The 116,170-nt window shown below is 37.8% G+C and overlaps 6 protein-coding genes across 13 annotated transcripts; 3 read left to right on the top strand and 3 right to left on the bottom strand.

Moving 5' to 3' along the window:
- Window positions 1-2,964: 2,964 nt before the first annotated feature.
- Window positions 2,965-23,958, bottom strand: LOC121327844 (transforming growth factor-beta receptor-associated protein 1 homolog). 2 transcript variants are annotated; one of them, XM_041272105.1, is made up of 12 exons: window positions 23,866-23,958; window positions 22,259-22,960; window positions 21,382-21,576; window positions 18,964-19,118; window positions 16,771-16,853; window positions 14,785-15,126; window positions 14,087-14,144; window positions 9,603-9,746; window positions 8,878-9,024; window positions 7,682-7,841; window positions 6,571-7,004; window positions 2,965-5,172 (listed from the first exon to the last, which is right to left on the bottom strand). In XM_041272105.1, the coding sequence occupies exons 2-12, from the start codon at window positions 22,941-22,943 to the stop codon at window positions 4,987-4,989; spliced, it is 2,589 nt and encodes an 862-aa protein (XP_041128039.1). In that variant the 5' UTR covers window positions 22,944-22,960; window positions 23,866-23,958; the 3' UTR covers window positions 2,965-4,986. The 2 variants fall into 2 exon arrangements, with proteins under 2 accessions (XP_041128039.1, XP_041128040.1); XM_041272106.1 differs by having other exon boundaries at window positions 22,259-22,957; window positions 23,866-23,917.
- Window positions 23,959-24,025: 67 nt separating this feature from the next.
- Window positions 24,026-30,697, top strand: LOC121327845 (ashwin-like). 2 transcript variants are annotated; one of them, XM_041272107.1, is made up of 4 exons: window positions 24,026-24,358; window positions 25,606-25,775; window positions 27,971-28,346; window positions 29,134-30,697. In XM_041272107.1, the coding sequence occupies exons 1-4, from the start codon at window positions 24,221-24,223 to the stop codon at window positions 29,188-29,190; spliced, it is 741 nt and encodes a 246-aa protein (XP_041128041.1). In that variant the 5' UTR covers window positions 24,026-24,220; the 3' UTR covers window positions 29,191-30,697. The 2 variants fall into 2 exon arrangements, with proteins under 2 accessions (XP_041128041.1, XP_041128042.1); XM_041272108.1 differs by lacking the exon at window positions 24,026-24,358 and adding an exon at window positions 24,368-25,225.
- A 4,318-nt stretch (window positions 30,698-35,015) lies between these two features.
- LOC121327497 (39S ribosomal protein L30, mitochondrial-like) lies at window positions 35,016-37,329 on the top strand. The gene is given in 5 exon segments (XM_041271566.1): window positions 35,016-35,045; window positions 36,508-36,563; window positions 36,565-36,634; window positions 37,034-37,107; window positions 37,197-37,329. Coding segments are annotated over 5 exon segments (363 nt in total).
- A 376-nt stretch (window positions 37,330-37,705) lies between these two features.
- On the bottom strand, window positions 37,706-42,689 carry LOC121327554 (thioredoxin domain-containing protein 9-like). The gene is made up of 5 exons (XM_041271640.1): window positions 42,593-42,689; window positions 41,792-42,027; window positions 39,448-39,566; window positions 38,636-38,890; window positions 37,706-38,521 (listed from the first exon to the last, which is right to left on the bottom strand). The coding sequence occupies exons 2-5, from the start codon at window positions 41,978-41,980 to the stop codon at window positions 38,404-38,406; spliced, it is 681 nt and encodes a 226-aa protein (XP_041127574.1). The 5' UTR covers window positions 41,981-42,027; window positions 42,593-42,689; the 3' UTR covers window positions 37,706-38,403.
- An 875-nt stretch (window positions 42,690-43,564) lies between these two features.
- On the top strand, window positions 43,565-69,275 carry LOC121327717 (eukaryotic translation initiation factor 5B-like). Of its 4 annotated transcripts, none has more exons than XM_041271868.1 (25): window positions 43,565-43,712; window positions 50,097-50,222; window positions 50,313-50,385; window positions 50,601-51,336; window positions 52,027-52,241; window positions 52,578-52,728; window positions 53,314-53,406; window positions 54,379-54,456; window positions 55,922-56,014; window positions 56,305-56,633; window positions 56,912-57,019; window positions 59,227-59,337; window positions 59,595-59,662; window positions 60,215-60,356; window positions 62,194-62,325; window positions 63,206-63,388; window positions 64,125-64,286; window positions 64,679-64,810; window positions 65,661-65,792; window positions 66,111-66,187; window positions 66,423-66,587; window positions 66,768-66,906; window positions 67,399-67,489; window positions 67,622-67,692; window positions 68,720-69,275. In XM_041271868.1, exons 1-25 carry the CDS (start codon window positions 43,678-43,680, stop codon window positions 68,825-68,827), a joined length of 3,750 nt encoding a protein of 1,249 aa, XP_041127802.1. In that variant the 5' UTR covers window positions 43,565-43,677; the 3' UTR covers window positions 68,828-69,275. The 4 variants fall into 4 exon arrangements, with proteins under 4 accessions (XP_041127802.1, XP_041127801.1, XP_041127803.1 ...); XM_041271869.1 differs by having other exon boundaries at window positions 43,566-43,712; window positions 55,937-56,014; XM_041271867.1 differs by lacking the exon at window positions 67,622-67,692 and having other exon boundaries at window positions 67,399-67,560.
- Window positions 69,276-71,984: 2,709 nt separating this feature from the next.
- On the bottom strand, window positions 71,985-112,943 carry LOC121327899 (DNA repair protein REV1-like). Of its 3 annotated transcripts, XM_041272222.1 has the most exons (24): window positions 112,727-112,943; window positions 108,251-108,364; window positions 103,596-103,662; window positions 103,047-103,179; window positions 101,372-101,540; window positions 98,126-98,266; window positions 96,609-97,315; window positions 93,051-93,158; window positions 92,310-92,426; window positions 91,696-91,825; window positions 88,646-88,774; window positions 87,924-88,078; window positions 86,916-87,035; window positions 85,112-85,332; window positions 84,668-84,840; window positions 84,138-84,240; window positions 82,786-82,909; window positions 82,493-82,698; window positions 80,346-80,546; window positions 78,956-79,070; window positions 78,345-78,568; window positions 74,240-74,390; window positions 73,875-73,977; window positions 71,985-73,487 (listed from the first exon to the last, which is right to left on the bottom strand). In XM_041272222.1, the coding sequence occupies exons 3-24, from the start codon at window positions 103,650-103,652 to the stop codon at window positions 73,376-73,378; spliced, it is 3,699 nt and encodes a 1,232-aa protein (XP_041128156.1). In that variant the 5' UTR covers window positions 103,653-103,662; window positions 108,251-108,364; window positions 112,727-112,943; the 3' UTR covers window positions 71,985-73,375. The 3 variants fall into 3 exon arrangements, 2 of the variants coding, with proteins under 2 accessions (XP_041128156.1, XP_041128157.1); XM_041272223.1 differs by lacking the exon at window positions 98,126-98,266; XR_005951619.1 differs by lacking the exons at window positions 71,985-73,487; window positions 73,875-73,977; window positions 74,240-74,390; window positions 78,345-78,568 and adding an exon at window positions 79,831-80,025 and having other exon boundaries at window positions 78,986-79,070.
- Window positions 112,944-116,170: the final 3,227 nt, after the last annotated feature.

Below are 116,170 nucleotides of genomic sequence, written 5' to 3'. Positions count from 1 at the left end.
CTTACTGGTACAGTGTTGTTGATGCCACCCCTACCATTATGCATGTGTCTCCACTGGACCTACCCGAGCAGTGCTTAGATATACATGCAGTGGCTCCCCCTCCACTATTGTACCCAGCATGCAGGCATCTCCCCAACACACTGGCATGGCAGCGGACCATGGTGATGGCTATCTCTTGTGTTATCTGTACAGTTGTACGTTATTCATCTTAGTGATGATGGCTGTCTGTGGTTGCTTGTGTTAAAACCCCTAGCATCGCATTTCGCATTACAATTCTCTCAAAACTTTAAGTGTAAAAATGTAGAAGTATTTGGTACCAAATCAGTTGTTCAGCAATATTCTGAATCTACTTATGCTTAAATGACATTTAACGTTTTAGATACCTCAAGGTCATACAGATTGATTACTTCATTGAACACCAAATATGCACAAATATGTTGCACCTTATGACTCATGAAATGTTTTGTGTTTTCCATTCAATTTCCAGGATATCCCAAGGCTTTCAAATCTATTTTCTACCTCTTAAATTAGATTCCTGTTGTTCCTGCAAATGGCACTGGTCTGAGTTAGACCATACTTGACCTGGAGGAATTTCACATTATTTGTTGTAGAGCACAATAGATATGAATTAAAGCCCTACCTACACCTCACAACTCAATGTGTTGCCCATTTCTGGTACACAATAGTGCCCCCCTCCCCCCACTAAAGCCTACCTGCCCTTCTTTAATTCTGGATAGGACTACAATAGCACTAGAAACATCTTGGCTAGTTTAAATAACACTACTGCCTTTAATAACACCAGCTGTAATCTCAATCCAGTGGTATAGCTGGTCCAATGGTCTAGCTCTGGTTATTCCTAAAATGGTTTATAACGTTATTAAGTTTGTATTAAATACAATAAAGCAATTAAAAGTATTGGTTCATTCTCATATATATATGTGTGTGTGTGTGCGCTACTAAATTAGAAATAGAACTTGCATCGCAATTAAACTGTATATTCTGTATAGCAGATGAAAATCAGCAAACCAGAAAACAAAAAGATGGGCCACAAAAGTAAAGTAGAATAAATGTACAGGAGTTTATTAGAATAAAATTCCCCAGCTGCGTACTAATTAAATACCAATTGCAATGAAAAAATTAGCGGAACAAAGTTGAGGACTATCTGATCCCCAGCCTTGGTACACGAAGGAGTATGGTTTGTTTTGGTGTGCTTCCAAACAGGAACTGAAGAGGGCCGGAGCTCAAAATCTGAGCGATTGGTACAAATTATATTTTGAAAGTGTGGTTTTTCGTAAAAGTTTTTTTTTTTTTTTTTAATTAAACATTTTACTGTATTTATTCTGATATATTCATGCTAAAGTTTTAAACTTGAAATGATATATCGCACAACAAATGCATAGGCTGAATTGCCCCTTGCGCTTTTTTGTACTGTGCTTCGCTAAGTGGAAGCGATTGGAAGAGATTTGGTCAATGTAGTAGTATCGTTTTCTGTATTGTTATAATGTCACGAAAATCATTACAACGCTACATGAATATATTGCAATGCCAGCAATGAAATCCCTATATATATATATATATATATATATATATATATATATATATATATATATGCGATATATATATATAGTAAATATTGATTATATAATTATATGAAAATATAATAATATGCAAGTAAATATGACTTTTAGATGAAAATGAAATGCCCCTCAGGAAGACTATTGTTACCTCCAGGGTGCAATGCCCTCAGCCTGCAGTATCAGGCATTATAACCCTGTCTGTAACAATCGTCTTCCCAATTTTCTACTACAGCCCTCCTCCCTAGGATGGATGGATGGATGGATGGATAGATAAGGAAGCAAAGCTTGTTTATGTCGTTGAATTTATATCATTATTCCATATATAAAATATCAAACATGATCAAAATCAAAGAATTAAACTTGTAGCAATGGAACCGTGTTGTAAGAGTGTCTTCATGGCCCTCAGTGATGTCTGAGGGCAGCACAAGTAGCTCTTGTAAGGTCAGCTCAGGTTTCTCACCCCTGCTGTAGTAGTGGACTCAACATGAGTTTGATAGGGAATGTAGAATTGTCTGTCCCTTCTCACTTGTCAAATAAAGACATTATTTTGACAATCAGGATTATTGATAATGTATTCAATCAGTTTGCAATATCATATACATTTTTAACAAAGTATTCAGATTGAATCATGTTAGCAAGCTGAGAATAAACATTCAATAGTTAAATAGGCTGATCTGCACCTTTTAAAATGACGTCTGGTTCAACCTTTTGGAAACACGTTCAGTAATCCATTACAACAAAAGGATAATAAAGATCTAAAATCATTACCGTCTAGTCCCTTCTGAGGGTTCTGTTCAGGTTAAATAAATACATTTGGTTCTGATAACATAACCAAAGTTCAATAAAAAATATTTAGCCCTTTGCACAAGATGCAAAGTACAGAGGGTAAGGCAGTGTTGAAAAATACAGAATAGCAGGACATTATATAGCAGTGTAAGACAGTGTAACAGTATAAGGATATACCTACATGAGGGGGACAGATAAACCTGTGATCATCAAATATTTTCTAAGCGTATAAATATGTCACAAAGAGATTTCAGATATAATGGAAAGTTTTCATGCTGCTACCTATACAGCTTCAAAAAATCTTAAGATCTTCAGTAGTTATTGAAACTTCATTAAGGTGTATCTGCGCATGGGGGGGGGGGGGGGGGGGGGGTACATGTTCTTAGTAGCTGGGTTTTCATCGCTGTCGGTGATGCGACTTTCCATACATGTTCTTCGCTGGATAAGGTAGGACAAGCACTACAGCTGAAACTTTGTCCAACCTTTTGTCTACCTTAATGTCTGAAAGTAAAACTGAATCCTTAGTCCTACAGCAACCCGGCAAAAATATTGCACAAATGGGAAAACGTAATGTTGCTCTTACATTTCACTTGAAGTAATCATCAAAGGATAATGTGAAAAAACAAAACAAATCCATGGATGCTTAATGGGCAAACGCTTTAGTGTTAGCAAATTATTAGTTCTGATGTTGAAGTACTTGTCTAGACATTAGTGCTGGGACAAATACCTGTATCAGAACAATCATTTTACATGTATTCAAAGACCAAAAAAAAACAAAAAACCTGTGAGTGTCTGTCAGATATAACAGTTGACAGAAATGAGAAATATATATCACTATGTGTTTTGCCTTGTACAGATTTACCACCTTGCCAGAATTTACATGACAGTTTCTAAATTAGCAAGAGGGAAGATAGCTCTAGTCTGTGTGAGCCAATCTCAGTCCCCTATTTCTCTAGTATTTTAAACAGAGTTCAGATTAGGCTGTATACATGTGAAGTTGTCAGTGCTGCTTCAGATTTAGGAAGGAGGTCAACCGGGTCCGTTTCTGTCTGCAATATGATATGAGGGATGTCACTCCAACTTGCAAAAGAAATGATGCAGTCCTAGTTTTTGTTATGTGGAATGTAATAAAAGAGAAATAAAACAGTGAGCAAATGTCTTTTTTCATTGCACAAGCCCCCATTTCCACATGTATTTATTTCAAGTGTTTATTCCAAGTTAAAAAGTTATTTTATTACTTTGTGAAATGTGTCTATGGTCACATTGTTTATTGTCAATGTCTGGGATTACAACACAAGATTTTTTTTTGTTTAACTGTAACTACTGTATGGCATCCTTTGGGATTTAATTCATCATGAGGGTAAAGCAAAGTTTTTCTTACTTCTGAGATATTTTTCAACTTACATATAATGGCTTTGACAACATTTTGCAAATGAACGAATATTGAACAGACATCCAAACATGAACACCATGTTCGTCCCAGCACTACTAAACATACATATCCTTTTACTCAGCAAACTATAATCTGATCTTCTTTCCTGGACTAGTTAAAACCCAATCCCTCACTGTTGCCTTCATATTAGAAAGCTAAGTGAAATTTTGCTGTGCAGTACAAAAAAAAAAAAAAAAAACATTGAATGGACAATTGAATTTGAATGTGCCATCAATTTTATTTGACCTGTGCATGAATACACCAGAACCACAGTGTGGAAAGGACGTTTATACAGGAAACAAGGAACAAACATTTGCAATGCAGACACTGGGATCAATTCAATATATCTAAATGCTGGTGGATCATAATGCTACCAAATTATAAAAGTAGGACCAATCCTGGCAGTTTACTTACAGTTAAAAGACAAGAAAGATTTTAAATACTCATGAGACTCAGAGGCACCCTTAGAGAGACTTTTTTTTATTTATTTTTTTAGTTTATTTTATAAAATAACCCTTTAATTATTTCAACGGTTTCATTAGATCAAAGCTGTTTAAGAAAGTTAAAATCAGCCCACTGTTTAGTAGTACATTTACTTAGGTGTACTTCCCTTCAAAACACAACAGTGGGATTGCACACTTTTACTTTCAAAGTAACTAAGTGGTAGTGAAACTTCCTGTGCGGGTTGGAAATCATTTTGGAAGCAATTTGAACTTCCCTTGAAAACAAACAGTAACTAGTCCAAGAACACCTTCAATACCAAATTAAAGCCTAGTGTGAAATCGGTATCGTAAGGTTCTCTTATCTTACTTTAAAGTGACAATTTAGGTGGAGGGGACACATGATGGGGTAAAATTAACCCTGCTTTTTCTTTTAACAGAAAAGTAAATATCTGCAGTGTAATTAAGGAAACTGTTAGGGGAAAACCGAACCCTTTGTTCAGTCATTCAGGTTCACTGTTTATATGGAAAAGAACACAAAATAACTAACTTCTGGTTTATGCAACACTTGCCATACTGTATATAAAGGTTGAAAGTGTCCAGTGCTCAAAGCTCACATCTTAACAGTTTACCTGCTACCCCAGCCTGGGCTTTCTAGGGACGTTTCCTTGCAGACAGCAACAGTATTTCTTCCCTTTCCGTTTCCATTTCTCAAGGGGGCGGGAATGTTCACAGACATTATTAGGGTCTTTCATGTGTGGTTTTCGGGGTTTGTAAAGTGCTGCTTACTTGCAGAGTCTCTGTTCCTCTTCGCTGCGCAGTGAATGTGCACAAGAACGCCGCTGGGATAACAAACAAATTCAGGCGCGCTGAAAGTGTTGTGACACAGCTGGCAGCCCTTTTTCTCAGACAGGTTAATAAGACCTTTATATTTTAACTGAAAAAAAAAAAAACTATTAGTCAGAGTACACAGCCATTTATGTTCTCTCTTTCAAATGTTGCTTGCTTGTAACTCTTAAGCCAACACATTTTGTCCTATACAATACTCAGTCTTGGGAGTCCTTGAGAATGGCTTGAGGACTTTTACTGGTCACGTCTTTGATTATGGCTTCAGGTGACAGGCCTTTTAAATCTGGTCACGTGCAGTTTCTCATGTATCATAACATTTACTATCTCTAATTTTTCTAAACTGATACATCCATTTACTGTTTTTTGTTGTTTTTTTTTTTTTTTTTTGTTTTTTTTTTTATCATTTTCAAGACAGTTTACAATTGCACAAATTTGACAAAAACTAGTTTACACTTAGACCAAGTTAAAGCCCCCAAATAAATAAATACAATCTAACTTCATTATTACAAACCCCCTTTTTTAACAATCCAAGCAGCAAGAACAGTTTTTTTCAATGTAAATTAGCCCTATCAGAACAGTCACTTTTATAAAATCTACCCGGATAAAACAATCTCGGTAGTGACTGACACTGAACTTTCTCCAGTGTGAATGTGTTATTCTCTCAGTGAAAACAAAGACCATGGCAGGCTAATTCGAAGATCAGGCCGATTATAGATAACCTATTGCAGGGTGAATCATGTGTGACGTATGCAACTGTTGCCATCTTCACACAAACTGCAAACATGGCAACAGGCATGAGAAGGTAACAAGATTGAAACAGAGTGCATTGAGAAAAGCACAAAAATTATGAAGCAATCTACACTGGATATGTTTTTCAAAAGAAAGAGAACATAATTACTTTATTCAGCATGCAACAATACTTTTTTTCTCATTTATTTACTGTTTTCTTTCAAGTATACAGTTTAAATGTTGATCAGTGTGAAGTTGTCTTGAAAGAACTACTGTATACTGTATAAAGATGTTCAATTCAATTTCGGCGTTTCTTCATTATCTGATACAGCAAAGTGCCAAACCCTGTTATAGTGAACAACCTGATATAACGAACATTACTCCAAGTCCCATGGGGATTTGTTATAATGAAGTTAGACAGTAAATAAATAAATAAATCTTAGGCTGTGTTCACACTGGGTTCATTTAGAGGGTTTGATCCTGACACTGTTTCATACTAAATGAACCAGACTGTCAGTTTGAAATGGACCCATTCTGAATGCAGCCTTATACATTTTCTTTACACTGAACTCTACATAGAAGCTGTTGGACTCAACACTGACCTTCACTGGTCAGGACCTAAAGCACTGAAAAAAACCCTTATATTAAAAGCTGACCAGTATAGACAAACCACTTGCCCATAGTGTCTGATGAATACCCTGTGCACATATTTCTAATGTTAAATTTCCTTAAATGATATAAAGGTCATCTCACTCACCTTCTCATGCTTGTAAATCGCATTCTCTGATTTTGCTAATCCCAAGGCCACTTGAGACATCCGTTTAGAATGCATATTTTCCCTCATTGCTCCTCTCAGAAATGGACATAGTAGCTGTATTGACCAGTTACCCGGAACAAGTCTTAAAACTCGGACTGCGTCAAACACTTCAGCGTGGCTATTTAAAAGGTCTACCGCAGCCATTACTAATGTATCGTTAGTTACAGCAGGGTCCATATATGCTGCCAGTAGCATATGAAATAGCTCTTGCCTGTAAGACAAGTCTCTGCCTTCTGAGTTCCACGAGCAATAGTCCTCTGCTGCCTGGAAATCCTTCAGCTGGTGAACAAGGATGTGCAGGGCTTTGTCATGCTCTTCCAGCTTCCCGTACAATATAGCGCGCTCCAAGTTAAGATCTGTGTCTTTAATTTTACCTGCCAATATATCAGAACAAACTATAAATAGACAGACTGGTTTGCAGGTTTTATTTCTGACATTACAAAAATAAAACTAAAATGTTCTTAAGTGGCATCTGCTGGTAATTCAGACCCTTGACTTTTGTTTGTGTATTTCCTAATTCCCCTGTTGTAGTTCTGCACTGACAAAAGATGAGGTTTGTGTTGTATCTGGGGTAAAACAGAGTTATACTAAAGACATGCAACAAATTTCAACCACAGGGGATATCGAGGATTTAAAAAGTTAGCAGGTACTGACTTAATTTAGCAAAAAGGATAGAATGGAGTTAAATGCATTCTGTCCAGGGCCACTCTTAAGCAGAGAGCTGTGCTAAATTGGGTTGCCTTCTTTTTTTAACATGTGGACTAATCTTTGTCACCCACCTGTCCCTCGGTTAACAGTAAAGCAGATTTCGCACAGATTGTGTTAAGTGCATTTCTAAATAGATATAAACTCTTTATGCCCAGAAAATAATGCACAGGGACTCAAATGGGTGCAGTCCGACATCAGGAGTGGCATTCAGTACAACTGACACATACAATACAGTGGATACAGATCATGGTTATCTACCTTTTCATGATAATGATGGATCTAATTTAGTTCATACAGCTGTGCCAGGAAGGCGTGGGAATGAATGCTATAACACAGGTCTTACCTAGCACCAGTTGCACCCTATATAGGCAGGATTGTTGAAGGAGGCTTCTCAGTTTGGCTCTGGCAGGGCTCAGTTCTTCACAGTGTTGGTCAATTTGAGAATGCAGCTGCAAGACTTCATCAAGGTAGAGTACTGCTAGGTGAGTGTGGAACTTCTCTTTCTACAGAGGAACAAAAGAAAAACAACTCGTCAACTGATGGAGAGATCTACGTTGGTCCAATAATATCTAAATATACAACATATTTATTCATTCTTCACTTTTTTTTTATTTTATTTTATGTAATAATAATTTCATACGTTATACCTAAAACTGGGATCTTTTCACGGAAATTTGTTCAAAATCATGACAGAATGGGGAAATGGTGTGTTTGTGAAGCACACAACAGATGAAAATTCTACTTTAAGATGTATTTTTTATATAAACAGAAAAAAATGAGTCGCGCAAGTATATATATATATATATATATATATATATATATATATATATATATATATATATATATATATATGTGTGTGTGTGTGTGTGTGTGGTTTTCACAGTATCAATGTGAACCGAACTGACTTACTGATCACTTAATTCAAAACTGGTAAACTTCAAACCATATTCAACTACAAACAAAAATGTTTGTTTTATATAACATTCGGAGGGTTTTCACACCAGCATTACAAGGCAGGAAATACAAATTTAGATTTTTACATACCTTTAGGAAATAGTTTAAAGTTTGAAAAGACTAGTTCAATTCACACAACTGAAAAAAAGCTGTTTTTTTTTTTTTTTGTCAAAGTGACATTTCAAGCAGAGTTGGTAAAGTTCAATGCTCTACTAAAGTCATGGACACCAGCATTAATTTTAAACTCTACTCCCAGTGGCATTAAACATTATCTTTAGGTCCGTGATTTCAATGTGCCTGTTGGGATTGTTAAAATAGGGAAATTGATTTGCTTTCCTTGACATATCTAATCCATGGTTCTCATAATGCACTGCAAGAGATGGTACAGTTGCTATGGTTGCTACAGTAAACATGTTTAACGCTCTGGCAATCAAAGTCGTATACGAGATTGATGGGTAGTGAAGAAGCACAGCTACCACAAAAGAGCATGCAGTAGGTAAACATTGGTGATTGTATCCTGTACAAAGAAGGTCATACATCAGAATGAACCACAGTCCTTGACATCTCTAAAAGCTCACACAGTACCTGAATCTTTCTGTCCAGCACAAGGTGCTCAAGGTACTGAGTGACAGCTTGGGGGTATTTGTGCAGGTACTTGATGATATCATCTGGATTCAATTTGCCTGTCTTTTCTTCATCCACAGGCCTTCTTGTGAAAATCTGAACACCAACCTAAAAACAGATTGTAGCTGTATTAACTGAGAATATCCGAACTTGAAACGTGCAACGTTTGCGAAGCTTTACTTCAAAATCTACATTTGTACTGCCGATCAAAAAGGGATTTTTAACAAAAACACAACAAGGTGTGGTGATGTATCTCCTTATTCCCCATGTTTCTCTTTTAGTTTCTGAACCTAATTAAGTATTAATTATCTTTCATCTCTACCTATCAACCTCAAACATCTTTGTACCACAATATGACATTTCGATATTTTTACATTAGATGTGTACCTGATCATACTATGAAGAAAAAAAATGACACAAACTTGGTTTACAAATACAATTTGCTTCAGTAACCATCAACCTGGTTAAACATCTGAGTTATTAGATCTCATTCACTTTTAAATGGAAAAATCTCACTTCAAATCAGAGGAAGCAATTTTGATACAAACATAACATATTTTTTAAGCAGTGCTGCGGTGATTTCATTCATGATGACAGCCATAAACAACCGACGCAACCCCTTCGGTGCCTAGTGAGTTATCCAGCTATCCTCAGGAGTAATGGCAAATGGCATTCACTGTACCAACCTTTTGATTTTTCTGCAAGGCCCAGTCTGCATATTTCCAGACCAGTTCCTGACTTGAGCAGAAGCTAAGAAAATCCACCACATACTCATACAGGTCTGGCCGGGTAGTATCTTGAAGTTCACCCTTTACTATTCTCACCCACAACTGAGGAGCGACAAAGAGAAATCACTTTTACTGATGCCTACAGGAAAACATCTTGACATTAGAAGGCTATGCAGCACAGGCCAATTGTAACTTTTTAATTAAATCAATGGGGTCACAAAATACTTCTCATTGTGTGTGTGTGTGTGTGCTACATGTGACAATTTTGAAGCTATAACTACTAAAGGATTTACTATGGTCTTTGAAAGTGCTTGTAATGCTTTGTAGCATTTTATTATGAACTCGACAGCTGTACTTTAGTTATATACGTAAATTTAATTGTCGTCGAAAGAGAAAAAGTACCAAAGACCCTGTAACGGATTGGGGGGGGGGCGGGGGGGGGGGGGGGGCTTAAAATAGCTTCTTTGTTCCTTATTGTTATGTGTTGCTTGCATTTGGTATAATACAAAGTTGATTACAAAAAAAAAACTGGAGTAAACGCTGTGAAAATATGCCCTTTATTTAGGTAGATTTAAAAAAAAAAAAAAAAAAAAATCCGTTACAATGCCTTCATTTGGTTTGAAACAGTAGTTATTAGTTTTAGCTTGTGACAAATTATTTCTGCCACATTGCAGGAGACTTGTGGTTTAGTACCCATTGACATAGTTCTAAATCTCTATATGGACTGCTTCAAAGACTATCAGCAGTAGTGTGGATTTGTCAGTACTTCCTGGTCTAATACGCTTTGTCTGAGCATTTAATTACTGATCACATCCCATGATATTTACAGATATATCCATGGAGATTTAACCTTCACCAGCAATGTTTGGTATGGATCACAGATGATTCTTGCTCAGGGATTTTTCTTCTTTCTCTCTCCTGTCTACACTGCATATATCCCCCATCAGCTACCTGTTCTTGCAATACACAACAACACTTACTATATCATGTTCTGATAAAAGCAGCTAGATATAATTAGTGGTGGTACAGCATAGTTATTTATGATCTGCTTTCAAATACTGTTTGTTGTTAACTTAGGTTTTAGGCACAGTAAAGATTAAAATAAGTCTACAGTCTCAGTTTGTTGACAAACATTGATGGGTCAAATCTATGCAGCATGGGATAACGTTAGGTTACAGACGTAACCCTGGTTCCCTGAAAGAGAAGACAGCCACCAACAACACTTTTGGGATATGCCTGCCACAGGTGGGGTATTCACTGAGGATTTTATGTCAGAGCTGCCAGTAGGCCCCTCCGGGGAGTGACGTCCTCCAGCAAGCATGCAACATCAAGGACCCTTGTGCCTAATGAACCCTTGTGCCACATTAAGCCGGTAGAACCTGGTGAAAGTAGGTGGAGTAGCCTAACTAGCCGCGGTACATATGTCAGATAATGAGGCTCCTCTAAAGAGGGCCCATGCTGTAGCCACTCCTCTGGTAGACTGCCCAGCCACCCGCCCAAGTGGGGGTAGGCCGGCATTAGTATATGCAGTCGAAATTGCGTCCACAATCCAGTGAGACAGCCGCTGCTTTGAGAGGGCTTGACCCAGGGTCCTTGCACCATGACAGACGAAGAGCTGGTCAGACTGACATAACATCTAAATGCCCAAACCAGACAGAGGGAGTTTAGTCTTTGATCCTCCTCCGAAGAAAATGGAGGGGGATGGAAAGCCTTTAGACGATACTCTGTTTCCGTCGTCCCAGACGCGCATGCAGGAGCCCGCTTGGCGGAGGTGATCAAAAAGGCTGTCTTCATAGAGAGGTGTTTCAACTCTGTGGAATGAATGGGCTCCGGGGCCTTAGTGAGAGCCTCCAGTACATTGGCTGCCAGGCACACTTTCATAGAAGGGGATTTTCCCCACATCCAGCAGTTCTTGTAAGAATAGTTGCTATAGGGCAAGAGAGGGTTATGATCCCGGCCAGACACCAGTCTTGAAAATATCTCCATTTGAAGGCACAGAATGACCTTGTGGAAGAGGCCCTAGCATTTCTGCAGTGTACCTACAACCACATCTGAAAGCCCTACATCGGACAGACGGTCCTGTTCAGGGGCCAGACCTAGAAAGGATGGGAACAACGGTATTGGTGGAAATGCATGCAAGTGTGTCCTGGGCCATTCATGGGCTAGGTCGTCGATGCCTAGTGGCAGAGGGAGAACCACAGGGGGCAGCGAGTCGTTTCCGCTGTGGCAAAGAGATCGACTCAGGCTTTGCCAAACCACTACCAAATGCGTTCCATTACCTGAGGTCCACTTCCTTGAGAGAAGGTCCGCTGCCCGACTCACTACTCCGGGAAGGTGAACAGCCCAGAGGGATAGCAGGTTCTGTTTGGCCCACGTCAATAGTCAGAAGGCTATGCGACGTAACCCTGGGGAACAAAGTCCACCTTGGTGGTTGACATATGCCACTACCGACATGTTGTCCGTTGACCAGGACACCTCCCTTGCAGCGCCAGGAAAAATGCTGGAGAGCGAGATGAACCGATCGCAGCTCTAGCATATTTATGTGCATGGATGTCCAGCAGACCGACCAGGTGGAACAGGGGTTTGGTCCTGCTGCCTGGCCAAATACTCCACACCATTTGGTCCTTTAACCCTTAGCGGTCCAAAAAGGCACTGAATCACAAAAGTACACACAGTACTGCATCTCCAGCCAAGCCCCACCCCTTGTTCGGTGTATTTTTCACATACCTCTTTATAGATGTGCATATGGACAAATCCACTCCTGATCACTTGTTTTATCACCACGCTCCTCAATAATGTGATCCAAGTCATTATTTTATTACTATAACATCTCAAAAAGCTCTGCAAATGTCCGTAATATTCTTTGAGCGCTGGATGCAGAAGCAGCTATCTCCTTTGTTTCAGATAAGCCCTTTTTTTTCGGCTTCATTCGGCTCCTGTCGGTCTCACTTGGCCATTGAAAGGTTTTCTCTGCTTTTTCTGGAGAAAAAACTACAAGAGACCTGCGCTTTACATCTTTCTGATGATGTCAGGCAGGGTCTGACATCAGAGTGGAAAGGGAAAATTGTAATGTCGCACCTGGTCTGACATAGGACCGCAATCGGTTGAATCGGGTATGTTCAGTGCCTGCTGCGATTGTCTCGCCTGCTTAGCACTCCGCACCGAGGAGGTGCCTGTCCACTGTAGGAAGCTTCCTGCCGCAAAATGTGCAGGCATAGAACTTTGGAATCTTCGCCATCGTGGTCACACTACATGCACGCGGGATCAGTAACGAGGAACGAAAGAGTGAGAATATTGATTGCCCAAGCACTGAGTGTGTCCAGAAATGGTGGCGCTGAGGCTCTGAGGTGCAGAAGCACTGGGGGCTTCCAAACACTGGAGCAGTCAGGCACAGAGTGTGCAGAAGCACCGCACTCACGGTGTGCAGCAAGGCTCAGAGGGGGGACATCGAGGCCCTGAAGGTGCCAAAGCACTGAGGAGCATCTAAACGGAATCACCGAAGCACCGAGGTTCTGAAGCCCCAAGGGTGCCACAGCACTGAGAGGCACCAAGCACCAAGGGCGTTAAAACTTTGGAGCACCGAGGCACCAAGGGCAACGAAGCACCGAGGGCATCGTGTGCACAGAGACTCTGAGGCCCCGAAGTGCCGAAGCACCGAGGATGTGCAATACTGGGGCGTCTAATGTCTGAGTACTAAAGTGCCGGGGCACTGAAGCATGGAGCGTCGAAGCACAGAGCGTCTAAGCACCAAGGATGCCAAGCACAGAGGGTGAAAGCACCGAGGGTACTGAGGACAGGCGTCTAGGTAGGCGCGGGCTGAACTACTTTAATAGACAGTAAGAATGGGAAGTACTTATTTTGAAGGCCCAACGCACCAATGTGAAGTCTACTCAACAGTGGGGCAAGCTAGAACCAGGCCACGGTGTAGGAATCACACGTCTTTTTTTTTTTTTAGAAAGCGCAAGCAATGCAGACGGATGAAAAGAGTAAAATTAACGAAGCACAGCTGCACAACGATTATAGCTCAGTTCACAGAAGCTGAGTTTACTAATTCCAGGGAAGCGGCAGGGCAACTTCAATATTTTTAAAAAATAAAGCAGGAACTCCAGTAAACAACAGCTGGACAGGTTAGTACCTTACCTTACCGCGGTGATAAGCAAAAGAGGAAGTGAGCTCCATGGAGTGACTATTTGTTTCCTTGGAAGGCGGAACCGAGGACGTCGCTCCCCAGAGGGGCCTATCGGTAGCTCTGATGTAAAATAAAATGCTCAGTGAATACTTGACCTGTGGCAGGCATATCACAAAAGTATTGTTGGTGGTCGTCTTCGAATTGAAAGGAAATGAAACTCTACACATAATCTAATAGGCTCAGGTGAGGGGAGAGGATTTAATTTTGACCGTGAAAGCTGGACTGGGCTTCACTGCAAAGCTGTTTAACTTACCTGCACAGCAGCATCATCCTGACCATTACAATGATAGAGAAGTCCTAGTGCAAAATATCTAAAAATAAGAGGAAACATATAAAGAAAACAAGCGTTGAATTGAGAACAGAACTGGCAGAAAGGCACAGGTGTCACTGTCTAGCTATTAACAGTCCAAAGCGCCTTTGACCATTGTTCTATAGTCCAATTTCTGTGCTCTTGTGCATATTTTAGCCTTTAAATCTTATTCCCCTTTCTTAACAGATGTATTCTTACTGCAACACATCCTGTAAGTCCTGATTTCAAGAGTGACCTTTGAAACAGGGGGATTGTTCACAGAACAACTGACGATCCAAAGCTATATGTCTCCAGCTAAAATCTTAATTTTGCCTACTGAATGTCATATTGCTGCCCTTTTCTTTGTAAAAGCTCCCTCAAATGCCACTGTTGTTGGAACAAAGATATTGTAAAGCCATAAATATTTGCGACCAAAATATTTGGCGAATCATATCCATAAAACCGATTTTGCTCCAGAAATGTTGGCAACCTGCTGCAATATACAAAGTCTGTATTGTTAGTGGAATTAGAGATTTGTGCATAATAAAAGGCTTACAAATATTTATGGCTTTACAGTATATGACGTTTAAAGGGCAAAAAATGAGCCTATAGAAGAAAGATGTTATTAACAATCACAATAAATAATGCTACAAGATACATACTTTTTGTGTTTCTCAAGCCACGGAGCACTGTCCACAAGAAGGCAGAAGTTCTCTGAAACTAACAAATCCAACAAGCTTTCATGGTTTGCTTCTGCGTACAGCTTCAGCAACGCTGTGTCCACGTCCTCCTTGTAACCATTAGCAACCTCCGTGCTGCGGATCTCTTTCAAGTAGCTGATCAGAAACCTCTTCCACTTGGTGATCTTCTCGTGGTCCCCCTGGGCGAGATGGTTCAGATCTGCAAACTCGTGCAGCGGGGGATGTGAGCGTGTGAATGTCGAAGTTGAAGGCAGTAGCAAAGGATATAAAGAAATGAGCTCCCGGACATCAAGCTGACCTTTCCTGCAGCAAATTTAACATTAAGACAAGATTAGAATAAAAAAAGGAGTATAGCTGAACGTCAAGGTATACCTTTGCGGTTTTCTTATATGCCTGTCGTGGCACATGGAAGTACTTAGATTTGAGTTTATGAAAAAAAAAAATATCTTCAACTTTAACGATTCAAAAGTTGGTTGAAATTAGACCGTTGTAATTTTCAACTGACTCGATATATGCATACCTGATCTAATCTTTTCAAAGCCCAGGCTGTATTCCACATTGGGGAAAGATTTATTTTTCTTTTCGTCACAATTCTTTACAGGCCCTATTTGGAAGCGCAAAGGCAACACCTCACTAAGGAATAAAATAGTATGAACAGTATAAATAGTGTTCCATGTTTTCGGTTTTTACCTTTAAAAAAAAAATAAATTCCAGCAATTTTTCACATATATTAAAATAGGAATAGAAATTGGTAAAAAATTGTTTTTAATTGAAAAATCGGTAAAAATTGAGGGGGGAAAAATCTCAGTATACACACTTTATATGTGGAATATGATGCATAGCAGTTCTGGTTAATGTCCCTGGCATGCATGTATGCAGAATCTGTGCAAGTCGAAGCCACATTTTCCCAAGTCAGCTGGCAGTTTGCGAACGTTTGGGCAATCACTGTGCTGACGGAAATAGTATCTACAGAAGGTATGAACATGACATCAGCACAAAACAAGCTAGGTTTCTTCATCTTGAAATCATAAAAAGAAAAGAAAATTGACAGAACTGGGTGGTGCAAGCCATCAGGAGATGTGTCAAAAATCACACCAGACATTTCCATCAATGCGTTCCATAAGTTTACCAACTAAAGCATCAGCATTTTCTATCAAATATGTATGATTAAGATTGTCGGTGTTAGGCAGTGTTTGAGCTGATGGACAGACAGTACTGTCGCACAAAGTCACCAATACATACCTCTCTGCAATAAATAGTGGCTGTCCAGCAAAGCACAGAGCTCTGACAAACTCATTAACACAGTCATTCTGCGCTCTCGTTTTATTAAAGCGTGTGTAAAAGCAGCATAAATGGATTGCTGGTCTCAGTTCACTTTCTTGTTTTAGTTTAATGTGTCACTTATTTTTCAGTATGTTCTTTTATTGTCAGCGTGAACATGTACCTCAATGCAGCAGTATTTGCAGCGCTATGCTTCCTCTGTCTCATCTGACCCACTTCTATTATTTTTGCTTTTTGTATACTTCGAAACATTCATTTTCTTTTCAATATTCATAAACTAATTTATGTTTTCTCCCTACTCTTCATCCACTAAAAATGTTATTTTTGTGCAAGTATTTCAATTTAGTTTTAGATCAACCTAGTAGTTACTATGACCAGCATAGTAAATCCTGTAATTTTTCGTTAAAATTCAGAATAAACCGGAAACGCAGAATATTAAGTATGAAGTTACAGCAAAAGTTATATTCTAGTTGTATACTGTTACAATAGCTTTATTTCTCTCAGAATAGTTTCAAAACAGGTCCGTCCCTAGAAGGATGGTAGTGCTAGTTTATGATCAGGACATATTAGTATGTTTTAGAATACAGAAATTGTGCATCAAATCACATTTCCATAACTTATATAACTGGAACTGTGGCAGTGGTGTGAAGATTGTTTATTTGTTACCTGAAATTGTCTTTAGCTTCTAAAAATTGAAGCTGTCCAAATTGTATAAATCCCGCTTGCTGCAGAATTCTTCTGTACATCACCTAAAAAAGTTGGTAAACAGCAGTTGGTTGTTGTAGTAGATACCAGAAAATATACTAATATATAATATAATAAATACATACAGTTTCTTCTGGGTGGATGCAGAGCCTATCGAAAGTCTACACCCCCTTGAACTTTTTTTTTCACATTTTGTTGTGTAAGTGCCTCAGTTTCATATATTTAATGAGGATTTTTTTTCCCTCACTTATTTACACACCATACTCCACACTAGGTATCCAGGTGGTAGGCTCCAGAGCCCCTTTGAATCCAGGTAATTTTGGAACCAGTTAGTAAGCAGTAAGGATGCCCATGTTCATAGCATCCCTTTCACTCGGTTTTCAGCTTCGCAGAGTTCGTTGCTTATTCCAGTTTCACTTTTGTTTGGGACATCACTAACAATTTACTTGTATTTATTTATTGTTATTCATTTTATTTTTTAATCATTTCGCTGTTTTAGTCAGTTTAGCATCATTATGAAATATTGTATTATGTCTAAATTAGGTCAACACACAGTAACTAACAAGCACGACGAGAGACTCAACTTTTAATTTTTTAGCTCAAAAACCTCCAGTTTAGCTTTTACTTCACATGATGCTTTTTTTTTTTTTTTTTTTTTAAACAAAGGTTAGTACTACTGTAGCACCAGCACCTCTCCTCAACTAACCGCTATAGAAACCCTGGAAAGAACAAAACCCTGGACATCTGTACATCTAGACTAGTATGTATGAAGCCACGGGTATTCACACTGAGGGCTGTCAGAATCAATCAGGTAAGCCTGGTCCTAACTTTTGACTTGTGTTACTATATAAAAATTACTAAGGGATTTTCATATGCTCTACATGCAGCAAAGTGCGGGATGAGCTCCCGGAAATTCTGCCAGCAAAATGCTGCGAATATCAATACTTCTTCATTATATGAAAATATCGGGATCACTCGGATTGGAATTCTATGAAAATGTCAGTTTCAGTTTAGTTTCGTTTTGGGAAAATCATAACAGCTGCATCCCTAGTTCTGCCACTAAAGTTCCGCCATCTTCTTCAACCCAAGTAAGCTGCTACAGTAACAATGATGGACCTGCCGCTGCCGAGATCCTCAGGTTTATCACAAAGGTCTGAAAGTCCAGAAAAGCGAGTCAATTCTCTGGAACCGTACTGTACACTAAATGCCTGCTGTACAAAGAAATCTGGACCATGTACACACCAAGTTTTTGGCTGAAGCATCTGGTCCACGCCTCCCATGTTTTTATTGTAGTCCACAACACACTTCGGCTTGTTTGTGTGCCTGCCCGTACCTCGCACAGGAACTGCTAATGTTGCCTCATCGTGGATGGTGGTGAGGAGGTACACATCTTTTTTTATTTGTACATTTCATTGCCTCACAGCGCTGGTTTCGCCACGCCTCTGGTTCTTGGCTACCAACTGACGAGGAAATCCCTTCCTGTTTGGTCTTATTTTTCCATTGTTTGGGATGTGTACAAGCTCTAAACAGAGGGATTCCTATGTAGAAATGATCAACGTAGAAATAGTAGCCCAGGTTTACGAGGAGAAAAACCGTATCCCACACAATTCTCTCAGTGGTCTGGAACCGTGGGAGGCAGCCAGGTGGCTCAATCTGTCCTTCCCTGTTTACACTGAACCAATGAGTGTACCCAGTGGAGCTCTCGCAGTTTGTACAGTTTAATTCCATAAGGGCCGCGTTTCATGGGAATATACTGTTTAAAAATTAGCCTTCCCTCGAACAGAAGGAGGGACTCATCCGCAGATATATTTTGGCCAGGTGTGTACATTTCTTCAAATTTATTCTGCAGATGATCGAGAAGTGGCCGTAATTTGAAAAGCCTGTCACACTGGGGATGGTTCCTCGGGAAAGCCTTAGAATTATCATTGTAGAAATCGGCAAAACTGGTTATTAATCACCAATTGATTGATTGTATTCACTGTTAAAGAAAAGCAAAATTCTGCAAGTTAAAGTCTATTTTTTTGTGCGTTTTGTGCGACAGGGAGGAGGCAATTAAATTTTTCTAGATTTTTTTAATTCCACACCCCTAATGTATTCCTTGAGGTACAAATCCCATACATATGTTTAATAAATGAAACTAAAATATTAACTTACCAGAAATTTATCTTTTGGGATGTTCCTCTGAGCTCCCTCTGCCAAAAGAATAGCTTCTTCCACCCTTTGACTGGCAAGGAGGCCCTGGACCTGTCTTTCCAGAGGCAATGGAACAAGCATATACACCTCTTTCGTAGTGGCTAAAATAACCTTCCCTGCATTCCAAAAAGGAAAATAAATCATTAACAAGCATAATTATGGGAAGAACTAGACAGTATTTTTGAAAATACCTAATAAGCTATGAATTTAGTGCCCGTGAAAGATGAGGGGAATTGTCACAGCAAGCACCAGGAGAGCATCCCTTCATACTGCAGCTATGAGAGTGTGCCTAAACCCCCACATGAACGTGCCCTGCCATTCACTCGTGGACTTTTACTGGTCTAAAGGAGGGTCTCATTTTACTTGTGTTCAGAGCCAGATTCAAACCCAGTAACAGGCATGGGTTACACTGAAATCAATTTAATTATGTTGCTGTTATACTTAAACCTCTTTTTAAAAAAGTACTACAATAACAAATACTCCTTAAATATGTTACTTTTTGGAAGCCTTTCACACTCAAAAATTGTACTGATTTATCGATTTTGTACAAATCTATTGGAATCATTTTTTTAAAAACAGTTTCAATTGTACAGTAATAATCGTATTCTTGTGGCAATATAACAGCTTTTTTGTCTGGCCTGTCTAACAGAGAATGATGTAGGAGCATTATCATTGTTTCTACTGTCGAACATACTATTTCTAATACATTGAATTTAACTTGATTAAATCTAATCCTAGATAAACACCTTGCCATCAACTAGTTTTCAAGTTAATGTTTGATCTTATTTGAAACATTGCAGAAAGAGTAAAGTCTGTATGGGTTTTAGTATTGTATTCTGCTTTTGTTTTTACATGCTGAGGTTTAGGAATGGAAGTGCCCTAAAATAATAATCCTCACAACAAAGTCAGTAAATTCCCCTTTCAAATTGTTTTGGCACACTGATAATACTGTACATGTGAACTGGCTATTTTTAAAATTTGATACATCAAGGTGATTCCATATGACAGAAGACAAAATAGAAAAGAAATACCTTTCTAAAATTTGGTGCAGACACCTTTGGGTGACAAAGAATGCATGTCAGTAAAAACTACAATTTTCCACAAGTGTTATGCACATTTTCATAAACTCCTATGGTGACAATATGAGCTTGGCTGGGGTTTTAGCACTATAAGACTGTTTGACCAAAAGCTTTAAAGGGATTGATGAAAGATATGTATTGTCTGTTGCTTTTCTAACAACTGATAGGTTCAGTGAACTAGCAAAGAGAAACACAAGTTTACTTAGATCCAGACAGCAGCAATCCTGTATAGCACTCATTTCAAACCTAAGTATTCATCAGATGAACAAGTTACTTTTTAAACTGACTAGGCTTCGGATCCCCTTCTCTTGGAAGATTACTGAACATAGGTCTATAACAAAGCCCTTGTTCCACATGTAGCTACAGCAACTTCATTAAGTGAAGTGCCCTAATCCAAATGCAGCAATAACCGTCATATATCAAATACATTTTGCTCAACAACATGCATGATACATAAACTACTGCTCGATCGCCAGCTGAACAACATTACCAGTAATAATCACAATAAAGGCATTGAAATATTAGTGAAAATACCATTTTTTTACACTTTCAAATTCAAGCTAAGCAAGTTACACACTTACCTGTGCCATTAATCAATAATAAACTGTTTTATTTATTTATCTTTCTTACTTCAAATATTACAAACAGTTCCCTGTTGTTAAAAAAAAATAAATAAATAAAAAATCATGTCAGTTCAACTCAGAGTTAGTTTCCATCATCCAGATGACTATTGTAAAATAGAACTGCAGCATTCTCCAGCCAGACTGTCGTGAGACGCTGGAGTTGAGCACAGAAAAGAATCTCAAGTTTGCTGCTATTTACGTTTTGTTTCATTCAGTTTATGTTTAGCGCTTCCCATGTGTTCTACAATGGTCTGCCTATGAGTGTAATCTACAGCCTTGCTGCATGAAGTACAACACAGCACATTACCATCAACATGAAATTCATCCTTGCCAAACTCGTTGACCTGATCTTTAGGGGCCATTGTTATTGTTTTCTGCATCTTTGAACAGCTCTGGATACTGGCTGAAGTAAACTGAAGCCCCATTCAAAACTGAACTTGAATACCAGAAGCAGTTCTATTAGACAGGTATGTTTACATAAATTTAAAGCAAAGTTGCCTGTGTTAATGTTTATATATGATACGTGTATTCATTTGTCTATTATCACATATGAGAAAAGGCGTCCCTAGGCCGCCTTAAATTTCAAATGGGAATGGGGTCTAAATCCCAACACATGGCTTTAATCTATGGATGGAACTGAGCAAACTATTAAAACAATTATACATTGCTTACAGTACCTTCAAAATCCTGCATTATGTGTCCATCCCTGAAAGGAAGAGTCTGTTTCAACTGCTGGTCCAACATGCTATGCACCGTAACAAAGCCCTCATCCAATGCCAGAACATAGGGAAAACAGATTGCTGCCCCAATCACATTCTCAGACCAGTGGACAGGTGCACGCTGGGAAATCCCTTCTGCAGTGGCAAACATTCCTGCAAGGAAATTACAAGGATGTAATGGTTTAACTATGAAACAAGACCAAATAAGAATTGGTGTTTATTTTTAGAATTATAACCAATTATAAACGTCAATCAGCTACCAATTGGTTATCAGACCAATAGTATCTTAAAACTGGCTGTAACAGTGATTATCTAGTCAAGCATCGTTTGTGGCTTGCTCATTATAAAGCATTTGCATATTTCTGAACAGTGGATGATTCTACTCAGTGAGGTAAAGCGGGCAACAGATAAATCCCAACCCCCCCCAAAAAACCATAAACCAGCAAAATTCCAATACTTTTACACAATTGTTTTTAAGTTCATATTAGCAATAGAAAAATACCCCCCACAGTAGGTGTAGGTCTATGTTTTACTCTTTGGGCACCATTGTACAGTACGTTTTATGGCTTACACAACTTGCTCAGATTCAGGCAATTATCTGGCTGGTTAAGCCTGTCCCATCATGTATGCCTAGTAAAATCACTCCTGTTCATCTTATAAGTTTAAGTAACATTTCATAAAATGGAATACAGTAAGAAGTTGAATACCCCCTTGGTAATTGAGGTTGAAGTTGAGATCCATTGGCAGGAAGTTCAAAAATGTATTTCCCCATGAAGGAATCAACTTGGTGCAGAGGGGCACATTCAGTCCTTGTGTGCTTAACTCTTTTACTCACCTAAACCACCAGGTCCAGCTAACAGAAACTCCTCTCGGCTGATCCTCTTGACTATGGGTTTCTTCTCCTCAGTGTCAAAAGGAAAAAGATCCTGGGAAGCTCCAGTGCTGTAATTTACAATAATGTATTGTGTTGTAAGTGCTAAACAGAGGAAATAGCCATCCAGACTGACTGCTGAGGGCTGCTCTGGAGTGGACAGTTCCTTTACTATCTGCACTCGATCCTCGTACACCATGTAGATCTGTATAGTCCTTCTCTTGACAGAAATGACACCAAGTTCTACACAGAAGGGGTCTCCATTCACAGGGTTTTCATTCACAGTGAAAGTAACAACACCTTTGATTTTAGCTCCTGACTGAACGGGATCCAAATTCAACATGTTGACCAACATTATCGTAGTGTCACACAGCACAATTAACCTGTTCAGGGCTGAAGCTGCCTTCAGCTCACTGACAGGCTTCTTCAGGCCCAGGTATTTGTGCTGCTGTTTTTGGACTGAAAAGATCAGCTTCTCTTTTGACGTGGTCTTTTCCTCTAGCAGGAAGTGGTAGATGAAACAGTCACTGGTGCCGACGTACAGGTTCTTGCCACAGCATTCGATGCATTCTATGTTTATCTGGGCTTTGTCTCCCATCAAGAGCGCTCGTTCCACAGCGGGAACAAGTTCAAAAGCTTTCACACTCATTCTGTTACAGCCATCTACTGCAAAAGGAAACATAGTTGTATTAATTTACTCTGTTCTCGTTATTTGTAATGCAATGTAATGTTCTGTGTATCTTATATAAACTCCAGCTGCAGTGTAGTGTATATTGTGTTAAACAGCTCGTTCACAGAGAATATTGCATAGATAAATCAATAAAATACATGAACATTTGATGTAGTCCAAGTATGTTAATAATCATGTTCAACTTTAATAACATTGATGTCTTTACTGCATGGCTCCATTATTTAACCAACTCTGTGCATGTTTACAGACAGATTGCATATTTCAATACACGCAGTTCAAGAGGGGCACAGGAAACATCTATAGAGCTAATATTTTCAACACACGTTAACAGGATAGCAACTTCACAGTAAGTACAAAATGGTACACTTATTTAATGGTACAAGTATAAATGGCACGCAAATTACTACAAATGCATGACAGAATTTGGCGCAATCGTTGACATGGGATAAAGCACGTTCTTGTTGTTTTTACTACAAGTTATATTTTGAGTTGGATCACTAAATGCGCACTATAAAATACTAAAATTAATTCTGACCAGTGTCGAAAGTCATAATCGGTCAAATCCAGTAGGATTTCCTTATTTAACACTAACATCAGCTTAATGAATGAAATATATAAACTTAACCTTAGTCTGGCTAATGCTAGACCCTCTTCGACTCAATACAGGCCTCGCAACTCAAAATACATGTTTTGTATTCTATATATTATTATGCTTGATTGATTTTACCCAGTTACTGTACTTTCTTACTCATTAATAACATTTCCCAGTAAGGACTGGACAATCTGAAGACCGAGGCAACTGGCGACAGCGCACACGTTACCACTCAAATAAATATCTCAATTAAACAGTATCTGTGTGTAAACAGATATGAGCCCTTACCCAAATAGTGTACAATTTGATCAGAGATGACAACGTTTCTCGGCCTCTCTGCTTCCTCACTTCACCTCCCCCTTTCACTAATTCCGATTTCCTGCTCCAGTTTCCATTCACATCCGATCACGTGACACACTATGTTGTCATTTGGACAACTGCTATCGTTAAAAGTTAAAAGATTTGGGTCGTGTCATCTAGCTTTATAAAATGTGTATTAAATACACAGCTAAAGCCATAACAACAATTTAACAAAAATATAGAATCCCCTACGCCGACGATAGACACTGAGGCAGGCTTTTTATTGAAAACTGGTGCCGATGTGAATTGTGGGGCTGTGGGGGAACTGTCTGGTGGTACTGAGATGAAAATGGCGGAGGGCTGTGTTGTTGGAGGAGGGAGGGTTATAGGTACAAATGTCGAGAAAAACAAGCACAATACAGATCTGTTGTTACACCCCGAGCTCCTTTCCCGGGATTTTATTCTGCTTACATTACTGGAGGTCAGTACCACAGGAAATGCATGAGTGTTTTTTGACTCCTAGTGAGCTTGAAACTTAGAATTGTGTTGTGTGTTTTGAGTTGGTCTCATTTGAAAAAATAAATAAAGAACGAGGGGGTGAATCCATGTTAATTATTATTTATTTTTAAATTTTTTGTTTTGGATGTTACCAGTGGAAAATGCTAAACAAGCATTATTTACAGTAAGTGGCAATGGTCCAGGACCCAGGTAATTCCTTTGTGGCTGTCACTAGTAAGTAGCGGTTTGTGTAGGTGCTAGCATCGCCAGCACCTTTGTTGCCTTGTTGTCATGCAGGTGTTTTCCATGTACATAGTATAAGGCATGCAGGGCAAGGCTATGGGCTGAAAGTGCCCTGTAATCCTAGATATACAATCCTTACATAAGTTACATAAACATTACATAAGTGTAAGAATACCCTCCACATCAGAGACTAGGTCCTTCAGTTAAGGCACATTACTGCCTAAAATGTTTTTCCACTGCGTCCAGTTATGTAGGCCTATATTTTTTCAATGAAAAAGTATTGATTGTGGAATAAATCATACTGGTGTTATTCTGGTATTGCTACCTAATCTTTGACTGAGCCTGCCCTTTGAAATGTACCGGTGTGCTGCACATAGGAGACTGGCACATCTGCGCCATGAGGGTCTATACGGGTGGTTTTCCACTGGCTATTTGTCGAGCCAAGCAAGAACCGGTGAAACTGGCTTCACGACACATCTGGAGCCGAGCAGGGACAGGGGCTAAAGCTCTTGTTTTTATGTGACTTTTGGAACAAAGGAGGCTAGAGGAAGTTTCTGATTGGCTAGTTCATGTCAGAGGTGACAAGCCCTAGTGTCAAATGTGCAAGGTACTGTCTACTTTGTGTCTGTATGACATTAAGAATGATCTTAACAATTAGTGCTTATAACTTTGTCTCCCAGAACAGTTAGTAAAAATCGGTGCTTCAGTTTGAAACCAATAATTGAAGTGTAGCTTGATCTGATTTAAAAATGATGTATATCCTCATAATGTAAACCATGTGGATATTTTTTTTTTACCTTTACGTTCATACTAAAGAGCTGTACAGTATTTTGTCCTGTACTATGTCAATATTTTTTGCTCAAACAAGACATTTTGTTGCACACTAGCCTTTGTAAAGCACTGCCTGTGTTTCCATTTTACAGTATTGTTGAAACCAGAAAAACAAATTCCTTGTATTGTTTTTATTAAGTGTTACATTTCCTTTAGAAAAAGATTCCTGTTGACAATGAGAAGTATGCAGACAAAGATAGACTCACAGACCTGTACCTTCAGCACATCATTCCCTTGCCTCAGAGAGACCTGCCAAACAGCCGATGGGGAAAACGGATGGAAAAGAAGAGAGCACCCCAATCTGCAGCTAATGCACAAAGACTTAGGTATTACTTGCTTTCAAACTAGTAACTTTCTATGGCTTGTGCTTTTTGTTGTAATGCACTAGAACTTTCAATGCACTGAGCTCTACAGTACAGAATGTAGATCCGCTACTATTTAGATCAGGGGACTTCAACTTCAAATTACAGTTTCAAAAGGTTACTGTGTCCTACTTTTTATGCTTTTTATGCAGTCTTTCAAGGTGGTTTCTTCTTGCTGTTACTCTATGTTTTCTATGTATAGGCTGGAGTAGTCAGAGTGTCTATAGGAAATTTGGAGCAGGCACCATCAAGTGAAATTAAAGTTTTAAGTTCCCTTTCAAGTACGAAATGTAACCATTATCAAATGGGTATTTACCTCCTAAAGACCCAAATCCTGAAAATTGTATACCAAAGCTGCTCAGCGAGCCTGTAACATAGTCATGACTCCACCCCCAAGGTATCAAAAGGACTGCACTCACAGATCTCAGCGTCATTTTTCCTTTCAAGACTGACCTGATCGGAGAGCCTTGTTCAGATTAGTATTTTGTTCTTCTATCTATCTGCAGTGTGGTATGCAGCAAGAGCAACTGCTGGGCTCAGCAGTACTGTGCAGACCAAGATACTTTGGTTGTTTGCAATTACAACCACAGTGTCTTGATGCTGTTTTGGTGATAGCTTTTTAGCATCACCATTGCGAATGCCGTTAGTCCATTCTAACAAGCAGGCTTCCCTCAGTCTCATGTTGGTACTGACTGAGTGGTTTTGCCAGTGGCTTTTACATGTGGGCATCCCTGTACGTTGCCACCCGTGGTGACTGCAAACCTGTGGACCTGTACTGAATGGTACCAAAGTCACAGACCCGCTTCCACTCCCGACCTGGTATTGAACAATGCCAAAGCCACTGAACCAGTATCAAACCGGCCTGGTGTCGACCAGGTTCTGAACCTGTACCTACCCGGTTCCAGCCCACTACAGAACGGTCCCTGTGAGACGTGCAGGGCCAGTCTGTTGATGGAGGACAAGCACGGAAAGTGCTCTTCCTACCTCGGGCCAGAGCATGCCAAGGAGGCACTGGTTAATATGAACGTGTCCAATTGTTGGTATTTATTCAAATGATTATATTTTGCGTGCCCAATTAGTCGATTACTTTTTGGAGGCTTAACTGACAGCCCTAAAATAGATGCACCACCTTCAACTGGTTCGCTTGTTTTTTTTTTTTTTTTTTTTTTTTTTTTTTTCATAAACCAAAATAATCCCTAAATGGGTCGTTTGTTTAGTTTAGGTGTCGATTCAGTTACCGCGTCCTGTGTAAAGTGGAACTGCTGCCTCGGGCAGTCATTTTCCCCTCGGGATGATCCATAAGCAAGTTATCCACCCTTCCCTTTATTTTTTTTATCGGACTCTAATGCGCTTGGCACTTCAAAGCAGACCGCTGCCTAAAATCCTTTCGTTTGTTTGCATGGTAATAAAACCACAAAATGGCCAATGAAATGACGTTTAACCCAGTTTTCAATTGAAATCTCTTAAATTAAACAGGGTGCTGTTAATGGCAATGTGACTTGATCATTTCCTATTATCGCGATTATCAAAGTTTTTTTTTTTTTTTTTATTTTTATCGGATTCTGTGATATTTTAAAACAAATACGAGAAGTAGTATCTTAGCAATGCAATGTAGATAATACAATATGATAATCTGGGAAACCTTAGTTGCAGGTAACTAGAATAGGTGAAAAGAAACTGACCATGGAAGAACAGAAAAAAAAAAAAAAAATTAAAAATCATAATTTCTATAGAACTAAAATTTTAATGTGCCCCAAACACAGATTTAAATAGACTACAAATGGAAAATAAATTTGATAGAAAATCAAACCTTTCCTTTTTCATTAACTCTACTATGCTGTCCAAAGAATACAGTAAGTGAAGTCTGTCATTATAAATGGAGTATGCTACCAATGCAAGGTAAAAAAATCTACATGGTCGATTATTATTATTTTTTTAATCAACCTTTACCCACTGGGATAAGCTACTCTGATTTTATTCAAGCATTTTCAGCACTGTGGAATCACGCTTGACTGATCAGCCACCTATCCTTGGTTATCCTGCAAATTCCCATAAAAATAGCAGGTTGGTTGATGGAGGATTCACCAGTGTTAGGTAGTGCCAGTGTGCTGTAGCCTGTGCCATTGTATTACATTTTTGTTTGTTTGGTCTTTTTGTAGTTCTGGTGCTGATGGTTCAAGAAAAAGACCAATATCTTTTGATGGCAGCTCAACAAGTACCAGCATAAAACTGAAAAAGATAGAGGCAGGAGCCACAGATCGCTTAAAGCCCCCTCCATCTGGGAATCTACCCAACACCCTCCGCAGACTGTCAAGCACCTCCACCAACTGCTCCTCTGATAGCAGTCCTGCCAATAACTCCATAAAGCACCTTCCTGAGAGGGTGGCCAAACAGAACAGTGCCACTACCAGTTACAAAATCGAAAGTCAAATCGTCAAATCGACACCCGCCACAGTGACAGAGGCATCTACAGGAGGAACAGCAAGCATGAAATTAAAAAGAGTGGCGCCCAAAGAAGGAGACCCTGAAGTGGCGGTATGTACGATCTCAGAAGCACGGATTCTAAGATTGTCTTGCTTCAGTGACATGCAGGTGCTGACATTACAATAGTTAACACAGTCATTTTCAGAGAACACTACAACCAATACAAAATGTAACTCCTTTTAGCACTTCTAGTACCTGATTTTATTATAGTCAACAGTGTCATACTGGAACTGCACTCGCCATCAAAGTTAAAGATTGCAGGTTTGAATTCCAGTCATTTCTATCATAACCAGTAATAATACTGATTAAATATGTTATTTATAACTTTAATAGTAGATTAGGGGAAATGGATGTTTAATTCAGTATTGGCACCCATGTTTATTATACCATAATTCAAGGTAATAGATTAAAGACAAGCATTTAGTAAATATAATCATATATAGATATTATATTTGTATGAAACACAATGTTGCACAAAAAAATGTGTTTTTTGTTCTACAATTTGTAGTAAATGGTGTGTGTGTGTGTGTGTGTGTATATATATATATATATATATATATATATATATAATATATATATATATATATATGTATATATATATATAGTCCGGCATTTATATCACCTCGCTTAATATATCATACCGTTTATTTTCACGTTTTTTCAAAAACCACTCACCATGCACCATAGGTTCTTGGAGAAATTACCTCTATTAATAATATATATTATTTTTAATAATATATATATATATATATATATATATATATATATATATATATATATATATATATATATATAATAAAATAAAGGTATATATGTGTCATTCATTTTGCGTTTGCAGGGAGAATTTAAATCATCAGAGACTAAGAAGAAAATTCAGCATGTTACCTGGCCGTGAATTTGTTGCAGACAGTGACCCATCTTCCAAAGTAACATCTACAACTTTGCCTTAGCAGTCCCTGTCCACATGGAGTAGTGGAGATCAATGAATTTAGCAGGCTTTGGACGTAAAGTCTACAAGGACTAAGTGGAATACTACCTATCATCTTGAAAATGCTCAACTGGATGTTAAAGAATTGATTTCTCTATTTTCCCAAATGTCTTTACATTTAATTGGTCTAATAACCAGACTGCATATTGTTTGTTTGTGTTTTGTTTTTTTGGGGGTGGGAGAGTTTAAGACCTTTTCAATGAGATTTCAAACAGTAAAATTCCTTGCCTTTTGGCTAAGAATAAACTACAGTAGAACCTGCCATATCAGATTTAATGGGTTCCAGGGGTCCACCGGCTATGTGAAAATATCATATCTGTGAGGGAGTTGTTATATTACACTGTAGTTGTGTTAATTTCTAACGCTAATAAAACATTTGGGTACAGCAGTGTGTCTAAAACAACAAAGTACAGTACTGTAGATGTACTATACAAAGATAATCAGTAGAAATTACTGCAAATAAAGTGCTGTATTGAAAATAAACTACTGTAATACAGTATCTGGAAATTTGCAAAACAGCATTTCAAAAACATTTTTGCCAAGAAAGTGTGCGTTAATAACCCAAGACAGAAATGGAGTTAAAGAAAAAACACAAACTGCTTTTGAAGGTCAGCGATGTTGTGAAAAAATATTGTTTTAGGTTGTTTTTTTTTTTTGTTTTTTTTAACCGTACAGGTTATATTAATGCCTCAATTTTCTTGTTTTAAGTTAACTTAGTGACAGTTAACGGCATGCAAGAGTTTCCCAAACGCAATGTCTTTTCACTGCCACGGGCTCTGCAGCAGTGCCCCGTCCGGTCCCGTCTTTCTTCACGGCTGGCTTTTATATGTAACTGAATTCCATCTGTCCTGCTAAGAGCTGAATTTGCTATTTTAGATATAATACAATGTGCATTGTTCAGTTTTCATCAGTACCATTCAGTTGGTAGCAGCATGTGTAACTGACACACACCAGAGGTCCATCAGTTAATAGAGGGAATTGTATCTTGCTGCCTTTTGAAAGTTTATAGTTTGTTTTAATAAAGCTCTCCTGATATTTTTCAACAGCATGGAGTGTGTTTTAGTATTGGTAGAATTGTGTTTTTATCAATTATTTACTTACATATAATTAACAAATTGAAACATACTATAAAATACCAGGTCAAAGGTTTTTAAAACAGGTGCGCTCTACTTAGTTTCCTCCTTTTTTATATTGAAAAAAGAAAATCTGGCTCATAACTGCAGGTCACCCTAAATGCAGGTTTTACATTATACAGCAAGGGCTTGAGACAGTAGGAGCTCAAGCACCTTGGCAAAACAATGTCTGAAAGATTTCTGTCAATTCAGGGTGGGGTCATAAAGAATCTACAGCTATGGCCAAAAGTTTTGCGTCACCCATTAGAATGAACTAATTTTGTTTCATAGTCAAATGAACCCTGCTGAATAATGTCATACTTTGTAATTTTTGTAATTTTCCATATACTTTTGTGACATTTTTAAGTCTAACATGAAATACTGTACTACTATTAGGGCTTCCGCTAGACTTTTGCAATATCATTTTGTAGTTTCTTTGATTGCATGATGTTAAATACAAGATCTAAATTATGTTCATATTTTTGTTTTTTTCTTAAAATCTTAAAATTCTAGGTGATGCTAAACTTCTGGCCATCACTGTAGTTTGACAAAGTAGTCTTTTTGTATTTATTTAGGAATTCAAGTGAAACGCCACAAGAAAACAGTGCTAAAAGTTAAAACTGTTAATTTTCAATTGTGATGGCATTTACCTAAATGGTCTGGCTGATAGTTTCTAGTTTTTTATTAAAAAAATAAAAGTAAAATATACTGCATTCTTTATATTTTATCCAACTGACCTTTTAAATGTTAATATCTGTAATCAGTGTTTTAGTTCAATCTATATTGCTATGAAACATTCAGTGTTATGACAGGACATCAAACCTGCCACACAGTTGTTTTAAGATTGTAATCATGTACTTTTTACCTATCATACTTTGGTATTTTTATTTTTTTATAGATAACAGGTAGATTGAAGTAATTTTCTTTATGAAATGTGTGACCTGTATATAAAATAAAACACTTTTTGAATCCATTTGCCCTTTTTATTTTTTTTATCAACAAAGAGTGATAATGAATAACGATGTACAGGTTAATATACGTTTTATTTTTAGTAGTTGTTTAACTACAAGTTGTATTGGGTTGTCAGATATCAAATCATCTGCTGTGGATCTGGCCACATGTAGAGTAATTGGTGTCATTTGAGATGTTTGTCAAACCATAAGGACATGGGTCTGACTAGTCAGGAACCCACTACTATTGCTTTTCAAACTCGGCTCACTGTTCTAGTCCTTGTATATGGAACATTCAAACAAGTGACACAAGTATTCTATAGGTTTGGCTCGTTTTTATAACTTTGCTACGTTATTTCCCCAATAGCTCCTTGTAACAGAACTGCATACCCATAGAACCACTGCAGCTTCGAACTCTACTCCACCTTGTACACTTTTACTTTTGTGTGTCAGATTCACTCACATGGTCTACAATCAGAGTGATGTCCATTAGTCAGACCACTGAAAGCAACCTTTTCTACAGGAAGGTATAGGGTACCAGGAAGAAGGAAGTGTAGACTTTATTTTGTGTGGAGCTAGAAAGGTTAAACGGCACAATGAAGGAACCAGTGCTTATGTTGCCAATGCTAACGAGATGCTGAAGTGCTTTGAAAGCCTGCTTCTGCTTTAGCACACCATTAACAGATACAGTAGTCCGTGGGAATTTATTTGTGGGCTTCTAAAATATCACTTACATTTTCCACATAACCTGCTTAAAATAAACTGGACCTGATAGTCTTCATTCTGATATATTAGGGTCCTGAATAACTTTGATGTTTAATGCATAAGTTTATATGTTCCAAAAGATTTTTCCAAGTTACTAAATTGGAACACAAGCCTCTTGACTTTGCCATGTTGGTGACAGACACAGTACATAAGAATTACTGTTGTAATGACAATCTTCCACTAGGTGGCAGAATTGGGTAAGGAATATAATAACACATCAGAGTAGCTCCATAAACAGAACAATTGTAGACCTAGCAAGTACAGTAAATACCTCCCTCTCCCTTCAGCTCCAACACTAACACCAATTATAAAGAAATAGAGTTGGACTTGCATACAGCAAAGCGCATAGATAGTAACACCAGAGTATGTCTGTTTCTCACAATGCAGTTTGTCAATATATGGATTAACCCATTTTATGGATTATTATTTTAATAATGTGTAAAACACAGAACAGCCAAAGAGCAGCACAGAAAGTACATCGATTTCCAATGTTGTTATGCTTCACAGATACTATAATACAGTTGGTTTAATAAAATTAAAGATCATTATTTGGTAACGGTATTTGATAAATATGCATTGATAAACCTAAATTGTGGTTCCGAGAATTACCTGGGATTCCATCAACAAACTACTTTTAGTGGTAATCCTGGGAAAACCACAGGCAGGAATTGATGCAAGCCAGAATGAATCACCAGTCCTGGAAAATGCACTTTAAAAACTCAAGCTGTCGCTTATTTTCTTATAAGTATTTCTTAAGACAGCAGTTTATATCTATTTAATTGTAAAATAAGAAGAAGGGCTCTTTTTTCTTACAGTCCCATAATTCAGTCTTTGTCCTTTTCATATTTTAATCATTTGCTTTTCTTGGAACATCAGTTTTTGCGAAAATGAAACATTGATAGCTCTCAGGTACAGCAGTCCTGAAGATGTTTCACTTTTTAATGAACCACTTGCTTAGATGCAGAGACTGTATACAGGAAAAAGTCTGTCTATCACACACACACACACATTATATATATATATATATATATATATATATATATATATATATATATATATATATATATATATATATATATATACACACACACACATACAGTACTGTGCAAAAGTTTTAGGCAGGTGTGAAAAAATGCTGTAAAAGTAAGAATGCTTTCAAAAATAGACATGTTAATAGATTATATTTATCAATTAACTAAATGCAAAGTGAGTGAACAGAAGAAAAATCTAAATCAAATCCATATTTGGTGTCACCACCCTTTGCCTTCAAAACAGCATCAATTCTTCTAGGTACACTTGCACAAAGTCAGGGATTTTGTAGGCATATAGTCAGGTGTATGATTAAACAATTATACCAAACAGGTGCTAATGATCATCAATTCAATATGTAGGTTGAAACACAATCATTAACTGAAACAGAAACAGCTGTGTAGGAGGAATAAAGCTGGGTGAGGAACAGCCAAACTCAGCTAACAATGTGAGGTTGCTGAAGACAGTTTACTGTCAAAAGTCATAAGACTGAGCACAGCAACAAGACGCAAGGTAGTTATATTGCATCAGCAAGGTCTCCCCCAGGCAGAAATTTCAAGGCAGACAGGAGTTTCCAGATGTGCTGTCCAAGCTCTTTTGAAGAAGCACAAAGAAATGGGCAACGTTGAGGACCGTAGACGCAGTGGTCGGCCAAGGAAACTTTCTGCAGCAGATGAAAGACACATCATGCTTACTTCCCTTTGCAATCGAAAGATGTCCAGCAGTGCCATCAGCTCAGAATTGGCAGAAAACAGTGGGACCCTGGTACACCCATCTACTGTCCGGAGAAGTCTGGTCAGAAGTGGTCTTCATGGAAGACTTGCGACCAAAAAGCCATACCTCCGACGTGGAAACAAAGCCAAGCGACTCAACTATGCACGAAAAGGAAGTGGAGTGCAGAAAAATGGCAACAGGTGCTCTGGACCGATGAGTCACAATTTGAAATATTTGGCTGTAGCAGAAGGCAGTGTTCGCCGAAGGGCTGGAGAGCAGTACACGAATGAGTATCTGCAGGCAACAGTGAAGCATGATGGAGGTTTCTTGCAAGTTTGGGGCTGCATTTCTGCAAATGGAGTTGGGGATTTGGTCAGAATTAATGGTTTCCTCAATGCTGAGAAGTACAGGCAGATACTTATCCATCATGCAATACCATCAGGGAGGCATCTGATTGGCCCCAACTTTATTCTGCAGCATGACAAAGACCCCAAACATACAGCGAAAGTCATTAAGAACTATCTTCAGCGTAAAGAAGAACAAGGAGTCCTGGAAGTGATGGTATGACCCCCACAGAGCCCTGATCTCAACATCATTGAGTCTGTTTGGGATTACATGAAGAGAGAGAAGCAACTGAGGCTGCCTCAGTTATTACAAGTGCAGAAATGTTATAATTTAACAATACAAATTGTAATTATTTATTTATGCAATACTTAAATATAAAAAATTAGGTACTGATAATAATAATAATAATAATAATAATAATAATAATAATAATAATAATAATAATAATAATGTTAAAAGCAGGAAAAAGCAGGAACTTATGTTTTATCAATTGAGAGAATCTCTTTGAGTAGGAGCAGAATATGTAATGCTTCCTGTTACTGTTACAATGTGAGAGAACATTGAAATGTAAATTAAACTTATGATCTGAATTTAAGCTTGTTTGTGTTCCTTAGATAACAGCTGGAGAAGTTGGGTCAAGTAATGGATCTTTAATCATGAAAAAGTAAAAATCATTATCAAATATTAGCAAGTGTGACCATGTAAATGTGCTGAAATAACCTTGTTGTAAGCTATCATGATATATTATGACGTGTCTTGTTTTTCTCTGTTAATATTCAGTTATTGTGAATATACAGGGTTTGAGCATTAAGACAGAATGGCTGGATTTTACGGGGACACTTTAAAGGTATTCACTTGGATTCAAGGTAAATTGTAGACATTAAGTTAAAAACCTGGTCAAAAGAATCACATAAATGCAAGTGTAATTCTTGACATGTTATATATACACGTTCAGAGTTTGTTTCAGCTAAAATAAATAAGACATACTTTGCTAGATGACTGATGGTGAGTGCTTGGTTGATAGGTGCTTCTGCGTCTAAAGCTGAGGGAACACAAAGCCACTTTGTGGCTTGGAACTAGGTTTCAGGAGACTAGGTTTTAAGCCACTGCATGGCACACCAGGGGAGACTTGGGAAAAGCTGTCTCAAACTAGGTGTCCCGTTTCCAGAAACCAGGCTTCAAGCCACAGTTGTTGAAAAAAGGGCAGCATAAATATTCAACAAGGAACAATTTAAATACCTTGCAGACACATAATGATCCTTGCAGCTTACTGACTAACTGTTTTTGTTTGCTAAAGTAAAGTTACTTTTTTTGTGATCACATTTTTATTTGAGAACTGAGATATACATAATACATCAAAATGTAACTAAAGTTACTTTTGAATGTTCATCGTCTGTACATCAATAATAAAAAGTAGTAATTCAAAGCATTGAGTTAATTTAATGTTTACTTTCCAAAATTCCTGTTAGAGAGGCTTCAGATGCATTTTTTTTTTTTTTTTTGCTCAATTATTGTGACGTCTGTTGCTTCACAATTGATTTTATTATCCACTGCTGTGAATCCGTCTAATCAGTGTTGGGGATAGTGTTGGTGACTGTATGTCTGTATGTTACAATAGGTTAACATACCACTTACCCACTTCCCTATGGGCTAAGTACATTTTTTAGTCTTAAGTGACATTTCAAATCTGTTTTATAGCAGTTACTCTATCACTGTGGATAATAAGCAGCCTCTAGTCTAAGCGCTCAGTTAAAGAAGTAAAAAAACAGATATGGGGAAAAGGGTTATAAAATTAGAACAGGAGGCAGAATAATAGATAGCAAACACTTAAAAAGATAAGGGACAATAATGACATTTTAGACATTTACTCTGGAGATAATTTTCAGAACTTTTTAGTAATTTTTTTAAAATATATTTAATTAAGTAATATTTCATATTTTGCTGTTAAATTATGTTGCTCCAGAAATACACACAATAACATTCACCTGTTTAAGATTTAGAACGTTGTTACAAGTTATCCTGCCATTAATTTGTTTTTTAATTAAATATGTATTGTACAACACAACCTGAATAAATAAAATCATAATCTGAATACTGAAATTTTTACTTACCTGTTGATTATTCAATATTAGAATCATCTTGAAAAATTGAAATGGAAACTTCACTTTTATAGAAGTGGTATTCCTGTAACTGATCCACCCTTGCCTAAGGTGTAATCACGAGCCATGTTTATATTTTCAGAACTTGTAAATATTTTGTTAGCACAGGGATTTGGTGAAATTGTAATGAGTGTGCCATTTTTATTCTAGCTGTATGAAGATCATGAAATGAACGATGGTGATCCAGAACATCCTCACAAGCTGCACCAGAATAAAAAGTGTGAGACGCCGTCCATACTGGGAAAAGAAGGTTGTGCGTGATCTCGGATTAGACAAGGTACTGTACCAAAATATTCCTCCCCAAAGGGATTTTTAGTTACAGGGACACAAGTATTAATTCGAAAAGTAGGAATATTTCCAATCTGAATATAATGAGACAAAAAAAAATAATATCTAGGGAGGTTTTTTTTGACATTCTTTGTTAATGTGTCATGGAGCAGTGTTGAATAGTCTGGTTGCAAAGGAAATGGGTAGTTAGTAGTGTTTCAGGGGCTTTTCTACCAGATGGGACTCTTTTCTTTAAACTAAATGTAAAATTAATACATTCTTCACAATTGGTTAAGATTTTTTTTATATATATAAATGATCACTCCAAAGTTGTTCTGGTGAATGCTAAAGTTTTCTATGCTCTCACTCCAAAGAACGTTCTGGTTAACTTCATCGTCTTGCTTTTTAGGCGCATCAACCTTGTGTACACAAAAACATCCCAGCTGTGAATGAAAAGTTAAAAGTTATAAAGCATCTCATAAGGTTGATTTTCTATTATTATTTATATATAATATAAAAAGCATGCAATACAAGCTTGTTTAGTCAGTCGTATCTATTTTTTTAATTTGCAGAATGCAGCCTCTGAAGTTACCACATGGACTTCCAACGGAGCAGGAACTGTCAAAAACGTATTTGAAGAGTACTGGGGAACTTGTTGTAAGACGTCGACTTCAACCATTGGAACAAAAGGCTTTCGAGTCATAGTGCCTGCGAGATCCTGTAGCTTTTGTCAAATAAAATAATCTGTAAATTAATTGTGCAGTTGTGCTCATTCGATTTTCTAGTACACGTTGCCAGAACTGTAGGATCTCATTTCCAGTAGGTTACTGTGTATCTGCTGTGGCAGGGTCTGGAGTAACACTGTGCATGCAGCTAGTTCTAACAAATGTCTTATGAAACAGGGGAGGCTAATTTATAAGGTTTTCCCTTTAACACGTTTCTTATGTCTGTTGACTGCAATGCTAAACTGCCTGTTTGACAACACTTTCCAGTGCTTTAAGTTTAAAAGGTAGTAGTTGGTTTAAAAATTCAGTGTTTCAAATACTTGTGATCACATAATGGAAAAAATAAGACTGTGAAATTCCAATACTTCTTTTCTTTATTATGTTAAAGCACATATCAATATACTGTCCAAATGTACCAGGGCAACAACTGGCCCTGAAGCTTGTGGCATTCTTAGCTGCTCATACCCTGGTAGGGAGCAATTAGTTCTCAAAACACCACCCAAACCAGTTCTGCAATCAAGTTTGCATAGCATTAGTTCAACAAAAATCCTAGCTAGTTTTTTGCGACCATTGTTATTTTAACACTGATCAGGCCAACTTAACACTTTTAAATTAATGATCAAATTACCCTTAACATATATTGGAGTCATTTCTTCTGTTAAAAAAAAAAAAAAAAAAAAAAAAAAAAAAAGGTAACTTGGTGGATGTAAAGATTAGCCTTTGCATTGCCATTAAACAACTCCAAGAGGAATGAATAAACACATTATATACTCCATACTGCCTGTGTGTTTACCCCTAGGAGGTCAGGCCAAATGAGGGACAGAATGAAAAAATGAGTCCTCAACTGCATACCAGAACTTTACATTTGCAATTGTATAATTTATTGTATTAAATACAACTATTTTACAATGAGTTCTCTGTTGGTACAAACAAAAATTAACAGCTGAAGGGGTAAAACAAAGGCGTAATGAAACATGAATATCAACTGAAAGCAGAAAGTCATGTTTGTAATATAATAAGAGCAGAAAGAAATGACAGTAGAGGATTCAGTCCTTTAGTCATCGTCGTCCGAATCAGAATCGTACCCTCTTCCTCGGATTGTCTTCTTTTCCACCTTTGTGAACTTGGACCCTTGCTTCTGGCCTGCAGTGGGTGGCTCCATCAAATTACCACTGAAAATAAGCACAACAGTATTATGAGTACATATAAAAGATTTAAAAATAGATGCTTTTTAAATATATCAGTTTAGAAGTTTCTTTTCAATGATTAAAGATCAAAATAGTTACCTGTAATTAATAATTTCTGAACATCCCAAACGCCACTCCAAAACTTCTGTTGTAAATTCATCTGTGTTTCCAAGGTCGTTGAACCCTACAACATAATCTTTGGTCTTCCCATCTTTCACGAGTGCCAATGTAGGAATAACTTTGATATGTAGCCGCTCAGTCAGGAAAGGGGCCTTTTCAACATTTAGTTTAATGAACTTTGTCTCCAGGTGTTTCTTTGCTAAAATAGCCAAATGCTTGTCTAAAATTTTGCATCTGTAACAAAACAAATGAAAGCATTGATTTATAATTCAAATTTTAAAAACCATACATAAGAGACAAAAGTATTATATCAAGTCCAATATATCTGATATTTCCAGTAAGGCTTGTAGTAGCTACCTGCATAAATTATCTAAAATGCACTTTAATACTGCATGGGGTCATATGGTTCACTAAAGTAAAGGTCTTGAACAAAGAAAGGGCTACTCAAAAGCAGCTGCTCAAATGAGTTGGAAAAAAATTACCCATAATATACATAGTGTGGAATCGGCAATAACACGGTAAGGTTGTGGCTCCCATTTCTCTACAATAGTAATTTCGCTTGTGGGCATTGTAAATAATTTTGGGAACAAAAATATTTGTTTTAAAAGGCAAAACACAAATAAAGCAGTCTCCTAATTATGGACCCCGACAACTGCATTATAACGAGATGGCACTGTATATATGTGTGTGTATATAATTTTTTTTTCTCCAGATTTGAGTGTTCAAGTTACTTTTTTCATAAGCTTACAATAACAGTTAAATATTTATTCTGAATAATGCCATCTATTTACCTGAAGGTTGAGTCTTTATAAAAGTGGCAAACTACATTCTTGCTTTCCTTTGCTTCTTGGAAGAAATCTCTCTCACTTGGTATCTCTCTGTATTCTCCATGCCCTTTGGAAAGCCAATCCTGAAAATAGAAAAATTAATACTTTTACAATTACCCATTAATTGTGTACCAGTAATATACATTTTACATTACACCAGAGGAGGACAAAGGCCAATTTAGTGCTGCCAGTGGTCCCATAGTCAAGATTGACAACTCAATGCATCCAAGACTTGATTTACCCTGTACACCGATACAGTTGGCGCCGCTTTATCGGGACGCCTTGGCAGACATAAAAATATCCTGAATAAGAGGCTGTCCCAATTAAGAGGCATTTGAGAGGACCTTAGGTCACATATATTCATAAATTACAACATGAACAAGAGAGGAGTATTTTTCCTGTTTTTTTTATTATTATTATTTCTAAATATGAAAAATAATGAAATCACACCACATTATGGATAAATGTTAAATGTATCATTTGGTTTCAAATTTATTTATTTATTAAATTTACTAAACAAAATGAATCAATGTTTTTGTTTTTATTTTCTGCTTCAGCTCCCTGACTTAGTTTCTGTCAAAACCACAAGAGTGTGTTGCCGACCTCCTCATCCTTGCCTGCTTTCTGTCGTTTTCAGTTTGGATTGCCATTGTTTTCAAACTTCCGCAGGATTTCATCTTTACCTTTCACAAGGCAAGACATCTGCAATGTTCACGTGCCAAATTCCTTTGCCACAGCAGCTTGAGAAACCGCAGGAGTCCTTCAAGAGCTTAACTTTCTGAGCCAGAGGCAAATCGACCGCTTTTCGCTTCTCAGCCATGACGACAACAACTCGCAAATGACAGGTGAGGCTAAAACCACTGGTTTATCCATGTCACTGCATAACACTGTGTAACAAAAAAAAAAAAATTTGTTCCTGGGTAGTAAGTGTTATTTCCTAATTGCTTATGCCTCAAAAGTATAGAAAATGGCTATTATTCCCCACAAACTTTGCTTTTGTGACAGTATAATTGTAAATCTTGAAAAACTACTCACTTCTAAATCTTTTGTAGTCATCTTTGTATTACTTTAGTATAAATACACGTTCATTTGGATTCATATGTTGTTTTTTTCTGACTTTATGTGAACGAAAAGACACACATTTGCCCGTTTTCCCATTGGAAATAGTGATATTTTGAAATATCACTGTCCTGGTCACAAAAGCAAAGTTTGTGGGGAATAATAGCCATTTTCTATACTTTTGAGGCATAAGCAATTAGGAAATAACACTTACTACCCAGGAACAAAAATTGTGTTACATAGTGATCAATGCTCTGAAAAGTTATCTCCGTTTATTTAAAAAAATACTGTATCCCAATTAAAACGAAGTGACGTCCCAATTAAACGACATAAATAGCATTGCAAAGAACGGTCGCCCAGAGTCCAGTCCCATTTAAGCAGAAATCCATTCTTGTCCTAATTAAGTGGCACTGTAAATGGCAGTGCTTTTCCTGGCTGAGTCACTGGGGACCTACAAATATTTAGAATTTCATAAAAACACTTCCAAGATTTATTCATTATGAAACATGCACTGATATTACCTGCTTTGCCATTCCAGGTGTACAGTAGTTGTGTTGAAACAATTAAACAAGAGTAACATGTGATAATTATTTTTGTATATAAAATATAAATTTATATCTATCATTTGCTGCCTTATCAAAAGAAATAACAGTCCAGTTACAGTAAATTATACATAAGAGACAGGAAAACTGGGACACGACAAATCAGAAAAAAAAATATTGGATCGAACACCCTAACATTTCCGATTTACACCAAACGCTGTGCTTACGGTTGCTCATGGCACAAAAAAAAAAAACAACAACAATTTTAGTTTTCAGCCTGATTGTGTTAAGGGGTCAAAAGTTAAAAAATAAATAAGTAAGGTTACCAGCTGAAGTTTTGACCTTTGGGGGAAAAAATTCCAATCATAGAAATCTGAAAAAATATGGATGGAAAGATCAAAGTCTCTGCTTCACATATACAAACTTTCAGGAAAGTATTTGTCATTTTGGATTCTTGGTGCAATTTCCAATTAAAAAAGGACAAGTATCTTGCTCAAAGAGTTCTTGAGTTAAAGATCAGTTAAAGGTTGGGGGTTACAAAACCAATCACATTTTGACCCCTCTGTAACGGTTACCTGATCAGGCTGAAAACGCAACTTTATTTTTGCCACTAACATTACTGAACACCGAGTCTGGTGTAAATCGCAGGGAGAGGGTGCTACTGGGCTCATTTTACACAGAAATACCCATAAATGACAGTGGCGTACCTGCTTCTGTTGCTGTGCTTTCTTTAGTGCCTCAAGTCTCCTCTCCTTAAGTCTGTCCAGTTCATCCTCATCCATAGTATCCAATTTTGTCATCTCTGCGTCAAGCTGCTCCTCTAAAGCTTTGGCAGTCTGAATCATTTGATTCTCCAGGACCTTTGTAATTATGTCTACCGACTGACTGCCTGCCATACTCGCAGAATAGAGAGACACTACCTTATGGAAAACTAGGATCAATACTACAAAAAAAAAAAAAAAAAAAAAAAAAAATGATTAGCTGGGCAACAGCAAATATAAAGCAGAAATGGCCTTGTCAGAATTTATTAACAAAAAGAAAAACAGGCTGGCCTACCCTAATTCTAGCATTAACATCCCAACACCACTCCTTCAGCTGAGTGTAACCACAGCAACCAAACATGAAATGGTTCATACCGTGGTTACTAATGCCAAGTACTGAAAAGTTTTACATGCCTTCCATGAAAACAGCCTAGATGTGCACATCAAATGTGTAGAGTTAAATGATAAAATATTATTAAATGGTATCTTACACAGTATCCCACCCCACCAGCCACAGAACAATGCCCCCGCTTACACCGTGCCATACGCAGCATCGACCACCCTAACTGCTTGGCCTGGAGACCACTAATTTAAGCAGCAAAACGCAAATCGAGAATTTTCATAACACCCTTTAAAATACAATGTTTAATCTGCCACAAATAAATGGGCTATCCTCACTAAAAGAAACAGCGTTTCCTTTGTCTAAAAAGTAAATGCAATTATGTTACGAAGGCCTTCAACACTCACCTCACTCCTTCCTGTACTGTCTGTTTGAACTGTAAGCAAAACAGGCAGAGACTCTGGTGAAAATTACCTTGTTCATTTTTATAATATCGCGAGAGTTGTTTTTCTGATGCCACTTGAGGTAGGGGCGGCTTGTAATTTTAAAGCTACAGTGTCGCAGTGTACATGCGCAATGCAGTAAGTACTGCTTGTTAAATACTACTACTAATAATAATAATAATAATAATAATATATATATATATATATATATATATATATATATATATATATATATATATATATATATATATATATATATATATGCACACTATTGCCACTCAAATTCACAATTGTAATGATCGCAAAAACGTTTTTGGTGGGTTTTTGTGGGAAATTCCAATTATTAATGATTAAAGTAAAACAGTAAGACACGATAAATTACAGACATTTGCAAATCTATGGTAAATATATTACAATTGCATAAAGTACAATAAATTCATAATTTAATCATGTGGAGAATTACAGTGCAAATTCCATGGTCAATTGCTAAGAGTTGTACTATAAAATAGATACCGGTTTAAAGGCTAATAAGAAACGAGCCCTATAAGCGATTTAGTTTCTTGTGTAATACAGTCATATGAACAAGTGACAACTGCAGAATGCTAATGCAATCGAAATACATAAATGTACTTAATAATATGACTAGAAAGTCATAATAATGCATAGCAATATAATGAATGTTGTAATAATTCAAACAGCATGGCTAAGTAATTGGATGTCAGTTCTAGCGACACGGTATTGTGTTGCGGACTATTATTATTATTATTATTATTATTATTATCATATAAGTACCTATTACATACCAAAGATCACGGCCAAGGTTTAGCTTTTTTTAAATTATATTTTGTAAAGCACATACATCGTACGTCAAGTATGAGTCATCGATGTGTGTGTGTGTGTGTGCGCGCACACTGACCCCTTGACGCATGCGCAGTTTGTTTTTTGCTGCCATATGTGTTACAGATTGCAGATCTGTTTGGCAAGTGGAGTCGTGCAGTGGTGGGCAGCGGGGAACGTTTACTTGTGAATACAGCAATACAGCAGGGACAATGGGCAAAAAACAGAAGAATAAGAGCGAAGACAGGTAAACGAGAACGTAGCATTGGCGATATCAGCCTGAGGTATAGCGGTACAGCGTAGACAGTACATCGGAATGAGTTGGGTGCCCACATGAGTTAGTTTCTGTTCACTGTTCTAGGCCCATGTTCCGGGCAAAGTGGATATTCAACGGGTTTATGTTCATAATATGCGTTGTATGATTATTTTATAAGCGAGTAACAAGGTTAGTCTATGTACATATGTTTAGTATAACGCAACAACGAAATTTACAAAATCTAACATTAGCAGATGTTGCTCTGGGTGATAGGATAAATCAATTGATTTGAACGGTTTATTGATTGTGTGGACCGCACATTGTCGGTTCGCGTCAGTGGTTGCGTAGCAGAGGAGTGACAGTACTGTGACAGAATTCTGTTTGTCATTCTCGAAAGAGTGAACTCGCGCTCATGACACGAAACAGTAAGTGAACTGCGCGAGCCCCCCCCCCCCCCCCCCCCCCAAAAAAAAAAACCCAATACTGCATCATCATCCGTGTCTTCTTTGTGCTTGCACAGTGCACGTTGTTGTACAGTAATGTGCCATTTGTTAGAACAGGCAATATTGTAGCAGTTAAGCATTAATACGATTCATGGTACTTAGTGGCCCGTATCAATTGTTATTTATTTTTTTAGTTCATTTAAAAAAATAATAATAATAATAAGTTGGTATAAGCCTGATGTAGTATGAGATATTTTATTATTGTTTTATTATTAAAATAAGTAGGGTCGTCATTGTTATTCAATTCAAAACCTGTAAGAAAAGTAGTAGGTGGCAAGTGCAAACACGGTGGCCTGAATTGAACTGAATACTGTACCAACACAAGACGGACATACAACTATTTCACTTTATTACTTGGTAGAATGATAGACTGTGATAGGGTGCGCCTTCTAATTGCTTTTAAAAAGCAAAACTATCAGAAAAACAACCATGCCATGCTTCACAATCCAGTGCTGGCTGGGCCCCTGTGGTTCTTATTGTATTGTAGCTGTAGGTGGCTGATTTGGCAGCAGCCAGTACTTTTTAAGCAGGTCCAGCTGTATTTGATTTTGGAAGACAGCAAAGCGTACACAGTGATGTTGTTGCTTTAATCACATAGCAAGCCTAAAGGACAAGTAATGGCACCTACTTCATAACGAGAACAAAACGCCAAATGCAGCAAGTCCATCATTAAAAAAACAACAAAATACACAACAATGTGGTATTGCAACATTATTCATTACACTGCACATATGTGGTGGATCAGAAATACCACTGTCTTAACATTTCACCATAAACTATCGTCTATTTTAAATTAACACACGAGCACTGTATGTAAACAGTTTATCATCAATCTGAGTTTCTAAAGCAGTGTTAATGCTGAATATGTAATAGAAATGCTCTTTCTCTATTTATGTGACTTTTAGATTTTCCTGCAGGATACTTTGCAGTTTGAGAGTCTGGGAACATGCCTACCACAGATTTGCTGAACTAGTCACAGCATGTAAAGTTCTCTGCATATGTAACTCTCTTGATCTCCTTTGACAGTGAAAGGTGTTATTGAAGCATTGGTTTTCTGAGCGTCACTGGCCTTTTGGTGATTTTGTATTCTCTAGGGCTTACCACAAACATCATCCTTGCTCCCTTGTCCCACTGTTACAATCAGTCTTGCATAGTTTACAGAAAATATACCTTTTACCAGCTTTGCTTTAGATTATGTGAGCATATGTTGTTGTCCAAAAAGCTTGAAATTTGCATCTGTATTTAATGGGCGGGCTTATGGCATGCAAAGCCAGCATAGATGGTAAAGTATATGATTCAGAGCCTGCCTCGCGCACTCGACGCATGCCTGCCACAGGGCTCCCCAGGGCCCTAAACCCTGCTAGGTACAGACAGACATTGCAGTAACCACAGACCATATGTGACATTTGCAGAAATTAAAGGTTTGCTGACATAAAGGGGTTTAACAGTAGAATTTTGAGGAAAATGCAGGAGAAAATCTGCCCCAGGAGAAGTGTCCAAAAAAAGGGAGAGTCCCGACAAATAAGGGAGAGTTGACAGGTCTGTAAGGATAATAATATATATACTCTACTGCTGTCAAAATTGTGAAGAAACGGAGAAACACACGTGGATTTGTTCCAGACGGCAGAAAGGAAATGATATCGTGGGTTTTCTATTTGTCAATTCTTTTTGTTCAGTTTTCTAAATTGCTGCAGGCACTTTTCAGCTATTCCTTTTTTTTTTGTCTTGATTTAGGTTGTTGAACCTCAATATTTATTACTTTGTTGTGCCTCATAGTTTTCAGTTAAAGTCAGTGCTTAAAGTTTTGAATGATAAGCAGGTATTAACACATCACGTATCTGAGCTGTAGCAGGCCTATGTGGCTGAAGACCAGCCCTGTCTGCTTCAGCATGCTCACCTTAAAGTAGGTTGATTCTTCATTTCCAGCTGTCTCTTATGGGCTGGTGGAGAGGATGTAGGGCACTTGTCTTATGCGGCAAATCCAATGTCAGGATTCTCCTCGATAGCCCAAATATTGCTAATTTTAGTCTTGGTTGTTCAATGGTAGGAAGCCCAAAGTTCTGTGACCTCTACGGCTTGTTATCATTATCAAGATTTTTTTCAAGTAGGCATACTGTAGTGTTCTTTTTTGACCCATGTAATTAATATGCATACATTTCTGTCTATTTGAGTAAACTGCATCGCTCGTTTAGTCAAAGTACTAGAAAATGAGGTAATGTGCTGGGAAGGAGAACTACCAGAAGCATAAGGCATTTGTAATTCATTAACTTGCTTGTAGAGCAGAGTAGGGGGAGGGGTGTTTGGAGACTTAATCTGCTTTAAGTCTGTTTGCTTGAGCTAACAGTCTAATATAAAATATAGTTTTATCTAAAGGCTTGTTTTTAATATACTGTAAAAAAAAAAACTAAAGTGGGTAATCTTACTGTGGTGCAATAGTAAAATAATGATCCTCAGAAAATCATCATGAGAAAAATATATAATATATTATATGTATATAAATAATATAATTATGGCTGTCAAGAAACAATTTTTAATCATGGTTTTAATCACATATTTAATTGATACAGTTACTGCATCCCTCTCATTCAAATGTGTATTATTATTATTATTATTATTATTATTATTATTATTATTATTATTATCAACATCATCCAAAAAACATTGTATCAAAAAAAAAAAACTGTTCTTATTTGTGGATTCATTTTGTTGGCCTCTTTATGGTTTTATATTTATTTGCACAGAATTATATATAAAAACTCCAGCATTTGCTGCTAAATTGTTTGAGCTGCTCGTTTACAATGGAGTCAGTTTAATACTCGTCTTGCTGCATTTCAAATGATACTGAATATTTTCTTATCGGTTTCCTTTAAAGGGGTATTAAATACTTTTTTATATCTTCAAATATCTAAATAAAGCAAAATATTCACTGAGTAATGGATATATGTTCCTTAATTGTAATATCTTTTTAAAAATAAATTTGGTAATTGAAATAAAATTGAAAGTGGGTAGCTATCCACTTTGCAACAGCATTCCAGGGCGTCCCACTGAAAGTAGCCCCTCCACATACTACAAGTGTTATAACATACAAATAAATAACAAATACATAATCCATGGTGGAGCGGCACAAACATGTACAAGAATCCTTGTTATTATAAGCTGAATGAATTACGGTAAACTGAGAGGGTGAAGACAGGGCAATTAACATGTGCTAAAAAAATGAATCTTAAAATGAATGTCTTAATCGCAGAAGTTAACTGCGATTCACAGTTCTAATATTTTCAAGATAACAAATTAAGTACAATCATTTAGTAAACTTTTACCACGTTAATAAAATAAAAAGCTAAATACACAATTTCTAGTAATCTTAATAAAAAAGTGAACAAACTTATTACATTTTTTTAGTAGGCCTATTTGTTCAAGTACTGGCACCCCTGCTTTAGAGCTTGTGTCCTTCTTTTGCTTTTGTTGCAGCTTTCAGATGTTTATGATAACTGTTAATCAGTATGTGTCACGGATAGCTCCATGGTGACGTCAGGTCGGGAATCCACAACACACAGGCCTGCGAAGTCAGAAAAATGCATTGCTTGCACTTATATTATAAATGAATGAATAAAATTAAATGTTTTAACAAAACACAAACTTTTATAAACAAAATGGAACGGTAGCCAAAACAAATAGTCAAACAAACAGTGGACGATCCCAAACAAGAAGTATCGTGCTGGTCTTCCAGCATGCGTAGCAATTGTTATTATTTTCAATTATTTGTCCTCTCTCGCTCTCTCATTCTCCACTCGCCGACCACCCAACCCCAAAGGAGTGATCCATGCATATATATATATACACACACACACACACACACACACACAGCTGTACTGGGATTCAGTGGCTAATTAATCATTCCCTTGAATCCCAGCACGTGAACTGGAGCGTGTGTGGAGAGAAAACAGGAGGGGTCACAGGACTGAGCCTTGGGGGACGCCTGTAGAAACAGAGCAAGAGGCAGAGGGTGAGCCATGCCAGGACACCTGGTATGTGTGATCAGCGAGGTGGGAGGAGAACCAGGCAAGAGCAGTGCCGGAGTCCGAGGTCAGCGAGGGAGAACAGGAGAGTAGTGGTCAACTGTGTCAGAGGCATCAGAGAGGTCGAGGAGCATTAGGACAGAGGAGAGGGAGATGGCACGGGCTGAGAGAAGTCAGTGACGGAAAGAAGCGCAGTTTCAGCGGAGTGTGCAGAGCGAAAACTAGATTACAGGTGGTCAAACAGGGAATGTGTTGACAGGAAAGCAGAGAGCTGGCGATGTACCGCTCACTTGAGGGTTTTACAGAGGAAAGGGAGACAGGACGGCAGTTCTGGAGGGATGAGGTATCAAAGGAGGTATTTTTCAAGATGGGAATGGTGCAGGACTATGTGAAGGCAGAAGGGAAACAGACAATGAATGGAGAGGTGTTGAAAAGAGGAAGTGAAAGGGAGTAGGGCAGGGGCAGCAGCCTGGAAGAGGTGAGTGGGCAGGGGATGTAGGGCACCCATGGTGGGTTTATGTCTCTGGAGAAGGGAGCAAAGATTGGAGTCCAAGAGGGGTGAGAAGGAAGGTAGAATAGTAGAGGTATATATGTGGTTTACTGGACCAACATTGTGTTTGGAGCCACTCATTCAGACCAATAAATGTTGGTTCCATAAACTCTAGGGAGTGGTGTTTTCCAGTTCTGATGCAACCAATTGCAACAATATGGTGCAAGCGCCATATAAAAAGAGGGATTACTGTTTTCTTTATGTCTTAAAAGTTAACTCAGGTAGGAATATGGTCATCTTACTTTCTTAGTCGGTAACTTTCTGTTAATGAAAATATCTTTTAAATTAAATAAATAAATGAACAGACGTGTATATGGGATCACCTTTCTCCCAAATGTTATAACATTTTGGCAAAATTGTTTAATTTAGATGGTTGTTTAACAGTGAAGCTGGATCTGTAAACGATAGATCTGATGAAAGGACGCAGCTGGAGTCTAGTTCCTATTCAGTGTTGACAGCAGGCAGCTCAGAACTGTGCAGTGGTACACACTTGAGCCAGTACATTAACAGTGTCCCCATCACCAGTGCTGGAGAGAGTGCAGGACTGTGCAGTGCTGTGCTTGTGCAGAGATGGTGATAAGACCACTATTTTTTTCAAGTGTGTAGGCCTGGATTTTCAACAAGATATCATAAATATGATTATCGAGACGAAATTTTAAACTTAATTGCTTTACATTTTCTTCTTATCTTTACCATGCTTTATTAAGTTTAAGTTTTTACTTAATATAGTCTATGCAGCTTCAGAATAATTCTAGGCCTACACACTTGGAAAAAATATCTTAATTTGTTTGGTTCCCGACAGTCTTATCAGGCTGGTGGCAATTCAGCATTTCAGATCAGCATAGTTTAAATAAATAACACAGTACAATTAGTGTAAGGAATAATATTCAGAATTATGAGAGTGATTCAGAAATATATTGTGTAATGGTAGATGTGAAATATGTACTTTTTTTAAATTTATTTTTGCAAAGCTCATACTTTGTTGGGATTAAGTTGGATCCTCAAACATACACAAGCTGCATTCTGTACTCCATTAATGCATAGTGCACTTCCAAATTCTGCAGTTCAAAGCAGACATTTTAGTTGTCCTCACTGGTGCCGACAATGTTTTGCACATCCTAGGTTACCATGATATTTACTGGCATGTTGCCATCCTGAGAATTAACATTCCAGTCACGTATAGAATGGGAAAAATAAATCTTGTATATTAATTGTGGAATGATCCAGTGTTGGTTTTATTTTAATTTTTCCATTCTCCCCAGGGATCATGTAATTAATATTTTCTAATGGTTTTGTTTCCTAGTGCCAAAGATGACGTTGACATTGATGCCCTGGCTGCTGAAATAGAAGGGACAGGCACTGCCAAGGAGCAGGACTCTTCCAAATCTAAAGGCAAAAAGAAAAAAAACAAAAAGAACCAAGACTTTGAGTAAGTGTCTTTCAAATACGGGCGCCGTTATATCTTTGTCCATCCTCTGTCTGTGTTTTAAGAATGTTTTGTTTTGTTTTGTTTTTTCAGTGAGGATGCTATTCTTAAAGAGCTAGAAGAACTCAATTTAGAAAGTCAAAGTGCAAACCAAGTGACTGGCAAGGTATGCAATTCTTTGTCTAAAAACGCACTGGCAGGGGGCATAATTATCTATGGGTGGATCAGAGAGTCTTGTGTCACACAAATCTATTTAAATTCTTACATGTCATTTTAGTTTTTGTAAAATATTTCATCCATGTGAATTATTTATACATTTTGTTTCATTAACAAAAGGAAGAATATAACAAATACAATTGAAATGTTTTATCTCCCTAACAGATACACGAAAATAAAGATGAAGCTGAGCCTGTCCCTATTAGAGCTGAGAAAAGGAAAACCAGGAAAGGCAAGAAAGCAAGCTTTGAAGAAGACGAGGAAGATGAGCAAGGGGATGATGCCATGGAGAATGGTAAGAAAAACAAGAAGACTGCCAAACAGCCGCCAGTGGCAGCTGCTGCTTCTGCTTCCACCGCTACTGAAGATCCTTCCGAGGAGGAAGATGACTGCAAGGCTACAAAGAAAGGGAAAGGAGGGAAGAAGGCTGCCAGGAAACCGCTCTCTGAGGAGGATGAGGAGGAGGATCACAGTGCAAAAGGGGGAGCACGGGGAGGTACTGGTGGAGGCATTGGTGGTGACTGTCTGGTGGACAGCGGAGAGGAATCGGACGACTTCTCCCAGAGAGGGAAGGCACAACAGAAGAAACAGAAAGCCCAGGCTGGTGGCGGTGCAGCTGTTAAGGCAGATAGTGGTGGCGAGGAAGACGATGGTTCCTTCAAGATGAAGACTGCAGCGCAGAAGAAAGCGGAGAAGAAGGAACGCGATCGCAAGAAGAAGGAGGAGGAGAAGAGCAAGCAGAAGAAGCAGAAGGAAAAGGAGAAAGGGAAAGAGAAAGAAGTGGGTGTGGAGGCACCCAATAAAGCTGAGACAGAGGGAGCCGCCAGAGCTGAGCCCAAAAAGCTAGAGACGACAGCTTCTGAGGATAAGGAGGGAGGAGAGGATGCTGCAGCAGGAGGAGGTAAGCTGGCTGAGTAGTGTCTTGGTTTGATTATTATTTCAAAAGTATGTGATTCAGTTACAGGCCTTATCCTATATAACTAGGGTTTGCATTTTTAGTTTTTTATTTTTTGTTTAGTTTTTTTTTTTTTTTTTTCTGTTTTTTTATTATTTGGCAAAATAATATTTCATTTATATTTATATATTTCAATATTTTCATGGTCATTTTCAGTTATGAAAAATAAATACTACTCAAAGGCATACATTTTCTTTATTAAATTGCATGTACTATTAGGGTTGGATGATAATGACATTTTCAGCTATCGATTTATCATCTGTAAATTATCACGATAATCATGATTTATCTGAAAAAATATATATATATTTTAAACTCTTGTAATTTATGCTTGAGCAGCATGACAACTGCCAGTCTTTCACTGAGTTTAGTAGAAAAAAAAACTAGACAGTGTATGCAGAGTTTTCACATTTCTGGTAGGTGCCCAGAACAAACTAAAACTATATATATAACTAACATGTTGTAGTTGGAAACCATGGTGAAGCCGCTGTTCAGATACAGTGTGATTTATAATGAGGAGGCTCTGTGTTGTATCTTGAGAAAAATCTCTATAAAAATGTCTTCAAATTTTATATGCATTTTGATTTGGTGTATATTTTTGTGGGGTATTTTGTATACATTTTTTAAAATTTGCAGCTGATGATAATGATGGGGACAAGAAGAAAAAGGATAAAAAGAAAAAGAAAGGGGAGAAGGAGGAGAAGGTGAAGAAGAAAGGGCCGAGCAAGGCTACGGTGATAGCCATGCAGGAGGCCCTCGCTCGCATGAAGGAGGAGGAAGAGCAGGCGAAGCAAGAGGAGGAGGAGCACCTGCGGAGACTCGAGGAACTGGAAGCTCAGCGTCTGGAGCAGGTGAGGACATGCTTATAAAAGCACACACACCAATGAAGCAGTGTCCTTCGTTTCAGGAACATGTGCTTCTTTTTTATATTTGCAAACTTTTAGTTTTTTAGTCCACTTGTTCTATTTTATATGGTACAGCAGAAAACAAATACTGTTGGATGGCACCTTTTTTAATATTCCCCTAAAAAACTGTGGCTTTTGATCATCCCTTCACATTCTCATCATGTGTTTCAGTTCCCTGGTGCTCTCTTAACAGTAGAGCACTAGCTAGCGAACGGCCCTTTTTATTCCATGAGTTTCAGCTAAGGTGGAATGTTAATGCAACTTGTCATGTCCAACTTGTAGGAACGGCTCGAACAAGAAAGGAAGGAAAAGAAGAAACAAAAAGAGAAGGAAAGGAAGGAGCGCTTAAAGAAGGAAGGGAAGCTGTTGACCAAAACTCAAAAGGAAGCCCGGGCCAGGGCGGAGGCCACACTGAAGCTCCTCCAGGCTCAAGGTATGCTGGCTGCTGAAATCAGGATACCTGCCCATGTGCAATTAAATTTTTAATGCTCCCACTATCACCATCAGTTTTACAGTAAGGCATCATTGTTCAACTGTGTTCATTCACCATTTAGCCTTCTGTGCACTTTAATATTCCACATAGTAGTTTTTAATATCGATAGGAACACAGTGAGAATGCTAATCTATGCCTGGCTTGTCTTTCTGTTTCCTGAGGTACCAAATATACTGACTATAGTATATTAATAATTCAAGCATCAAGAGTTAGTGTGCATGCATGTTAAAAAGCACAAAGTCCCTTGCTGGAGAGAGCATGCCTGCTCCATTGAACCAATTAGTCCTTCTGAAAAGCTTTTGCATTTCTGCTGTCTTAAAGGGCTTATACTAGACCTGCGTGATGTAAATATGAAACCATCTTATTGTTGGATTTTTTTCAGTTGGTTACTTCAAAGAATTTTATGCTGGTCAATATTATGTTTTCTGAAAAAGTAAAGTAATTGGGAATTAATCTACATATTGCTATTTGTAGTCTCACCATGTAAACATCCACCCAGCTGACCATTTGGGTGATTGTTTCTAGGTGTTGAGGTGCCATCCAAAGATTCAGTGCCAAAAAAAAAGCCAGTTTATGGAGACAAGAAGAAGAAGAAACCACAGCAACAGATCCAAGAAGGTAAGACTTCTTTGTGTTTAAGTAACATTTAGAATGAGTCATACAACATAGCAAAATATGGGCATGGAACAGTAATTTGCTTTTTAAAACATGAGTCAAACTATATCAATGCCATGCAAGGTGTTGGTTTCTTCATTTTTACCCTCTTAAAAAAAAAATCCATGGCAAGCTCAACCAGCATGGCTATCATAGCATACTTCAAAGGCATGCCATTCCATCAGGATTTTATTGGGCAGTCCTTCATCCTTCAGCAAGATATTGACCCCAAACACACCTCAAAGTTCTGCAAGAACTGTCTGGCGAAGAAGGAAAGTGAAAGACAACTCAATCTAGTGACCTGGCCTGCCCAGTCTCCAGACCTCAATCCTATAGAACTTGTATGGGACGAACTGGACAAAAGTCAAAGCAAAGCTACCCTCAAGTGCCCTACATCTCTGGGAATTGCTGCAGAAGAGCTGGGAAGACATGTGGGTGATTTTCTGCTGAAACTTGCTAACCGAATGCCTCGTGTTTGTGAGGCTGTTATAAAGGCAAAGGGTGGCTATTTTGAGGATTGCAAGATTGAGACAGTTCTCAATTTTCTTGAACATTGCTTTGATACTCCTTATGTTTTGTTTTATATATTGTAACGTGTTTTCATTTTCAAGTATTGAAACGTATACGACGTAAAACATTGTCAATTATGAAAAAAAAACTAGTTTCCAGCAAGTGTACTCAATATAATTCTTCACGATTTTAAATTGTATCTGCAGTCAACTCTTTAATTGGTTTGAATAAGCAGCCCTAATTTATATTTACAAGGTGTTTAATATGTTACAGATAATAGTACTTTGGTCAACAAATCACTAATCTGTATTGGTTCTTGTGCCAAATGGTTTGTATTAGTTAGCGTCTACTGACATTGTATAGCTGACACCATTAAAGACGTTACTGATTACTGTAGTTATAATTTGCTGCTTGCTTTCTTTTCAGAACAAATGGAAGTGACATCCCCAACTGCAGAAACAATATCAATAGAGACCACCGCTGAAGTGAAGCAAACCGAGGAAGGTTTGCAATTTAAGACTATTTGAATGAAACATATCTTTAAAAGCATTCTCATTTCCAGTAAAATAAAATGCTGAATGTTTTAATAACCCATATAATGTTCAAGTAGATGTCAAACGTATATATTGTATAGGCCTCTGAGAGAATTAGGTTTGTGTTCCTTACCGTATTTCTTACAAACACACTATAAAAATGGCCAGCATTGTTGAACTGCGCTATAGAAATGAGGTTAATTTGCAGGGTCTCGCCAGTGGCAGTTAAATATTGTTTTCGCTGCACTTTTTTGTATATTCTTGTTCTTTGTTGAATTCTTCTCTGTCCTGAGTTGACCTTAGTATAAATCTATTTTAAGGTGGTTGTTGTTTTTCTTTTTTTTTAATTTATTTTCAGGTTATTTAGTTCTTATTAACAGTTTGTGTTAGGGTTACCTCGCTCAAACGTGAAATATGGGAGATATATATTTTAAGTTATTATTTGGACCCTATGGGGCTTTTGCATCAGTTATGTGGAACTAGTGACTTTGTTTTTGTTTCCTTTTAGGTAGTTGTCAGGCACCCATCCTGTTACACTATAATTCTAGTCCAGGTAGCCTGCTTGAATTCCCCAAATTGCTTTAGGTTTTGGGTCCGTATGGACCTTATGCGTAGTGTATCGGCAGGCCCTACCTTCTTGCATGAATATCTCAGGCACTGTAATAGCTTCCTGGTTCAAGGCTTGTTTGAAAGTACAGATTTTGAGCTTTCCAATCATGTATGTCCTGAACACATGTTCCTAAATGAAACTACAGCAAACTGAAAGTAAGGCTTGAGTTATGTGTCACAAGTCAGCTCCTAACTTTCTTTTGTTGCCTATTGCTCGGTCACTTCCACAGTTAGCATTCCAGTTTCAGCGTCATTTAACAGTGCAGGCTTTGTGCTTTCTATTGATGCCAGGCATGCCTGTATGAGTACTTTGTACCACCCCCTCATTCAGTGCTGTGATGTGCAGCAGATCGGTAGGTGTGTTCGAGTGCTTGTAACTCAAATGGAAAGAGCTAGGAACACAGTCAATATGAAAGAGCTATCTAATGAGGGGCTTTCCAGTGATACCTCATGTGCCCATGACATGTTCCTAGAATAAATTACAGTGTCCAGAATACAGTGGTGCCTTCACTTGCTAGGAGACATCTGTGCGCATTGGGCGTCTTATCCATTTTGCATAGCATAAACAACACATACCAAATGATAAGGGAAAGCAAAATAGTGTTCATATAAACATTTTCATTCATTCATTTACTCCAGTTGTTAGTTATATGTTGTTTTACTGCTGGGGTCCGGTTGGTCTCCAGGTTACCATGAAAGTCAGTTTTGCGATGTGTCCTTATGAGGGTTAAGTATATGAAAAACAGACTATTTTTCAATTGTAAATTTATTTTAAAACCATTGGCTAGCAGTTTTATAGAATTGGTATTTTTTCACCAATAAGATAGTTGTTGTCTTTCCAGTTAAAGAACAGAAGCCAGATGCAGACCTGGATGACTGGGAAGCTATGGCCAGTGATGAAGAAAAAGAAAAGCAGAAAGGTGAGTTCCTCAAATGATTGGACAGTCTTGCTTGAGCTTTTCAAGCGGAACATGTCTACCCCACTGTAGTTATCTTGTAAACAGAGGGTGTTTGTCAATTTCTCTGTCGTTTTAGACTTAGCGAAGGTCCTTCTGTAACACAAATTATTGAGTGCGTTATAATCTGGTTGTAATTTGCAGCCACTTTGCAATAATGCAAAGTATACCAACTACACAAGTACAAAACCTCATATTAATCAAACAATCTGTCAGTTTAACAGAACCAATGTTTTAACCGTATTGTTTGGCAGAGATGAAGAAGGTCCACATTGAGGTGAAGGAAAAAGCAGGAGAACACAATGAGGATGAGGAGAGTGATGAAGAAGCAGATGATGAGGAGGAGGAAGATGATGAGGAAGAGAGTGAGGAGGAGGAGGAGGAGGAGGAGGAGGAAGAGAAGGCCTCTGATGACACATCGCAGCAGCAGCAGCAGCAGCAGCAGCATCCTCCGGCTGGAAAGAGTCTTCCGAATAAAAGGCCCAGCAAAGACCTGAGCTCCGAGTCTGAAACAGAGAGTGACTCTGACGATGGGCGCACCAAAGAGGAGCGGCTTTACGATAAAGCCAAGAAACGAATTGAGGTACCCTTGTGTCTTGTGTATATCTTTCTTTCCGGGGTTTAGTGGGAGTGCTTTTCTGTAAATGTTTGTTACGCTTGGGTTTTTAGTTAATGAGACCCTATGTCCAATTGTGATGAAACTTGGTTGCTGGTATGTTCTGTCCTCCGATTGGTTAGGTGGGTTAAGGATATAAATCTCCAGAACTTAAATCTGACTTAAAGCTGTTTTAAATTGTTTCTGTGATGCTTGGTTTTATCATGCTTCTACAACTGCTAATCTGCCTTTTTTATACCTTTTAGAAACGGCGTGCTGAAAATATAAAAAATATCAATACAGAGAAACTGCGATCTCCAGTCATTTGTGTACTTGGACATGTAGATACAGGGAAAACAAAGATTCTAGATAAGGTATGTACAGGTTTTAGAGGATGTATTCTGTTATAAATAACTATGTAGTGTTTCCAAGCTTCTCAGTAAATATGTCTGTTTAGCATCTAATATGTTAAGTTCCCTGACCTGAACACCACCTGCTATCCAGTTTTGGGCCTTTCTCACGTATCCAGCCTAGGCCTCCATAGGTCAAAGGCATTATTAGTCAACAGACATTGCAGCAAACAAAAGGGTATTGGCAGGCGCTCTTCGGCTCTACAAAACAGACTGTGGCTGCTTCAAATGTAACTTAAAATTTTAACATTGCAGCGTCCACTCTGAGCATAACGCTGTATACAGCACTTAATAAACTGAATGGATGTTGCTTCTAATGATAATTAAGAATCCCTGTAAGGGGAGTTTGTATGAGGTTGTAAACCTGCTGCTGCACCCACTACTGCTAGTATTTAGTAACTCATTTAAGATAGCAACATTACATTTTTAGTGCAATGGAGACTTCTAAAACAAAATCTAACAGCACCCTTCACCTTGACCTGTGGTTGGATACAGAGATACGAGACTCTGGGCACTTTCACACCTAGTTCACTTGACCCTTTGATGCGGATTGAAGTGTGGTTCGATTCAGCTGGAGTGATATGTGAAACCTCTTGAGAACCACATGAATCGCACTAGGATGCGCATCAAACCAAGTGAGCTGAGATCACTTGAAATGGTGGTCTCGGTTCACTTGGAAGGGGACTCTACATTTGCCATTTTGCTCCTTTTTAACTTTTTCCTATTTGAATGTACCAAACGTACTCCAGTTCACTTGGAAACGAACTGCTCCAAACAGTGAAGCAAATTATGGAAGAGACGTACTTCAGCAAACACCAAAGAAAATGTCTCGCCACTGTCACACATACGCAAGCAGGGCTTGTCAAAAACATGTCTTCACGAGGAATGACTTGGGGTACTGTCAAAATTGAGGCTTTACTAGAAAAATAAACAGATCAGTATATACAAGAACATCACACAAAATCATGAAAGCATTTTCTATTTTTTCTCAGTGCTGTATAAAAGTGAAAAAAAAGTGTTTCTTCAGCAAATTATTTGATGATATAAGCACCAATAAACCAAAAAACACTGACAGCAACAGAGCTACAGAATGGTGGAAAACGGTTTTCCAGAGAGAACTTCCGCTCTAGTGATCAGCAAGAGAGCCTAGTCTGGAGGAAGCTGCAAGTGAACCAAACAAACACATGTAAATTCACTTTAAAAGAAACTCAAGTTTGCTTGAATTTTTCTAGCGAAGCAAATTAATATGATCCTTACCTAATATGAATTCCATGTGAAGCTGCATAGACACAGTACGCCGTGAGCTATTGTCTTAATGCAGGGGTTCTCAAACTGGGGGTCGCAGGAATGTCTGACGGGGGGCACAAATTATTTGGTAGATGTTGTCATGTTGAAATATGATGAAAAATATATTGAGGTTTACATATGATAGACCTGTGACTAACCTGCAAGCACAGTGTGTTCTTTCTGGTGAAATAGATGCTTGTGAAAGTATGAAGCATCATTTAGAAACAAAGCATTTTTTCCCCAGAGGAAGTTAGCAAATCTGAAAAAACAACAGGATGTCATTTTTCAAGCAAGCAGTATGAATAATAAAGTGATCCGAGAATTCTACATGGTGGCTTTAAGGATAGCCAAAAGTAGAAAGCCCCACACCATTGCTGAATCACTGTAGCCACATGTCCTACCGACATGGCATCTATTATACTGGGACCTGATTCCGTGAGTAAATTAAAAGTTATACCCCTTTCAAACGATTCGGTTGCAGGACGCCTTCATGAAATGGCTGCTGACATTCGTGGACCTGTACCTGTACCAGTGTTCTCCAGGCTATAAGATGCATCCTGCACTCCACGCGGAGTGTCCTTACTGGATGCGCCACTCAGGAGCCCCGTGATTTTAAATGTTTTGAAATCATACATTTGTTTAAAACTTTAGCTGTGTATGTTTCAGTTTTCCTTGCATGGAAATTGGGTAGCATGAGTTGTTCAACTTCAGACAGAGGAGGTCCCAGACTGAAGAAGTTTGACAATCCCTCTCTTAATGTTTGGTGCACAGCTGTATTCTTTTATTTTATTAAGTTCCATTACCAGTGTTAGTGGACTCTTTCTCTTCCACATCGGTTTAGCCTTGTGTCAGCAAGTGGGCTTAAATGTTTTCTTCTCTTTCAGCTGCGACACACGAATGTGCAGGATGGTGAAGCGGGTGGCATCACTCAGCAGATTGGTGCCACCAACGTCCCTCTAGAGACTATTATTGACCAGATAAAGATGGTAAAAAATGTAAGTAATGTCTTTTATATGCACTCAATAATTTACAAAATTATATTTGGTTTTTGTATACATGTGCACCAATGTAGAACTACTTACAAGCCACTGGAAGTGGAACAACCAGCAGAAGTTGTGAGCACTGAGCAGTTGCTCCAACATTGCTGTTCAATGGTGTATTATATGAAATATCTTACATGGCTGCTGTTATTAATGAACTGTTGATACTTTAGCACAATAAATTGAAGGATAACCCTTAACCCTGCTTGTAGTTTGACGCAGAGAATATCAAGATTCCAGGGATGTTGATCATCGATACCCCAGGACACGAATCTTTCAGGTATTGTGTATGTTGTGTTTTTTGATGAAATTATTTTTGGATCTTGCAAAATACTGAATTCCAATACAGTATACAGTATGCACCTTTTGCTTTAAATCTTATTAATATTAATAGTAAATATGGTGATAAAAACTGAAAACAAATTACTATACTAAAATTTGGAATTATAACTGATAAGCATTTTCTGAAATGCATGTGTCAGTGTTCCAAGGCTCTAGAATTGAAATGCACACTGGGAGCTCCCGTTTACGGTCGGCAGTAGAATACTCTGGACTCGAACTGGCGACCTCCAGTCTATAGGGGGCATCCTGCACTCCACTCGGAGTGCCTTTACCAGATGCGCCACTCTGGAGCCCCCAAACAAAAATAAATGAATGCTAAATACACCTTTTTAAATTGTATAAAAGCCACAAACATTTTAGTTTTGCTTTTGTAAAAAAAAAAATCTAAAATAAATGGTGGAACAGACAAATGTCTTGAAACATTTTGTGTTGTGTATGGCACTGCTTGGTTTTGTCAGTTAATGTGTGTTGTTGTTTTTGCACCTTTCAGCAATTTGAGGAACAGAGGGAGTTCACTGTGTGACATCGCTATCCTGGTGGTGGACATTATGCACGGTCTGGAGCCTCAAACACTAGAGTCTATAAACCTGTTAAAGGAGAAGAAATGCCCCTTCATAGTAGCGCTTAATAAGGTCTGTGTGTATTTAAAGCGAATGGCTGGTATGTGTTACAAAATCCACCCATATATTTTGCTAGTTGATCCTCTTTATTGTGTTGGGTAATGTAGAGGAGCTAAAATAAGGTGTGTTTTTTCTTCTTTAGAAATACAGTGCTGAAATGATTGTCCATTAGAAATTGCCCATTTCACTGCCATATTGTTTTAACCTTGCTAGTGGGCTTCAGCACTATACTTCTGCCCCCCTCACCCCCAGTAAAAACACAAACACCTGCTCTGCAATTGCTTCATCGGGAAATTGCTATCCTCTAACACTGGAACTACCGGGCATACACATATAGCACGAACTACCGTAGCGGTCTTTTTAACTGCTAAACTAAAATGCGTATAAAACTACTGCAGCGTCGCACGCTAGGAAACTGTTCTGTGTTAAACAAAAGCAGAAGTACAGATAGGACTACCAAACGCAATCATTTTGATGTGTGTTTTTTTTTTTTTTTTTTTTTTTGTAAACAATACAGTAAACGCAGATGTAATGTCAGACAACACACAGTTTTACATTATTGGGGAAAAATACACGTATACAAAACTAACATATATGATTGACAAAAAAATGTTTTAGATGTTTTCATTTGCTTTAAGTATAATACCACTTAACCTCCATATGCTTCTGGATATACTTAGATACGTGATTTGTTTTGTAGTTCAGTCTAGTTAATAATGGGCCGCGGTATCTTATAGCATGCACTTTTTAGAAGCTACACCCGGACATTCACGAAAACCTGTTGTCAAAGCAGTGTGTTTATTTTAACATACCAAACAGTGGTTACCTGCAATTCCAATTTTCCCTCTTATATTTTCCCATTGCGCTGCTTATCATAAAGAACAGACAACTGAATTTTATACAACTGTCTTCTGTTTACCCGTGTTTCATTTTGTGCCTGAGTTTGACTCTGGTCTGTTCAATGGTAGCTTCTGTCTCCAGTCTTGCAATAGCTGGTTTGCTACACTGTTGCTCCGTAACTTTATTTTTGTTTTGCAATGTGAACATGCACAACAGGACTGCATTAAAAAAGTGCTTTATTAACACGTTCAAACGCTCAAAGGATGGAACTTACAACTGTTCAAAAGATGGAAAGGTAAAAAAAATGTGCATTGTTCAAATGTTCAAAAGATGGAACATGCAAGCAACACAGACATGATGATTCTGTACATGTGCCGTGCACTTGCCACACGCCGCCGTATTGCATGCAGTACAGCTGTCACGTGTCTTGTTCCCCTGGCACTGGCGTCACTTGCGTTTTGCAGGACAGTCACCGACTGCTGTAGGGTCTGCTACACGCTTTGTCGACCTCTGTCTAAGGTAGGTAACGGCTGCCTTTCCGGGTGGTAACAAAAAACACGCATTTGTGTTTGTGTCCCAAAATTTCTGCAACTTCGTTCTCACTGTAACTGTCACTATTACTAACCTCACTGTGATCAGTCATTTTCATCACTGTCTTGATCTGGTACTTTGAGATGTTTTAATACAAATATTTAGGAAAAGTCAAAAAAGCATAAGTGCCTAGTTGCCAAATCAGTGGAGAAAAATGCATTTAAAAAACTTGATCGGTCAAAATGGTAGTTCTAGTGTTAGAGCGATGTAATTTCTAAGTGATCTGTTCATTTAATAATCATAGCAATAATACAAATGGGTTTTTTTTTCCTATAGCTCCTTGTGGGGTAAATTAACGTAACATTTTATTTCAAAGTACTTTGTCTAGCTCGGTTTGTTTATAATTGCAAATTTTGTTTTAATCTGTATAGAGCTTGGGGTCGTTTGCAAACATTAAAGTTTGTGGTGTCTTCTTCAGATTGACAGGTTGTATGACTGGAAGAAAAGCCCAGAAACTGATTTGGTTACCACGTTGAAAAAACAAAAGAAAAATACAAAGGATGAATTTGACGAACGAGCCAAAGCAGTAATATTGGAGTTTGCCCAACAGGTTTGATGCATTTAATTTAATCCAGAATAACAGGATTAAGGAAGCTGTCGTGGTTCTTTCTAGCTTCATTGCTAATGTCCCTTTGGTAGCGCCCTGCTGTAAATTGTGGCCTGACCATTAACATTGAAACTCTCCAACAGGAGGTGGTTTTCTGTCCGCAGGCTCGGGGGTCGCATGGCGAGGATCCCAGGGGCACAGTCAGAGACGGGAGTAACTCCGTACCTAGGGCCTTATTTCCTTCACTTGTCCATTGTTCTATTTTTGGAACACTCGCTGCCTCACTTTTTCTCTGGGACCCCTCTGACATTGATGTTTTTAAACTAACATGCCAGAAAATGTCCAGATAAATACCAAAACGCTTTTTAACCACGTAGGGGAATCTGTAACGTTTGCATCCAAATTGTGCAAGATTTATTCAAACATTGATTTAAGACTGAAAAGAATATCATCAGTGTTATTGACTTCATCACTGTAGTACGAGATACTAGTTAAAAAATATGGGGCAGGTATTTGTGCCCATTGATGTGGGGAAAAAATAGGTGAGGCGTCAAAACATAACAATAGGAAGGGAAGACTGTATAATTGCGCCCCACTAGAAACCACTATTGAGCAGATCAAGGTGATGGGTCTTTTTTCAGTACTGTTTAAAAGTGTATATAACAACTTTTTTTTTTTTTAATTTAGATAATATTTTATTGGACCAAAAGTACAGGACTAGAACTCAAGTTTTCAAGATGAAAGTGTATTGTGGAACAATTCACTGTAGTAGCATTATAGCATACTGTTTTGCGTTAGTTGTTTTAAAATATTTTAAAACCTTGGTTTATGACCCATTGTTCTCAGCGATTGATCTCAGGTAGTTGTGCGCATTTGTTTTTAGGGTCTGAATGCAGCTTTGTTCCATGAAAATAAAGACCCTCGCACCTTTGTGTCTCTCGTGCCCACATCTGCACACACCGGGGATGGAATGGGCAACCTGATTGCCCTGCTGGTAGAACTAACCCAGACCATGCTAAGTAAGAGACTGGCACACTGCGATGAGCTGAGGGCTCAGGTTATGGAGGTATGTACAACCCATTTACATAGAGAAAAAGTTTGGATCAGTATACTGTAGCAACAAAAAAATCTATATTTGTTTAAACACAAATTCACCAGTAAATATCTCTTGTTACATTAACAACACATTTATTTATTTATTTGTTTTTGCTGACCTTTTGGATGATCTAGTCTTTATTATTGGTTGGCCACTGGAATAGGAACAATAATCCTTATGAACAGTAATACTTATGATCTTTAATGAATAAAATAGAAAAAGGGTATCCATGAGTAAAACAAAATAACATTTTTAGCCTAACAGACGTTTTGACATTTTGTGTGATAGTCTAAAGTTCTTTAGTTTTCAAAAATAGCACACCTAACGATATTAGCATTCGGTACACAGTTACATGCAAATAAAAAGCTTATGGGTTGACTGAAGTAGTGGACTAGATGGATCCCATAGGAAGTAGAACGAAGGCTATAATTCCCACAAACTGGGCAGAACAGCCGCATCTATCCAAGAAGGCTGAGAGTGATTTGCATCTCATTTAAACTTTAGTTTTATTGTCTACCAATCAGCTGCTGCCCTTCTAGACATCAAATAAAATATTCAAACCAGGCAAAAGTTATTTGATGCATATTCCTCTAATGTAGCACCGTACAAGTAGAATAACACATGTAGGGGTTATTCTACTCATGTAGGCATCTTGAAATCCACAGAGCCTGTTTCGTAGTCAGTATCAGCCTTTCCTGTCTCGCAGGTGAAGGCCCTCCCGGGAATGGGAACCACGATTGATGTCATTTTGATCAACGGCTCCTTGAGGGAAGGAGAAACCATTATTGTTCCTGGGGTGGAAGGGCCGATCGTCACCCAGATTAGAGGGCTGCTGCTACCCCCACCGCTTAAAGAACTGCGTGTCAAGGTGTGAGAAGCTTTTTTACATTACTGTTTATACAAGTAGAGACACATTATCTGTCTCCACACTGTAAGATTTAACACAGTTTGAATTGTATGAGGCCGGGAAACGTAAGGTCAACTTTTTATATGTTTGGTAGCAGTAGTTTTACAACCTTACTGTATACGTTGGACGAACCTCATAGTGTATGGAAGTTCAAGATAAGTTCTGTACATTGCAGGCAATGCAACCTATAAGACAAACTAGGGTGGGAGAAAATAAATGTTTTTTTTGAGGAATAATTTCAAAATCTGGCATGGCTAGGCTTGCCATTCAGAATGGGTTTTAATGGTTTTATTAGTGCTCTTTTTGCTGGCTATTGGATATGATTATCTAAGCACTGTGATCTGATATTTCAGAACCAGTATGAGAAGCACAAAGAGGTGTGCACTGCACAGGGAGTGAAGATCCTGGGAAAGGACCTGGAAAAGACCCTTGCTGGGTTGCCTTTGTTGGTTGCTTACAAAGAGGACGAGATCCCTGTACTGAGGGTAGGTCACTGCAGTTAACTATATTATCCCTCCCAGAGAGTGCGTGGGTTAGGAATACAGTACTAACAGTTATTTTGCCTGACCTGTTTCACAGTCATGTGTAACAATGACTGTAGTAAAATGTGCAGCATATTTTTAGTTGAAATTGGCTGATAGGCCAAGTCAACCCTAAAAGATGGCCCTCCTCTGAAATCTTGAAACTGGTTGAACAAGGAAATGCTAAGATGTGACCGTTAACTGACAGGGAATGTTTAACACATTTTATTATTGCAAGGCAATTTACATACTATCTTTGTTTTCTATGGGATTAGAAATATGGTATTAATCTTGCCGTTTTCTCCTGTCTGTTACTGGTATTTCCATTCAAGTGTGGCTTCATTTCTCCATGCACTTTTATATTTAAAAAAAAAACTAAACTAAAAACTTCTTTGTGCATAAGACAGTAGCTTCCCTCAGTAAATAAATGGCACATATCTGACTCTTTTTGTATTGGTGTAGAAGCATTAAAGAGCTAGTGAAAAGTTAGGCTTTAAATTATTTTATTTATCCATTTCTATGATGATTTCTATTCCAAAATTGTTTATTTTTTTTCCCATAGTTTCTTGAGTAGCTCGAGGCTGAATTGTCCTCCTATGTAGTGTTTGTTAAAATGGCTTTTGAAAGTACAGTATCCCCTTTTTGATGTGACCGTTGAGACTCAGATTCAATCCCTTAGATTGTGGAGGCCATCTGAAGATCGTCTGGTATCTGCTCGGTCTTGTCTTGGTGGCCGTGATATCTGCTGTAAAATATAGCATCAGCTTAAACTAAGCCGTTGCTTTAAAGTTAATTTCTCAGTTTTTCGTTTTAGGATGAACTCATCCGTGAACTGAAACAAACCTTAAATTCCATCAAACTAGAGGAGAAGGGAGTCTACGTACAAGCGTCCACCCTGGGCTCCTTGGAAGCATTGCTGGAATTCCTGAGGACTTCAAAAGTGCCAGTAAGTATTGCTATGAAAAAGAAATTATTAACATTCTCATACATACAGATGCACAGAGACAAACGCATGTTGCAGCTTTAAAAACAGAAGACTACTTTCTTGTTTTTTTTTATGTTGGTGTTTTACAATGAATTATCATATACTGTAAAATCAAGGTTCACATAATGTGCCAGAGGAATGAGGATAAAGATTTGACTTGGGATGATTTATTTATTTTTTAATCTCATACTGCAATATTTTATTATGCTAACGTATGTGTATATCTGTCAGATTATATAATCATTCAATTTTACTGAGCTGTTTACCTGTCTTTTAAAGTATGCTGGAATTAACATTGGTCCTGTCCACAAGAAAGATGTCATGAAGGCATCAGCTATGTTGGAGCACGATCTGCAGTAAGTATTACAAGAAAATATTATGGATTTTAAAGCAGAAATGTTAAAAAGCACCTAAAAAGGTTTGGATCAATAGAATAGACCCAAATTTTGTCTCGCTGCTAAAAAGTGCTAGAAAAACATGTGATGCATAAATTGAATATTACATTGGATGATTTTAAATGGCACATAATTCCGTCCAGAGTTATTGAAGAAAGAATTACTCTAACTTGGTTCCTTTTGTTTCGTGTTGCAGGTATGCAGTGATTCTTGCTTTCGATGTCAAGATCGAGCGAGATTCCCAGGAGCTGGCTGACTCTCTAGGCGTCCGCATCTTCAGCGCAGAAATTATCTACCACTTATTTGACGCTTTTACAAAATACAGGGAAGATTATAAGAAGCAGAAACAGGATGAATTTAAGTAAGGGGCTTTGTTTATTTGTTTACATGTCTAAATGCAAATTAGTTGTTGAAGGCAGTAAAGGTGTCTGTCACTTACCTTTCATTAATGTCTTCTCTTTATTCTGAAAGTCTGTCTACTGACTTCCTTTGCTGTTCAAGTACTCTTTGCTAAGAATCTTTTATTTTAATATAATTCTAGGCACATTGCAGTGTTCCCTTGTAAGATTCGTATTCTGCCTCAGTTCATATTTAACTCCAGAGATCCCATAGTGATGGGGGTGAACATAGAAGCCGGGGTACTTCGACAAGGAACTCTACTCTGTGTGCCAAGTAAAGGGGTAAGTCAGGCGCCCATTTCTGGGGATGAACTGGTTAACTGTTTTTGTTTGGTTCTGTGTTTTTACTTTGTTTCTTTAAAAAAAAAAAAAAAAAAAGACATTGGCTGCTAAAATGAGAACAGTCATGCCTGTCACAACACTAGAAAATGTGTTATGCTTAAAGAGTTAAGGCTGGTTCATACTTATGTGGCAGATGAATGGATACATCCACTGCAGACAGCTATAAAAGCTGAGCAGCTTTACTCTGACCATGCAGTAAATGTTGACATTTTTCAACATTATCTGACCTTATGCGATTTCAGGTCACAGACGCATGAGAAAAGGTTGTATGAATTTCCAAAAAAAGACACACATCGCAAGAGTGCGGATGGCGTAATTCTGACCTGTCGCACAGACTAGAAATGATGTCGGTCTGAAGTATGAACCAAACTTGCATTTAATTGAAATTGCATTTTCATGGCATTAACTTGTACTGTGGTGGTCTTTTTCCAGTTTGTGGAAATTGGAATTGTTACAAGCATTGAAATCAATCACAAGACGGTGGATAGTGCGAAGAAAGGCCAGGAGATCTGTATAAAAGTAGATCCCATCCCTGGAGAGTCGCCCAAAATGTTTGGACGACATTTTGAAGCTACTGACATCATCGTTAGCAAGGTAATAGTAATAATGGTAACAACAGGAGAAATCTAAACATTGAAGAACTGTATAAAAGTAGATCCCATCCCTGGAGAGTCGCCCAAAATGTTTGGACGACATTTTGAAGCTACTGACATCATCGTTAGCAAGGTAATAGTAATAAGGAGGCCATTTAAGAACATAAGAACATAAGAAAGTTTACAAACCCATTCGGCCCATCTTGCTCGTTTGGTTGTTAGTAGCTTATTGATCCCAGAATCTCATCAAGCAGCTTCTTGAAGGATCCCAGGGTGTCAGCTTCAACAACATTACTGGGGAGTTGATTCCAGACCCTCACAATTCTCTGTGTAAAAAAGTGTCTCCTATTTTCTGTTCTGAATGCCCCTTTTTCTAAACTCCATTTGTGACCCCTGGTCCTTGTTTCTTTTTTCAGGCTGAAAAAGTCCCTTGGGTCGACACTGTCAATACCTTTTAGAATTTTGAATGCTTGAATTAGGTCGCCACGTAGTCTTCTTTGTTCAAGACTGAACAGATTCAATTCTTTTAGCCTGTCTGCATATGACATGCCTTTTAAGCCCGGAATAATTCTGGTCGCTCTTCTTTGCACTCTTTCTAGAGCAGCAATATCTTTTTTATAGCGAGGTGACCAGAACTGCACACAATATTCAAGAGAGGTCTAGTGCATTGTACAGTTTTAACATTACTTCCCTTGATTTAAATTCAACACTTTTCACAATGTATCCGAGCATCTTGTTAGCCTTTTTTATAGCTTCCCCACATTGTCTAGATGAAGACATTTCTGAGTCAACAAAAACTCCTAGGTCTTTTTCATAGATTCCTTCTCCAATTTCAATATCTCCCATATGATATTTATTCAGTCGTCATGATTCTAGGCCCTGGCACTATCTCTATGAAAACATTGATTGCTTCAGTCGTCATGATTCTAGGCCCTGGCACTATACGTGATTGCAGGCTTTACCTACTTTTAATTAAAATTAATATGTGACCATCCTGCAACTTATCCATCTCCACCATCATTTTAGTGGCATGTTTTAGTTTAAATAACATTACAATAATTAGCAATTTAATTTCAAAACACACTTATTATGTAGTGGTGTGTTGTTGCTATAGTTTCAACATTCAAACTGTATATTTTTTGTTCCTCATCCTCTTTCAGATAACCCGACAGTCCATTGACGCCTTGAAGGACTGGTTTAGGGACGAGATGACGAAATCTGACTGGCAGCTTATTATGGAGCTGAAGAAGACTTTTGAAATTATCTAATGCTGGAGCGAAACACCCGGCGGACTACTGAGAAGCAGAAATCTGTAGGGGTTAAAAGCATGTCGTTCAAGAAAAAGAAATGTTTTCTGTGAGAAACCAAACCTATTTCCACTGTTTTGGCAGTGATCTGTTTTACAACATACACACAATTCCAACGTGCCTGTTTATTATATATATTTTTTCCCCCTAACAAATGGCTGCTGTTTTAAGGTACTCTCCCATTATGTGGACTGCTGTTGCGGCAGATGGAGTCAAAACTGTGTTAATTTTTAGCTGTATAAAATGAAAACTTCAGTTCAGTTGTGAAGTTTCTGTATGCACAATTCTCCTTCTGACATGGGGCGGAACAACCATCAGATTTGTTTTTTTCCAACCACTCTACCCTGTTCCGATAGCTTTTTATAGTGGACTAATTAGGTAAGAAGGCATTCCCACTTGGTTTTCAAATTAAAAAAAAAAAAAATACTAGTTTCAAAATGCACATTTCAGTAGCGTTTTGTCTCTTGTACAGTTGTTGATTAAAAGAAACCCGACTAATTATTAAAATCAAGAACAAAACAAACTTCCTGCCTTCGGTTCCTAAAATATTGATCAAGCTTTTAATTCTACTTCTTTAAACCATGAAATGTTTCCAATTTAAAATGTATCAAATGCATATGCCCACATCTGTTGCCACCAGGGTTAAATTTCAATGTCACGAGTCTTAAAGAAAAAAAAAAATCTGCAAAGTGAAAGAGCAGTCGATAATTAATTGCAAAGTATTTTTCTGTTGTCAGAAACTTTTTGGTATGGAGTGTATGCTTGGTGAAAAAACTGGAAACTAAAAAAGAAAGGCCAGTGATCTGGGTCTCTCGGAGACACTGGTGTCTCTTCTTCTACAGCAAGCCTGAGTAGATCATTCTATTAGATATATATATATATATATATATATATATATATATATATATATATATATATATATATATATAGATATATATATATCTCATAATTACTTACAACAGTCTTATGAAAGTAAATTACATTTTTTTCAATCGTCTACCCTACAGTACGGGGTTCTCAACTTCAGAGCATTGTTTGGGAAAATGATTGTTAACAGGTATGAGTTGTTACTGCCATATAAAATTCTAACACTAAAGTATGTTGGTAGTGGTTTAGTTATTCGTTACTGTCAATAGCTACAGTGTGCTACAGGTTATATGCCAGGCCTCGGTGGAGTGTCATCCCCACACATTTCATTCCCCTTCAAGTACTCAAGGAAAGGGTTGCCATACTGCAGAGTTCTCCAGCCCTATCAGCCATACTATGTCTTATATATTCCACATGGAGGAAGCTGGTTAGTTCCCTCATCCATGTGTCAAAATTTCGGTTTCAATGTTTTAGCAGTAATCATCCCATATAATCACAGTACTTTGTTCCTGTTTATTTTTGCTTAAGGTAAGCTCTGAGCATCCCAGTATAGCTGTCTCTGGGTCAGCAGGGAAGTCCCATTGATATATCGCTGATTAGCACCCAGATGTATCTGGCCGGAATCCATCAACCTTAGGGCATGTCCAGAGGAAATCAAAGGGAACATTCGGTGTAGTTTTGTTTAAGTATAATTAAGCCTATGCATCACCTTGAATTGGATTAATTGATGTCTAGTGTGTTTGTTTCAGGCCCTTCTCACACACCAGATGCCCCACCACATCCTCCCACATGCTTTTTCGTAGAGATTAAAGAGTTACCTATTTGTTAGGAAAATAATTTGTAGAAAAGCATACAGTTTTTTTTTTTTTTTTCATCGGTTAGTAAAATTCGTTATTTGTAAATATTGGAAGAAATGGGCTGCAGACCAGTTGTATTTTTTTTTCCCCAGCTGGTCAAACGAGGATATTGATCTTTTAAAAGTAGTGATTCCCCCTGTTCTCCATGTCTTAAAAACAGCATCTGACTGAGATGGGAGGAAAGCATGATTGAAACATACTGGGCTGTGAACTGACGTATCTGGTAATTTAAGAACCACCTGTACCTGTTTACATGTCCTCAGTGACTTGTGTAGCACAAACCGGAGAGGCCATGCTGCTAGTTTACCAGAGCTCTTAAATTGGCTGCCCAATAAGAACACTGGAAATATGGTAGCCCCAGATCCCACACATCTGCACAGATTTATTTTAGTTATTCTGTTCACCTTAAATCCCCAAATGAATGGCATTACTATATAATCTACAGTTTTAAAAAGTGATTGATTGTGGTCAAGAAAATTGGTCAATTCTGGAAGAGATTTAGCAGTCTTGGTAGAGAGACAATTTTTACACGTCCTATCAGAGAGAGAGGTAGTATTCGCTACTTGTTCTTCAGTTTATCTAGCATTAACAAGAAGTTTAATTTAAATGTAAATGTGTGGTTTAGGACCTGTAATTCCCAAATAGCTAATTTGATTCCATGCAATTCTAAAAGTCAGTCTATATTTACAGTGAGAGAACATACAGTTTACAAACGAGAGGAGGCCATTCTCATCAAGCAGCTTCTTGAAGGATCCCAGGGTATCAGCTTCAACAACATTACTGGGGAGTTGATTCCATACCCTCACGATTATCTGTGTTAAAAATTGCCTCCTCTTTTCTGTTCTGAATGCCCCTTTGTCTAATCTCCATTTGTGACCCCTGGTCCTTGTTTCTTTTTTCAGGTCCCTTGGGTCGACATTGTCAATACCTTTTAGAATTTTGAATGCTTGAATTAGGTCGCTGCATAGTCGTCTTTGTTCAAGACTGAATAGAATCAATTATTTTAGCCTGTCTGCATATGATATGACTTTTAAACCCAGAATAATTCTGGTCACTCTTCTTTGCACTATTTCTAGAGCAGCGAATTCCTTTTTGTAGCGAGGTGACCAGAACTCAGCACAATATTCAAGATGAGGTTAACATTACTTCCCTTTATTTAAATTCAACACTTTTCACAATGTATTTGAGCATCTTTTTGGCCTTTTTTATAGCTTCCCCACATTGTCTAGATGAAGACATAATGCACATTTTTATTTCCTGCTTACACCTTTCTCTATTAAATGTCATTTGCCATTGGTCTGCCCAGTTCTGAATCTTGTCTAGATCATTTTGAATGACCATTGCTGCTAAAACAGTGTTTGCCACCCCTATTTTTGTGTCGTTTGTGAATTTAACAAGTTTGCTTACTATACCATAATCTAAATCATTAATGTAGATTAGGCATAGTAGAGGACCTAATACTGATCCCTGCTCTTCTGCAGTTTGATGGTATATACTGAAAACTCCCATTTTTTCTTTTACTCATCTGGCAAGGGGGGGGGGGGGGGGGGGGTATATGTACAGCATGATATCTGCATATAAAGAGATATGATGTTTTTCCCACCTGTAAAGTTTTTATGCGTGGATGTTTTCTTATACTCATTGGTTCTATTGCTAATGCAAATAAGTGGCGAAAGAGGGCTTCCATGCTGTATGCCCGTGTAAATACAAATGTACCGATTTACTTTGTTTTGTGAGAATTGATGCTGCTGGATATGTATATGGTTATGTATTTCCATTCAACTTGCTCGAATGCCTTTTCTAAGTCTAAAAGATAAGACTGCGGCTTTCACATTTTTTTCACGCTTTCTGTGCACGATATTCAGCAGCCGTCTCACATTGAAAAAATAAAACCTATTTGTTATAAATCGTGTTTGGTTAGCGTGAATAATAGATGAGATGTATTTGTTTAGTCCAAGTGCCAGTAATTCAGTAAATATTTTTGTATCTGAATTTAATAAATGATACAGGACAATATGATGACATTAGTTTCTTCTTGGTCTTCACAGCGCCTCCTCTCTGTTCCCTTCTTGCATGAAATTTCAAACATCCATGAACAATTATCAAATAGCCTCAAAACATCCAAATAGACCAGTTATTTGTCTGTTAGATTAGTGTCCTCAGTCTTTAACAAACTTTAATGATGTCTCCATGTTTTCCAACTTGACAGTCTTAAGTGGCTGTGTTTCTTCAGCAAAGTTTAACTTCCTTAGGCCTGTATTTTACACTGGGGTTAAATTGCCAACCCTTTAGTAAATGCAAGACACTGAAATGTATACACTGCCAAAATGTATTCTAAGCAATTGAATTAGATACATTTAAATATGCTCAAAAGCAATTAATTAGGTACACTATTAATTTGTGCTGTGCAGTACTAATCTGGCAAATAAACGGGCACAATTTAATCAAAAAACACATACAGTTCTTTATTAAATAACTGTAAACACCACTGTAAAAATCCGTAAAACTTTTATAAACAACCCTTTTGTAAATAGAAGCTATTCTACAAGAGAAGATCAATTTAAACCGGTATTTACATGCAATACTGACAAATTTGGCACTTCAGCAAAGAAATGTACAAAACCCTTTATTTTTTAATATAAAACATTTTTCAAAAGAGCATTACTACCATGCTATTTGCAAATACTTCACAAGCAGTTCTGGCACAGCAAGTTGAGAGCTCCAGGCTCTCTACATTTTTTACATTTTTATATACAGTATTCATATAATTACAATTTTTTTCCCTCTATGCAATTTTTAATGTGCTACCATAGGTTTGCTGTATTACCACTTGAATGTTGTCAAGAATGAAGTCAAATGCCATGTTCCAGACTGAATCCGCTGACTGCTGCATTAGTCTGAAAGGAAAATTGTTCTGATCAGATTTCAACAATAAAATGTCAATGGGAAGACCCGACTTCCAGTAGATCCCAGGAAGTCATGACAGCTCAGTTTTTTACGTCATACCGTTCTTCTAACTCCTGGAAACTCTTAACTCCTTTCCATCACTACAACTACACTTAAAAGCCCACCCATGTTTGCTTGGTGTAAGAGAATACAAAGTGCCCTTATTGATTGGAGGTTTCACATATTGTAGCAGATGCTGCTGATATGCTAGGGTGTCCTTGTGGGGACAGTATCAAATCTGCACAGACATAGTGTCATATTTATTATTCTTGATAAAATTCAGAGAACTCCAGGTGCTATCACAAATTCTGTTAATCCACAACAAAAAAAAAACATACCTTTTCATGTATTTAATGACGAGGTCTAGTTTTTCCAGATCTTTGTCTTCTATAAGATCTGTGCAGTACCTCACAACCTGCAGAATGTCCTCCTCCATGGGATCTGAAAAACATGGGATACCTGAATGCAAACAAGGGCCCTCGTATCAAGACCACATACATCACCTTGACCAACACCCACAGCACAGCCATGTAAAAATGAGTGAGACCTATAGATGGGAACTGGTTTTCTATGTAAAAATGAGTATGACCTATAGATGTGAACAGGTTTTCTATGTAAAAAGGAGTGTGATCTACAGTTACCTCTATTATATTCTACGCCCGCCAGAAATAACAAACCTCCAGTTGGTTAACTGAAGACTTACCCGAGATGGAGGTGACCCATTCCTTCAGCAAGGCCTTGATGTCTCCGAGCTCAAAAGCTCCAGCGAGGTTAGGCCCTTGGTGGACTGGCACTTTTGAGGCTTCCTCCTGGGGAACAGGTATGAGACCTGACGTGGAAGGCCCAGTCTCAAGCTGAACGGGAACAGAAAACACAGAAGATAAGCCATGCATTACAGACCGAAGTGTGCCCTACCTAGCAACACGGAGCAGAAAATGCCGCCTGCTGTTATTTTGCACCATTAATAAAAATCCCACATTTAGAAATGTACACTGCAGTCACAAGATGTCTCTAATGAGTTTGCATCACTTTACTTGACAGTAAAAAGACAAAAGTGCAGGTTTGCAGTGGAGTATATATATATATATATATATACACACACACACACAGTCCAGTCAAAAAGGTCCATCGCTGTTGGCGTCATCATTATCAAAAAGTTTTAATTATTTATTTTATATATATATATATATATATATATATATATATATATATATATATATATATATATATATATATATATATATATATATATATATATATATATATATATATATATAGCTAGGCACTCAATTATACTGTAAAGTGATAGAAAGCATTTGGTTAAACACTGTTGATATCTGTGGGACAATATACTACAACAATCTCAAATGCCAGATAACCACTGTGTGTAAGTAAAACATATCCTGAATAAGCAGCTGTCCCAATTAAAACGTTTACAAAATTAAATGAAAATTAATTACATCACATCATAATTAAACGTTAAATACATCATTTTTTAAAAAATAATTTTTTTTTTATTCCTAAACAAAACAAATTGCTGTTTTTTTTTTTTTTTGTTGTTGTTGTTTTTTTTAATTTTTTACATTAAATGAAAAATAATGAAATCACATCTTATCACAAATCGAGGCAACTGCAATGTTGACACGCCAACTTTCTTTGCAACAGCAACCTGAGAAGCCATAGGAGACTCCAGCTCCAACGTGGTTTACATAAATCACAGCATAATCATGTACTCGCTGCACTGCCCTAAGCAACCTGTCTTGCTCTGTGAAGCGATCTCCGTTCATCATTTAAAAATACTATATCCAAATGAAACAAAGTGATGTCCCAATTAAATTACATAAATAGCAATGAGAACCGTCACCCAGAGTTTTATCCCATTTAAGCAGGAATCCTGATTATCAGCATCCCGATTAGGCGGCATCGACTTGTAATTTGTAACGAACCAGTTTCTAGTCAGATATCGTCCTCTAGCGTGCAGAAGAGGCAAGGGAGGTTAACGAAACTGCATATCATATTAACTTCAGTTTTATTAAGAAGCGAACCAAGCCATAGTTCAACATTTTTACAGCTGGTTTTGTTTTCCACTGTACTCCATTCATTTGTTTTTTTAGCCAGTTCTGTATCTAATTTCATGTCCTCCCCTGTATTCCTGCTGATTTTAACTGAAGTATTAGTTTTACATATGGGATTTTGTCAAAAGTTTTTTGAAAATCATAGTCAATGATATCATAAGCACTGTCATCATCTACATTAGCTGTAACAACCTCAAAAGTCAAGTAGCTTAGTTAAGCATGACCTTCCTCTTCTCAATCCATGCTGGCAAACATTCCTCAAGCTTACCACTAGGATAATTAAAGAATGCAAAAATGAACGCCATACAGTGAATGCAGGACATACAATACTCAATGCGAGGAAAGCAATGCATTTCACCAAGCTGACCACACTTAACCATATTCAACAGTTGTCCTTTTACTAAAATACTGTTGCCAGATGTTGAATAAAATTACTGAAAGTGTACTTCACTGTGCCAATGCCTTCTTGTACAGCTGAACGTTCATTTTCTGCTTTGCGATGGCTGAAAACCCATCCAAGACAGAACATGCACCTGACATCTTTACACACAGTGGCTTTGCTAAGCACACACACACAAAGACAGAAAGAATGAGCGCTGAGAAGCCTACTTTGGCAAGCATAAGTCTTAATCCTCATCAGCAGACCTCAGCTGTCACATGGTAAGAAAATGCTTTAATTATACGCAGGCTGTTATTTTGTTTTTTGTGGTAAAATATATATATTATTCAATGAGCTCATAGTATAGTACGATGATGTTTGGGGTTTGTGCTCCGTATCAGTTGTTAAATGCAGATACTTTGTAAAAATATTACCAGTAATCTGACAGTTTTTTGACATCTGACTTTGAAGAATTTTAACCGTAGTTGTAAATTAGCTACACATTCAGTTTGTCGAACATGGACATATGCTTTTAAATACTAGATTTTATATTTTGTTTGAATTTTATTTATGAGTATTGTTGGAAAACATGGATCGAGAATTGATTAGCAGTTTGCTACGCATGTGGACTGGCACAGCTATACAGGTGTTCTTTTCTGAAAGGAGACTAATATTGCAGATAGCAGACTGTTTGGTTCAAATTGCATGTACTGCTAACCATTGATAGAGACGTTGCGTCTACAAGCTTCTTGCCCAACATTGACTGCAAGCTAACAATGCTGTGGACTACAATTAGCACAGGCTCTAAAGACTTCAGAGAGATCGAAAGAGATAATGCCACTGGGATCAAAGGGGTCTCAAGATGATAACAAAAGGCAGATTTATGGACCTTTTGTCTCCAGGAGTGTGAATAATGCACTGAGTTCAGAGGCTGTCACACTAGACTACACACACACACACACAATAAATTAACAGAACAATGTGTTGTACCTCGGCCATTGGTTAAGTGTCAGAGAAAGGGGAGGTGGACCATCTATACAGAAGGGTATTTAATGGCATGTAAACATTGTAATGATGAGTTTTCTGTTTGTCCTGTACCTGGGACCAGACTCCCTGCATATTTCAATAAACCTGGCAACTGATTGAAGAAAAGGACTCTGTGCATTTTCTTGAATCTACTTAATCACCATCATTTTTTTTAAGTTACTTCAAGTATCGTGCTTGGTATCCTATGGTATGAGCAATGTTGGGGGTTTTTCTTTGGTGATGTGTGTTTCGAGACATTACAACACATTTCATATTTTAAATGGGGGGCAGGGTCAATGCTAGTTCTGTGTAAAACAAATTTCATACAATAAACTAGATAAATAAAACACATAACATATAATTAACTGCTGCACTCACTAGTCATCCTCAATTTAAATCCTTACTGTACACTGTACAACTATCAACCTTGGGAAATATGTTGCTGACAAGAAACACAGATGCATGGCAAGTGAAAATAAATGATGAACGTGCATTTACTGAAGGTTGCATGAATGCACACAGCCATATCAGAGGAGAAGCAGGCTATTTATTTATTTGCTCTGCTTACTGTAGGTGTATGTATCCACTTGTAACAACACATTTTTTTTTACTATTAGGCATCTCTTTAGCAAAAGCACTGCTTAACTTCTTGATCTACTGTAGACATCGGCATATTCAAGCTGTTACCACATGAACAGTATGAAACTTACTTTAACTCAATGTAAGTTATGCGCTTTTGGAATTCATGAGCTTCAGCATGTGACACCCACTGGTGAAAAAACACTGCATTTCAGTCTAATCTGTGACAAACCAGTTTCTTGTTAGACAACGCCCTCTAGTGTGCAGAATATGTAGGGCAGGTTAACAAAACTGCATATTGCATTGACTTTGGTTTTATCGTGCCACATTTTGACATTATTATAGCTGGTTTTGGCTACCACTGTATATAATGTTAATGAAAAATGTTAATACTATGTCCTGTAGGAATCTGATAACAATTGAGCAGCTTATCGTATTACAGCATCCTGGACAGTTAGAAATGAGCCTGTATTCCACATGTTTCTAATATATTTTAAGGAATGTTTAGATGAGGAATGTTTTGTAAGCACATATTGATTCATTAAAATCAGGTTTGGAGTTCGTGAAACCTTTTCCAACTCTAAGAGCTATAGCTTACTCATTATTTAGTTAATTCCTTAAAACATGTTTTGAAAGTTAAGAATAGCGCTCAACATCTGTTATAGGGAAAATAAATAAATAAATAAAATAATGCTCAAAAACCCTAAGCAGCTCATATAAATAATATATAACCCAATATAAATGCTTACCTTTAGTTTCTCTGCAGTGCTTTCTTCATATTTCAGGAAGTCAACAATGAGTTTCTGAGGGCTCCCAGTTCTGATTCCACTGCTTTTCGCTGGGCTGTTCAGCAGCTTGTTCTTTAGAGGGCTCTCTGTCTTCTTTAACAGGCTCACCACGTTTTTCTTTTTGTTGCGCTTCTTTGTCTTCACAGTAAGTGGCTGCTTCAGCGGCAGATGTGTGTTTCTTGTCACTGCAGAACAAGACCAAGCATCATCAGCTTGCCTGCTAAGACTCCAGAAAACAATTGAACAGGAGGGCACAGCATACAGCTTTACCCATCAAGACCTATACCACCTTTACACCCACAACAGTGATGTTCACATTCTCAGGGAATTCTCAAATGCAGAACTAGACTAAAAACTAAGGCCCTTTTCGGAAATGGATCCCAGGCAACTTATCACCTGACAAACAGTCACACAAACATCAAACGTGATCCAATTAAAAAAAGACTGTGAACCACAATGAACAGAAATATTAGCCTAAAATGTTAGTATTGAATTGGTTAAAGACAGTATTATGGATGAAGAGACAGTATTATGGTTTAAGAGACTCCACAGCCAAGTCATGTGTTCCTTACCGACTGTGTTCTGCTGGTTGTTGGGTGCCTCGGGTGCTCTCTGCCGTTGGCTGTAGGCCGTCTTCAACTCCTCCTGCAGCTCCACAGGTAACGCTGAAAACACGTCAGGGTCTACCTGCAGGAGGTTAAGATATTAATATTGCCACAGGTTTTGTGGGCTCTCAGTTTTTCTCCTGTCACAGCAACATTAACAAACTGTAGCTCTAAAATACAATTTTAACAGTTCTGCTCCTTAATTAGTTAGTACATTTCATTTACTTGTTGTTTACCTGGCTCTGAGCTCACTTAAAATCAGCATGCAAGCTCTAGTTCCAGCCACAGAACTGTGATGGTTAATTGTCTGGTGCATGGCTAATTTTAAATTAAACTGCTGAGCGTGTTGACACCCAATTACATTGGATTTAGCCATATGAACCAATTTTGAAGACTTAATGTTTTATGAATAACATGAAATGTTTATTTTAATAATTTCACTTTTGCTATTTCATTCAAAGGAAAAACAATGTGCAACAGAAATTAATTAGTCACTGAAAACCCTTGGGAGGACCTGGTCAGCTGGCTTCTTGACTGAAATTAGCATGGAGGCTGGGTGAAGATTCTTTTAAATGAAAGTGGGTTTCATAACATAACTGTACAGAACTGTACAAAACGAGAGGTACAACTAACCAGAGTTCATGCAACAGAACATGTTACTGCAGCCTTGAATTACATCACAATAATCCTGCATGTACAGATATTATTTTGGAATGTTTTTAAAATAAAGCAGTGAACACTTTTGTATATTTATATACCCATACACAACAAAACATAACATAAAAAAGCCTTTCCAGGGCAAATAGCCAATTGTATCCGGTAAGCACCCCTTGTCTAAGCACCTCCTTGCAGGAATGTCGTCCACGGGGTGAAGAAAAGGAGGATGGAAAGCGGGCGCTGGCACCCTAACCCTGCTTCACATAGGGAGCTTGCTCCTGCTAACCTCTCCCAGGGGTCAGGGAGGAGGCTGGGCACGTTGAACCCGGAGTCGAGCTTGTTGAGCAGGCCCCTGCATCACAAACGTTGCAGCATCCCACCTGTGAAGAGGCATGCTCATGTGCTCAAACCTCACAGTGACTGTCTGAGCTTGGGATATTCCTATTGCACAAATGGCAGCTGTGGAATGAGCCAGCTGTGACTTAGCCAGGGCTGTGAAGGAAATGTCAAAAGGCCCTAGCGTGGAGTAATTACCTCCCCTTTTTTATTTTGTTTGGTTTTTACCAGGATATAACAATGAAAGATATCCCCTACAAGCAGCAATTACTCCATTCTTGTATCATGAGTAAACCCCTGTGGATCTGTAAAGGTAGGCAATAAACACATTAAAAATGCAGAGCTGCGTGTGATGTGTCCTTACCTGGGAGAGTTCTGGCAGTGCTACAATGATGCCACTGTGATTGTTCTGGCCCAGCTGCTCTGGGACCTGCAGAACGAGGGTGCCCAGTGACTCTGGCGCTGTGACAAATCCGTTTGGCGTCTCCTCCGACCTGCTCAAATACACCTGCTCCACCTGCTCTCGGATTTCTGCAGGCAAGGCTTCCAACACTGAGTGGTCTATCTGCAATTAAGTCATACCACTTTTTACACTTGACCTTGTTACATATTACTCAACCCCATATTGCACTGGGACGCAAACCTCAGCCATCTGTGGTCGCACGGTCTTGCTCCATAGTTTTCTTTTTAAACCTTTCTTTCCAAATATTCATTAATACTAAATAATTACATATATTATTCAAGATCTGCATAATACATGCCACAAAATTAACACAATCACTACACTGAGTTTACATACAGTATATGTATACTTTATATTAGGCAAACATCTGCTGACCTAAATATGACCACAGTGGGACATCTGTAAAATGAAGTTGCCGCAAACGTATCTTGTTACATAGTTTATAAAAAGTACTAAAAAGAACAGTATGCCCGTTTCCACTGCTTGGTGATCCCAGCTATGGCTACCAAACTGTCTTCAAAAGGAAGGGTGTCGTCACGTAGCCAGGAGATGTTCAAGCTCTTTGTTTATGGGCATGATAAAAGACGTGAAATTTGATATATAAAAACTAAGCGACGTTAGCCAGAAAAAAAGCCATTTTTTTCCCCCCACATGTCAGTGCATAGAATATTAAGGTATTTCTTTACGATTTATTATTGTTTTATGTTTAGCTGTATGAAACCTTTTTAAAAGAGAACACACAAAAACTGTATGTAGTGTGTCGGTCATTGTCTTATTTTAACAATACAGATAGAGAAGTAATCAAAGTAATTACTTTAAGACTACAAATTCATAGACACCCTGACTAGGTCTCCAACAAAGGTTCCTTAATCAAGGTAATGTATTCAGGAACTAAACAAATCTCGTAGGCCTTAACACCAAGGCGGCAAACCTGATTACCACCCAAACATCTTTGCCCCTCAACGGTCCTGGCAGGGGTAATGTAATCCTAGCAAAAAAATCTGTACTAAATAACAAAACATTAGGAATAACTAAAATTAACTAAATTAAATTAAAGCCCGGATCTGCCTGCACTGAACATTTACATGATTTATACCAGAAAAAAGGCACATTTTATAGAAACATGTAAATAAGACTGGATATAAATTAAAGAGTGATGTGGCAAATTAAATTTCCCTAAAAGTAATAAGGACTGATTTTTAAAATCATTCTGAAATTCATACAGGCAGAGACAGTGATTAACATCTTTAACACTAAGACGTATCAATTCTGATTTGAACTAGGTCAATCACAAACTTCCTCTAGCTTCCTTTCTTCCAAAATCACATAAAAAAATAAAAAAAATAAAGATTTAGCCACTAGAATTTGTCTTCAAAATGGCTTCTAAGCTGTTCAGTTGTATGTGACAGGGAGCCCTCCCCTGTGCTTATTTATTTATTTTTTATTTATTTATTGTGTTATTAGTATTAGTATTATTATTATTATTATCGAATATGTGTGCGCGGACATTATTTTTTATTGTCCGAGACAGGTAAAAAGTCGTAAATGTGTAGCTGGTGGGGATGGGGTTAAATTCCCATCCCAATAAGGGCCTTGGGAATGTGGCTGGAGCCTTAATGAGGTCATTGTTTAAATGGGTAATTAAGACTCCTGCCGCAGCACAAGAGACCCACTCCGGGCAGACAGACAGAGTTTAGGAGAGAATTAAGGAGCAAGAGCGAATGCTACCAGTCAGCGAAGAAGGTGAGATAAATAATTATTGTTTGTGTTATTTGACTGGCCAATGTGCCCACTGCTTTGGTGTCAGTGTTTGTGTTTTGTTTAAAACCGATTATTTTTGTTATTTAATAAAGACACGTCACCTGTGGCCGTTTTAGCCCTGTATCATTCTGTGTTTATTCCTGCTTCCTGAACCTGATGTCACAAAGACTCAGGAACGTAGCATAATAGCGCCAGGCAGTGGAAACGAGGCATTAGACAAACATCAACAAAGACTTCTCAAAGTATATTTGAAGATTGTACTTAGCTAGCCCCGAGGCATGCTCTACCTGTGAAGGCGATGGGATCTCTATGCTGAGGTTTAGCCTGGTCTTGATGCTGTGCGGTGTGTGTAGACCTCCGTTGTATCGGACCACCGGCTCAGACCTGCTGGTACTTGGCATGGGCTCCAGTGTTGACAGGGTTTTCTGAGGCGATAAGACAGCAGCAATTCTCACAGAGGAGGACCTGTCACAACACTCCGCTGACTCGTGCACTACAACACAAGAGGAAACAGCTGGAATGTTATACCTACCAACCTGATCAATGAGAATCAGTGCAAAGCCGTATCTCAAACACTGACCTTCAGGAGCCGCGACAGCTAGGCTGCCAGGCCTCTTTGATTTCTGAGCTAGGAGGAGATCCCTGACAGAGGCGACGGAAGCTGTTCTCAAGACTGGAACCAACTGCTGTATCTGCATGCCAACCTAAACAAACAATAAAAGGAGACATTCGCTGAAGCTTTTATTATTCATATCTGACATCACATACTTGTAAGGAGTGCACTTTTCACAATTCTGTTAATGCCGGATTCCTTCAAATTTAAGAAGACTTGGAATTTAAGACACGGCTGAAATTACCCACCCTCAGTTTGAGGAAAAAATAAAATATTAAATAAAAGGATGCACTTACAAAGATCCAAACTAAATTGCACATAAGAAAACAACATATGCAGGCTGATTGGGGGCGACTGCTGTCACAAAGAGTATTAGTTATGCACTGCTTTTCATTTCCAGTCGTGATTACTCACAACTGTTTTTTTCCCTTTCTGTGAACTGTGGTATTGCTTGACGTGTCAAAATACAGGGGTCTGATCAGCATTTCAGATCTGTCCAAGTCAGTGCTGCTTGTTAGAACTGAGCCCAATAACAAAAAGATGAAATTGTTGATGAAAGTGTCTCTTCGAATTCCTCAGGAAGCTAATGATGCTTCTTTGAAAATGGCGGCCTATGTGTCATGGGTGCTTCGAGATCGGGCAGTCACGTCTTTTTAATTCATGCATCAATATACTCTAATTTAAAGGCACAGGCCATGTTTAAGAAGAAAACATCTGTTTAAAAAGTGCATCTTTCACTAAGTAGTGTCTGGACATCCCTTTCATTACCACACCATTCACATTCATCACACTAGGCTTGTATTTATATGCACCTCCTTTACAATAGAAGGCAGTGTGGATTGAAACCAGCACGTCACCAGCTGAATTGCAACTCAGACCGAAAGGAAAAAACATATTTTATATATATTCATTCTTGTGGTTGCTAAGTAAAAAGGACATCCATATCACCAAACTATCCCCCCCCCCCCTTTTTCAAATTGTATCTAAAAATTGGCAATTTACAAAAATATGATATGAGCTGCTAATACGGCTGACTTGTTATACATTTTGTTTCATTCGTAGCACTGAGTATCTGCTACTTACCATCACAGCGACATCTACAGTACCCTTGCGCACCACACTCTCCTAAGAACTATGCTGCCTGAAAAATTCACAGCATTTCCAATGTGAATTCAAGATAAAACAGACTGGCATATGACTTCTATCACAATGCATTGGCGGTCCGGAGTCTGCCTATAGAGTACCCCTGATCTATATATAGTACACATACATCACTACACATTTATGAATAACACCCATCCCAATCCAGTCACACTTACCCCCCTCATGTCCAACACATTTAGTTTCATCATCTGGAACAATTTGAGGGTTTCTCTCCCGATAACCTTGCTGTTGTCTGTGGCCTGCTCTAGGTTAACAGTCCTTGAAGATTTCAAAAGAAAAAAAAAAGGTTTTAGAATGGGTCACAAACCAATGAAAAACATTGTTTGTTTCATTCACTTCAATAACTGGTTTTGAAAAACTTGGAAATCTGTTAGCAGATATAATGTTTTTATATGCACATTCTTAACATCTTGCTCTGTATTAATCACAAGCAGCAAGTCGCCCCACACAAGCTTTCTACCAATCAGAACCAGCAGAAGAGTTTCTGTGGGTGAAGTGCGGACAGAGCCTGCGAGCTGTCAGTTACTGGGGCAGTAAATCTGGCATGAATTGTTATGCAGCACGACGCATGGACTTTATGGAGATTGCACAAGAAAAACAAAAAATAACTGATCTGTAGATATTGTTGTTTTAAAAGGGTTTCCTGGCATTTTATCATACAAGAGTATTCTAAAGATCTGGTCACCTGGCTAAATTGTCACAGATGCCGTGGCCTCCATATTTGGCCGGTTCCACAGGAGCGCCGGCTTTCCGCACCATAACCTTGAGAGTGAGTCGCTTCCCCTTCATTCCTGCCGCCACCAGTCTCCGCTGGATCTCTTCAGAGAGGTTCAGCAGGAACGCCTCGGCTTCTGCAGTCTGGAACATAAAACCAAAGCTTGTACATAATGATGAAAATAGCCAACAAATTATGTGGGCATCTGTTGTACATGAGGTGCACCTAAATCTAGAGACTTGCTTTTGTGATATGATGAAAAATATCAAAAAGACATTCTTATTAAAAGTAATAACCAAGGCAGCTTCAAAATAAAATATGACTTGGGTGATTTAAAGAAGCATTTTTCTAGTGGGAGTACACTGTACTACATAGAATGCAGGACAATTACATACACTGGAGACATTAGCTGACCTGTGTAAACCGTATCCCATAGTTTATTTCAGCAGACACAGATTTCCTCTCCTTCTCTGTCTTCACCGGCCTGTCATCCAGCCCTCGAGAGAAGCGGTACAGTGTCTGACCAGTTTTCGGCCCAAACTCCTTCTGCAGTTTATGCATGGAGACCTGCTGCAGGTCCCCGCAGGTCTTCACACCCATGGCACTGAGTTTATACCCAATCGACCTTCCGACTCCTGAACACAAAACAGGACAGACACCGGGGGAATGCAAAAGGAATCGGGTATGAACCAAGCTCCAAAATACAAACATTAACAGAGTAGTCCAAACAAACAAGAATGTAATGGCTGTTAAGCATTATAGACAGAGCTACACAAGTATTCACCAAATATGTTTTTATTGTAAAGTAAAACAACAAACCAGTTCTATGTGGGGAAAAAAAAAAAAGTTCTGTATCATTTCTGTATGCATCCCCTGGCATGTCTGTGGAAAAACTACAGCCATTAGTTTCATGAAAAAGTAGATCAACATAACCTGCTTCTACCATATATACATGTGAAAATGTAGATTAGACCAGACTCCTCCATTAATCCTGAATATCTCCAACTCCTGGTAAAGAATGTCCAAAATATACTCTCTCAATTTGAGACGTAGTTCTCTATATCTATATGCAGTGCAATCACATCCCATTTAATTGGTATCAGGGGTCCATGCCCTGGATAAAGGCGTCTGCCAAACAAATAAATAATAATAACGCTGTATCTCAGGAGGGAATCATTATACTATGTTGTAGTTGCTTTATTATAAATTAAATGTCAGGTTCATCAGTGTGTCTATAACATCAAAGCAAGGTACTGCACGTATACAAAGCAAGGTACTGCACGTATACAAAGCAAGGTACTGCACGTATAGAAAGCAAAGAAAATCAGTGAAAATGATTGCAAAGCAAAAGCACTGGAATACAGTATTCAGCAATTTACCAAATTGCATTCCAAAAACAATGCATACCGTGCTTTCTTAGTTTTTTGCACCATGCGTGATAACCCGAGACAGAAACAACAAGCTGCCACGCTTAAAACATAAACTGGCTTTAGGCCTGGGGATCAGCCAAGAAAAATCTTCTTTCACCCTTTTAACGGTAGAGTAATGATATGAACCCCATGCTTTCTTGATTCGTTTTATTTAATTTAACATGGCTAATATGGGCAGTTATGTGAAGTGACGGCATGTACATTTATTTTATTTTCTATCTGCAACTGAATCCATTCTGTCCTGCCAAGAGTTGAATGCAATGTGTTAGACCCATAATAAAATGTGCCTTGCTCAGTTTCCATCAGTGCCTGCATGTGTAAATGAATAATAGAAGGAATCGTAGAGAATTAGATAGATCAGGTTCTATTGTATATGGACATATACATATATGTACAGATGGTTCCCATGTATCCCTATACATATATATATATGTTCATATATATCCACAGGACAATACAAATACAGTGGAATGAGGTCAACAAAAAGTTTATTATATTTAGGATGGCAGTACCAAGATCCTCCTCTGGTCATATTATCATAATTATTATTATTATATTATTACTCTCACTGTTGAGGACCAACATGGGCTCCTTTATGATTCAAAGCAAAAAATAAAAATAAAAAACAAGTTTAGCAGAACATTGATGAGAGAAGCAGTAAAATGTTACTTAAAGAAGAAAAAGTATATTAAAACTTGCTGCAAAGTGTTTTTCAGACCTCAGAGACGTACAAGATGTACTGTATATGTATGAAACGTTCAATAAAAGCATGAGGCTGGTCCACTTACCTGGCAGACTAGTGACTAGCTGATCTCTAATAAAATCGTCAACTTCCTCTGGCTTTAAATAATACTGTCCATCTGGTTTGGCTTTGCGGGTTGCCATTCTGGCCAGCAGAATGTTTGAACCTAACAGAAGAAAAAATATTAATAGAGCACAACTGCATGCTGTACCTAAAGAGAGTGTTCATCTCACACAATTCAATGGATAAAAGTCTTTAAAAACCGCTTCACTGTCTCTAAATAAACATGGATAGAAATAATGTAGAAAATAATTTCTTGATGAAAATCCAATAGAAAATGGTAATTTAGTCTTGTAATAAAAAATGTAATTGGTGCAAGACTTCTCAAAACCTATGCAAATATTTAATAAATATACAACATTGAAAGACCATCAGTGTACAGTGATCCACATAACTACCCTCAAACAAGCATTGGGCCAGATGTGTGTCATACCAGCACTAGCAAACAAAACAACATTTCTGGGAATGAAATGAACAAATGTTCCTGTATATTTGTGAGACTACTGCATTATAGAATACATTTCATATACTGAAGACAATATATTTCTTTTAAAGCAATGACTTTTTTTTTTTATTAAAGTAAAAAAAAAAAAAAAACAACCAGGAGGGCAAAGAAAAAACATTACCTAGAAACAAATCCATATATTTTGCAACACTGTTGGTATTTCATTGAGAATGTAATGTACATGCAGCCACAGACCAAGGCAAAATAGGAAAACAAGCATATCATTTTTAATTACACAGGAAAATGTTTTTATTCTTTCAATCTATTTTTTTTTAATAAATATTTAGAAATTTAAAAAACAGACTGCAACTGTCACAAAAATGGAACATCAAATGGTTGTTCTCAAAAGCTACATTGTCATGTTTTTAATTAATACACCAGATAAATACTACGATGGAGAAACAGTTTGATTTTGAGCATTTTGGTATGAACAGTAATGCTGGGTATTCTCTAGCTTTCAAGCTAGATCTTTGCCAACATGATACACACCCATTCCAATTGAGGCGCAGCATTTTGTTTTGTCTTTGATTTCGGCACGTAGTACACTTGCAATGTAGTCTGCAGACACTCCTAGCTCAGTCATAATGTCAGTCACATCTACCAGGGCTTCATCGCAGCTCACAGCTTCAATGTCATGCGTGTAGCTGCAATAGTGACAGACAAGGAATAGAAGTGAGGAGCATGCTTTACAGAAGCAAACCAAACACGCACCATCAGTATCTGAAACACACGAAGTGGAGATACCTGTTCTTACCAGCCAGTAAACCACAGAACAGGATTCGGCATTTTCAGAGCAAGTGAATGAAACCTTGAATAAGCAGCCACAAAAGTTTTGTCCTTTTGTTGACTGGCTAAATTAGCTTTCACTGTGTCTGTATGTAATGATCACTGTTAAAAATGGTTTAAGAAAAGAAACAGTGTTTTGAGAAACAAATACCTCCTCCAGATAGGATTATTTTTCTTACCTTTTCTTAAATCTGTATTTAACAGTTTTACTTTTGTTTGGTTAAAGTGTTACAGACATTAATTGACTTTAATGACTTCCTGAGCACACCAGCCGCTAATTAAAGTGTTGTCCTCCAATTGTGATACAAATGTATTCAGGATGCACAACAGAGAAGGGTGCTATCTGCTACGCTCCTGTTAAAGTCAACACCCATCACCCTGGGTAAACTAAGGCGTTTAAATGTGAGAAAGTGAAAGTACACTACCTTGCTAAGGTTTCATACAAGGTAAGTGCCACCTCTTTGTAGGAGTGAAAATCGTATGGAACAGATTGGAGGTTTGAGCATAGCTGCTTTGCCTGGCCAAAAAACATCCCGTTCTTGACGCCAGCCTGTCTGTGGAATAAAGAAGATGAGCAATGTTATCGTAACTCATTAAGAATGCTCCGAATGGTCACCACCTGGTCTCATGACCTGAATCAACTCATAATGTCAAACAGAAGCAGGTCTGTGAATATTTTGCAAGTGGTGGTTGACAAAATATAAAAGGCTAAGCCTAATCAAAATTGCTATTTAACGCTATCCATACAAACATAGCGTATTTTGCAGAGGGCTGAAAGCACTAGTGAAATTAGGCGGTAGGTTGACAATTCATTAAGCGGAAGATTTTTAAAACAGAACTAGAAAAAGCAGAGGGATGCAGCGATACCTAAAAGAAGATCTTACAATCCTGCTTGGGGAAATTGAATATTTTGTTTTTGAATGACCCACTGATGATAGCATGGAATGTATGAGGTGTGGTCAGGTAATGAAGCAATTCAAATCTACAGTGGTCGGAGAGCGTGCTGGGAAATGGTGTAAAACAATGATGAAAACATTCTACATGTCTGCAGCAGAAAGGAAATGTTTGAAAGAGAAACAGAAAATTAACAAAATAATTATTCAGTACATAAAATTTTGGGTTTAGATCGGATGGGGAGAATGCTAGCACAGTGGAAGAGTGTTTCAAAAAGACTAAACTATCACGATGGGTATCTCTTTATCCAGCACTGCTTGATCCAGACAAGTTTTAATTGCTCAGGATGCTGAAAAGTCGACAGATCTGTGAGCTGAATGAAGAATACACAAGCCTGGTTACCGAAAAAAGATATGCTGGCTTAGTTTGAACGGGTTTACTGCGTGAATCATTTTTGACAGCGAAGACTTTGGAAATGAATTGCCAAAATTTCAAAACAAGCTGCAACAACCTCTAATCAATGCTACATTCTCCCAGATTTATTCTTTATCTCAGTTTCTTGAATTGGGTTTTGCCACTCCTAGCTTCAGTGAATTTGGCACAGCACAAACAGAATACTGGATCTGAAGAATGCACACCTCTTGTCTGGAGAAGTATTGCAGAGTCATTCTCAAGCCGTTTAAAAATGCAAAAAATGAAGATTCCACATTGGAAAGTTTTACATCAACAAATGACTTATCTATTCCAGTGTCAAGATTACTGAGATTCTGAAGAGCAGCAATATTTGTCGCACACCAAGATAACGCAGGTAAAAGCTACATTCATTAAGTATGCACGGGAACTTCCCATTTAACCAGGTCTCTTGAAAAAGACCTTGTGAAATGCACGCTGTTCTTGGACCCCTGCCATCAATTTTATGTTTAGAATTAAATGTACACAGCCCCCCCCCGAAGAAGAATTTGATTAAAACAAATCACTCTACTTCAGACAGCTGAGTGTAAAGGAAATTGTGAAATGTATTAAACTTGCATCCAGATAGGTATTTTATTGCTGTTTCAGGACTATCCTATGATGCATTCCGAGTTGCAATATTGCATCAATGCCATTTCCATGAAGCACGCAAAAACGTGCACTATCCTTGCAGACAAAAGTGGAGGTATTGAAAGGTGTTGCTGCAGATTTCAACACTTCCACAACACTTTGTCAAACAAAAAACTGGGGTGCAATAACACAGGCCTATGAACAGCAAACTATGGGTGCATTTCATCAGTGTTTCCGATTTGCTCAGTATCTGATGTTCAGGACTCCTTGGTTTTATGTTTTAAAAATGCCTGTGATCATTTGCAATGTATACTTTAAAAGTTCACTTAACTGTATTTTCAATAAAATGCATAGTACTTTTAAATTTATAATACTTTTACTGTACTGTAATTGAACATTGATTTCAGTGTTGCTGTTACTTCAATAAAGACTCACTGTATGCATTTGGCTTAGACTCCCGATAATACAATTTTATATATCATTGGATAGAAAGAGGGTTACTTGTATCTACTGTCAAAGAGAGTTCCAGTATCACAGAAGTGCATCTAGTCTGCTGTACCACCTGTGTGCTAAACGTGCTTTCACTTCTCAAAATACACTTTCTTGTAGTTCTCCTGCTACAGACAATACAACAACAAATGAAGCCCGTTGGTTTTGACAAGCTCGCTGCAAACCCACAAATCAAGCGAAGTACGATACTATAAGCAGTGATGTCGCAAATTCGATAGCTAACGACTGCAGCCCCGTTAACATTGTAGCTTTCTAATGTTTCAATAACCACACTCATTTTTAAATGATCTTATTTGTAATTATGGAGGATATACCCTTACAAACCTTATAACCTTTAGGTTTCTATAGACCTGAATCGGCCAAATGTCCCAATTCTCTATAAAAACCTATAGGTTCAATCAATACAGCACCAAGAAAAAGTGTGTGAACCCCAATGATAATTATGGAAATTCCACAGTTTTACCATGACAGCCTTCTTGAATCTTTTTCTTAAATATTCAATAGGGTTTATATTAACCAATTCCATGTCTTTTGAAATAAAAGGATGTACGAATTAGACAAACAATGATTAATTAAGATTCAGGGTATGTGAAAAAGTAAGTGAATCCCTGGTTTTATCAGCTCAATTAAGGGGATAATTAGAATCAGGTGTTTAAATAATGAGGCAGATCTTCAGAGGTGTGTTTGGGAGGCCCCACACCCTGTCTTCACCATACAGGTGTGTGGAAACACGTCATGCTACAATCAAAAGAAGTCTCCGAGGACCGCAGAAAAACTGTTACTGATGCTCATCAGTCCAGAAAGTCCCGTCAAACCATCTATAGCTGGCTTGTGTTAGGGAGATACAGCTTTTATATTTCTGATACCAGGTGTTGCATTTGCATACGATTAAGGAAAGTGATGTTCTACATTTTGCAATTTGTTGCTTGAACAATGTTTATTGCACATGTGTGTAATACATCTTGGAGCATCTTAACATTTCCTAAGGTTTTGTGTACATTTCTGGATTACAGAATGAGCTCCTGTTTACCTGGCTTCATAACTACAAGACGCTATTTCCGCCATGGATAAAGCAGTTCGGTCCAGATCCACTCCGTTCATACAAGCAGCACCAGGATTCTCCCATGTACAGAAATCCATTTTATCAGGGACTTTTTCATCTGGAGGACAGAAAGGTCAAAAATCATTACTAAAAAGATAGTGTTTTCTGTTTGGAGTTTAAATGTTTAAACACTAGCCAGAATTTTATTTAAATGTTTAACCAGTGTCAAAATGCAGGCCAAATATAGGGGCTAGCCTTAGTGTTTACATGTAAGTGTACAGGTACAGGCATATTTATTTAACAACTCCATATACAATAAATGCAGTACCAATTTTGTCTTGTACACAAATAGATGTTGCAGTAATTAATACAAACTCATGATGACTTATGATTGGTTACAAATACTCCCAATATGTTAAAGTTTAAACATTAAAAGAAGTTTAAATTCTGACTAACGTTAAGTAAACAAAGTGGAAACAAACTCTATACCAGTAAAATAAAAATACTAAATAAAATACTATTTGAATTAAATGAAATCAGCTGTGTTTAAAATGAGTTGCAAGGTTGGTGTTGGTGCAGACCTTACAGTGGAGAATGCTCACCTGTTTTATTCTTCATGTATTTCTGCTTGTAATACTGCATTTCTAACTCAGGGTTGGCCCCTGGGCGCAGGGCAGCTTGTCCACCCCCTCTGTTGCTGGTGACAGCCACTGGCTTCCCTGTGAAAGTGGGGCATGGCAGAGGGTTTAAGGAAGCTTTGATTGAGAGCCCAGGAGCATGAAAACTCACTTGTACATCTTTTCTTAACCCAAGGCCAGTCACACAAGAATCTAATGTGATTAAGTTCATTATCAGAAGGATCCTGAGCAGAGTACAGGAACTCTGCTGGCCCCTACAGTAATGGTATGAAGCATGTGGAGCTGCAGCATCGAAAAGCCACAGCATTGTGAGATTTCTTTGGAATCAGGGAGTTATCTAAATGACCTAGCAACTAGGATTCATCAGCCTTAGATATTGCCTTGTAAACACAATAGAAAAGGTAACGGGACATTTAAAGCTACTTACTCTTTCATGCACACTATTTATACATATGCAGGTCACTATATGCATAAAGCTATGGCCAAAAATTTTGCACTACCTAGAATTTTAGGATAGGAATTTTAGCCATAATAATAGTACAGTATTTTATGTTAGATTTTCCAATGTTTTTGTTAAGTATATGTAAAACTACAAAGTGGTGTGTTTCATTTGACTTTACCATTGCTGTAGTCATATTACGCTAATATTGTTATTAAACTAGTCCCACCCTAATACTATAACATGAAACAAGATGGGAGCCTCACCTTGAAGATCAGGTCTATCTCGAATGCCCACAGACACAAAGAAGCAGTCCATGTCCACGTGCATTATACAGGTTTGCCGTTTCTGGGGACCAGTGGGAGTAGGTAAACCTGGTACACAGAGATAAGTTAGTTTTAGGCAATGATGCCAAACAAAACTGATAGGCAGAGAAAGTAAAATGGATATGTGACGAGGTTGAAAAGAAATGGCCACAAAGTCAACAATATTGCAGGGTTTCCTTTACTCCATTTTGATAGTGTTTTTTAAGACTACGCACCACAGTTGACTTGTGTGATGTAGCTCCAGCTCTTCTCCGTTTTGATCAACATCAATCAATCCACTTTTAGTTCAAACTTACTAAAAAGAAAACCTCACACCTTTTTAATAGAACCGTCTGGTTGAAGCAGCCTTTTTTCTGGATCCAGGGGGTCACATGCCAAATATTCTGCTAAGCCTGGTTCTGCATAACTACCAGCTAGACTGTTTTCAGGGGATTGCTGGAAATCCAGTTTAAAAAAATCATCCCAAATTGCACTGCTTGGATTACTAGTTTCTGTCACAGTTAACCCACTCACTGGTTGTCTTTGTATGGCAATGAGCTGGAAAACAATGCAACAGCTTAACACACAGACTTGACTGGGATATCGTTTGCAGTTTGAAAGAAGTTCACAATGGAAGTATTGGAAACAGACAATTAAAGGAGGCCACTAAAGTTAAATTTAAATTTGCAAAAGAAGAATGGGAAGACAATCTAGAGCCTGGTCCCCGTCCTGTAATATCAGGCTGTCTAGCATTAAACTAAACACACTGGAGACCCAGTGCAATAACTCTCCACATGTTGCAGAAATGTAAAAGACACAAGATGAGCATTTGGCTAATTGGAGGGATTTCAAAACCGATATCCAGGTCAGGTTAAGAAACATATGCCTACCTCTAATGGAAACTTGTGATTATAGACAATTGTTTAAAGACAAAAAAATAGGAAATCTGACCAACAACTAAAAGCTACATAACTGTTCTTAATATCAGTCTGGGAGTCAGATAATGTCATCAAGTGGAAGTTGTTTTAGACAAAGCTCAGTAAAAACAGCAGATTTTATATTCTGAAGATATTTAATTATAATTTAATTTTATTATAATATTTATTATTCCATTAAATTTAATATTTAAGCCTCTATAAAACTGATAAAGCTATATCCCATTTTTGTTCCCGTCAGTATGATTTTATTTTACTAAGTGCAACAATTCTTGTGCGAGAACAATCCTTCACATAACGAAGAAGTCTACTATATTCGATTCTATATACATAAGCTTCCAAAACAGAACAATAAAAAGGTATTACAAGCACTTGAAAACACCTTCAGCACAAGTCTTTGAAACAGAACAATTCCATCTTTTGTGTTAAATTAGTGTTTGATTGCAAAGACTTTAGTGATGGTAATTAAACCTAATTTAATGTGTTTTTTTTTTTTATGTATTGTTTAGACCAAGTCTCTTGTAAATATAATTTATTGAATAAATATAAACTAAAATTATAAAGCTTATAAAATGCTTAACTCTGTAAATGTAATGAAAACTGAAATTGGTATTCAGCTTTCACAGGTGCAATGCTGAAGTCCATTTCCCAAGGATGTTCTGCTGAAGACTTTTTCCCAACACTGCCACAGGTAACGCAGTTGAAGGAGATAACCGTGTTGGTACTGCAGGCTCAGTCAGCAAAACACTACACCAATCCACTCCTGGTTTTTACTCCAAGCATGCTCTAATGGAGTTAACTGAAGCTGCTAACTTAAATTTAGGACCTGGTTGGAATAAAGACCAGGACTGGAATTGATCTCGAAGGCCAGTTGAGTACCACTGGCCTACACCAACTGTGGGTTCAGTTGCTGATGTTGAAGTGGATGAAGGACAATCTTCAGTTTGTGACCACCAAAGTTGACGATGATGCACCCATACCTGCTGCACCACGGGATCCTGCTAACTTGCCCCAACCCTTTCAGAATCACAAAGTTTATTTACAGATTACCATTTCAATTCAGCCCAGATTTTGACTCTTCCACCCCACGGGAAGAGATGGGCATTGATTCACAAATATTCTAACATATCAAACATTAGTGAATGGGGAGAGAATACAGAGAAGCCGACTTATGCATTCCAAAATAACTATTAAAATGACTGCTGTAAACCGTTTTCTTCTAAAAAATAGAAATTGATGAGTGAAGGGTTCTGTGACTGGGTCAATATTAGTGCAAGTGCCACGGAAATAGTTCTGAACATATATAGCACATACAATCGCACAAAGACCTTTAAATTCACCTAAAAGAAAGGGAAAAGAAAATGATAGCTTTTGTAGATCTCTCCTTTATATACACACAAACCAAATTAAAAGAGATCTATCCTAACCTTTGCATTAAGAGTTGCTATAACACTCCCAATAAAAGTAGCATCTGCAGAGAAGAGCTTTACAAAGTTAAAGCTGATAAAAAAAAAAACATCCTTGTGATCAACTAGTGTCTCAGGAGCGTTTGGCAATTCTTAGCATCAACAATGAATTAGGAAGAGAACTTTCATATGATGACATCATTTAGGACTTCCTGTCAAAAATGTGCCAGACACATCGCTTTTAATTGAGGTAAAAACGCTAATCATCTAATTTAACATACATCGTTTAACAAGTTTATTAGTATGTGTTGTGCCGGTGTATTTTTGCTGTCTGGTAATAATGTAGTTAGTATTTTTTAAGGAGTGGCTGAGGGGTGAGGTCCCAAAGAATATTGCCACTTAGGACCCCCAATTAGCTAGTCTAAGGAATGGCAGAACTCATACGAGTATAGAGTATGAAGCCAGTATCTTGGATCATTTTTTCCCCTCCCAGAGTTTCCACAACACTCAACATTTTAAGATGCCTGTCAAATTAGATACTAGTAGTAGGTATGGATGTGGAGGTGCCTTGGCAAACTCACCTTATAGGGATGCTTAATGAAAAATGGCTCTGAAGATAATTTTGGGTTGAAATGGATTTGAATATCTTGGTCTGAGACAGTTCTCAAGTACACCTTTCATTTTGTCCAGTAGTGGCATGAGTTTAGCTGGATTACTGTACTAGTTGGCAGCTCTATACATTTTCAGAACAATAAAAATACTGTAACATTATTAAACTGGTTATAAACGACTTTGAACAATACGTTAACTGCAAACAGTAGGGTTATCACTGCGTCTAAATATTAAGTTCACTACCTGTGTTAACAGGACCACACATACTGTCGTTTCATGGTTGGGCAGCGTAGAAATAAACGTGTAAGGCTAGATTGCCATTTTTCATCAAAACGGAAGGCATAATGAGAATAGATTAACTGGTTCTCACTATTAATATATACAGGGTGATTAGATAGTAAGTTTCTAATCACCCTGTAAATATAAAACATTGTATCAGCTCAACAACTATTTGACAGTATAATGGTGGCTGGAATCAAAGGCGATTTAATATTCATGGACAGAAACCGAAGAAACCCCCAGTGCCTGCCCCAGTCCATGTATGAACATGTCTCCCTGCTCGTTACCTGTGTCAGTGAAAAGCAGAGAGGTCCTTTCTGCACTCAGTTTTTTAATCTTCTCCCTGCCAGGGAAGAGGCCATTGCTCTGCCGCTGGAGCATGTTCACAAAATCTGTGAACTCGCACTTCCACATTGATATGTGATGCAATCTGGAGTGGGAATAGAATTCGGATATAAAGTTGGGCTCCCCAGGCCTGGCCATAGCAGGGGAAGAGGCAAGACCAGCTGTGGAGAGTTTGCTTGGTGACAGCTCTGAAGTGCTTTTGGCATGTAAAGGCTCCTGAACAGTAAGATGGTGAGCACCATTGAGTTTAATATTACTGTGCAAAGATGACAAGTTTGCAGCGTGGGAAGAGTTTGAATGTGCATCACTGTTTTGGTTAGCATGCTGCTGCCGCTGTGCCCCACAGTCTCTGAAGTCAATACTCTCTTCGTCCAACAGAAGGCACTGGGTATTACCCACAGAAGCCTTGCCCGAATGCAGCGTCTGTTCTAGTGGTTTTAAGGCACCGTTTGACCTATGCGCGTGGCCGTTGGCCATGGCTGGAGGGTCCCTGGGGCGATCCGTTGCTTTCTGGTTGCGCAGAGGAGAGTCCGGATCCAGCTCACCGAATTCAGAGTCTTCATCTTCCTCATCAAGGTTTTCCCAGCCATGCAAACCATTTACTTTCGAGTTTCTGACTGGATCAGGCACGCTCTTTGCTGCACCGTTTCTGCAATCAGAAAGAAAAAGTGTTTTACTAAGAGGTGCATTGTGAACCAGTAACACATTTCTAACCAGGAAAGTTGCCACTGCTTGTAATGCGTTGTCTGCCAAGTTTTTTTTTTTCAGGGTAGAATTGGCATTAGTATAGAGTTTTTCTTAAATATATTGTATTTAAATATAGTATCTGCACTATATATGCCATGATTCCAATACTCACTAACTAGAGCTAAAGAATGCTGACATTAATGTTGATCACAACTGGATAAGCGATGCTCTTGATAAATGCGAAACCCCTCTGTATGACATATACACATACAGATGCCTACAATAAATCCATTTCAGGGGATACATTTGTACTATTAGTCACCGGCAGGTAGCCAAATATCACGCTAAACCACAAAATGTGGATTGGAAAAGGGCATGTTTTAGGGTATATGCGTCCCTACTTTCACACCCTAAGAAAAGACCTAACCGTTAATTTTAAATCAATTAGCTCTCACTGGAGAATAAGGTCTGGTTAACAAACTCTAACTTTCTGATCTACTCAGTCACTGGACCTTGAGACAGACTCTCCTACTGCCTAACCAGTACTTATCATTGTTTCTATGTAAACATTAAAGTAATCATCAAGTGGAATATTTCTAACAGGCAACAGATTTGGATAGAAACCCAATACCAACAGATATCTCTGAAAGGCCATTTTTTTATACCCAATTTTTTGCAAGTGGGTTTCCCGTTAGTGTTTTTTTTAATTAAAATTGGTTCACAGCCACTTAACACACAGTACTTGCATGTACTAACAGCTCTCAGTACTTACACCCTGTTCTCAAACTCCTTGTGAATATTGCTTGGCCCCAGCCAAGGCTCCTCATTTTTGCATACATTGTTAAAGTTGAGGCCTTTCTGCTTGGCGTAAAGCTGATACTGGACATATGAAAGAAGATGGCCAGCCTTTATACTGAAAAAAGAAGCATGATGTTAAAAAGAATGATCAAAAGTGATGAGAGAGTTACCGAGTTAATCTGACAAAACTTTTCTTGTTTGCTTAATTGTGAGTAGAACAGGTCAAACTGTAAACAACTTCTTAATTTACAAAGTGTGTCTTGTTTCTTTAGACTTCCTATAGCCGTAAGGGGCAAATTAAAATCAAAGGAAAAAAACAATACAGTGTACACCATATACCACAAAGCAAGATCTTGTTTTAGTCAAGTAGACAAACATTTTGGCTAGTGCATTGTGACAGAGAGCAAATGAATCCTAATCAACCATCTCCATACCGATCTGTGAGGGCGTTGAACAACAGAAACAGTATGCTCCGGACATCCAGGAAGGGGGAGGAGTCACAATGCCCAAGGTCATCGCCCTAATGCGGTACACGATGTCAGTCATGGTTTGGAGGATACGTGACTGAACTAGCTATTGCAGGGGATGTGACAATGCAATCTGTTCCTTTGTTATGGTTATTGCAAGAACCGAGAAAGGAAACAAACCATTAATTGCATATCGTGAGTGTTAAGTGTTTTGTTTGTTTGTTGCTAACTGTCTGTGTTTGTCATTGTTAGACGGCTAACATGAACCTGGGAGCTGTTTCTACAAGCCAGCACCAAACCCGGACTACACTGCAGCATTAATACACCATTGCTGTCTTACACCACACCACCACCAAAAGCACTCACTATCGGGAGAAGTGGTGTCTGTACTGGTGTTGTGTGTCTGTTACTATTATTTCTGGACTGAACCCATTGGTTTATATGCTGGCAATATACATTGTTGTGTAGAGCCAGCATTAATATTTAAGGGTCTCAAGCAAACCAAGAATTAAAATGACTGTTTGAACCGTGAACTTTGTGTCTGTCATTGTTTGGAGCAATGGAATCACCACTACACCTGAGCACTATTGCATTTATATAGGGCTTTTTATACAAAAGTATCGCAAAGCACTGCACAGTACATAGCAGGGAAAAAAAGAACAAGCCACAACACATTTGTATAGCATGCCACTCATAGAACTGCCACAATCAGACCATTTAAATAACAGTATACACAATACAAAAGCAGCGATTTTAAAGTTACATTAAAACCCACTAAGATAAGAAAGTAATTTCATGAAAGTATATTTTTAGTCTTGACTTGAAAACTGTAAACGGTCCCAGCTTCCGTGACAAACGAAGGCAGAGCATTCCATAATTTAGGAGCTCTACAAGAAAAAGCCCTCCCTCCTCCCGTGTTGCTTTTGTTGACCCCAGGAATATCTAGCAGCCCCGCATCCTGTGATCTCAAAGTGCGGTTTAGAACAAATGGGGTCAGTAACTCCTGCAAATAACTAGGTGCTTATCCTTTTAGGGCCTTGTAAGTTAACAGCAAAATCTTAATCAATTCTATACTGCGCAGGGAGCCAGTGTAAAGATGCCAAAACAGGGGTAATGTGTTCACATTTCCTGGTTTTAGTCAGAATTTTAGTGGTGGTATTCTGAACAAGATGCAAGCGGGATAGCACATGTTTTGGGATACCAGAGGAAAAGTGCATTACAATAATCAATTCTAAATTAAACAAAGGCATGCATTAGTCTCTCGGCATTACACAACAGGTTTGAAATTACATGTTGTTGACTTTGCCTAAAAGCATGGCAATCGCAATGCGTGATGAGAGTTTGGAATTAATTAAAAAAACAGAGCGTGACTGGAGACGAAACAGACAATAAAAAACACTGCGAAAGAAAGAGGAGCTGATAGAGGAGGAAAGTGTTTATGGGCCCGTGTAGAAAACACTTCGTTTGAATGAACTATTTTTAATGACTAATACATACTGTAACTTGTTCTACATGTCAGTGCAACACAGTGGTACACTTGCAAAGTATGTGTATGGTTCTGCTTAACAAAACAAAAGTAACGTATCATTGTACAGCTAGTAGTTTAATGCATTTGTACTGCAACGTATTGAACACTAAGGTGTTCTGTTAACTGTTATTAGATGGTGCACGGTTTAGTTTTTTGCTTTTTTATTTGATATACGCAGCACTGTTTAATACTTCTCTTTAAATCTGAATTAATACAACGAATATTTAAAAGCCAATGCAGTGGGAACTATTGTCCAAGTGTGGTTTTGGAAAGAAATGTTCAGTAAGGCAAACATATGTTCTTGAACTTGTTTGGGTACTTGATAAGCTAAAATAAAATCAGTTGATGTACAGATGTGATGTAGAATGTATCACTTGATTTTACTTACTGGTGCTCTGTTAATTATTACTTTTTAAATCCATTCAAGTACCACTTGTCAGTGGTTTACACTGTTACTACTGGGATTTCCAGTAAAGGTATTATATCTATATTTATGTATTTCATATTTTACTTAAATTGACTTGAACTGTTGAAAAAACAGAATAAAGTTATTAACAGTTTAACTGAAAAATGAAAAACTGCACAGTGAAATTATTAAATAGAATAAAATGTTGCAAACAAGGGTTACTTCAAAACTAAACCTTAGACTTATTTATTTATCAAACCTGTAGGAAGAAGAAATAAGTATTTTATAAAAACACAAAAAAAAAAAATTCCGAAAATGAAATTCTCAAAAAGGGGGGGTGACTTTTACACCAGTACGACCTATATAATGATTTTTACAGTAGTTAAAGTGAAGTAAACTTCCCCAACTTTGTGATTTCCGGAAAATGTACTGTTTGAATTTCGCACTTGCAAGTGGCTTTGCATAACAATTTACAACTTTACCACAACTTTTTAGCAAGGAGGTTGAGGGGGAAAAAACCCCTGCAACCGTCCTTGCGAAACTTAAATCTCCGACTCTAAATTTCTTGTATAGTTGGGTGGTTTTAGAAATTACCGTAACTAACATGCAACTGTAATTTCTGCAATTGTGGCACCGACAGTAAACTGAAAAAATCTCTACTCAAAATCAGTTTTAGAGGGGGCAGAAATTACAGCTGGGTACCCCTATGATCCAAGCCATAACAGCAATAAAGAATGAAAGAAAGAGAATACAATCAAACCAGGTAGGAAGATACATATTATGTAGATGATATGAAGTATACAATAATAACTTGAATACCTATCTGTGATCCATTCTGGTCGTACTACCTTCTCTCCCTTGAGCTCCTTGATTTTGCTGTTGGGCAGATTGGTGGCGATGATATGTGTGGTTTTAGATCTGGAGTAGTACATGTGGTGTTGACCTCCATGAAGCATCATTAACCTCCGCAGCTCGTCTGCTGTGGGTTCTGAAATTAATACAAAGCTGTGCTTTAAGGGGAAAAAAAGTATCTTAATGTTTTCATGATATTGAGACATTCACACTTTTAATCATGCCACTTGCACCTATAAAAAGCAAATAAACTTCAAGAAGGCATAATAAAATTAAGTGAAACCACCAGTTCAAATACAGGCCTTCTCAGATAATTGGCTAAATGGCAGAATTGAAGATTGATGTTTCAATGCATCAAATCTTTCCAAGCTGCAATAACAGAGTAATAACAAGGCTTTTATAATTAAAAAAAAAAAAAGCATTTCCTCTCATTAGCACAACTTTTCAGTCCATTAAAATGTTTTTCTGTAGTTAGTTTGATTAGACCAATTTAATTCTAAATTGGGTGAAGCCCATTTATCTTGTCTATACAATGGATTTAAATCTCTGTGCAGTAGGCATTAGGATCTCAGGTGATACAAAATAAAGTTCTTTGGTAATTTTATGTTTCGGATGGTGGTCCAATACATATACCATATTGTGGCAAAAAATAATAAACCGAGCACCGTCCACCGCTCCCTCTCCAGCTCTTGTTATCCAGAGGCAAACCTTTAATTTCTTCAATCGCCATCTCAACAGCAAAGCGCTGTATAGCGTAAGCTGTATTGAAAGAAATGTCTCAAAACCCCTCTGCTGGTTGGGATTTTTTTGTTAAATGCTCAGACGACGAAAAAATAAGTTGAATGCAAACCGTGCAAGCGACTGTTGATGCATCATGGAGGCACACCCAATCTCCAATGGTCACTTGATAAGCGTAACTTCATAATATTATTAGTATTATTTTTAGTAGTAGTAAAATGTGACAGACTAATAACCTGCTTGGAATGGTGACTGTTAATAAAGCTTTGTTTTTCCACAAGTCTGTTGCAGTTGGTGCTGCTGCAATGCAAGCTTACTGAATATAATCGCAAGCAGCATCAATTATGTGTAAATAAACATGTATTTTTATTTCAATTATAAAAATGATCACTGTTCTATAAAATGTATTTTTAAGGTTTGAACATTCTTTCATCCTACATCCAACCTAATGTACATATAAAAATGACAATATGACAGGCAAAAGTAAATAGGCTTCAGCTGCTTCAGAATGCTGCCTCTTGCTGGCTGCTCTAAAAATAATCACTCCACTCATACATTTTTGCACTGGCTTCTTGTGACTTAGAATTGATTTTAAAAGTTTAAAAGATTAGTACCAATAATAGCATTCTTTGTGGCCAAAGAATTCTAATCTATTGCCAATTCCAAAAAATTGACTAAAAATCAGCTGGGACAAAAGCTTTTAGTTCCTATGTCAATCGTGTCCCCATTTTTTCATAACTTTAATTGAAAGGGCATTTGAAGATTGGAAAGAGGCTGTATGTCGATATGATAAACCATATAAAAGCAAAAGACTTGGGAGTATAATTTGCTATCTCATATTCTTTTAAACAAAACCCTATTTCAAAAGTTAGTACTATACAAAACTGCTGGAACAATGGCTCACCAGTGTAGCCGTTGACATAAATGGCCACTCCGCTGAAGATATTAGAAGAGGTGCCCTCCTTCTGCTGCTGTTTGGGTGCTTCCAGTTTAAACTGCTCCTCCAGCTTGCAGACTTTGGCAGCCATATACCCACCCTGTAAACGGAGTCAGCGCTTGATGCAAATTATACTTCATCGACCCAATACAAAAATAAGAACACCCGAACATTTTAGAAATAAAACAGACAAAGTTAATACAAATTATTTGTGACTCAGTTTCATTCTTTTACAGTACGTGGAATATCAAATTTCAATGCAAAGAGTTTTGTGATCTTCTTGCTCATATAACAGTAATGATCAAATGTACATATTAACTTAGAACTTAATAGTTGTGGGGAAGTACCCGATTCCTTCAATAAAATGGCAAATATAAAAGCAAAAAAAGCCTATATTCTAAAAAACAAACATACAGCTTGAAACCAAAGGCCAGGTGTCCAGTAATAAATCTTTTTCGAGCCAAGCACTCCAGATAGCCCCAGCATGCACTGCAGTGTGTTTAAATGTGTACGCACCATACCCCCCCAGCCATCTTCTTCACTGGACCGCTTCCTCCATCCACCTCGACTCATAGTGATATTTCTGTGGGGAAAGAAAATGAAAAACAATTAGTCACACAGGTAAATCTTACAATAAATGTCAATGACAGATATATCCTGGGGATTTTACCAATTCCATAATATGTGAAGGTATTATACTGGAATTCTGTTCACATATTTCAAAAGGTTAAGATCAATTTATTATTCTCATTGAAGAACCTACTGGAGGTTTCCTTTGCCAACCTATATATCTACTGTATTAACTCACTATTGTATAAATATAGCTTGGTATGGGCAGAAAGCATCTGAGCGATCTTAATTAATGCAGTCGTCGTCTTGCTTAGATTCACTTTGCATCACTTTCTATTTCAGTGGTTTTTAAAAAAAAATTTAAAAAGGTTACAATCATTAAAATTCACGTATATTTAGGACGCTTTGGGTAAAAGTCCTTTTCTAGCTATGTAGAAAGAAGTAAAAGAGTGTGTTAAACTGTATTTTTGTACATCACAAAAAATAAACTTCATTTTTATACACCTCCTTTCAAACCTGTAGATTATCCATCCATATTTATTTATTTATATATATATTTTTTACACATACACAGTCTAACCCACTTAAGTGTATAGCCTATTGTTCATCAATATTTATACACTTTAATGGAGTATACACTTAAGCAGGTTGGCGATTCCCAAATCATACACAGTACAGAATAAATGTACCAATAATAACACAGAAAACGGGCTGGATTTGTAAAGCAATGCAAACACAAGGACCTATTGACATTCTACTCCCTTGTAAATGGCTCATTTTCAAATACAAAATACAGAGCTTCAGAGTAATGCTGATTTTGTTTAGTTTCCATTGCATTTGAAAAGTAGTACTTTAATAGAGTGCATCTTTAAACAATGAAAGTAAATACAAAGTTTTTTTTTTTTTAGGGTGGCTAATTGCTGATCGAGGAGACACAGTCAATGGCTTTGCAGAATCAATAAGACATGCAAAAACAACGAAACATTAACAATGCAGCTCCACATTCTGCCTTCAATAAAATAACAAACTGCTTCCAAGCAGCACCCGTGTTCGAGGTTAGCGACAAAAAGAGAAGGGCAGAAATCACATCGCCATTTCCACTGTGGATTGTTTATCTGAGACCGTTAAAAGAAAATGGAAATGACACAAACTGCACCGATCTCAAAGACATCCAGCTGCACAGTTCTGTACAATTTTTAATTACGGTTTCTTTCAGGAAGAAGTAGGCAGGTTTTTGTAAAAGCAGTTGTCCTTCATTATAAATGACGCATGGTTGAAAGGTCGCCGCTCTCTACATTATTTGTATTTGTGTCCCCTAACAAGCAACATTTATAGGCTACATGTCATACTCCATAACCTAATGGTGAATATTATTTTTGCTGTTTACTATTTTTTAACTTCTTTAAATAACGATTTCTCGCCTGTAACTTATCTTAAGGTTGCCGTTTAAATATTTGATGTTCACCCTGGTCCAATACTGGCAATGGAGTCAAATGGATTTATGCATATGCCCCCCGGGGACACGTGGGATCACCCTGCCTTACACCCCCCCCACCCCCCCCCATTTAACGGGGGGGCAAATGGCAATGTTTAGGAATTTATTGTACAAGAGAGTACATTCAGAGGAGAGTGGCGTTTGATCGAATTACTCACCGCAAATTTTTAATGGGTACTTGTCCCCACCCCATAGGAAAAGATCTCCGTTATCCCCACCGCAAAGTACCCAACTTTAAATAGTGCTTAGTGTGGGGTGAGGGCACATTTAATTTATCGGCATTTAAAATAGGACTTGTGGCAATGTTTAGGAGGTTTATGTACACTAGTACAGTATGCAGAGGAGAGTGGCGTTTGATTCGAGTACTCAGAAATTTTAATGCTCAAGTACTTGTCTCGAGCAACAATAGATCTCAAAAATCCCACCGGAAAGACCGGAAACTTTTAAATCTGTGAGGCAGACTTAAACATTAGTCATGGTGCTCTTTAAAATTCCAAGATTTTGTGCTATTTTATCCCTGGTAATTACCTTTTCCAGAAGTATTTCCAACTTTTTTTCAAATTGTAAGCATAACTCGCTTTCGCACTGTACAGTGGATGATGTTGGTATTTTTTTTTTTTTTAAAACCATATAAATTTTGGACAAAGTTAATTCTAACAAAAAAAAAAAAAAACTTGCAAAAAACATAACACGTTCCTGTTTTTTGCTGTTAACAAAGCTTTAAGAAACACACTATTCTAAAAACATTATACTATCCGAAAATGTGTTCAATACTCTGATACCACCGCTGGTAGAGGGGTGGCTCTTTGTGTTCGTATTAATTAAAAGCACAGACATTTAGGGGAAAATTACTGTCTGGACCTTGTATTTGTTACCGCACCGCTCGCACCCTTTCACAGTCTGCCATCAGTAAAACTGTAAATAAATGGTTAAATGCATTATTTTGTTTTGTGGCATCCATTACTGTACATCCAACCTAACTGAGCATAGGTAAAAGGGCCACTGTATGGTCAATAACAAAATCTGCTTATAAATTAGCCAATGAATCGGAAATGGAGAGACAAAACACAAGGCAGAAAAAGAGGACCTTTAATGATGAACATCAGAGGGGCAAGTATGACCACATTATTTTATTAACTCAATTTTGTATTTCTAATTTAAATTTAAATTTTTACTTGTAGATTGCTAGTCATCTGGTTTTCATTCCAACTTACAATTAACTTAATTATTTGTTCAATTAGACACCATATTTTTTCAAGGTCTTTTACAGTTGATTTAAAAAATGCACTTTATTCAAGGAACACTACATATGAAAGATTCTGAGGCTTGGAGAGAAGTGTTAAATGTGGCCAATTAATCAAATTAGACCAATTGAGTAATTGAGACCTCGGGTGGAACAAAAGCGAGAAGACACACTGGCCTTCCTGGAAGAGAGTGCGACACCCCTGCTGTTAAGGGCACATCCCTATCATAAATACAACATTAGAGCTATCACTATCATGAAACAAGACTGTGATGCACCTTGTGAACACATGTTAACATACAGAAACCTGCTTATATTGCCATGCTATCACTCTAACTTGAGCAAAAGAATGTCCTAACCAGGTGTTATCACAGTTGGATTCACAGATCTCTAGATATACTATGTTCTTGTCACTGTGAATCTCCAGAGGGGGTTAAAAACTATTCAAAAGATGCAAAATGGGTCAGCAAACCAAGTGTATGTTGTTGCCACTCTGTTTAAGGTATTGCTGCTCTCAGATGAAAGAATACTGTATTTCAACAAGGACAGAGCCAGATTACCTATATTACCACAATGGGGGCATAAATGGCCCTCTGCGTGGCACCTGCGTTAGTATTAACTAGTTAATATTGCCTAAAGAAAGGATTCCATTACCAAGAAAAAATGCATTCTGCTGTTTTTAATTTGATGAAACACACAAACATCTTGATGTTTTCTTTAACCAGCAGCATTGCAAGGCGGCCAGCTGAATTCATAAATAACCCTGTACAGTATATTGTGTCAGACTGGCAGCTATGTGACATCACACTGAATCGCAGCATTCACTGCACAGAATCCACTGACTTGAAACAAAGCATTTGTCGAGAACCGTCACAGCTTAGAAAACCTCTGTTAGTAAAGTTGGTTAAATAATTAATGCTCAAGCGTTTACACACCTATTTGTTTTGCTTACAGTTCAAATGGTGAATTACTACTAGAGGCATATTTTATTTTAATGCGATCACAAATCCCTTGTTGGGTATCAAACACAGCTTCTTAATGTGGCTTGCTGCAGAACAGACAAGGCATCAAAGAGCTCTACAGTCTAGTCAGTAGACACATGGTTTTAAAATCACAGCCTTTAAAAAAGGTCTATAAAAAAATAAAACCTTTACTGACTGAACATTCACGTTTTTTCTGTATTCCAGTCAGGGACTAAAATTGATATTTTTGCTCTGTGCAGACAAATCTGACTGCAGACATGGAAGCTGCAATGGATAAAATTGCAAAAACCCTGCAGCTCTGGTTCAATTCTCAAAGATAATCCAGTTTAAAATCCAGTACAAATAACAAGCATTAAGATCCACTGATAAATACCGCAAAAAAGGACACCAATAATAATGGTCCAAATTCAGTTTGGAACATGGTGCTTCTATCCAGAAGGACTAGGAGACAATGAAAACAACTCTGACATACTGTTCAAGAAGGTTAATGCCCTTATTTATGTCATCAATATTCTATTTAGAACTGCATTTCCTCCCACTGCCCAGTGCCTGAGATTTAGATTTTGAGGTAGTGGAGTCAGTTTTAAACACAACTGTTGTTTAAAAAAATACAACCTGGTAGAAAGAAAAAAAAAAACAAACAAAAAAACTATCCATTTTTTTTATATATATATATATATATATATATATATATATATATTATATATCTTATATATATATATATATATATATATATATAAAATGTCTCAATCCTGAAATATATATATTTTAATATATATATTAATTAAATGTCTCAATCCCAAAATTCTTGGGTGATACAAAACATTTGGCCATAGTTGTATATCTACAAATAACAATAAAAGGGACAAATTTTACTTACCTGAGACACTGTCAAACATGCCCTTACGACACCTTGATAGGCTGGACACTTGTATTATACACAGACTTGTCTTGGACAACCTTCAGGGATGGAAAACTGACAAAACTGGGGTTCCTGTGAATTACAGACAACAAACAGATTAGCGTGTCCCTGAAATACAGCGAGATGTTGGGGATTTATAGTTCTGCAATGTGAGGAATACTTGGGGTTGTTTTGTGTTTAGCAACAGGTCAGCTGTGGAAGCAGTAAAAACTAGAACATTACATGGGCAGCTACCGGGGTGCTCCTCAATGCATTTTACCTCCTGTCAGTCTGGTATTTGCATTGTGCCCTGGTGCTACACACACAAATCCACCATCAAGCCACTTTCAACACTACAGTTTGCTGAACCTTATTTTTAAAATGGCCCAGTATTTTATCTAGAATGACAAACAAAATCCTGGACTACATTTGTGTGACCAATACGTATATAGCATATATATTTTAAGGTTAAGGATATATTTTCTCTGCACTATTAATCCAACAATACCTGCCCCCCCTCCACATGGTTCACATTTTAAGAGATTCAAGGCCAAAGAAAAAAGGAATGGACTCTTCAACTGCATGTTCCCCGAGATGCACAACCTAGGTTACAGAGGTCAAGGTTTATAGAAAGAGGTTATGCTTATGCATACGTACCCAAAATATTAAGACATTTTACTTGAAACAGTCATAACGGCTTGAAGATCTTATACAGAATATGTTGCAAATTCCTATACCCACTGGAAGAATTAAGAGGCTATAATAATTTTGAAATTCTCATATATCTCTCAAGAAGAATTTAATCACCCGCAAAGTAGGGATGGGAATTTTAAACGTTTAAAAACGTATAAACTCAAAGTGGTTAAACGTTGACCAATATGCTAGATATAACCGGTCATGTGACAAATTTCAGCATACGCATATTTTTTAATGTACTAATTTCTCATCACATATAGCAGTCTGTCGCATATCCGACTGCTGTGGTGCTACCATAAGGGCAGGTATTATAAAAAGGAAGGGGTTTGGCAGTTGTCTCCATGTAGTTTTTCTAATTGGTGCAACAGAAAGATTGATACTGGGGCGGGTTTTATTCTCGGTCACTCTGGCGCTTCATTGGTGCCCTCTGTGTTCATGCTGTAGTGGGCGTGGTATGATCCAGTCCACAGGTGTAAGAGTAAATGACAAGCATTTTTTGTGAAGTTTGTTATATAATTATTAAAATGGCATATCTAAACAAAGGCATGTCTAAACATTTGGAATGATTTTGAGAAACCGGATAAGAATCGTGGTATGTAAATAATCACAAAATTGCTGTACCACAGAAACAAGTTCAATGCTTCACCATTTGAAATGTAAACATTCAGAAATTTGTGCAGGAGTCTTCAAAGTAACAGAGCAAGTTAAGAGCTTTGTGCTAGAATTACAAATACTGCATTGACCGAACTGCAATGCCTTACGATGTTTCGCAATTATTTTCTAAAGTAAGGCGGCAAGGAAGAAAAGTAAAGAAAGTAACGTTTGGGATACTCCGGTAACACAACTAATTTGTGTGACCATTTAATGAGATGCAGAGGTCGTGCTAGCCTTTAAAGTCACACATTGTGTTCACGTGTTTTTCGTATACACCGACCCACGGGACGGGGCATGTATTTGTGTTATATATATATATATATATATATATATATATATATATATATATAGGTTATATATAGGATATATATATATATAGATATACAAATGATATATAATGTATCCACTTTGTCCTATTATAATGTGGGATATGTAGCGCAAGTGATGTAAACTGTGTATTTGATTTTTAGGTACAGGGATTGTACAATCACTGCACGTGCAGATTCAAATATATAGTAGTATGTGAGCACGGGGATGGCACAAATTAGTTCACGTGCTGGGATTCAAGTGAATGATTAAAATTAGCAATTGAATCCGTCATGTTCAGAGCGCAGAACTGGAGAGAGAAGGAGAAAGAATAACAGACGATGTCCGCTGTTTTGTCGGTCTATTTATTTTTGCCAAAGTGCTGTTTTGCTTGTTCTGTGTTTAAATCGTTCATTTATAATAAACCGGTGCAACAGTGCAATTCACTCACCACTCTGTGTCCTGTCTACTTGCTGACCTGACGTCACCACCTGCCAGCCTGTTTACATGTTGTGAGGTGGATACAGTGCCTTCAATACGCAGGCCAGGAACTGTACCTTTTTGGGGGAAATAAAAGGTGCGGGCGGCCGTGCCTGCGTGCATATCCTGTAACAAACCCGGGCACACCACCATGCGCTGCCCCTTCAGGCACCTGTCCAAAACAGTGCTGGGGGAAGCAAGGAGGTCAACCCCTCCGACCACTTTTACGTGTTGCATTGCATAAAACTACTTTGTAATACACAGAATTATTGGATAGGGATGAAAAGGGGAAATGTTGCCTATTAAATCTGCATTTTAGAAATGCACTGCTGTTATTTTTTGCGTTTTATTAAAATGTCCTGCGTATATAATGCAGGACTCTGTGTAAACGCGACCTCTGGAGATGGCACCCTGCAAAACTTCAAACAAAATCTGCATTTATTCATTTGACGTACTACTGTTTTGTTTTTAATTTTGCTTTGACCCCCCGCCCCCCAGTTTAATATGCATAATAGGTTTAAAAGAGTTACTAGTAATGTTACACAGTAATCCAAGCTCCACATGGATTACTGCGTTTTTTTGTTAACCTTTCATAATGTCGATGAATCGGCTTTTTTGGCGAACGATGTATCGATAGTGAAAAACAAAAGGCATCGCCCCAGCCTTAGCTGAGTTAACAGAACGATGTAGGATACTGTGCATTTGATAGATTCTGTACTATACGCAAGCTGTGTTTATTACTATTACTATTGATTGTGCTTTGTTCTTTGAGTATAACGTATATTTAAAAAAAAAAAAAAAAAAAAAAAACGCTTAGTTAAATTAATTAACTTTGTGCTCACGGGGCCAGAACAGGTATATCTCAACAGTGCGGTACAAATACAAAGAGACAATTACTAAGATAAAAAAATAATAATACAAACGCTTTTAAAAATACCAAATTTCCATTGGGCTTATTTTACTTATTTTTATTCTACAGATTGTTTTTAATATTACATGCTATAAAATCGTTACCTTTATTAAATCAATCAAGAATTTAAATCGAGTGACAGCCCTAATTTCAAAATATACTTTGGTGTGTACGTGTCTTCTTTTTTAAAACTTTGTAGTTAAAGTCTTTGCGATGTGAAACGTTATTTGTTTATTTATGGTTTCTTTGCTTTGAAAATACTAACCACTGATGTCAGCATACATCAGAATGCAATATAAAGTGTGTGTGTGTGTATAGATATGGGTTATACGCCGACACCCGCATAGCATTTAAACATGCATACAAAATGTACCAAAAGCACATCCCTACTACAGTTATCACATCAAATCTGGCTTCCCATAGTGCAACTAGCACACTCACAGTGCTTTGGCAAGTGTTTCTACCCGTTTGGCCAACCTCCCATATGTGCATACATATAGTACTTTTTACTGAAATAAAAGTAACTGAAGAACAGGCTTAACATAATTCACTGTACAGTTAATATACTTGTATAATAAGTCCACTGATGACGCTACATTGAAAAGTGTTGCTTTTCAAACAGCTGCAAGGGTCACACTGAAATGGTGGGGGCATTCCAAGTTTATTCAAATTATAGTAACACGTGCCCAAACAGGACTGGCGGTGTGACCTACTGCACTGGAGAGGAGAGGAGAGGCTGGCAACTGGTGCCATGCCAACTGCTGCTAGACCCTACAAAAACTAAGCCGCTGCATTTCACTTAAATTCTCCTGTGAAAATAACCAACATAAAGACAGTTAAAGAGCAAGAGATTTGCTCATTTGGCGCTGGATGTACTGGAGGGGTAATAAATAGCCCCCTTCCAAAAACTCATGGTGTAGCAACGCCTGTCAAAGCATGAACACGTAAGCCAGCGGTTCTATTGTTTTATTATTATGAAGATGTTTTTTAACACAGCCGGTCAGCTTTCAAACCCGCTGGGTCCATTACCTACAACGGTGAAATGTCACTGAACACTGGACCTCAGCAATGTTTGGCAAAATAATATTGTGACTGCTTGCCTAACAGTCCCATGTGATGTGGGTGGGACAGTCTGACACAGACCGGCCTAAAAAAAACATACAGCCGGCAAGGCAGGAGACAGGCAACCTCGGGCAAGTTACACTTACAACAACCAGAGGAAAATACATACCAGAACCAAACAAAAGCCGACTTACTATTTGCAAGATACACAATGTCTTTGCTATGCATGCAAACGATATACAAGTAATGCATTACACACCGAAATCAAAATTATCCTTCTTTACAAAAGCAAAGTGTGTATTGTTTTAACAGCTGTAAATGTTACAACGCTTGGAAACCGTCCTCACCTTTCGACATAAAGACAACCATCTCTGTGCCAACTCCTCCTTTTCCGAAATGTTCTGCTTTTCTTTTTTGTTTATTCGTTCTGTCTTTGTCTCGGTCTCTCTCGTAGCTCTTCAATCAGACAAGCGATTCACAGTCAGTCCTCGCTCTCACTCCATTTCTAGCCGCCTTCTCCCCGGCTCCACCTCTCGCTGCCTACCGCCGCGGACCCTCCTCCTGCCCGGGTCACTGTAACAGACACACCGCCGGCGGATGGTCTCACAGCGACCTCTGACGGTTTGACTGCGATCTACATTGACGCAGCACAGAAACACGGTTTTCAGATTGGGAAACCCACCCTCATTCGCCTGCTGTTTTACTACAGCAACACAGACTTTCGATATTCATTGACGTTGATGTCTGTCTGTGGATACCGTGGGGCTTTGGCGGCATAAAACCATTGCAGCAAACATGTAAAACTGCAGGTGGGAAGAATCACTTAACACTATCCACCTAGCTGGATGATCAATTTCTTTAGAGGTGTAGTCTTTTTTTTTCTTTTCTTTCGGGCAAATGTAAACCTTATTATGTCAATCTAGATGATTGTGGTGAAATAATAGTTATCTATCTATCTATCTATCTATCTATCTATCTATCTATCTATCTATCTATCTATCTATCTATCTATCTATCTATCTATCTATATCCTCGCATTCTTTCTTATGTTTGAATTAAAAAAAAAAAAAAAAATCGTTTTCTTCTGGATTGGCCCAAATCTGACTGCATAGTGATATATTGTATCATGACAGAACTGACTGATTGATTAGCGCTGATGACGTCCCTGTCTTATTAGTGTGTGTCCATAATAACACAAAGCTCTCTACCTTTTGCAGAAGAAAGGTTTAACCGTGTGCTAGATATGAATTTAAACTTCAATATGAAAAAAAGAGTTGTCTTTCTTTAATTGTTGATGTTTAAAGGGAATTTATAATTGGTAAAGACCTTTCATTTCGCCATAATTTACGTTAAAGGAATACCTGTGTAATCAAAAAATCCTTAGCTGTTTAAGATTGTATTATGTGTGGTCTGTGTGTGTGTGTTTCAATACAGATCATTATTTACTATTCCAGCAAAAATTGGCTTGTTGAAATATTCCTCAAGGCTAATTGTTTGGCAGGATAGCATTGCGCTGTGCACTGAAGCCCAAAGGAGAAGTATTGTGCACTGGCGCCTTCACAATGCTAACATGCTTCTCCATCCCTTGAAACAAGCTTTAAAATGATACTAACAGTAGTCTCAGTAATTATTGGTCTTTCAGATATACTCTATGTGGCTGCACCAGACTTGAATATTATTCTGCAATGGACTAATAATAATAATAATAAATAATAATAATAATAATAATAAATAACTTAATTTTTATATAGCACCTTTCATAGTGGACCACCATCACAAAGTGCTTTACAGAGGTAGGCTGTGAGCGGTGCATTATATGCAGAGTCACCTACAATAGGACATTGGTTTAACATCTTATCTACTGGAATGCAGGATACAAGTAAGTCAGCACCAAACAATGCTGTTTGGACATTGTGTCGGCTTATTTTAGTTCATAAACAAAAGTATGTATTTGCCTGTCCAAGTATGCAGCACGAATGTTATCCTAGGTGTCAATGAGCCAACCACCACCAACAATATTTGAAGGAATTGTACAGCACACTGTGGAATCTCTTTTATTATTTTACAGTACACATTTTCAAAGCAACACTTTCATATTTTACTAACTAGATATATATTAGTTCAAAGAGCCAGCTGCACAACGTTTTGATATGTTGTACATTATCTTTCTCAAGGGAGCCTGTGTTTGAATCAAAACATTGGAGGTGTTTATAGGTGTTTGATGGCATGACAACTACTTGTTATTGTTTATATTCAAATCCATGATTTATTCTTACATGATGTAATGGTGTTCTATATGTGACATCATTTTTACTTATATCTGTATATTAATTCTAATTAACATTATTTTATATAAACTTATATTTATATTATCATGCAATGCTGGCTCTGAGGATCAGCCTTGATTTGGTCTCCCCAGCGCATCAGCATGCACAACGTTTGAATTCATTTAGTTTACTTAACTATTTTTAACTTCTATATATTTATGAGAATTAATTAGTTCATTCTTTTATGTTGAGTCCTGCTGGCATAATTGTGTTCAATCTATTTATCCATTTACTTTCTTTAATTCTTCTTTATGTCGCATTGTCTAATTTTAGCTGTTCTAATACTACAAACTTTACATCATTTATGTCATGTCCTTGACTGGTGAAGTGCTGTACTATTGGTTCATTCATTTTTTCTTTTTTTTTTTTTTTTTTTTTTTTTTTTTTTTTATTTCTAATTAATGAAAGGTGGTTCTGAATTATTTTATATTAAGTTGTTCCAGTCTCTCTAACATATTTCATTTCATCACATTTTTCACAGGATATTCCATAAACAACACTGCTATTTTTACAGTAGATATTCGTATTTAGTGGATATGTGGTGTTCTTATATATTTGCAGGACATGGTAAGTGGCAGACAGTGGGTGCGTTCACTGCGAGCAGTTTTGTCTTTGTGCGCAGAAACCGTTCAAGTTCGCCGTCTGCTTGACCTCACATCAGAGGTCACGCAGACACTGGCTGTAGCGGCTGCACAGGTCGCGCAGCTTCTGAAACAGAGGAGCACTGAATGACCGAGAAGGACATCGTCAACCATATACCGTCATCACTCAACCTGCTACTGCCACCTAGTCAGGGTGTGTGAATAACACAAAATCGTCTTTAGTACTTTCATGTTTATTTTTATGAATGACATACTAGATACGGTTAAGTACACCGCTACAATCACTGCCTATACAAATGTCATTGATATTTCAATTCCTAAAAGCATCATTGCAAATCACTAAAAGGTATTTTGTATTAATTTGTTATTATATATTTTTTTAAAGCTTCCAATGACACCAATATAATACAGTTACGTTTATCTTTAAATTCTTAAAATAGTTTCATAATAAAACATTGCACATGGATGATTTCCTCTATCTTTGTTTGGTCTGCCAGCATAGACTTATGCATAAGCAAACATTTACAGTGAAGTTGAATACTTGTGATTTTTGAATATTGTAAAGTTTTCGGGTTCCGACCGTATGGACTCAGACGGAGGCAGTGATTGTAGTGAACGGGTAGTGGTCAGCCTGTATGTAATTAAGGACGGGGTGAAAGAGCAGGGTACGCAGAAGTAGGGCGGGGTCAATTCAATACACGCACACACACACACACACACACACACACACACACACACCCTTTGTAGATCCGGTTGAAGGAGACCTCTTGGAAGCATTTGCCCTCGGTCCAGTCAGCGTCCTCTCCATCTATTCGTCACGGAGGTCCTCCAAGATTCCCGCCACCTCTCGAGGTTGTTACAA

This window comes from Polyodon spathula, chromosome 15 (assembly GCF_017654505.1).
Source record: "Polyodon spathula isolate WHYD16114869_AA chromosome 15, ASM1765450v1, whole genome shotgun sequence".
Lineage (NCBI taxonomy): Eukaryota > Metazoa > Chordata > Actinopteri > Acipenseriformes > Polyodontidae > Polyodon > Polyodon spathula.
Note: the sequence above shows the minus strand (reverse complement) of the source record. Positions and strands in the feature narration are given on the sequence as shown.

Excerpts from the sequence above, each read along its gene's own strand:
- LOC121327844 (XM_041272105.1), bottom strand. The coding sequence starts at position 22,943 with ATGAGTGTGAAAGCTTTTGAACTTGTTCCCGCTGTGGAACGAGCGCTC. Across the intron at positions 21,577-22,258 it reads AGCTGGACCTGGTGGTTTAG|GAATGTTTGCCACTGCAGAA; the intron begins GTGAGTAAAAGA and ends ATTTCCTTGCAG. Across the intron at positions 7,842-8,877 it reads TGCTGGACAGAAAGATTCAG|AAAGAGAAGTTCCACACTCA; the intron begins GTACTGTGTGAG and ends GTTCCTCTGTAG.
- LOC121327845 (XM_041272107.1), top strand. The coding sequence starts at position 24,221 with ATGAAAATGGCGGAGGGCTGTGTTGTTGGAGGAGGGAGGGTTATAGGT. Across the intron at positions 24,359-25,605 it reads TTCTGCTTACATTACTGGAG|AAAAAGATTCCTGTTGACAA; the intron begins GTCAGTACCACA and ends CATTTCCTTTAG. Across the intron at positions 25,776-27,970 it reads GCTAATGCACAAAGACTTAG|TTCTGGTGCTGATGGTTCAA; the intron begins GTATTACTTGCT and ends GTCTTTTTGTAG.
- LOC121327554 (XM_041271640.1), bottom strand. The coding sequence starts at position 41,980 with ATGGCAGGCAGTCAGTCGGTAGACATAATTACAAAGGTCCTGGAGAAT. Across the intron at positions 38,891-39,447 it reads TATAAAGACTCAACCTTCAG|ATGCAAAATTTTAGACAAGC; the intron begins GTAAATAGATGG and ends GTTTTGTTACAG. Across the intron at positions 38,522-38,635 it reads TCAGAAATTATTAATTACAG|TGGTAATTTGATGGAGCCAC; the intron begins GTAACTATTTTG and ends GCTTATTTTCAG.
- LOC121327717 (XM_041271868.1), top strand. The coding sequence starts at position 43,678 with ATGGGCAAAAAACAGAAGAATAAGAGCGAAGACAG. Across the intron at positions 54,457-55,921 it reads AGTGAAGCAAACCGAGGAAG|TTGTTGTCTTTCCAGTTAAA; the intron begins GTTTGCAATTTA and ends CCAATAAGATAG. Across the intron at positions 59,338-59,594 it reads AGATAAAGATGGTAAAAAAT|TTTGACGCAGAGAATATCAA; the intron begins GTAAGTAATGTC and ends CCCTGCTTGTAG.
- LOC121327899 (XM_041272222.1), bottom strand. The coding sequence starts at position 103,652 with ATGAGTCGAGGTGGATGGAGGAAGCGGTCCAGTGAAGAAGATGGCTGG. Across the intron at positions 93,159-96,608 it reads TCTGCTTTTCACTGACACAG|GTTTACCTACTCCCACTGGT; the intron begins GTAACGAGCAGG and ends TCTGTGTACCAG. Across the intron at positions 92,427-93,050 it reads AGATAGACCTGATCTTCAAG|GGAAGCCAGTGGCTGTCACC; the intron begins GTGAGGCTCCCA and ends CCACTTTCACAG.